Genomic DNA, 144,179 nt, shown 5'->3' with positions numbered 1-144,179 from the left:
TCCTGGTGAGTGAAGCCAGGCAAGGGAAAATCCAGATGGATCAAGGATGATCGGACATCTGGTGTTGGGAAGTCCAAGTAGGTCAAAGGATTGACTGGATACTTGGCACGAGGAAATACAGATAGGTCAAAGGGATTGACCAGACATCTGATGGAAGTCCAAGTAGGTCAAGGGAGTGACCAGATACTTGGCATGAATAGAAAAGTCTAAGTGGGTCAAAGGGATTGACCAAACACTTGGTGGGAAGTCCTAGCAGGTCAAAGGAGTGACCAGATGCTAGGCATGATGTACCAACAGGTCAAGGTTGACCGGATGTTGGTTTGAGAGGCTTGGAACTTGGTTTTGGGCAAAAACCAAGTGTTGGATCGATCAGTGGATAGATCCAGGAGCTGGATCGATCAGTGGATCGATCCAGGCTTCTCCTAAGCGAACAGAGAGCGTCTGGATCGATCCGTGGATCGATCCAGATGTTCCAATCGATCAGTGGATCGATTGGGACGCGGCTGCTTCGCGCGATAAGCGCTGGATCGATCCGTGGATCGATCCAGGTGTTTTTCCCAGAGCATAGAGACACTCTGGATCGATCCGTGAGTCGATCCAAAGCCTCCCCGATCGATTGGGAACATTCGAATCGATCGGGATCCGACCGTTGGCGTCGATAAAGGCCGCAGGCGTTCATTTCCTTCGGCATCTCTTCTCCGATTCACTCCAGATTTCTCGCCAGCTCCTCCACAGCACTCACAAAGCTCAGATCGCCAGTTCTTGAAGGATCTTGGAAGTTTTTCAAGTCAAGAGGCGGATCAAAGCCAAGAAGAGAAGCTAGGGTTAGGGTTTATACTCATTGTAAGCTTGTAAGCTTGTATTTCTTGTATCCTTTCCCTCTCTTCTTGTATTGAGTCTTGTAGGGCTTCTCCGCCCTTGGTAGTTACCATAAAGGAGAGTTTTATTTAGTGGAGGGTGTGTGTGTTGGTGTGGATCCTTGGATTAGTCACCTCTTGTGAGGTGGATACCAAGTAAACCAACCGTGTTAGCGTTGTGTGATTGTTTCTTTGTATTTCCACTGCACATCTTTGAAGGAACAAGCAACGCCAAGCACCGAGCGAATGCGACGAGCTATTCACCCCCCCCCCCCCTCTAGCAAGCTTTTGGTCCTAACAAGTGGTATCAGAGCGAGACCGCTCTTCACCGGAATCATCACCGGAAGGGTCAAGCGTAACAAGAAAAGCTAGAGGGTGAAGAAGTTGGAGCAAATTCTTCAAGTTCAAGACTTTATCAAGCTCAACTTCAAGATGCAATTCCAAGATGGACTTGGATTTGACACAAGGGTGGCTCCACCATACACTTCTACGAGTTTCGATTCTTGGAAATCAAGAATCGAAAATTTTCTTATGATGGAGATAGAGCAATGGTTTGCTCTAATGGAAGGTTTCAAGACTCCAAGAAATTCAAAGGGTAAAGTTCTCAAGAGGAGCAAGTGGAACCAAGAGCAAGTCCAGAGGTGCGAGGCCAATGAAAAAGTGACCAAGCTCTTGGTCAATTTATTGCCAAGCACCATCCTTTGCAAAATTGGAGAATTTGAAGATGCAAAGGAACTATGGAGCAAATTGGCCAAGCTTCATGAAGAGATCCCCTCCACTGTACAAGATCATGAAGAATCCGGAGAGGGTGACTCTTTGGAGCAAGATCAAGAGGAGGACTCCAAGGTTGAGAGATGCTCAACCTCCGAAGAAGAAGAAATCCAAGAAGCTTCATCCTCAAGGGAATGCAACGAAGGGAACAAGGAGGGAGCATACTCCTTGTTTCATATTCAAGATGATGAAGCCTCCACCTCTAGGATTGAGGGGGAGCAATTCTTGGTGACACCGGATCAAGAAGAAGGAGAAGCTTCTACATCCGGGTCAAGAGAAGAAGGGGAGGAAGAAGCTTCTACCTCCACAAGTCAAGAAAAATCAAATGGAGGGGAATCAAGGTTCGATCAAGAGGAAGCTTCTACCCCCGGATCCAAAGGAAAAGTTGCCACCCCTACAAGCAAAGGTATAAATATTTCAATTAATAATAAAAATCATATTATATGCTTTGAATGTAGGGAACATGGGCACTACAAGAGCAAGTGTCCCAACTTGGCCAAGAAGAAGGGCCAAGTGGCACAAAAGGGCAAGGAGAAGTCCAAGGAGACCATCCCCGGAATAAAAAGGAGCAAGGAGCACATTGTGTGCTTTTCTTGCAACCAAAAAGGGCATTACCGAAGTCAATGCCCCAAGGGGAAGAAAATGGTCAAGGCTCAAGGAGGCATTCGTCAAGGGGGAGCCTCCAAGGTAAAGAAGAAGGTAACATTTATTGAGCCTACCCCTTTACATTATGGTAAAAAGCATGATAGTTCTAACTTATATCATTTTAATGCTATTTACCATGAAAATAGAAAGCATGATAGCGTTAAAGAAAAACATATAGCTTTTCATGCTAAAACTACTACACCTAAGGCTAGGAATATAAGTAAAAGTCTAGGCAAGAACTCTAAGGATTGTATCTACAAGCCTAGGCACAAAAATGCTCATGAACTTAATGGAAAACCAAAAACTAAGGACTTAGTGATGGAAAATCAAGTCTTGAGGTCAAGACTTGATAAAATGGAAAAGACCCTAAAAAGGATGGAAAATATCCTATTAGGGCAAAATGAGCATAACCTAGGTTTAGGGGTACAAAAGCCATCCAATAGCCATAGAGGTTTGGGATACAAACCAAAGGCTAAGAAGGATGTGCCCTCTTACCATAGAGTTCCATATAGTTATGGAACAAACCCTAGGTCTAGTGGTCAAGCCAAAAATACTAGGGAAGTTATCCCTAAGAGTATTTTTGCAATAAATGTGACTAAGACTTCTAAGAAGTCTAAGAAAGTCACAAACAAGGTCACAAGGGAGGTTATCTCTAGAGTTGACCTAGAAAGTGTGACCAAGGCTTCTAAGAAGCCCAACAAGGTCACTAGGAAGGTATCTAGGGAAGTTATCCCTAGTGAGTACCTAGAGCATCCAAGGAGCACCAATAGGTGTTGGGTTCCTAGGAGCATCTTCTCTACCCCATAGATGGGTTAGAGAGTGTCAACTCCGATTAGAAGGGTAGTTAACCCAACTTTGAGGAAATTGACACTCAAGGAGCATTTTCAAGGTTTTAGTTAACCTTTGAAAATGAAATGGACCTATTGATTACTTCTTGAAAGAGTAACATGTGTCTATTGGTGGAAAAATTGATTTTATCTTAAAAAGGCACAAATTAGAAAAATATAAGAAATACCAAGTTGGGACTTTGGTATTTTCTTAGTGCTACTCTTGTGGAAAAATGAAATATGCCAACATTTGAGGATATGTTTAATTATTAAGTGGCATAAACAAATCAAGAGAAATAAGAAATGTCAATTTAGGTTTTGGCATTTCTTTGAAGCATTTAGGGCAATCTAGGTTTAATGTTTTAAATTAAAACAAGTGGTATCGTTTTAAGTTAAAACAAGTGGTATATTTTGAGTTTAGCTAAGTGATTAAGGATATTTAGATAGGTAATCTAGGTATATTTTATTTATGCTAAACATTGCCATGATTGTTTGCCCATCATATGCCATGACATCATGTCTATTTTTGAATTCATTGTTTTATTATGAAAACTCCAAAAATACCATGTCATGACATTCATACATCATGTAGTAATAGGATATTTTCTTTTGAAAATTATTTTCTTTTGATGTATGCCATAACATAATCATGCATTAAGTTTAATTCCTTGTAATTAAGGACGAATGGCATTTAACAACAATTATTGACAAGTGACATCCTAGGTGGATGTCTAATATCTCTAGAATGCCTAGATAGATATGCATGATCCCTAGATTAGGGAAAAATCAAAATCCCACATCTCACAAGGACTATAAGGTGACTTGTCCGTGTTTTAGTGTACATTAGATACAAGTGAGATGTTAGGAAGATGAACAAAACTCAAGATGTTGATTTAGTGCATTCTTTTGAGTTTTAGGTTCATCAAAACACATAGTTATGTGTTTTCCCATCATTGGGAAAGCTAATGTACAAGTCATGTGCATTATGCCCAAGGAACATGATGGGATATTAGTTTTGAAAATGTTTTTAAAATGTTTTTGGAAAACCTTGGTGAAGGCTATCTTTTGATAGTAATCACCATTGAATAGTTAGACACAAACTTGAAGAAAACACTAAAGTTTTTGCAAGTTTTCAAGTTTGTGTCAATCTTTGAAAATATGATGTATTTTCATAGAAAGCTATTTTTCCATGATTAAGTATGCCCTAAATAATGTCTACACGAAATTTCATGATTTTTGGATTTTTGTAGAATTTTCTAGGGGTTTCTGAAGTTGACTGAAATGGAATTTCAGCAACTATCAGAGCTCCGATCGATCCATGGATCGATTGGAGTGCCCGAATCGATCCGTGGATCGATTCAGAAGGCAAGTCTCCCGCGAGCAGAAGCTCGCTGGATCGATCAGCCGATCGATCCAGGTAGTCTGAATCGATCAGTGGATCGATTCAGAAAGGTTCAATCGATTGGAACCCAACTCCAATCGATCCAAGTTGCTGATTTTGGCTGGGAAGGCTTGATTTCAGCATCTTTGAACCTCTTTGAGTCTAGGTAACCATTCCAAACCCCTAAAATATATTTGTATACATACAAAGGGTATTTTCATGTGAAAACAAGGATGGATTGGTTAAGGAAGGCTTCATTGAAGTTTAGGTTGAGGTTTGTTTCAAATTTTGAGTATTTGAACCTCAAAACTTCTAAATTTGGGTTTCCTAAAGGTTTAGGGATTCCAAGTCATTGTTGATGCAATGACAGAAGTCACCACCATGTCTTTAGGGGGAGGGACTCTTTAAAGACATGAAAAATTACTTTTCATGAACCTTGGAAGGTGGTTAACCTTCATTAAAGAAAATGCTCATGTATGAGCTTTTGAACTTGAAATGGGGAGTGGATATCCTCATTATTTCAAGTGGGAACTCAAGTGGTTAGATAATGCTCAAGGTTGGGTATTTGTCTACATTGAGGGAGAAGTTAAGGATAAATGAAGGGTATGGGACCTTCATTATCGTGTTGATCACAACGAGTGATGTTGTGAACAATGATGAGTAACTCTTCAGGGGGAGAGTCGTCAACAAATGGATTTGTTGATGTGTACCCAAGATTGGGGCATGGGTTGATGTGTGCCCAAAGATGGGTTGATGTGTGCCAATAGGGGGAGAATGAAAGGACCTATGAATGGGTGTAAGTTAGGCTTTCATTACCTAGAGGGAGTGTGCCCTCGTAGGGGGAGAATGAAGAGCTTAATTTATATGTTCATTACCTAGTGGCATGAAGATTGAGGCTATAGGATTAGCCTAACTTACATGTGGTATTGTAAGTGTTATTGTTGGTGCAACATCCCTCAGGTCAAGGTTGACCTGGGTGACCAAGCTGAGTCTTGGTTTGAGTTTAGATGTTTGACAATAAGAAATTGATTGAAGAAGAGTCAAGTAGGTCAAGGTTGACCGGATACTTGATAGGGAAGTCCTGGTGAGTGAAGCCAGGCAGAAGGAAAACCCTAGTGAGTGAAGCTAGGTGAAAGTCCTAGTGAGTGAAGCTAGGTGAAAGTCCTGGTGAGTGAAACCAGGTGAAAACCCTAGTGAGTGAAGCTAGGTGAAAGTCCTGGTGAGTGAAGCCAGGCAGAAGGAAAACCCTAGTGAGTGAAGCTAGGTGAAAGTCCTGGTGAGTGAAGCCAGGTGAAAGCCCTAGTGAGTGAAGCTAGGCAGATGGAAAACCCTAGTGAGTGAAGCTAGGTGAAAGTCCTGGTGAGTGAAACCAGGTGAAAACCCTAGTGAGTGAAGCTAGGTGAAAGTCCTGGTGAGTGAAGCCAGGCAGAAGGAAAACCCGAGGGAGCGAGGCTGGGCGAAAGTCCGGGGGAGTGAAGCCAGGTGAAAGCCCTAGTGAGTGAAGCTAGGCAGATGGAAAACCCTAGTGAGTGAAGCTAGGTGAAAGTCCTGGTGAGTGAAGCCAGGCAAGGGAAAATCCAGATGGATCAAGGATGATCGGACATCTGGTGTTGGGAAGTCCAAGTAGGTCAAAGGATTGACTGGATACTTGGCACGAGGAAATACAGATAGGTCAAAGGGATTGACCAGACATCTGATGGAAGTCCAAGTAGGTCAAGGGAGTGACCAGATACTTGGCATGAATAGAAAAGTCTAAGTGGGTCAAAGGGATTGACCAGACACTTGGTGGGAAGTCCTAGCAGGTCAAAGGAGTGACCAGATGCTAGGCATGATGTACCAACAGGTCAAGGTTGACCGGATGTTGGTTTGAGAGGCTTGGAACTTAGTTTTGGGAAAAAACCAAGTGTTGGATCGATCAGTGGATCGATCCAGGCTTCTCCTAAGCGAACAGAGAGCCTCTGGATCGATCCGTGGATCGATCCAGATGTTCCAATCGATCAGTGGATCGATTGGGACGCGGCTGCTTCGCGCGATAAGCGCTGGATCGATCCGTGGATCGATCCAGGCGTTTTTCCCAGAGCACAGAGGCATTCTGGATCGTCCGTGAGTCGATCCAAAGCCTCCCCGATCGATTGGGAACATTCGAATCGATCGGGATCCGACCGTTGGCGTCGATAAAGGCCGCAGGCGTTCATTTCCTTCGGCATCTCTTCTCCGATTCACTCCAGATTTCTCGCCAGCTCCTCCACAGCACTCACAAAGCTCAGATCGCCAGTTCTTGAAGGATCTTGGAAGTTTTCCAAGTCAAGAGGCGGATCAAAGCCAAGAAGAGAAGCTAGGGTTAGGGTTTATACTCATTGTAAGCTTGTAAGCTTGTATTTCTTGTATCCTTTCCCTCTCTTCTTGTATTGAGTCTTGTAGGGCTTCTCCGCCCTTGGTAGTTACCATAAAGGAGAGTTTTATTTAGTGGAGGGTGTGTGTGTTGGTGTGGATCCTTGGATTAGTCACCTCTTGTGAGGTGGATACCAAGTAAACCAACCGTGTTAGCGTTGTGTGATTGTTTCTTTGTATTTCCGCTGCACATCTTTGAAGGAACAAGCAACGCCAAGCACCGAGCGAACGCGACGAGCTATTCACCCCCACTCTAGCTACTTTTGGTCCTAACAAAACATCCGATTCGGACTTCTCGGTAAGTGAGGTACATAATCTTCCTCCCCATGTTTTAATTAAAATTATCTCAAGCACAAATGATGATTTGTTTAAGGCAAAAAGAAAGAACAAATCTTTGAAAAATGATATTTGCATGCTTAAGGAAAAATTAGAATCCATGTGTTCTAAGGACAATGATATGCATGTTTCTTCTATAATTTCAAATGATTCATATTTATTAGAAGAAAATAAGGCCTTAAGGGAAAAGATAGAATATCTTACAAATGCCCTTAGAAGATTTGAAATTGGCTCTAAAACCTTAAATATGATTATTGGGAGCCAAAGGACAAGTTTTAAGAAAAATGGGTTAGGATACAATGAACCCAACAATGAAAAGACCTATCATTATCTACTTGCTAGGGGCAATCAAAAACCAAAACTATAGATAGAAAATGGATCCCCAAGGAATAATTGATTAACCCAATTAGAAAGAATTTCTATTGGGTGCCAAAATCAATCCTCAAGGGTTAGAGGATTTTAGGTCAAGTCAACCATGGAAATCATAATTCAAATCCTTGAAAAATGGTTGACTTGAGACCTTAAGGGGGAGAATATTTGGTTATCCTTGATAGAAATTCATGATTAAGAGGACTAAGTAGAGGTTATCTTATTTCATCTCACAATGACTTTCATTATTTTCTAAACATAGATGTGAGATGATAGGATGATACAAATAATTCACTTATGCTTATGACATTTTGATGAGTTATGAAATGTATCAATTCTTAGTGATCATAGACCAACTATGGGGAAAGCAAATATTTAATTAATGGACATCTTGCCCATATATCATAGTTGGATATTTTAAATGTGTTGAAAACAATTCTATGTTTTATTTACTGTAGTATAGTGATGTTGAAACGTATGATTGCAAAACTAATGTTTAAATTGATACAAACCTGAGTGATTTTCAAGGTTTTTGAGATTTGGTTAGAATTTAAAAAATAAAATAAATTTTTATGGAAACATATTTTTTCTTGTTAAATAACATTATAAGAAATATGTGTTCAAAATTTCAAGATTTTTTGAATTTTTTAGATTTTTTTATGTATTTCTAAAGTTGGCTTCGGAAGGTTGAAATTCAGCTTAGTAATGTGCCAGTCGACTGCGATAGTTATCAGTCGACTGGTACCTGTCTTCCAGCAACTTCAAGAGTTGGTTTTGGATATTTTTAAGTCCATATTGATACCATAGTATGCGTACTTGTTTGGTACAATTTTTGATGGTGTCAAAGGAGGAGAAATGGGAAGGTTTAAGTTAGAAACCTACTTGTGTGCAAACTTGAAAATTAAGGTTGAGAGCATATGTTAAGGGGGAGCTTGGGTATTATGCTTCATGTTTACATATTGCTTGTAATTTTCATATTGTTATTTATGCCTAACTTAAACATATTGCCACACATCAAAAAGGGGGAGATTGTTGGTGCAATCGACCTATGCTTGATCGGTATGATCATGGTTTTGATGTGTGTGTCAAAGAGTTTAAGTTAGACTTTCATATGTGTTTAATATGTGTGTTTGGGTCTTGCAGGACTTGATGAAACACACATGAGAAGCTTGGTGCAGCTAAGCTTGGAAAGCTCATCCTAGGGCTCAGATCCTTGAGTCGATAAAGGATGGTGTGGAAGACATCCGAGGGACCGTCGGACGAGGAGCAACAGAGTGGAGCTGAGGGAAGCGGACTTCAAGGCAACGTGAAGGATGGCACGGAGAGGAGCCGGTGGCTCGGGTGCATCTAAGGGACGAAGGCCGAGGAAGAGGACTTCAAGGGTGACTCCGGAGAGGATGAGTGTGAATGTGTAACAAGGTGCAGTACAGTCGGTTGCAACTTTTAGCAGTCAACTGCACCAGTCGACTGCATGTTTTAGTAGTCGACTGCACCAGTCGACTGCATGTTTTAGCAGTCGACTGGCAGTGAATAGAAGCATTCTGTTCGCTCAGTCGACAGCGACCAGTCGACTGATAAAACTAGCAGTCGACTGGTAAATGACCGTTGGCCAATCGTTGGTGCTACGAAGTAGCCGTTGGCTACCTCCAATAGTAGCACCAGTCGACTGATGGTTTTGCCAGTCGACTGGTGCCGAGATGAGTTGATATGATAATCAACTCTCTCCTCTTATTTATAGGAAGCTTTGGGGCTTGAAGGAGGTTACTCATGCTTGTTGAATAACTCCTTAGCAATTGTCCAAAGCTTCCAAGCCATTCTCTTCCTCCTAATCTAAGTGTTCATCTTGTAAGAGGAAGAGAGTTTTATGAGAGGTTGTACTCCACCGAGAAGGAGTAAGAGCTAGCCGGAGATTGCTGGAGATTGATCCACCGAAGGATCAAGGGTTCGTCCACCTCAAGGACACGCCGTGGAGTCGGAGCAAGCAATCTCTGAACCACATAAAGGATCTGTGTTAGCGTTTGTGCTTTCTTGCTTGTTCTTATTGTTTTTGTTTAGTATATTCCGATACGCACTAACACCTAGTAAAGAAGAAAGTAAATTGGGGGTGACCTAACTATCCAATTGATAAGGCTAATCTATCACATCCGCTAATCAAATTGTACAAATGTATATTTCACTGAACCCCATAATTTCGCAATAACGTTGTAGTAACGAGCCCAGGATCGCTCTCGAGGAATCAACAGTATGATGTAATCTAGGATTGTCTTTTTATTCCTATTTTTGGAGTTTTCGATATAAAAATGGAGTTGGGGGTTTTAAAACTTTGAATATAAATCTACAAAGGAAAACACAGCAGTAAAGAAATTAACCTAAAGCATAACTAAAACCTACCTATGTGCCAACAATCAAACCTTAATGCATTGTCACTCCTACATTGAGATTAAATCATTGACACACTCTTAAACTAAGGAATGAAATACAAAATGCAAATAAATCTGATCTACAACACCAATTAAACCCTAGCTTGAATTTAAACTCTAAACACTTAACCAAGCAACAAATTAAAATTAAACTAAGCTTCAACAAGGAAAGAAATGCTAACTACTTGCATAAAAATATAACAAAACATAAAAGTAATCTGTTCTAAGTTACAAAACAATAATAAAAGTGAACTAAACCCTAACCAATCCAATTCGTAACCTGTCACGCCCCCAGAAGAGTCCCTGTCCGAGAAAATTTCGGCAGCATCTCCCCTGTACGGTGGACAATCTGAAACTTTTCTACATCTCACAAATACCTCAGCCACAGGCGGCTGGAATAATAACAATAAAATAAAACATCACCACGCAGTTATATATAATCTATTCAGCCTCTGGCTGTCACAACCACGCAGTTAAGATAATTAAACAGTAAAATAATACTCTGACTCGAAATCCACCCTACTCCACTACACTCGTAAAACTCAAATCCGATGAACTCACCTCTTCTGTCGTCCAGGCAGGCATGTAGTAGAATAAAAATCAAATCCAAATCCATCGATATAATAAAATCTATATCATGTCCATAAGCAAATAAATCCAGAACATAACAAGTGCAAACAGTCTAGAACAGAAAAGGAAACCAAACGAAAAACCAATCACATCCTCGAGGTCTGCAGGGACCAGCAACTGGAACTCTCTCCTGACAGCATCAACCTGAAAATATCAACAATGGAGGCGGGGTGAGTCCAACACTCAGCAGGTACAATTGATATGCAAAGTAAAGAAATAACACCTAGCACTAATCATGCGTACAGTCTCCTGATAAAGATAAAGGTAACTACAAACCGAAGAAGACAGGAGAGAATCTGTACTAACCAGGACCCGGTAAAAGGACAAACAGTCCGAAAGGTATAGAAGACCTGTATGCATGTCAATCAAGGTATCCAAGCAATGTGCAGCATATAAGTGCAACAAACACAAACACAAACAATAAATGCATCATGCATATGATGCCAATGTCATGGTCACCCCGGACGCCAGCCGACTCACAACAACAGTGGGACCGAGTAGGTAGGGCTGTGACAACCGTGCACTCTGCAACACTACTCCTGATGAGTGATCGAGTGGACGGGATGCTGTCGGAGTACATACGTACTCCTACCCCAAATCATAAATGGGGGAGCGCAATGCTCTCATCTCCCGGTACACTATGACGGAGAGGAATCTCTAACGTGCTACACGCTGCGTCACACTACCCATGAGCGGATCAACGGAGCACCGGAAGAGTCAAACTGACGTGCTACCACGCTGTATCTCGCTACCCATGAGCGTCACAACGGAGCACCGAACAGTGATGAAACTGGCAAAGTGCTCGACAATAAAGGAGCAATCAATCACTCAGCATGCAATCATGCGAATGGTGCATGTCACTAAACATGGTAATATACTAAACCAATCTCTGGACATATCATAATGTGCACCAAAGCGAATGAATCATATCAAGGTATCTGATCCTATAAGGTATCAAACCTAGGTCCTGACATGGTAAAATATGGTTATATCACTACCCATGAGCATGTGGAATCAGGTACATATCCATACAAGATGTAAACAAACAATCAATCAACAGGTAGCATGTATTGGGCAGTGATTAACCGAAACAAGTAAGAAACACAATTAATGCATCTTGTTAATTTAATTACTAAGCATATCAAAGACAATAAGTCAAAAGTACCCGCCTCCAATAGAAATGTCCAATTCTGACTCCGAGATACTCGTCTCGCGTCAAGATCCTGTATTACCAATTGCATATATTTTTATTTAGCTACAACTCAATGAATAGATAAATAAAATCCCCTAAACTAATTTAGGATAAAAACTCTAATCATATAACATTAACCCTTCCTAATTCATCATGTAAACCTAATCATCTAACAAGATCCAATACACATGATCTACGAAACAAAAACTCACTTGTTGGAACACTTACACTGATCAGATCAAGATGGAAATCAAGAAAAACAATCAGGCGTTCCGTGCTGTGGTGGTCGGAAATCCAGCAACTTCACACTACTGTCCACTGCCAATTGGACCAACATTTCCAAATCTATCAAATAGGAAATCTTTACAGTAGCATACAAAAATTCTACATCACTGTTGTAATTAACAAAACCATCACCTGTCCTTCTTCTCCGACAATGGTAGCAAGCAGCAGTGGCTGGGATGCTCTTCTATCAGCCCACTGCTGAAACCCTAAGTCAGGGCTGGAGAAGAGAGCCCAACTGAAAGACTAAGGCTAGGGCACCACAAGAACAGCAACAATGGTGTTGATCCTTCCTTCCGACGAGCGAGGTGACGGTGAACCCAATCTAGGGCACGAAATTGGACGACTTGATCGTCGTCTATGCTCTATGCAGGAAGAAGGCTCGGCTAAGGCACGGGGTGGCCGGCGGTGGCGCCGGCACTCGGGCAGAGAAGGAGCAGCTCTGCTCCGTGTGACGACGGCGTCTAGGGCACATGCGACCGGTACCGATCCTGGTGGTCGGCGTTCGGTAGAAGAGAGGGACACGAGATCTGGAAAGTCGGGCTCAAATCGCCGGTGATCTGCCCCGAGGCGTCGTCGACGTCGGTGAAAAGGAAGGAGGACGGCGCTAGGGCAGAGGAGAATCGGCTGGGGAAGAAGAAGATGAGAAGAGAAATGCCGGCTTCTCTTGTTATCGGCTTATGCACGCGAGGGAGAGGAGGAAACCGCCGAGCGGCGCCGGTTAGGGCACGGATCGGGCGCGGATGGGGTGTCGGCACCCGGGTTCGGCAGAAGAAGGGAAACGAAGAGAATACGGCGTGTGGGGAGAAGGAAAAACAAAATAAAAAGGAAAAGAAAATAAACTTTTCCTCTTTAAATGGGGTAGCCTAAACAGCCTTTTCCGGGTCCCATTTTTATCCCCGTTAACTCGTCCGTACGAGCTCCGAAAAATTCCCGAAAAATATCCAAAAATTCCGAAAAATTCCCTTATTCATATTCGCCTATTTCCGGTATTTTACACAACCAATCTCACCAAACTTCACACTCAAGCCGTCACACAAGAGTGCCAAAGTCGAGACCACCCAACTCTGGACCTCAGTGGAGACTCTCTACAGCGTATCAGTTCCAGGATTGCTCAAGAACGCCGACGGACCACCCCCGGCGAGCTAAGAACAACCTGGAACCCACTCAAGTGCCGAAAATCTGGAAATCTGCTAATCTGGATCTCTGGATCTGGAATGGAGCTGTGGATGGCAGATGGACATCAGATGGAGCTCAGGAACACCGGCGGACCACCTCCGAGTGTTTTTGATGGACGGAGATACCGTAGATTGGAGGACCACCTCCAAATCTCGGCGGGAACAAAAAATCGCAGAAAAGAGAATTGCGCCGGAAGGAACACCTGCTGGCGGCTCCAGATGATCGGGATAAGCTGCCGTGAAGCTCTACAATGAAGTTGAAGCTTGAGAGAACGATTGGAGAAGGAATCGGGCCGAAATCCGGAAGATGCCGCGCCGCGGGACGAAGAACAGCGCAGGGGATCGACGAAGAGGAATGCTACTGTAGCTTCTCAGATTTAAATCAGATCTGGATCTGAACGGACGGCTGAGATTGATTCTGGGCTAAATCAACGGTAAAAAGTCATCCAAAATCTGATCCGAAGGTACTGATGTTGATCTAGGGTCTGGATCTACCCTCCCGTAGGTCGGATCGATCAGATCATCACTGGATGGCCCAGATCGGCCCAGTCTTCATTGAACGGCCCAAATTAATTCTGCTTGATCAATGGATAGATGAACTCAGATTTGGATCAAAACTTTTGGATCTTCATCAATGGCTCAGATCTGCTCCCCATTAGGTTGGATCGGCCAGATCTTCAACGGATGGTTCAGATCCCTCCTATTCTTGATAAACGGCCCATAATGCTTCAAAGCTTTATCTTCTCGTTTGAACTCCGATTCAAGCCCAATTTCGGTCCAAATAGATCCAAATTCAAGATCCTTTGATGCCTAGAAAATAAGAATCAAATATTAGCATCAAATAATATAAAAATAAAGTAATTTGTAATTAAGTCCAAAAATACACACAATGCACAAAATGTGATGTAACCATGATTTTAACCTATGAAATCAACATCAAACCATGCATATATGAATCAAAATAATGCAGTAAAATTATGGTTATCAAATCCCCCACACTTAGTATTGAACGTTCCATGCAAGTAAAGAAAACTAAAAATTCATCTCCATAGAAATTTCCCTAGCAATACCTAAAAATGGTAAAAAGAATTTAACTAAGATCATCTAAAGATCATAAATAATCATGAATACAATCCAAACAATAATCAGTAGGTATGGTAGTTTCAACCCAATTGAAAAAATTAAGCAAGTTGCATCTCACAAGGAATTTACCTAATCTATCTCTCACACTCAAATATGTGTATAAGTGGAGCTCACTCAATGCAACTCACAACATTTCACTACCATAGGCTTGCTTATTTTCTACTTCTCCACCACTATAAACATAGCATACATGAATCAAAAGAATTTGATCATGAAGAATTGAAATGTAAGCAAAAAGAATAATGAAAATGGATGAAATAGGCAAAAGAAAATAATTTAATGGAGAAAATGAGAAGATAAGAGTATTGCAGGAATATACTTGATGAGTTGACCAATTTGATGTAAAAAGAGATGAATACCATTTGTCGTTACCAATTCAAAACATCAAGCTAACCTCTCCTTCAATTTGATGGCTAACAAAGAATCTTGATACTCTTTTGATACACTCTTTGGATATGCCATTTTTCTCTTCTCTTCTTCACTGTTTTTTTTATCACTGTTCTTCCACTTCAATTCTAGCATTTTGAAACAAAAATAAACTCACATTAGCTAATGGAAAATAGCTCCCTCCCCCACACTTAAATTGTTGGCCGTCTCGGACAATAAAGACAACAAATGCCATTCACTTACTCGAAACTCTTCTAGCCACTGTACTCCTTTCATTCTGTAGGTTTTCATCACTTCTCTTCCTCTGTTTCTATTATTTTCCTGTGGATTTACTTTAGTTATAGATTTCTTACAATTTCAGCAGAAAGAGATGATCCATTTGATGCATATGTTCAAAATAAGGCTGCACTAACAGAAATTGAACATATCATACGATATAATTGTTTGATACTCATAGAGGTTTGGCACTAAACAAAGTAGTCATTACTGCAATTCCAATTTCAAAAATATCATAAATCCATTCTTACTGAATCTAAGAAGTTCTCTAAAATGGAATTATGTCTGCAATTTCTTAGTTACCATCCGGATTAAAGAGTTACTTTAAAACTCACAGAAAATATCCAAATCAGCAACAACTTCACATTAATATCAGATTTCAAAGCTTAAATGCAGTATATTCAGAAATCAACACTGTCAATAACTATAGATTGAATTCCAATTGTATTTGGTCAACAACAGCTTAAATATAAACAGCATTAAGTTTCAGCTTTAAATTCAGAAATCAACTTCAACCTTCTCTTGCTTCAATCTTATCTCTTCCTCCTTCTATTCCAACAGATCAGAACTCACTGCTTTCCTGTTTGGCAGATTTCAATAGCTTCATTAGCTTAATTTTAGAACTTGAGTTCATCGGTTCTTGTTTATCTCCTGTTCAGACCCCTACTATGCCATACAGATTTGCTTTTGCTTACTGCAATTTCAGAATTCCAGCAGCTCACAATTCTGTTGTAATTTTCAGATTTTCAGGATCTCTTCAACAATTGCACGGCTTCAAGACTTAACCTCTTCTCTTGCAATAACACAAAATTACAGCTCTAATTTGACTTTGTATCAACTTGCCTTGTTCAATCACCACGATTCTCAATACTTCCTCATCTTGCTTCTTTAGATCCCTATCAATGCATACTCGAAAGAATTCTAAGTTCAATCAACTCTAACTCTTAACAATTTATTTTCCGTATTGGCACAGAAACTGCTCATTTCTGTTTTTGCAAAACTTTGCACTTCGTTAATCTCTGATTTCTTCAGCCCAGGATCGATAGTTCAGATTCAATTCTGTTTTCAAAGCCCCTTGATACATTTTAATTTTTTTCCTTCATAGCTAACACGATCCATTATATTTTTGAATCTGACAATTTCAGAAATCTCCTTCAAGCACAATCAGCACAGCTCCAATAACTTTAGGCTATGCAATTCATGCAATTGGGTGCTATCATCACATATACTAAGTTACCAAAGCTTTACCAGCAATAACATACAAATATCAGTAGCCCTGCTCCTTGATCAGGTTTTCAGCAGCAACCATGTTTCAGCACTCACAAATACCAAATCTTAATTTACATTTCTTAAGGATTTGAAGCCTGCTGATCAAAGTTGGCACGCACTTGATACAACTCCTTTCTTCTTTCTGTTTTTGTGATCATCAATTGATTTGCAAGAACCCTCAGGTTTCAATATTGAAATTAATGATGTTACTAATCAAAAACAGCATATAGAACTTGCACTAAACCTGTACTTATTGATACATGGACTCAATTCCAGCAAGAATTCAGATCACTACAGCTTTCCTTTGATCTCCTATCAATTTCTGTATTCAAACCTGTGGAGCTTCAATAGTGAAATTCTATTTACAAAGATGAGCTTCAAGATTTCAGAGAATTCAGCTTCTTAATCTGTTTGTCAACAACTTGATTTAGTTTCAATTCCACTTCAACTTTTCAGAATTTATGTTGCTATCTTCAAGGGATTCATGAGTGGAAATTTACTCATCAAATGAATTTCGAATTCTTGTCCATTTTTGATCAGATTTCAGTTTCAAGTTCTGTTCAGTTCCATTTCTGATTTTCTTGCATTGTTCCTCCTTCCCAACAGCACAGCTTCCCACTTATCAGCCTTGCATAGTTCTGCATTCACAGAATGTTGAATTACAGCTTAATAACTTGACATCATCCTCTTTTCTTACTGCTGTCTCCCTCCAAGCTCTGCAACTTCACAATTTCAGCAACTTGATACCATCCGAGTCCTATTCAGCAGGTTTGAAAAGTATAGAAAGAAGACAAACAACAAAGGCTGCTGAAATTCAAGAGGTTCAATTAATTCTCCAAGGGTTTCAAGGTCTGAAAATGAAGAGTTGCACACATTTCTTTTTTTTCATTTGTTTCTGAATTCTGTTTCCAGCTTTTAACGTCACTGTTTTAAGTGTCAAGTGCTGCCCTTTCCTTCAACTTTTCAGAGTAAATGATGCAATGCTCAAGTGCTTCACTGATGAATTGTTAACCACCATTTGAATTTAGAATCATACTTCCCAATGTCATATTCCAATAGCTACAAAATTCAGTTCTTTTACTGAATTTCCTTGCATTATTTCTGTAATTCTCAGCTCCTACATTCCCATATAGAGTTTGTAGAGGTTGGAAGCAAGAATACCATATGTTGCAGCATCTTCTAAAATTTCAGTTAAACCTCCACTCATTTTAATGTTGCATACCGAATTTTGATACACCATATGATACACAAGTTCATTCCATTTCTGCATTTCTTTACCAACAGATTTCTGAATCAACAGCAATTCAAAGTTACACTTTTCAATTATGCTTCACAGTTTGTATTCAAAATGAACTCCAACAGCAACCTCAGATTTCAGGTTCTGCAATCTGTCACTAGCTCCTCATGCTGATTTAAATTTGATACAAAGCTCCCACTTGGTACTTAAGTTTCTGTCTCTGAAATTTCTAGCACTTAATTGATTTTACTTCCTTACACACTATACGAAAAGCCCCAGAAGAACAAGTTCAGCACACTTCCAATGAATCAAACTAGTCCAACAGACAAAGGACTAACAAGATCTTCATTTGAATATTAGTTTGGCACACAAAATTCTCTTCAATCTAATGCATTTTAAACACACTTCTCAGATTTCAATTACACTGCAATAAGAAACAAGAATTCTGCCTAAACTGTTCAACGTCCTTAAAACCTCAAGCAATGTAACCATCAACTTAAATTCATACTTCAGAATTCTCCACACAATTCGAAGTAGGAAACTTCAAGAATCTCAAGCATCTACAATTCTCCCCCACACTTAACCTTTATCCATATCTTGATCAAGTTAACTCATCAAGCAATTACACCAAAACTCTAAATGAAATAAGAATGACAAGCATAGAAATTCAAGAATTGGAATGCTAGATGAAAATGGTTAAAGAAAATTGTGAGGGAAGGAATTGGAAAGTATAAAGAGAAACAAAATTGACAAAATCCTCAATTTCCATGCACACAAATGCTATTGTGACTTTGAAAAGAAAATAAACAAGTTCTAGAGTTTCAATAGCTATGAGTGCATGTCTCACAAAGAAAATAATGAGGTATAGGCTTAAAGTGGACCTCATTAGGTAATATTCATGCAAACAAGCTCAATCAATCAAATTGGAATTCCCTACCATTTTAACCAATATCATGTAAGTAGAGCACCCAATCATGTCAAATGACCTAAATTTGATGATCAAATTTAAGAGACTTTTTCCATCTTAAAAGTATTCCTAAACAATTCCCATGGAAACTTTTATTCAAATGGAATGCTATGTATACCAAACTAAATGCAAAGTATAAAAATAAGATGCAAATGCAAAGTAAAATGCAAAATGTAAAAACAAAGTGCAAGTGCAAAGTATGAAACCAAAGAAACGTATAACGAATTTATTAACAAAGCATGAATTAAAATGCAAGAGTAAGCAAAATTGAAACTAACTCCCCTTTAATTCCTGGTGGTTGAAGAAGGATTTAGAAGTAGTAGCCACCCCGGAAGTGGAGTAATCGTAGTTCCACTCAAATTCTTCTTATTACTCATTTTTCCTTTCAAAATTCTTTCTGGAGGTCTTAATCGGTTCAATTTTAGCACTCACTCCGGAAGCTTATGTTCTCCTACAACATCAATAAAACAAAACACCTCCCACACACATGTGGGAAAAAAACAAAATAGGAGAATATTAGTGTGGGTAGAAAATATATCAAGAAATGCATCACATCTAATAAAGTCAATGAATGATACCTCTATAAAATTCTCTGAAAAATTACACAAAATACTCACCTTATCGTGTTAAAAGGTACCTAGAGTGGTGATTATTACCTCTTCATCATCAACTAAATGCTTAGACTCTATTTCTGGTAACTGTTCAACTTCATGTAGTGATTCTTGGGTGCTTGGCTCTATAGCACAAGTCCCTACACTTACATCATCTTCTATTTTTGGTGATTCTTGAGGTAATGCTCCCAGTAAGCAATCCCCTACACTTAAATCATCTTCTGGAACAATACCTGCATCTTCAACAATATCTAAAGCAACACCATCAGTAGAATTAGAAATTTGTACAACTACATCATCATCACAAATAAAATTAGATAAATCTTGTGAATTAATGGAAATAGGGTCAGGCCTGACAAAATCACTACTCTCCATCTCTCCACTGGAGTTCTATGCTTGTAACTGATTAATGGATGATGCAATCTGATCTAACTGACTCTGAATATTCTGTATCCTTGCAAATTGTTGCTCTTGATGCTCTCTCATTTGTTGCATAACTTCATTGCATTTTCACATTAATTCTTCAATTTGTTCTTATGCATCCTCATACCTATTCCGTTGCTCCATAGGTAGGTAGGACTGATAGAACTGAGTCTGAGGCTGATAAAAATAATTCTCCATCCCATCTCCAAAATACTGATGATATGGATCCATGGTCACATGAATTTCCTGTTCTTACACTGAAACACTAGCAAATAAAATCAGAAGACTCAGTAACAAATAAAATCAACACATGGATATATAAACATGAAAGCAATCAAAACAATCCTAAAATTACTAAACATTGCATATTACAATATCCCCAGCAACGGCGCCAAAATTTGGTAAGGCGAATCTGTCACATCCGCTAATCAAATTGTACAAATGTATATTTCACTGAACCCCTTAATTTCGCAATAACATTGTAGTAACGAGCCCAGGATTGCTCTCAAGGAATCAACAGTATGATGTAATCTAGGATTGTCTTTTTATTCCTATTTTTGGGGTTTTCGATATAAAAATGGAGTTGGGGGTTTTAAAGCTTTGAATATAAATCTACAAAGGAAAACACAGCAGTAAAGAAATTAACCTAAAGCATAACTAAAACCTACCTATGTGCCAACAATCAAACCTTAACGCATTGTCACTCCTACATTGAGATTAAATCATTGACACACTCTTAAACTAAGGAATGAAATACAAAATGCAAATAAATCTGATCTACAACACCAATTAAACCCTAGCTTGAATTTAAACTCTAAACACTTAACCAAGCAACAAATTAAAATTAAACTAAGCTTCAACAAGGAAAGAAATGCTAACTACTTGCATAAAAATATAACAAAGCATAAAAGTAATCTGTTCTAAGTTACAAAACAATAATAAAAGTGAACTAAACCCTAACCAATCCAATTCGCAACCAATCTCACCAAACTTCACACTCAAGCCGTCACACAAGAGTGCCAAAGTCGAGACCACCCAATTCTGGACCTCAGTGGAGACTCTCTACAGCGTATCAGTTCCAGGATTGCTCAAGAACGTCGACGGACCACCCCCGGCGAGCTAAGAACAACCCGGAACCCACTCAAGTGCCGAAAATCTGGAAATCTGCTAATCTGGATCTCTGGATCTGGAGTGGAGCTGTGGATGGCAGATGGGCATCGGATGGAGCTCAGGAACACCGGCGGACCACCTCCGAGTGTTTCTGATGGACGGAGATACCGTAGATTGGAGGACCACCTCCAAATCTCGGCGGGAATAGAAAATCACAGAAAAGAGAATTGCGCCGGAAGGAACACCTGCCGGCGGCTCCAGATGATCGGGATAAGCTGCCGTGAAGCTCTACAATGAAGTTGAAGCTTGAGAGAACGGTTGGAGAAGGAATCGGGCTGAAATCCAGAAGATGCCGCACCGCGGGATGAAGAACAGCGCAGGGGATTGACGAAGAGGAAGCTACTGTAGCTTCTCAGATTTAAATCAGATCTGGATCTGAACGGACTGCTGAGATTGATTCTGGGATAAATCAATGGTAAAAAGTCATCCAAAATATGATCCGAAGGTACTGATGTTGATATAGGGTCTGGATCTACCCTCCCGTAGGTCGGATCGATTAGATCATCACTGGATGGCCCAGATCTGCCCAGTCTTCATGGAACGGTCCAGATTAATTCGGCTTGATCAATGGCTATATGAACTCAGATCTGGATCAAAACTTCTGGATCTTCATCAATGCCTCAGATCTGCTCCCCATTAGGTTGGATCGGCCAGATCTTCAACGGATGGTTCAGATATCTCCTATTCTTGATAAACGACCCATAATGCTTCAAAGCTTTATCTTCTCGTTTGAACTCCGATTCGAGCCCAATTTCGGTCCAAATAGATCCAAATTTAAGATCCTTTGATGCCTAGAAAATAAGAATCAAATATTAGCATCAAATAATATAAAACTAAAGTAATTTACAATTAAGTCCAAAAATACACACAATGCACAAAATGTGATGTAACCATGATTTTAACCTATGAAATCAACATCAAACCATGCATATATGAATCAAAATAATGCAGTAAAATTATGGTTATCACCAATCCCCCTTCTAGCTGGCCACCGATCCCTTACCACTTGCTATGTTGACCCTTAGACGTCACGTGACACCTTCTATGAACCATCACATCACAAGCCTCCCCCTTTGGTTTAGTTGAAGGAAGGGCCAAACTGACTGACTGGAGGTGTGACCGAGTAAAATGTTGATTATTACTGTCACGTGGAGAGAGAGAGAGAGAGAGAGAGAGAGAGAGAGAGAGAGAATATCTAGGATAACCCAAGAGATTTGTTCATTTGAGTTGTGGTAACAATTGATGATGTATACCATGATTGGTGACGTGTACCTATCGTTGGACCAATAGCATAAGGAGTCACCTCATATTGAGTTAAGGTCGTATCACTGTTACATCAAGTGATGTGACCAACTACTGTGTATGCCTCTCGATGGTCGTGCTGAATTTGACGACCCAAATAAAATCTCATCTTTTGTAACATCTTAGATCTGATGGCTATTATAGAGGAATAAAAGGTATATTAGGGTTTCCCCTCTTCCTCCAATGCCCATCTTTGTCGATCTATCCTTATTTGCATTTCCCTCGCGCTTATTTCCTCTTTTCCTTTTGCGTTCTCTCTCTCTAGTGTAAGTCCTCCCTTTTTTATTTGAACTTTTCTACCTTCCTTCTAGTATTTAGATTCCTCCTCAGTCCTTGTGTATCTCCATAATTCCCATGGCCTTTGTTCTTTGGTATGAAATCATTCACTCGACTTTAATCGGAGAGTTTAGGAGAGAACTTAGGATGGATTATGGTATCTTCAACGATTATGTAATATGAATGCCCCTCTTGGATTTACCATCTTCTTTCACAGTCAAATCGAGAGTTGCCTTCGCTTCCCTATCCCTGAGTTCTTCAAGGATGTTGGCGCATATTTTGGATTTCCCTACACTAACTGGCACTGAATGCCATTAGGATTCTATGTGGGTGGCTGTGGTTTTCTGCCTGTATAATATCCCTCTTACCCCTACCTTTTTTTATTACTTCTTTCATCCTAAGAGGGTTGATCTAAGATCCTTTCATTTTATGAAAGGTTAGTACAACTAAGTATAACAAGTGGAAAAGGACGTGCATGACGCCTCAGCCTAGAGACCCTTTTTCCAGCTATCTGATTTCCTGTATCACAAGATTAGTACAACCAAGTATAACTTGCAAAATAGAATTAGCACAATATAAACTAGAATGATTATTAATTAGATTCTGTCTTATCAAGACTAGTATCTAGTCATAGTCTCAGCTTAGACTTCCAAAATGACTCTAAGCTGGACTACTATTTGTAGTCCCTCTGGGACTTGATTTCACTAGATCATTCTCTTTTAGTAGCTTATATTCACTTACCATTTATAGTCACTTAACTTGCCTATTGACCCACAAGGTCTTCCTGTCAGAATCGTACATCTAGACTTCAACCAATTGTCTAGAATCGAACATCCCAACTAGACTTCAACCAACTATTTGGTCCTTACTAACCCAGCTGGACTTCTTGCCAAAATCACACATCTAGATTTCAGCCTGGTATCTGGTCCTCTAGACCTATCAATTTCTACACACTCGGTAACAGTATCAAACAAACATAACTTCTAACTTTAAACCATTTGTCATTCATCAAAATCTGAGTTTGACAATTAGTGCTAACTGCACCAGCACTTTAATCATCCAACCTAAGATATCAATTAATGTCATTGTCATTAATTTCAAGGAATTAAAACAATGCATGTTAATGATCATGGCATACGTCACATAAGTATTTTTCAAAATAAAAATTATCATAGTTAAATAATGTATGTATGACACGACATATAGCAAATATCATAACAAGATGTAATGTCAATGTGTATATCATGATGCCATGGCATGTGATAGGACACCCAATCATGATAATTTTAGCATAAAGAAAATGCATAAATTTTCTATCTAAGTATTATTAACTAATCGCAAGTTAAAAATAAACCTAAGTTGCCCTATCATCCTAGAAAAATGTCAAAACCCCAACTTAGCATTTCTTTAAAATTTTATCCTGTTTGTGCAAATTTGATTCATTAATTCCTCAAATTTATTAGCACACTTTCAATCTTAAAGAGTAAAGATCAACTCTTATTTTTAAGATATCACAATACCTTAAAAATTCTCTAATGTGTCAACTTCACCTTGGTTGGATTAATTACCCTTTCAATTAAAGTTGGCACACTCTAAACCCATCTAGGGTGTAGAGAACATACTCTTAGAAATCTAAAATCTATTGGTACTCCTTGGATGTTCTAGGTGTTAGATCTTCGTTGACCGACAAGAGGGGGTGAATTGCTTGCAATAGAAAATTACACCATTCTCGATCTTTGGTCTTTAGTTAACACACACTTGTAAATTAAAATAAAACAAATGCATCAAATGAAATACAAGACTACCGATTTACTTGGTTTGCAACCGGGGAGATTAGTAATCTAAGGTAAAAGTAAGAACTAGCAAGAATCTCCTTCTTCGATAAGGTCGGAGGTGGAGAAGCCTCATACAACGATTTATAGCTCAAAGAATAGCAAAATAAACTTGAAAATCAAATATAAGTGTTGTTGTTTAGCTAGAGGGCATCCCCTCTTTTTATAGTGCCCAGAACACTTTTTACGATTGACTGATGTGGCACTAGAGGCGACTTAATTGAGCTCGAGGTGCCTCAACTCAGCAACAATGATCCAATCAATGCTAATATGTCCAATGGCTTTGGATGCATAGAGGCGCCTCAGTTGGAATCTGAGGTGCCTCTTATGAGTAGCCATTAGTGTGGCTGAGTTTTGCGCAGAGGCACCTTAGTTGAACCGAGGCACCTCCCCGCATTTTCAGCTAAGGCGCCTCCGTACCTCTCTACGATAGAGGCAATCCAGACTACCCGAGGCGTCTCCAGTCAACCAAGGTACCTCGAGTCTTCAAGGTAGAACTCTTTTCTCCTGTGAGTGATGCTCCTACTCCTTGAGCAGGCTTTCTTGTCCCTCGGATCACCATGCACGCCCTTCTTGCTCCACCAAAATGTACTCTTTTGTAGCTTCTTGTCCCTCGGATATACCAAGCCCATCGAGTCACTTCCCGTGCCATCCTTCTCATCCATTGCATCCTCCGCTCCACTTCTTGTATTGCTAAATTTCTGCACACTTAGACACAAGGTATACAAAATAAATAGGACCCAACTTAATTAGGTTGATCATATCAAAATCAACCTGGGGTACTTCCACTAGGTAATCATTAGGGATAACATCCCTAGAAATCTTCCAAATGACTTTCCTAGGCTTTTTAGAAGTCTTAGTCACATTAGTCTCCTATAAGTCAACTCTAGGGAAAACTTTACTTGTAACCTTCTTAATGACTTTACTAGGCTTCTTAGAAGCCTTAATCATGTTAGTCTTCTAAAGGTTAACTCAAGGGATAACTTTCCTTGAAATGTTGACTTGACTCTTAGACCTAAGGTTGGTTTCATAACTATATGGAACTCTATGGTATGATGGCACATTCTCATTGGCTTTTGGTTTGTATCCTAAACCTGTCTTTCCATTTAATGACTCATGTCTATTTTGGCCTAGGTTTTACTTCTTTGACCCTATGACTTCATTTGTCATTTTCTTAAGGATCTTCTCTAATTTATCCAGTCTTGATCTCAAGACTTAATTTTATATCCTTAAATCCTCAAATTTAAAATTTTTCCCCCTTATTGCCTTGGATATTGTTCCTTTTATGTATATATCTAAATTATTTTGGTTTCTTGCTTAAACCATTTTCTACCTTCCTATTCTTTGTTAAGATTGTTCTAGCATGATATGCTTTATAATTCTCTTTAGAGTTATTAATATTAAAATGATAAATAATATTAAAATGATAATATTTATTTCTAGCGTGCATTTTATCATGATATGAAGAATTACCATTTACTAAGGGTACCTTAGTTTTGTTCTTTGAAGCTCCCCCCTGATTTGAGCTTCCTCCCTTGTTAAGCCTTCCCTTTAGACATTGATTCCATTAATGCCATTTTTGGTCACATGTGAAGCACACAATGTGCTCCTTACCTTTGTGTATCATGGGTAAAATCTTTTTTGGCTTCTTCACCATAGGTGTCACTTGGGTCTTCTTCTTCTCTAATTTAGGACACTTGCTCTTATAGTATCCTTTTTCTCTACACGCAAAACAAATAATATAATCTTTATTTTTAATGCACAAAATTGATATACTTTCACAATTTGTGCATTCTTGACTTGTGGAGGTAGCACCATCTTCTTTCTCATTGACTCCGGATGATGAGACTTCTTCCTATTCCGATGTCAATGATCTCTCCCACTCAATCCTTGAGGTGGATACTTTTTCAATTTTCTCCTCAAATGTTGAACATCTTTCAACCTCCAAATCCTCTTATTCTTGATCCAAAGAGTCTCTCTCTTTGAATTCTTCTTCGCTTTGTATTAAGGATGGATTTTCATGAAACTTGACCAACTTGCTCCATAATTCATTTGCACTATTGTAATCTCCTATTTTGCACAAGATATTGTTAGGAAATAAATTAACAAAAATTTTGGTTACCTTATCATTTGTCTCAGATTTTCTTAGTTGCTCCTCGGCTCATTTGCTTTTCTTGAGAAAGTTCCCTTTGCTATCCGTTGGAGCTTGAAATCCCTCCATTAGAGCAAATCATGACTCTATCTCCATCATGAAAAAATTTTCAACCGTTGATCTCCAAAGGTTGAAACTTCCAATTTTGAATGGTCAAGGTGCTCAGATGTCATACCCAAAACCATATTGGAAATTCATTTTTGAACTTAAGTTCCTTGAATGATAAGTTCTTGACTTGTTGAAATTATGAGTTCAAGCTTCAACTTCTTCTTCTTCCTTTAGCTCTTTGCTCTTTCAATGATTAGTCTAAACAAGAACGACCTTGCTCTGATACTACTTATAAGGACATGTAGAGAGCTAGAGTGGGTGATTAGCTCCGATCGCTTCATTGATAATTTATGGTAGTAGAAACTTGAAGCAATGCTTACTTGTTAGATTTTACTTGGTCTCCACCTCCATGAGGTAACTAATCTAAGGGTCCACTCTCCTCACTCACAGATGCACTATGAAAACCTTTTTTCTAAGGGTGGAGAATCCTTGTACAATCTCAATATGAGAAATACAATGAGAGAATACAACAAAGATGCAACAAGAACAAGAAAGTAAATACAACAATACAAAACCTACTCTTTATCTCTTGTTGCTCTGGATTGCCTCTTGATGCTTGGAAAGTGCAGCAACATTTCTCTTCCAAAACCTCAAGAACTTGCAAAAATTGGTAGAGAAGAAGAGTAATTTGAATCCTTTGTGAAATCCTTTATATCACGCTGATTTAGGGTTTCCAATCGATTAACCTTACCTCCAATCGATTACCGCATTAGATCAGATCAAATCCAGCCATCTAAACCTCACAATGACTCTTTTCCCCTTTTCCTCAATCAATTAAGTCATAGCTTTATTCGATTAAGTAACTTCTTAATCGATCACTCAATCAATCAAGCGTGTTGCTATTTGTGAAGAAGAGTCTTCCCAATCGATTACCCAATTAGTCTAGGAAGCTATTGTTCAGTTGCATTTCTGCCAATCAATCACTTGATCAATTGGAGAAAGCCTCCCAATCACCTGATCAATCAATTGACTGATTACCCAATTGATCCAACACCCTTCTCCTTTTACGAAGAAAGCCTCTGAATAGATCACCTGATCAAAGCCTTAATCGATTACCCAATCAATCCAGTGCCCTTCTATTTCGCAAAGAAAGGCTCCCAATCGATTGGCTTTGGACCAATTGATTGTTCAACCCTAATCCCTTAAATATGGTTTTAGGGTTATTTTTCCCAATCTGAAGCTTTCCATGACTTGTTGGGGCTTCTCGTTGCCTAACATACAATCAATCTTGACTTGCCAAGACTTTTTCATCAAGTGTCTAGTCAAGCCTTGACCAACTTAGACTTTCCCTTGCCTAGTTCCCAACTAGGATTTCTTTTATGCCTAGTGTTTAGCTCCTAGTTAACCCACCTTAGACTTAACCTAGTTCCTAACTAAGTTTGCCTAGTCACACTAGGACTTCACTTATGCCAAGTGTTTAGCTCCCAGCTAAATCACATTGGACTCAACCTAGTTTCTAACTAGGTTTACTTAGTCCCACTAGAACTTTTCTTGTGCCAATTGTTTAGCTCCCAGCTACCCCAACTTGGACTTAACCTAGTTTCCAACTAGGTTTACCTAGTCCCACTAGGACTTCCCTTGTGCCAAGTGTTTAGCTCCTAACTAACCCATCTTGGACTTAACCTTACTTCCCAACTAGGTTTGCCTAGTCCCACTAGGACTTTCATTTGCCTAACCTTTAGTTAGAACTTCTCGTTTGCCTAACTTTCAACTAAGACTTTGCCAGTCAAGTCTTCAGCCAACCTTGATCTACTTAACTTCTCATTCACACATATTGTCAAAACATTAAAACTCAAGCTCAAGTCAACTCAAGCTTAATCAACTTGGTCAGCTTTGTCCCAAAGAAGATTGTACCAACAAAGGTGAGCATAATAAGATACATAGGGTAACAATCCTATATATATATATATAGATTTACTAACATACACACCTCATGGTACACATCTTGTGACCATCCTGTGTAATTCTTTTTTAATTTCTTTAGCTTAAATACTATAACATAAACCCTAAACCTTAAGTTCTAATAAAAAAAATAAAAATACACGTGTTGCTCACAAGGTATGCACCATGAGGTGTGTAGATTAGCATTCTTGTATATATATATATATATATATATATATATATATATAAATGTTAGCCTACACACCTAATGGTGCTCACCTTATGAGCACCAAGTGTATTTTGTTCTTCTTTTTTTGTGTTTTTTAGAGTTTATAGTTTAGAATTTAATCTTTAGGGTTTGGGTTATAATATTAAAGCTAAAGAAATTTATTAAAAAATACACATAGTGCTCACAAGATATGCACTATTGGGAGTGTATACTGAGTATACCTTGTGAGCATCTTAATTTTTTTTCATTTTAAATTTTTTTTTGTACTTAATATTATAACTCAACTCCTAAACTCTAAAGGCAAAATCTGATTGACATAACCGAGAGCTTAAAAAAATAATAAAAAAAATTAAGATGTTTACGAGATATGTGGCATAAGAGGTATCTATCTATCTATCTAGGCGAATATAAATTAAGTAATTATTCATAATTATAATTATTTAATCATAATAAAATTTAAAAAAATAAAAACCATTTAATAGAAAATTAAACTATAATAATGCAAATCATTTAATAAAATAAAATTGATCATTTCATAAAAATAAAAACTGTCTTATATGTGGACTGTTAAAAAGAAATATTAAAAAAATATATTTGCAACAATCTTTTCTCAACAATGTCACACTAATGTATAATATTTTTAAGTAATGATTGCTTTAAAAAATAACCCTCATGCAATGCATAAGCGCTCTTCTTGTTTCAATATATAAGCGTTCTACTTGTTTCACTATATAGTTCCCTCTTTATATAAGAAATTTCCTCTAGCATTTCATTCCATTCCATTCCAAAAAAAAAGAAAAAAAAAACTAAACTATTCTTCTCATTTTTAGCACTAAAGCTTTTTCTTTCCCATGTCCAGGAGAATTTTGAGTGTTCAGTCCAGAAGAAGAATCTCTAGGATGATGTTGTTCTATTTTAAGAGATAATTGTCGATAAATTATAGACAACTATGACAAAATAAAAGAGAATCAAAGACTAGTGCAAAAGGAGCTTTTAAGGAAATGATTGATAAAGAAAGTATGATTGATCTTCAGTCATCACTTGCAGTTGTTTGAAATTAAAGTCCTTATGTATCTCCCTCTATATTCATGGGACCGATACTAAGGGGATCGTTAATGTAACGGATCTATATTTTTTTAAAATCAAAGTCCTTGAGGTATCAATTGTATGTTATTTGAATGCTTAAGGACATTAGCAGAGAATACCATCCATTATAAATTTAAAAAAGAAATAGATCAATACTTTGAACACCGTCGGCTACTGTCTAATGATCATCCTCACTAAATCTTCAAGAATATTTCTGCATTATCTTCACCTTCGAACTTAATTATGATCTATCTCACACTAATTCTTTATCGATATACTTGATCGAGCACAATTAGAAGTGTGAATCATTTCTCCTAATTCTTGTTGGTACAGTTATGAATGTAAAGCAATTACTTGAAAATAAATTAAATCAAACAGAGATGACAATGTACTTCCGGTAGAAATTTCAATATCACATATTCCTACAACTTTCAGTTCTTCATTATTACGTAAAGAAATGATATTTTATTTTTTTCTTAAGTGATGAGAAATTTGATGAGTCCTCGACATCCGTTATTTATAAATCATATTATTGGATACTCCCCTTCGGAACATGCCTGTTTAAGCATGATGAACTAAATATTTTTGTGTCCAAATTTTAGATGTTGTAGCATCAATAATATATTTCTTCTATACCCATGCTTGTACAATTTTAATTTTAGAAAGACTATGTCTACTGATTAAGGACATATATTTAACTTTCTTTTATTTTTGTTTATACTCTAATCCTACTTTGTTATAAATACCCCGTTGAGCTCCTAAAATCATGTCTAATAAATGTGTATTCAATGTTGGATTTTTAATCACTTTGAATGATTTTTGTGGATTTTAAAAGTCTAGGTGTATTCAATCTAGACTTATATAAATTTTATAGAAATCTAGTGGTATTCAAATTAGATTTTTATAGAGTTTTAAAAAGTCATATGGTATTCAAACTTGACTTTTTAAAACTCTATGACAATCTTTTAGTATCGAAAGTTTCAATAGATTTTCATGGATTCTTTTAAAAATCCTTGGATATAAATTTTAACCAATAAGAGCTCTCCAAAACACTTTGTACAATTTTAAAAATAAAATAAAAAGTCTTCTCCTGATCCTTGAGATTTCTATAGACTTCAAATCGCTTTAATTTTTTACAAATAAGTCCTTTCTCTTCCCGCTCCTCGATTTTGATTATTTCTTTGATCTTAAAGGCCTTGTCCTTGTTCAACCTCTCGGCGACCTACATCAACCTCTCAGCATGCATTTTATGCGAAGCTGAGAGTCCTTTGAAATATCGTTCTCTGATGTTATAACGACAAAAAAATGGATCGGAATGGTTGGAACGGAACAGTAGCCGCTTGCAGCCTTTTCTCCAACGGTGACTCACGGCGGCGGACTACAGGAGGAGATTTTTTCTCCGGTTTTTCGTGATGGGAAACAATGAGTGTCATCAAGTGAAACCCACGGTGCGTCAGAAAGGAGGAAAACAAATATAAAAATTGTTTGAGGCGGTCGGTGATGCTTCCGTTGACTACTTGCTTTGGATGGCGGCGTTGTGCGTATAGGGAAGAGAAACTTGCGATAGTAGGTTTTAATATAAAATATATATTAATAAATCAAATTAATTCTCAACTTAATTAATAGATAATTTAATAAAGTCTAATGAAATTCGACCTAAAAATATTTTATAAAATTTATTAAATTTTAAAAATTCCTAAATAAATTATATATATTTATATTTATTTATTTTAATAATATTATTACTAATCAAATTAATAATAATATTATTAATTGTATTACTAATCAAATTTATCAATTTAATATTTTATTAAAAAGTTTGACCAAATTAAAGGGTTGATCAACATTTCAGGTTAATTTGGATCAAAATTATAAATAAAAAATATTTGAAATTATTATAATATTGTTGGGTTTAAAATTATATTATTAAAGTTTTTTTTTATGTGAGACGCTATCTTCTCTTTGTTTTTAGCCCAAACAAGATAAAAATATAAAAAGTTCAAAAATGGACAAGTTTGATATTTATTATTTTATTAAAAAAATAAATTTAATTAGGTATTTTAGGTTTTATTTAAATGCGTGACCATGACCGCTTACGTTTTTCCAAAATTGAATACACCCCCTTAAATCTATAAGTTTCCGTGAAATTTACAAATGTCTATAAAAGTCTTGCAAAAAAGTCTATAGAACTCTATGAAATTCTTTTCACAACTATATGAGATTTTATAAAAGTCAATAAATATCTATGAACTCCACAAAAGTCTATCATTAAAATAAAGTCAATGAAAGTCATTCAATCTCTTGATTGAATACACCCCCGTAAATATTTGGAGTTAGAGGAAATATTTTCCAATGCATTTCTAAGATCATCTACTTGCAATTTCAAGAATGCAGTTTCATTTTTAAGTTCATCAATTTGAATAATAACATTCTCATGATGCATGCAAGTCTCGCATGGTACATTCTCAATCCTAAGTGATTTCAATTCATTTTGTAACTCTCTAACTCTACCTTTTGATTTTGATAAAACATTTGTTAAACATGCAATAGTAGAATATGAGTATAATTTATCTAATTTTGGTGAAGTTACCTCGTCATCACTAGATGATGACTTACTCAAGGACTTGACATCCTCTCCATGACTTGTTTTTTTATCCTCACTTCTCTCGACATTGTCCTACGTCATAAGTGCTAAGTTCCTTGAGGTCTTTCCTTCATCTTTTTCTTCCAATGAGCTGGAAGGAGAATCATCCCATGTGGTCTTTGTCTTTTCTTCTTGTTTTTGTAATTCTGGACACTTATATTTGTAATAACCATTCATGTTGCATTCATAACAAATAACATCAGATTTGAATTTTGACCTTACCAAAGACATACCCTTTCTTTTGTTATCACTAAACATTTTCTTAACATCCATCTTGTTAAACTTTTGAGAGTGCCTCATCATTTTCTTGACAAAGTTAGTCATCTCGCTGGATGATAGTTCCTCGTCACTGTCACTTCCTTGTTAGGAATTGGAAGAGGACTCTTCCTTCTTTTCTTTCTTATTTTCTTTATTTTTCTTCTTGATCCTTTCACCTTCAACCAAAGCTAAACTCTTTTCTTTATGACTTGAATTGGCTAGTTCAGGAAATTTTAATTCACAAAATAATTAATATAACTTAACAATAGAAAAATCATTTGAAACTTTATAGGCATCAACCATTGATGACCATAATAAATTTCTTGAGAAGGATTTTAGTTCACAACTGATGATGTCTCGATTCTCCATAATTTATCCAATTGAATGGAGACTATTGAGGAGTTCCTTGAACTTCCCATGCAATTGACTTTTCATTTATCCTTCCTTCGTGATGAAATTTTGCATTTGGTTGATGAGGAGGTCTCTCTTGGTTGTTGTAGAATTCCTAGTGCCTTCATTTAGCTTAATAAGTTTGTCTCACAACTCCTTGGCACTTTTAAATGGACCAACTTTATTTAGCTACTCTGAACTCAGTCCGCATTGAAGAGTTACAATTGCTTTAATATTAGCTTGTGCCTTCCATTTTTGTTTAGCAGACCATTTTTTGGATTCCAATTTTTTTTGTCTTCCTTGGTTGGCGTAGTGAAACATTTGGTCACAAAGAACCACATGTCGATTTCAGTCATGAGATAGTATTTCATGCAACTTTTCTAGTAGGCAAAGTTGTTTCCTTCCAAGTAAGGTGGTCGAGTAGTGTTGTGACCCTCTTTAAATAACATTTTGTAGTTCAAAAACTTTGCTCCTCTAGATTTCAGTCCTCCGGGGTAATTTTGCTCTGATATCACTTATTAGAACCTTGACAACTAAGGGGTTGAATAGCTCTAATCTCTTCATCGTTTAGAATGTGCAACAGAAAGTTGAAGCAAAACAAGCACAACACACATAGTCGCTAACACAAGTGGTTTTATTTTATTCACCGCCTCCCCTAAGGTGACTATGTCTAAGGTTAATCTAGTTTTCTACCACTTATATTGATTTCTTCCTTCTTAGACAAGATCCAAAGGTGAAGAAACCTTCTATGGTAGTGTTACAATACAATACAAAATGGAGTTGAAGTAAGAAGAAGTTACAAGAATTTTTCTTATGGTAGTGTCTAAGGCTTCTTCTTCTTCAAGATGCTTGCACCAATGATGGAGGTTGAGCTCAAGGACTTCTTAGCAAGGGGTTAGCACAAAAACTTAGCTTGAGATGAGAGCTCTACCTTTAAATGAAGTAATCATTCTTTTTATATGAATGCTTAACTCCTGCTGAACTATTGACTTCCTTTCAAACATTAGTCGACTGGTGCACACCATCAATTATTAATATAGTCTCCGACAACTGTTCATGTCATTGAACAACTTCTGAATCTTCTGAAATCTATCTTATTTTATCTATTATTTGAACTTCGGTCGACTATTGAATCTGACCATTCAACTGATTCCATCAATCAAATCTCCAATCGAGTTCAACTTGCTTCTATATGATTTCTGATAGCCATCAAAGACAAACATGACCTAACTTAACTTGGTTGACCACATCGAACTTACCACGGGATACTTATAATCTCTCCCTTTTTGATGTACACCAACCTAAGTTAGAGTTAGGGTTAAAAAAAAAATACAATAACATAATTAAGTAAAGTAAATTTCAATTATAACAAAAAATTGTAATACCATGAGTTAACTAAGTTAAAAAATTTTGTAATTATGGATAAAATCCTAATTCCCCTTTAACTTGTACTTATTTCTCCCCCTTTACTCATATAAAAAAAATTTGGAAAAATAAAATAAAGTATTAGAAAAATTAAAAATATTTTTCTAGGGTTACATAACAAGAATTACTAGTAGACTAATTTTTTTAAAAAAAATATTTTATTTTTACTAATTAACCTTCTCTTTTGACAAAAATAATTTAAAAATAGTTTTCTATTTCAAAAAATCCTAAATGTTTTTATCAAACTTAAACAGAATAATCTATATTAGTGAAAAACTTTTCACAATAAAACATTATTTAATCAAACAGAAATGATTTTTTTAGTAGAACAACTTAATTTTTGAAAATAAATTTTTAAAATATATTTTCAACTCTAAAATTATGATAATTTTTATGGATATGTAAAATAGATTGTTTAATGCTAGAAAATTATAGTTTCCAAATTTCCATTTTCTTTAATTTTTAATATTAAAAATTAACTTTTCAAAAAATAATTCAGATAATATTTGAAAAATATCAAAAAAAATTTATTTTAAGAGAGAATAGTATGTTTTATCATAAAAAATAGAAGTTTTCAAAAATAACTCTACAAAGTATTTTTAATTTATAAAATATCATTTTTTGTTAAGAAATTCATAGAAAATGACTTAACAGTCAATTTTTTTATTTTTTTGTTTATAGATAATATTTTATTTTTGTACACATAAAAATTTTAACAAAAAATTTGACTAGAAAGTTGATAAAAATAATTAATTTTATTGATAAAAATAAATCAAGTAAATTAAATTTCTAGCATGCATATTTAATTAATTTGGCTAATAGGATAAATTTAATTTTAATACAATTTAGGCATGAATAAACAATTTTATTTAATTTCCTAAGCAAGATTTAGAACCCAAAATAAATTATAGCCTATTGATTAATAAAAATTTTTGATGGTACATGATTCCTATGGATTTTCCTGATCTATCCTTGGCGATTTCTAATATACCAGTTGATTCTACCATAATTTTTAATTTTGATTTTTAAAAATTAATTGAACATGCATGGTCATTTTTTAATTTTTCTATTTGTACTTTTAATTTTTTTGTTTTCTATTTTTAAATTATCAAACATATCTAATGGACATGAATTTGCTAAACTTAATTTTAATCTAACATTATTTTTTTTTTCTAATTGTACTATTTTTTTGAAAGCATTTTAATAAATTTGAAAGACTGCTTAGGAGATAGTACGTGTACATCACTTACCTCGTGCTCTGATACTCCCCTTCATCACTTCTTTCTTCTGAAAATCCTCCTCCCTTTATCAATGCTCATCTCTGAAGAACTTTCATTGTCCCTTTGGTGGTCTGCCATCTGGGCTAGTTCAGCATAGACCTCGATCTTGAACTCGGAGGATGACGATTCATCCCACGTTGCCTTCAAATTCTTGTGCATCGATCTTGTTAGTCTTTTGCTCTTGTCTTTCTCCTTCTTCTTCAATTAGGGGCAGTCTTCCTTGATGTGTCTTTCTTCTTGACAGTTTTAGCATCAAACTTTCCTTTTGCTTCGAAAGTGTTTTTTCTCCTGTGACTTATTAAATTTATTAGATTTAATAAATTTATTAAATTTTCTTACCAATAATGCCGCTTCATCTTTGTCGATAGATGCTTCAGAGTTTGGATCATCTGTTCTTACCTTCAGGGCAGTTGTCTGACTTGGCTCCTTTAGTTCTACCCATTTAGATTCGTGAAGATCTAAAGTAGAAAATAAACTTTCTAATGTACTAACCTCTAAATCTTTACAAATATAATAGGAGTCGACTATAGAGGATCATTTGGGAGTCCTTGGAAAATCATTTAATGTTTACCTTAGAGAATCTCAATTTGTTACGGTGATTAGCTCCTTCAGTTTGGTGTGCAGTTGTGCTACTGACTCTCCTTTTAGCCGGAGGTTCATCAATTGGTTCCAAAGAAGGCCCCATCTTGCAAGCTTTGCTTCAAACATTCCTTTATGTAGCTCCAAAAACTTTTTCCAAAGTTCCTTTACTTATTCATAGGAGCCGATCCTACTAATTTCTTGAGATGGTAGCATGCTTAATAGGTAGAATTCGGCTCATCCATTTGCCATAAGGTTTGCTTGCTCTTTCTTTATCCAAAGGTACTTTTCTTTTTGTTCATCTTTTTGATTTTTTGGAGTTTCAAAATCGTATTTAATTATTAATAAAACTTCAACATCGATTTTAAAAATATCTTCATTCGCTTTTTCCATAGGACAAATCCTCTCAAATTTTGGTGGGTAGATACTTGGTCCAACCATCGTCTTATTGCTTTAGAGGCGGTTAGTCCTTCTGAATCTATTTGGCTCTGATATCACTTGTTAATTTTAGTGCGGCCAGCTAGAGGGGGTGGTGAATAGCTTGTGATTAGAGTTAGAAAAAAAATCTCTTGCTTTTTCTTAGCAAGGATGCACAAGTTAATTAATCAAAAACAATTAACATAAAGAAATAAAAACTTAAAAGTGTAGGTAAAATGCCAGAACTTTACTTTATTATAATATAAGTGATTGTTAATTTAAGGTATTAAAAATCTCACTAAAAGAACTCCTTCGTTGAAGGTAGAGAAGCCTTTTACACACGTTGACAGCTTTGAAATGACTAGGAAAGTTAATACAGAAGTTGTTGTTGAGTTTTTGTTCATTTCCTAGCTCTAAGAGTCTTTTTATAACCCCTGAAAAACTCTATCTGTAGCTTGAAGGCACCTTCAGGTAGGTCCTGTTAGGACCAAAAGTAGCTAGAGGGGGGGGGTGAATAGCTCGTTGCGTTCGCTCGGTGCTTGGCGTTGCTCGGCGTTGCTTGGCGTTGATTGTTTCTTCAAGAATATGCAGCGGAAAATACAGAAACAAATACACCCACGCTAACACTAGGATTTTACTTGGTATCCACCTCCAAAGGAGGTGACTAATCCAAGGATCCACACCACGCACGCACCCTCCACTATGAAACACTCCTTTTCGGTAACTACCGAGGGCGGAGAAGCCCTACAAGACTCTCGGTACAAGAAGAAGGAAAGGGAAACAAAATACAAGCACAAAGCTTACAATGAATGCAGAAAACCCTAACCCTAGCTTCTCTTCTTGCCTTTGATCCGCCTCTTGACTCGGAGAGCTTCCAAGAACCTTCAAGAACTGGCGATCACGAGCTTTGAGAGTGCTGTGGAGGAGCTGGCGAAGATATGAGATGAAACCATGAAGTGATGCCGCAGCCATCACACGCCTGCAGCTATAAACGACGCCAACGGTCGGATCCCGATCGATTCGAATATTCCCAATCGATCGGGGAGGCTTTGGATCGATCCACGGATCGATCCAGAGCGCCTCTGTGCTCTGGAAAAGCGCCTGGATCGATCCACGGATCGATCCAGCGCTTATCGCGCGAAGCAGCCGCGTCCCAATCGATCCACTGATCGATTGGGACCTCTGGATCGATCCACGGATCGATCCAGAGGCTCTCTGTTCGCTGGGACAGGTCTGGATCGATCCACTGATCGATCCAGAGCCTAGATCGATCCAGCACTTGATTTTTGTCCAAAACCAAGTCCCAAACCTCCCAAACCAACATCCGGTCAACCTTGACCTGTTGGTATGTCATGCCTAGCATCTAGTCACTCCCTTGACCTGCTAGGACTCCCTTACCAAGTGTCCGGTCAATCCCTTTGACCCACTTGGACTTTTCTCTGTGCCAAGTATCCGGTCAATCCCTTTGACCTACTTGGACTTTTCTTTCATGCCAAGTATCCAGTCAATCCTTTGACCTACTTGGACTTCCCAACACCAGATGTCCAATCATCCTTGATCCATCTGGATTTTCCCTTGTCTGGCTTCACTCACCAGGACTTTCACCTAGCTTCACTCACTAGGGTTTTCCATCTGCCTAGCTTCACTCACTAGGACTTTCACCTGGTTTCACTCACCAGGATTTCCATTTGCCTAGCTTCACTCACTAGGATTTCCTTCTGCCTGGCTTCACTCACCAGGATTTTCCATCTGCCTAGCTTCACTCACTAGGACTTCCTTCTGCCTGGCTTCACTCACCAGGACTTTTCTTCTGCCTGGCTTCACTTACCAGGACTTTCCTTCTGCCTGGCTTCACTCACCAGGACTTTCATATTGCCTAGCTTCACTTACTAGGTCTTCCTTCTGCCTGGCTTCACTCACCAGGACTTTTCTTCTGCCTGGCTTCACTTACCAGGACTTTCCTTCTGCCTGGCTTCACTCGCCTAGCTTCACTCACTAGGTCTTTCATTTTGCCTAACATCCCAGTTAGGACTTCCCAGTCAAGTATCCGGTCAACCTTGACCTACTTGACTCTTCTTCAATCAATATCTTATTGTCAAACATCTAAACCCAAACCAAGACTCAGCTTGGTTACCCAGGTCAACCTTGACCTGAGGGATATTGCACCAACAATCTCCCCCTTTTTGATGTTTGACAATACCACAATAACACTTACAAACCCATATGTAAGTTAGGCTAATCCCATAGCCTCCTTCTTCATGCCACTAGGTAATGAAAGCATAAATTAAGCTCTTCATTCTCCCCCTAAGAGGGCAAACTCCCTCTAGGTAATGAAAGCCTAACTTACTCCCTTTCATGAGTCCTTTCATTCTCCCCCTATGACCTTCCCATAGGTAATGAAGGCCTAAGCTTAACCATACATTCTCCCCCTATTGGCACACATCAACCCATCGTTGGACACACATCAACCTATGCTCCAATTCTGGGCACACTTCAACAAATCCATTTGTTGAAGACTCTCCCCCTGAAGAGTTGCTCATCGTGATCACAACTTCACTCATTGTGATCACCCGATAATGAGATCCCATACCCGTCATTATCACCTTAACTTCTCCCTCAATGTTGACAAATACCCAACCTTGAGCATTTTCAACCACTTGAGTGTCCACTTGAAATAATGAGGATATCCACTCCCCATTTCTCCCCATTTCAAGTTTAAATGCTCAACCTTGAGCAAGTTCACAACAGAAGGTTAACCACCTTCCAAGGTTCATGAAAAGTAATTTTTCATGTCTTTAAAGAGTCCCTCCCCCTAAAGACATGGTGGTAACTTCTGTCATTGCACCAACAATGACTTGGAATCCCTAAAACATTAGGAAACCCAAATTTAGAAGTTTTGAGGTTCAAATATTCAAAATTTGAAACACACCTCAACCTAAACTTCAACTTAGCCTTCCTTAACCAATCCATCCTTGTTTTCACATGAAAACCCCCTTTGTATGTATACAAATTTATTTTAGGAGTTTGGAATGGTTACCTAGACTCAAAGATGTTCAAAGATGCTGAAATCAAGCCTTCCCAGCCAAAATCAGCAACTTGGATCGATTGGAGTTGGGTTCCAATCGATTGAACCTTTCTGAATCGATCCACTGGTCGATTCAGACTACCTGGATCGATTGGCTGATCGATCCAGCGAGCTTCTGCTCGCGGGAGACTTGCCTTCTGAATCGATCCATGGATCGATTCGGGCACTCCAATCGATCCATGGATCGATCGGAGCTCTGATAGTTGCTGAAATTACATTTCAATCAACTTCAGAAACCCCTAGAAAATTCTACAAAAATCCAAAAATCATGAAATTTCGTGTAGACATTATTTAGGGCATACTTAATCATGAAAAAATAGCTTTCTATGAAAATACATCATATTTTCAAAGATTGACACAAACTTGAAAACTTGCAAAAACTTTAGTGTTTTTCTTCAAGTTCGTGTCTAACTATTCAATGGTGATTACTATCAAAAGATAGCCTTCACCAAGGTTTTCCAAAAACATTTTAAAAACATTTTCAAAACCAATATCCCATCACATTCCTTGGGCTTAATGCACATGACTTGTACATTAGCTTTCCCAATGATGGGAAAACACATAACTATGTGTTTTGATGAACCTAAAACTCAAAAGAATGCACTAAATCAACATCTTGAGTTTTGTTCATCTTCCTAACATCTCACTTGTATCTATTGTGGACAAAACACATACAAGTCATCTTAGAGGTCTTTGTGAGATGTAAAATTTGGTTTTGCCCTATTCTAGGGATCATGCATATCTATCTAGGCATTTTAGAGATATTAGACATCCACCCAGGATGTCACTTGTCAATAAGTGTCGTTAAATGCCATTCGTCCTTAATTACAAGGAATGAAACTTAATGCATGATAATGTTATGGCATACATCAAAAGAAAATAATTTTCAAAAGAAAATATCCTATTACTACATGATGTATGAATGTCATGACATGGTATTTTTGTATTTTTCATAATAAAACATGAATGTAAAACTAGACATGATGTCATGGCATATGATGGGCAAACAATCATGGCAAGATTTAGCATAAATAAAATATACCTAGATTAACTATCTAAGTATCCTTAAAGTCTTAGCTAAACTTACACCTTAAACCTAGATTGCCCTAAAGTGCTACAAGAGAATACCAAAGCCTAAATTGGCATTTCTAATTTCCTTGATTTAATGTATGCCAATTGAAAATAAACATGTCCTCAAATGTTGGCATATTCCATTTTTCCTCAAGAGTAGCACTTTTAAATTAAGGCCCGGATTGCCTTAAATTGCCTAAGAACATACCAAAATCCCAACTTGATATTTCTCAAGGTTTTCCCAATTTGTGCCATTTTAAGATAAAAATAATTTTTCACCATCAGACACATTTTACTCTTTCAAGGAGTAATCAATAATTCCATTTCATTTTCAAAGGTTAACTAAACCCTTGAAAATGCTCCTTGAGTGTCAATTTCCTCAAAGTTGGGTTAACTACCCTTCTAATCGGAGTTGACACTCTCTAACCCATCTATGGGGTAGAGAAGATGCTCCTAGGAACCCAACACCTATTGGTGCTCCTTGGATGCTCTAGGTACTCACTAGGGATAACTTCCCTAGATACCTTCCTAGTGACCTTGTTGGGCTTCTTAGAAGCCTTGGTCACATTTTCTAGGTCAACTCTAGGGATAACCTCCCTTGTGACCTTGTTTGTGACTTTCTTAGACTTCTTAGAAGTCTTAGTCACATTTATTGCAAAAATACTCTTAGGGATGACTTCCCTAGTATTCTTGGCTTGACCACTAGACCTAGGGTTTGTTCCATAACTATATGGAACTCTATGGTAAGAGGGCACATCCTTCTTAGCCTTTGGTTTGTATCCCAAACCTCTATGGCCATTAGATGACCTTTGTGCTCCTAGACCTAGGCTATGCTCATTTTGCCCTTTTAGGATATTTTCCATCCTTTTTAGAGTCCTTTCCATTTTATCAAGCCTTGACCTCAAGACTTGATTTTCTATCACTAAGTCCTTAGTTCTAGATTTTTCATTTGATTCATGAGCATATTTGTTCTTGAGCTTGTATCTAAAATCTTTAGAGTTATTGCCCAGACTTTTACCTACATTCCTAGCCTTAGGTGTAGTGGTTTTAGCATGAAAAGCTATATGTTTTTCTTTAACGCTATCATGCTTTCTATTTTCATGGTAAATAGCATTAAAATGATATAAGTTAGAACTATCATGCTTTTTACCATAATGTAAAGGGGTAGGCTCAATAAATGTTACCTTCTTCTTTACCTTGGAGGCTCCCCCTTGACTAATGCCTCCTTGAGCCTTGACCATCTTCTTCCCCTTGGGGCATTGACTTCGGTAATGCCCTTTTTGGTTGCAAGAAAAGCACACAATGTGCTCCTTGCTCCTTTTTATTCCGGGGATGGTCTCCTTGGGCTTCTCCTTGCCCTTTTGTGCCACTTGGCCCTTCTTCTTGGCCAAGTTGGGACACTTGCTCTTATAGTGCCCATGTTCCCTACACTCAAAACAGATTATATGATTTTTATTTTTAATTGAAACATTTATACCTTTGCTTGTAGGGGTGGCATCTTTCCCTTTGGATCCGGAGGTAGAAGCTTCCTCTTGATCCGATCTTGATTCTCCTCCATTTGATTTTTCTTGACTCGTGGAGGTAGAAGCTTCTTCAATCTCTTCATCTCTTGACCCGGATGTAGAAACTTCTCCTTCTTCTTGATCCGGCGTCACCAAGGATTGCTCCCCCTCAATCCTAGAGGTGGAGGCTTCATCATCTTGAATATGAAACAAGGAGTATGCTCCCTCCTTGTTCCCTTCGTTGCATTCCCTTGAGGATGAAGCTTCTTGGATTTCCTCTTCTTCGGAGGTTGAGCATCTCTCAACCTCGGAGTCCTCCTCTTGGTCTTGATCCAATGAGTCGCCCTCTTTGGATTCTCCTTGATCTGGTACAGTGGAGGGGATCTCATGAATTCTTGCCAATTTGCTCCAAAGCTCCTTGGCATCTTCAAACTCTCCAATTTGTTCCAAGATGTTGCTTGGCAATAAATTGACCAAAAGCTTGGTTACTTTATCATTGGCCTCACATCTTTGGATTTGGTCTTTGCTCCACTTGCTCCTTTTGAGTACTTTGCCCTTGGAATTTGTGGGAGCTTCAAAACCTTCCATGAGAGCAAACCATTGCTCTATCTCCATCATAAGAAAATTTTCGATTCTTGATTTCCAAGAATCGAAGCTTGTAGATGAATATGGTGGAGCCACCCTTGTGTCAAATCCAAGTCCATCTTGGAATTGCATCTTGAGGTTGAGCTTGATAAAGTCTTGAACTTGAAGAATTTGCTCCAACTTCTTCACCCTCTAGCTTTTCTTGTTATACTTGACCCTTCCGGCGATGATTCCGGTGAAGAGCGGCCTTGCTCTGATACCACTTGTTAGGACCAAAAGTAGCTAGAGGGGGGGGGGGGTGAATAGCTCGTCGTGTTCGCTCGGTGCTTGGCGTTGCTCGGCATTGCTTGGCGTTGATTGTTTCTTCAAGAATATGCAGCGGAAAATACAGAAACAAATACACCCACGCTAACACTAGGATTTTACTTGGTATCCACCTCCAAAGGAGGTGATTAATCCAAGGATCCACACCACGCACGCACCCTCCACTATGAAACACTCCTTTTCAGTAACTACCGAGGGCGGAGAAGCCCTACAAGACTCTCGGTACAAGAAGAAGGAAAGGGAAACAAAATACAAGCACAAAGCTTACAATGAATGCAGAAAACCCTAACCCTAGCTTCTCTTCTTGCCTTTGATCCGCCTCTTGACTCGGAGAGCTTCCAAGAACCTTCAAGAACTGGCGATCACGAGCTTTGAGAGTGCTGTGGAGGAGCTGGCGAAGATATGAGATGAAACCGTGAAAAGATACCGCAGCCATCACACGCCTGCAGCTATAAACGACGCCAACGGTCGGATCCCGATCTATTCGAATATTCCCAATCGATCGGGGAGGCTTTGGATCGATCACGGATCGATCCAGCGCTTTTCGCTCGAAAGCACCGGTCGATCCACGGATCGATCCGGCGCTTATCGCGCGAAGCAGCCGCGATCCACCGATCGATTGGGACCTCTGATCGATCCACGGATCGATCCAGAGGCTCTCTGTTCGTTGGGACAGGTCCGGATCGATCCACTGATCAATCCAGCACTTGATTTTGTCCAAAACCAAGTCCCAAACCTCCCAAACCAACATCCGGTCAACCTTGACCTGTTGGTATGTCATGCCTAGCATCTAGTCACTCCCTTGACCTGCTAGGACTCCCTTACCAAGTGTCCGGTCAATCCCTTTGACCCACTTGGACTTTTCTCTGTGCCAAGTATCCGGTCAATCCCTTTGACCTACTTGGACTTTTCTTTCATGCCAAGTATCCAGTCAATCCTTTGACCTACTTGGACTTCCCAACACCAGATGTCCGATCATCCTTGATCCATCTGGATTTTCCCTTGCCTGGCTTCACTCACCAGGACTTTCACCTAGCTTCACTCACTAGGGTTTTCCATCTGCCTAGCTTCACTCACTCGGACTTTCACAGTCAGGTTACCTACTTGACTCTTCTTCATCCACACTTCACTCCCTATCAGGATTTCCCCACATGCAACTCACTAGGGTTTTCCCCCTGCCTCGCTTCACCCCCTAGGACTTCCTTCTGCCTGGCTTCACTCACCAGGACTTTCACCTGGCTTCACTCACCAGGATTTCCATCTGCCTAGCTTCACTCACTAGGACTTCCTTCTGCCTGGCTTCACTCACCAGGACTTTTCTTCTGCCTGGCTTCACTTACCAGGACTTTCCTTCTGCCTGGCTTCACTCACCAGGACTTTCATACTGCCTAGCTTCACTCACTAGGTCTTTCATTTTGCCTAACATCCCAGTTAGGACTTCCCAGTCAAGTATCCGGTCAACCTTGACCTACTTGACTCTTCTTCAATCAATATCTTATTGTCAAACATCTAAACCCAAACCAAGACTCAGCTTGGTTACCCAGGTCAACCTTGACCTGAGGGATATTGCACCAACAGGTCCAAGGCACCTTCCATAAGCAAGTTTTATCGCTAAAGATAAAACTTTGTCTTTAGCTAACGGTCACTTGAAGGTGCCTTCAACATGACGGAAAGCGCCTTTGATATTGTTCATGGAAGGCGCCTTCCAAGCCATTGAAGGCGCCTTTCCTGAGGCAAATCAGCTCTGATCCGGTCGTTCGGACGGGGGACCCTCTGGAGGGGAGTCAACGCCACGTGGTGGTCAAAAGTCAAAAGGGTCAGCATGAGGTCCGGTCGACCGGAGAAGGGTTAGGTCGACCGGCCGAACGGGTCCTAGCGGACTCAAAGACAACTTGACAAGGAGTCGAGTTTCCGATGCTCAAGGTGAACAGGGTCACCGGGCCGAGCGGGCAGCCCGCTCGCCCGAGGCGTAAATCGGTAATACTGTAAAGGGACGTTCTCAGTCGAGCACGCGATGGGATGAAGTCTTTCCGGTCGGACCGACATCTACGCCCGGTCGGACCGAGGGCTGCCGAGCGGATGGACGCTCGGCTCAGGGAAAAAGGAGACAAGGGGACATTGGGGAACATCTTCTGACAGCAGGCATATTCGACGACCAGGTCATACGCATAATCGTATGACGGAAGATTCTGCTGTCCCATCAGAGAGGTGCTCAGACTGTAGCAGTATGGTGTCAGGCATGCTCCTCTGGTAAGCCCATACTAAGGTATGGTATAGGACACGTGTACACCTCGGTAGGTGTGCACAAGCCTTCCCACAGCTCTATATAAGAGCCCTCAGACTTCGCCGGAGGTACGCGATCTCTGATCTTTGGAGCCACTTCATCATTTTCCTCTTGCCTGACTTGAGCGTCGGAGGGTCGTCGCCGAGAACCCCTTCCCGGTCTGACTTCTTTGCAGGTTCGCCGGAGATCCATATGACCGGTCAGAGATCCACGTCATCAATTGGAAGAGCGCCACGTGCCCAGCGTCCATCGACTCAGTGTTCGGACAGGATCAAATTGGCGCCGTCTGTGGGAACGCACCTGCATTCGAGCTGAAGAGATGGACGAAGCTGGACGACAGCACACCGTGATGCTCTCCCAGGAGGAGCTCGACGCTCTAATCGAGGCAAGAGCAGCTAAGCTCGTGGAGCAACAGAAACAGAAGGCGTAAGCCGAGCGGCTGGAGCAACAAGCGACGTCAGCGTCAAGAGGCCGAGCGGAAGCACCGCCTGCCACGGTTCCATTCCATCGGGCCCTATTCCGTACGCCTCCTGAAGTCGCAATAGTTAACTGTGATCGAGGATCTTCATCCGACGAGGCGCCTAGGCGAGACAACAGAAAAGGCAAGGCTCCTCGAACGGACGCCTCCTGGAGTTGGACTTGATCGACGAAGAGCGAGCCAAGGCATCCGTCCGGCTGATGGCGTACCGGCAGAGAATGAAGCAAAACTACAACCAGCGCATGATCCCTAGAGCATTCTAGGTCGGCGACCTAGTGTGGAAGAAAGTAAAGCCGGTCAGAGATGTTGGCAAGCTGGAGGCTCCTTGGGCGGGCCCCTTCAAAGTCATAGAAAAGCTCCGCTCGGGTGCCTATTATTTGGAGAATGAAGACGGACGACAACTGGATCGACCATGGAGCGCGAACCACCTCCAGCCTTACCAGGCGTGGTGAAAGGTGCGCCAATGTAATGCATGCTGTATACTTTCCGTTCGGCTGTATACTTGAAGTGCAGGAGTAAAAAATCAAAAAATTAGCGCAAGTATGGGGCATCGTCAGCCGAACCGGAAGACCGTCGAGCTCCGACGTTAAATATCAAGAGTCGTGCCGGCGACTATAAACCCTCCGGTCGGAAGACCGTCGAGCTCCGACGTTAAATATCGAGAGTCGTACCGGCGACTATAAACCCTCCGGCCGGAAGACCGTCGAGTTCCGACGTTAAATATCGAGAGTTGTACCGGCGACTATAAACCCTCCGGCCGGAAGACCATCGAGCTCCGACGTTAAATATCGAGAGTCGCGCCGGCGACTATAAATCCTCCGGTCGGAAGACCGTCGAGCTCCGACGTTAAATATCGAGAGTCGTACCGGCGACTATAAACCCTCCGGCCGGAAGATCGTCAAGCTCCAACGTTAAATATCGAGAGTCGTACCGGCGACTATAAAACTTCTGGTCGGAAGACCGTCGAGCTCCGACGTTAAAAATCGAGAGTCGTACCGGCGACTATAAACCCTCAGGCTGGAAGACCGTCGAGCTCCGACATTAAATATCGAGAGTTGCGCCGGCGACTATAAACCTTCCGGTCGAAAGACCGTCGAGCTCCGACGTTAAATATCGAGAGTCGCGCCGGCAACTATAAACCCTCCGGCCGGAAGACCGTCGAGTTCCGACGTTAAATATCGAGAGTCGTACCGGCGACTATAAACCCTCCAGCCGGAATACCGTCGAGCTCCGACGTTAAATATCGAGAGTCGTACCGGCGACTATAAACCTTCCGGTCGGAAGACCGTCGAGCTCCGACGTTAAAAATCGAGAGTCATACCGGCGACTATAAACCTTCCGGTCGGAAGACCGTCGAGCTCCGACGTTAAATATCGAGAGTCGTACCGGTGACTATAAACCCTCCGGCCGAAAGACCGTCGAGCTCCGACGTTAAAAATCGAGAGTCGGACCGGCGACTATAAACCTTCCAGTCGGAAGACCGTCGAGCTCCGACGTTAAAAATTGAGAGTCGTACCGGCGACTATAAACCTTCCGGTCGGAAGACCGTTGAGCTCCGACGTTAAAAATCGAGAGTCGAATCGGCGACTATAAACCCTCCGGCCGGAATGAAAGACGCTTGACGATAAGCGGCAAGGGAAAGTAGTGACAAGTCGTATGCCACCTACGCCCGCTCGGGAGGCCTAGTCGGTCGAGTTGTGTGTCATAGGCCCCGATCAATCACCCACAAGCATGCAAAGTAAAAATGAAGTTGCACAAAGATAAATTTTTCATTGAAATTAGGCCGAGCAGTTGGATTACAAAAAAAGGAAGTTTTGGCCGAACGGCCGAATTACAAAAGGCCTTCATTCCAGGAAATCATAAAGGTCCTTTGGGATTGTGTTGAGGAGCGCCGCATAGTCTTGAGCCGGGATGTTGGCGGAGTCGGGCAGCTGAGCCTTAGACTTCAGGTAGTCCGTTGTGGTAGTGATGGCCAGCTCAAAGGCATTATACATCCGCTCGCATACTTTTTCTGAAAATTCGGTCGAGCGGATGTGCTTCAGCCTCAGGGTTGCGACTCGGCCGGGTTCCGCATCTTGATATTCCTTGAAGACAATTTGGGAAGCTTCGAGAGACTCCTGCAATGTCTTCAATTCATCTTTATGTTTAATTTCCTCGGTCGAGCGGCTCGCCTTCTCGCCGTCCAGCTGCTCCATCAGCTCTTTGACCCGTTGCTCCAGGCCCCTCGCCTCGACATTTTTCTTCTCCAGATCGGAGATAGCCGTCTTCTTCCGATCGGTGGCAAGACTTATTTTCCGCTCGAGGGTCTTCGCCTGTCTTTCAAGTTCGGCTAAAGTATAGGCCTGATCGGCCGTCTTCTTTTGCTCAGCCGCCAACAGAGCTTGGGTCTTCTTGAGCTCTTTCTGCATCTCGGCGTATGAAGGACCCGAAGAGGGTGCGCCGCCCGAACTCCTCAACCTCTTTAGCTCCTCGTCCACCATGGCCAGACGATTGGAGACAGTGATCTCTTCTACCCACCTCTGACATAAACAAGATCATTAATAGACGATCGGAGAAAGTGCGTAGAAGACTTCAAAGAAAACATACTTACCCCAGTGGCCTGCTGTATACGACTATTGGCCAGATTGCTGAGCGGAATCATTGCGACACGTGCCCGAGCGTTGGCCCACATTTCGGCTAGGGGCCCCTTCAGGGTGATCATGTGCTCAGGCGCGGTTGGCCGATGGGACTCAGGCATCAGCTCTTCGGTGGGAAGATGCAGGGAGACCCTGATGGTATGGTGCTGACCGGGAGTCGTCTGGGCGGAAGCTGGGGAAGGATCGGAGGCCGGCGCAGAAAACTGGGACAAAATGGCCGAACGTTGGACTTGGCGGGGAGCGGGCGGAAGGGCGCTGACAAACACGGCCTCGAGGGGGTCCGCGAACGCGTCCAGTTGGGATGGGGTCCAATCGGACGAGATTGCCTCAACTGCTGGGGCTTTGCCGCGAGAATCGGCGATGGTTCGTTCGGACGACTGGACCGCGGAAGTCACCGATCGAAGTGGTGTCTCCGCTCGGTGCCTCTTTTGTCGAAGAGGGCGCTCTTCCTCCTGAGCGGAGCCTTCCTCCCGGACGGAAGGCCCTCGGCTAGAAGTTAGGTCAATCGCCGGCTCTGGGAGAGAAGCCTGAGCGGCCGACTCCCCCGCATTCGTTTCGCTCTCTCCTTCGTTAGAGCCGACTGGGGTGATGCCCAGTTGCTCCATCTCTTTGGCAGCTGCGGCCTCGAGAGCCACCGCTTTCCTCTTCAAAATGCCGGCCATCACGGACTCCATGACAATGTCCGCTGCAAAGGAAAAAGGAGAAAATCAGTTAGCAATCAAGGCGAATGTACAAGTAAAATTCTTACCAAAGCCGCTCGGGAGGGGAGTCCGGATCGGACTCAGGCCAAATATGTACATCACCCCTTCGGGTAAGAACTTGTTGATGTCCAACTTCAGACCGGCTAGCATGTTGGCAGCATGAAGATAGTCCGGTCGGGTCTTGAGCCTCTTTAGCTCAGGGGAGATTGGCAGTCCGACCTGCCACTGGGTTCGGAAAGAGGCCCGTTCGGGGAGACGGAGATAGAAGTAATACTCTTTCCAATGTTTATTGTAAGAAGGCAGTTTATTAAAGAAAACTAAACCGGGCCGAGCCTGGAACATATAAGTACCCAGCTCGGACTGTTTAGGGTAGTAAAAATAATAAAAGACCTCCGGTCTGAGGGGAATGTTGTGGATTTTGAACAAGACAATAACGCCGCATAGAAGGCGGAAAGTATTAGGGACTAAGCTTTCGAGCGGAATGCCGAAAAAATTACAAACTTCTACGATGAAGGGATGGATTGGAAAGCGCAGACCGACTATGAACTGGTCGCGGAAAACACAGAAAGCTCCGCGCGACGGTTTGTGTGGCCGAGTGGAGGGGGAGGGTAAGATAAGTTCAAAATCAAAAGGGATGTCAAAATTATCCATCAGAATATCGGCGTCGCGCCGATCGAAGCGCGACTCCATGGTGGTATACCACGGGCCGAGGGCTTGGTCTTGGGGCTGAGAGGAACTGGCCATTGTCCGAACGGACGAAACCACAAAAGGCGAAGAAAGGCAGATGATAGAAGGAAGAAGATGATAAACGAAACAGTGCCCAGAGGACCAAAACTTGGGAAAGAAACACAAAGAAAATACAAGAACCAAAGATAGAAAAGAAGAAGAACTTTACAGAGAAGAATAAAGATTGACGAGGAACACGGGATCGCCAGAAGAAGCAGAAACAAGATCACCGGAGCAAGAACAACAAAGAAAGCTTCTGGGCTCGCGAAAGCACAAATGCGGCAAGGAGGAGGAGAAGGCAAAGGCTTTATAGGGTTGAGCCCGAGCGGCCTCCACCGTCGGATGTAGGTCATGGGAACCGAAGCACGCATCGGGCCGTCCATTTTAAAACCACCTCGGTCTCGTCGTCCGCCACGCCGTCGCCGTACGATGACGGCAGCAGTGCCACGTGGCATTCGACCACTGGAGTGCATTTAATGAGCGCCTTCACGAGGCATAGAGCGCGTGCCCGACCTTAATGTCGAAGATTGGCACAAATTTCGAAGAGATCCGAGGAAGGTTAGCGTTGACCAAGGTCATAGCTACCCCCGTGGGGGTCGAGCGGAGGATAGTTTCACAGAGACGTCGCTCGGTGTGATTGGCGGTCTAGTCAGTCGGACTAATCGCCTCATTCGACTAGACTTGAAGGGAAGGCAAGTGATCCGGCCGTTCGGACGGGGGACCCTCTGGAGGGGAGTCAACGCCACGTGGTGGTCAAAAGTCAAAAGGGTCAGCATGAGGTCCGGCCGACCGGAGAAGGGTTAGGTCGACCGACCGAACGGGTCCTGGCGGACTCAAAGACAACTCGACAGGGAGTCGAGTTTCCGACGCTCATGGTGAATAGGGTCGCCGGGCCGAGCGGACAGCCCGCTCGGCTGAGGCGTAAATCGGTAATACTATAAAGGGACGTTCTCAGTCGAGCACGTGATGGGATGAAGTCTTTCCGGTCGGACCGACATCTATGCCCGGTCGGACCGAGGCCTGCCGAGCGGATGGACGCTCGGCTCGGGGAAAAAGGAGACAAGGGGACATTGGGGAACATCTTCTGACAGCAGGCATATTCGACGACTAGGCCATACGCAGAATCGTACGACGGAAGGTTCTGCTGTCCCATCAGAGAGGTGCTCAGACTGTAGCAGTATGGTGTCAGGCATGCTCCTCTGGCAAGCCCATACTAAGGTATGGTACAGGACACGTGTACACCTCGGTAGGTGTGCACAAGCCTCCCCACAACTCTATATAAGAGCCCTCAGACTTCGTCGGAGGTACGCGATCTCTGATCTTTGGAGCCACTTCATCATTTTCCTCTTGCTTGACTTGAGCGTCGGAGGGTCGTCGCCGGGAACCCCTTCCGGGCCCAACTTCTTTGCAGGTTTGCCGGATATCCATACAGTCGGTCAGAGATCCACGTCATCAGTTGGAAGAGCGCCACGTGCCCAACGTCCATCGACTTAGCTTTCAGACAGGATCAAGCTCCTTTGCTGATCATCTTCACATGGGTGATTCTCCGGTTAATCGGAGTTGAGCTCACCCGATCCCAACTCTGACATTCTCCTCGAGCAGGCTTCATTTCTGACTTCTCGTCCCTCGAAAGTCCTTCTCGTCCACTAGTGTACTCTTCCGCATCATCTCGTCTCTCGGGTGCACCGAGCATGTCGGCTCCTTTCCAGTGTCATCCTTCTCACTACCAGAATCTTTCTCTCGACTTCTTATGTAAAATACCAGAAAATAGGCGAATATTAATAAGGGAATTTTCCGGAATTTTTAGAAATTTTTCAGGAATTTTTCGGAGCTTGTATGGACGAGTTAACGGGGACAAAAACGGGATTCGGAAAAGCCTGTTTAGGCTACCCCATTTAAGCGAGGAAATGTTTATAATTACATTTTCTTTTTCTTTTATTTTCTTTATTTTGTTTTCTTTTCTTTCCTCATGCCGAACCATTTCATTTCCTCCCGATTTCCCCTGCGACGCCGAAGCCCTAATCGAAGCCGTCGGTTTCTTCCTCGCAAAACTTGAAATCTCTCGGCCATTTCTCCTCTCCTTTGCCTTTCTTTTCTTCCTCTCCACAGCCGAGTGATCTTGTGCCCTAGCGAGCCGCGAGCTTCCATTTTTTTCTCTTCTTCTTTCCGTCCCCGACGCCTCTGCCCTAGCATCTCGCGCCGCCACCACAGCCGGCCACCGCGAGCCCTATCTCCGATCACCTCACATCAGAGCCGAGCTTTCCTCCATCTCGAGTGCCCTAGTCGGCTCCGACACCACTGCCGACCACCGCCTTGTTCCTTGCTTGAGCAGCCGGTGATCGCAGGGATCTTCCTCACCAGTGTCGTGCCCTAGTTTTTGCTTTTCACAGTGGTTCTGTCTTCATTGTTCTCTGCCCTAACCGAATCTTGAAGGTAAGGGCCATACCTAGCTGCGGAATTAGGGTTGTGGTATATCTCAGTTCATGTTTTTCCTTGCTTTGGATCTAGTCACGGTATAAGGTTTTGTTACTGGTTGCTTCCTAGGTGAACGACATCGTGAGTTCCAGCAGGGAGGACTTGCTGTGGTTTTCTTGGTTACAGCAGAAATTCCAACTAGTAGCACTCCTGTTCCAGCAATCAACAGGGATGTGACTTCAAGGTATGTTGTAGGAAATTAGCTACGTGTGGTAGTTATATAATGGATCATGTGTTGATGGATTATGTGAATCTGGATGTTCATTAGTGTTAGCAAGAGGTGCTAATTTAGGTGAAATCATTGAATTAAGATGAATTGGGAGTTTAGTGGATTAACTGTGTTTAGTTGTAGATCAAGGATTAAATTGAATATTGTGGTTAGTTGTTTATTTATGGTTGGGTTATCTGGTGGTAAGTTGAAGACTGAATTGCCACTAGAATTGATTTAAGTATAGACTTAGATTTAAATGGAATTGATACTCTAGCTTCCTAATCAGATTAGGATTTAGTTTAGCTATTTTTGTTTTTAATGAAAATTAGCTAAATTGTTCGATTTATCACAGGACTTTGACGCGAGACAAGTATCTCGGAGTCAGATTTGGATCATTTTATCGGAGGCGGGTACTTTTGACTTATTGTCTTTGATATGCTTAGTAATGAAAATAATATGTTGCATTAATTGTGTTTCCTATTTGTTTCGGTTAATCACTGCCCAATACATGCTACCTATTGATTGATTGTTTGTTTACATCTTGTATGGATATGTACCTGATTCCACATGCTCATGGGTAGTGATATAACCATATTTTACCATGTCAGGACCTAGGTTTGATACCTTATATGATCAGATACCTTGATATGATTCATTCGCTTTGGTGCACATTATGATATGTCCAGAGATTGGTTTAGTATATTACCATGTATAGTGACATGCACCATTCGCATGATTGCATGATGAGTGATTGATTGCTCCTTTATTGTCGAGCACTTTGCCAGTTTCATCACTGTTCGGTGCTCCGTTGTGACGCTCATGGGTAGCGGAACACAGCGTGGTAGCACGTCAGTTAGGCTCTTCCGGTGCTCCGTTGGTCTGCTCATGGGTAGTGTGACGCAGCGTGTAGCACGTTAGAGATTCCTCTCCGTCATAGTGTACCGGGAGATGAGAGCATTGCGCTCCCCCATTTATGATTTGGGGTAGGAGTACGTATGTACTCCGACAGCATCCCGTCCACTCGATCACTCATCAGGAGTAGTGTTGCTGAGTGCACGGTTGTCACAGCCCTACCCACTCGGTCCCACTGTTGTTGTGAGTCGGCTGACTGGCGTCAGGGGTGACCATGACATTGGCATCATATGCATGATGCATTTATTGTTTGTGTTTGTGTTTGTTGCACTTATATGCTGCACATTGCTTGGATACCTTGATTGACATGCATACAGGTCTTCTATACCTTTCGGACTGTTTGTCCTTTTACCGGGTCCTGGTTAGTACAATTTCTCTCCTGCTTACTTCAGTTTGGTATTTACCTTTATTCATCAGGAGACTGTACGCATGATTAGTGCTAGGTGTTATTTCTTTACTTTGCATATCAATTGTACCTGCTGAGTGTTGGACTCACCCCGCCTCCATTGTTGTTATTTTCAGGTTGATGCTGTCCGGAGGGAGTTCCAGTCGCTAGACCCCACAGCACGTAGTGCTAGATCCCTGCAGACCTCCAGCTATTTTCTATCGTTTGTATTGTTTTTGATTCTCACTTGACTATATTTGGATTTGGATGTTGAATACTTAGATATTATATAATTTGTCTCGTTGATGGATTTGTCTTTGATTTTATACTACTACATGCCTGCTTGGACGGCAGAAGAGGTAAGAAAAAATCGGATTTGGGCTTTACGAGTGTAGTTGAGTAGGGTTGATTTCGAGTCAGAGTATTACTATGTTGTTTATTTTATTAACTGCGTGGTTGTGATAGCCAGAGGCTGAATACATATATAAACTGCGTGGTGATTGATTTTATTTTCTGTTATTATTCCAGCCGCCTGTGGCTGAGGTATATGAGATGTAGAAAAGCTTCAGATTGTCCACCATACAGGGGAGATGCTGCCGAAATTTTCTCGGACAGGGACTCCTCTGGGGGCGTGACAATTTAGTGGTATCAGAGCCAGGTTTACGATCTTTTGTTTTCGTATTTTGGATGTTTGGGATAACCTGATACCAATTTATTTACTTGGTATCAGAGCGCCAAGTTTGGCGTTACTTGTTGGATTTTTGTATTTTGGATTTTTGGGATTTATCTGATACCAATTTATTTGGTATCACAGCGGGTTATGATACCTGCTTTTGGTGTTCTGGAGATTTATCAGATACCTGTTGTTGGTATTCTGGATATTTGGGTTAGCCAGGTTTGCGAGTCAAACTGGGCATTTTCAGATTTTCGATATGGTTATGTTTCGGATTTTCGTTTCGGATTTATTTGGATTTCCGGTGATATTCTCGTTCGGAATTTTGAGGTCAAAAGTTGGGGACTGGACAGCGACGGAACATCTCCAGACAGCAAATAGGTATGATGTTTATTTTATGATAGTTATGACATGTATTAGCACTTTATCTTTAGTACCTGTCTGGTTGCTGTAGCCCATATTACATGTGATGGGTTAGTCACTGACCATAAGAGTCTCAAATATCTGTTTACTTGGAAGGAACTTAATCTCCGACAGAGGAGATGGATGGAGTTCCTGAAGGATTATGATTGTACCATTAGCTATCACCCGGGGAGAGCTAATGTGGTTGCCGAAGCGCTTAGCAGGAAGTCCGGAGGGATTTTAGCTTGCCACCGCGTTGTGGTAATAGACTTGATTTAGGAATTCTCCGAAATGAGTCTTGAGGAGCAGTGATGGACAGAGCAGGGTATTCTGGTTATCATGGTTGCTCAGTTGTCGATCAGGACGAGGATCCGAGAGCCCTAGGCTGCTGATCAGTATTTGTAGTTTATTTGCAGTCAGATAGCTTCCGGGTAGCAGACCGAGTTCACATGAGACGAGGAGGGTGTTATACACTTCCGGGGCAGATTATGCGTACTTCAGTCTCATCCGGTCTTATAGGAGTTACTTCCGGAGGCTCATCGCTCATGATTTGCTGTCCACCCAGGCAGTACCCGTGTGTACCAAGATTTGAGGTGTTTCTATTGGTGGAACGACATGAAGGAAGACATCACGGATTTTGTAGCTAGATGTCTTGTCTGTCAGCAAGTGAAGGCCGAGCACCAGAGACCTGCCGGCTTACTTTAGCAGATTCCTATTCCTGGGTGGAAATGAGAACTCATTACTATGGACTTTGTGGTAGGTTTGTCGAGGACACGACGAGACTATGACGCAATTTGGGTAATCGTTGATCGATTAACCAAATCCGCGTACTCGTTAGCGATTCGGAGAACTGATCCCCTGAATCGATTGGCAGATCTGTATTGCCGGGAGATCATCAGGCTACATGGTGTTCCGTTGAGTATCATTTCGGATAGAGATCCATGGTTTACGTCTCGTTTCTGGCAGAGTCTGCAGCAGGCCTTGGGCACACAGCTCCGTTTCAGTACAACTTTCCATCCACAGACAGATGGACAGTCAGAGCGGACCATTCAGACGTTAGAGGACCTGCTGAGGTCATGTGTTATGGATTTCGGAGGCAGTTGGGAGGACCATCTGCCGTTAGTAGAGTTTGCCTACAACAATAGCTTTCATTCGGCTATCCAGATGGCACCGTTTGAGGCGTTGTATGGTAGACCTTGTCGGACACCCGTCCTCTGGGATGAGGTTGGAGAGGCCCAGCTGTTGGGACCTCATAGAGTTCAGCAGGATGCAGAGTTGGTCCGTACAATCAGACGGAGGATGTCAGAGGCGCATGACCGCCAGAAGAGTTACGCTGATCGGAGACGCAGACCACTAGAGTTCTCTATTGGTGACCATGTATTTCTGCGAGTTTCACCCACGAAATGGGTGAAGAGATTTGGCCTCAGAGGTAAGCTAGCTCCGCGGTACATTGGTCCTTTCGAGATCTTGGAGAGGATCGGAGCAGTAGCTTACCGACTGGCACTACCACCGTCCCTGTCAGGCGTTCACGATGTATTCCATCTATTTCAGTTCAGCCTGACATTACATATGAGGAGGTTCCGGTACGGATTCTCGACCGGAAAGAGCGTCAGTTGCGGAACAAAACTATCCGGCTGGTTAAAGTCGGATGGCAGCATCATTCGGACGAGGAGGCTATTTGGGAGCTCGAGGACACTATCCGAGCTCGATATCCCCATCTTTTCACTGGAGGTATGTGATTTAGTTTACCGTTCAGCATTTAGACTTTATATCTGTTGTTGGTACTTGCTGATGGTAGATAACGAAATTTGGGGACCAAATTTTTATTAGTGGAGGAGAATGTAAAATACCAGAAAATAGGCGAATATTAATAAGGGAATTTTTCAGAATTTTTGGAAATATTTCGGGAATTTTTCGGAGCTTGTATGGACGAGTTAACGGGGACAAAAACGGGATTCGGAAAAGCCTGTTTAGGCTACCCCATTTAAGCGAGGAAATGTTTATAATTACATTTTCTTTTTCTTTTGTTTTCTTTTCTTTCCTCACGCCGAACCATTTCATTTCCTCCCATTTTCCCCTGCGACGCCGAAGCCCTAATCGAAGACGGCGGTTTCTTCCTCGCCAAACTTGAAATCTCTCGGCCACTTCTCCTCTCCTTTGCCTTTCTTTTCTTCCTCTCCACAGCCGAGTGACCTTGTGCCCTAGCGAGCCGCGAGCTTCCATTTTTTCTCTTCTTCTTTCCGTCCCCGACGCCTCTGCCCTAGCATCTCGCGCCGCCACCACAACCGGCCACCGCGAGCCCTATCTCCGATCACCTCACATCAGAGCCGAGCTTTCCTCCATCTCGAGTGCCCTAGTCGGCTCCGACGCCACTGCCGACCACCGCCTTGTTCCTTGCTTGAGCAGCCGGCGATCGCAGGGATCTTCCTCACCAGTGTCGTGCCCTAGTTTTTGCTTTTCACAGTGGTTCTGTCTTCATTGTTCTTTGCCCTAACCGAATCTTGAAGGTAAGGGCCATACCTAGCTGCGGAATTAGGGTTGTGGCATATCTCAGTTCATGTTTTTCCTTGCTTTGGATCTAGTCACGGTATAAGGTTTTGTTACTGGTTGCTTCCTAGGTGAATGACATCGTGAGTTCCAGCAGGGAGGACTTGCTGTGGTTTTCTTGGTTACAGCAGAAATTCCAACTAGTAGCACTCCTGTTCCAGCAATCAACAGGGATGTGACTTCAAGGTATGTTGTAGGAAATTAGCTACGTGTGGTAGTTATATAATGGATCATGTGTTGATGGATTATGTGAATCTGGATGTTCATTAGTGTTAGCAAGAGGTGCTAATTTAGGTGAAATCATTGAATTAAGATGAATTGGGAGTTTAGTGGATTAACTGTGTTTAGTTGTAGATCAAGGATTAAATTGAATATTGTGGTTAGTTGTTTATTTATGGTTGGGTTATCTGGTGGTAAGTTGAAGACTGAATTGCCACTAGAATTGATTTAAGTATAGACTTAGATTTAAATGGAATTGATACTCTAGCTTCCTAATCGGATTAGGATTTAGTTTAGCTATTTTTGTTTTTAATGAAAATTAGCTAAATTGTTCGATTTATCACAGGACTTTGACGTGAGACGAGTATCTCGGAGTCAGATTTGTATCATTTTATCGGAGGCGGGTACTTTTGACTTATTGTCTTTGATATGCTAAGTAATGAAAATAATATGTTGCATTAATTGTATTTCCTATTTGTTTCGGTTAATCACTGCCCAATACATGCTACCTGTTGATTGATTGTTTGTTTACATCTTGTATGGATATGTACCTGATTCCACATGGTCATGGGTAGTGATATAACCATATTTTACCATGTCAGGACCTAGGTTTGATACCTTATATGATCAGATACCTTGATATGATTCATTCGCTTTGGTGCACATTATGATATGTCCAGAGATTGGTTTAGTATATTACCATGTTTAGTGACATGCACCATTCGCATGATTGCATGCTGAGTGATTGATTGCTCCTTTATTGTCGAGCACTTTGCCAGTTTCATCACTGTTCGGTGCTCCGTTGTGACGCTCATGGGTAGCGTGACACAGCGTGGTAGCACGTCAGTTTGGCTCTTCTGGTGCTCCGTTGGTCTGCTCATAGGTAGTGTGACGCAGCGTGTAGCACATTAGAGATTCCTCTCCGTCATAGTGTACCGGGAGATGAGAGCATTGCGCTCCCCCATTTATGATTTGGGGTAGGAGTACGTATGTACTCCGACAGCATCCCGTCCACTCGATCACTCATCAGGAGTAGTGTTGCTGAGTGCACGGTTGTCACAGCCCTACCCACTCGGTCCCACTGTTGTTGTGAGTCGGCTGACTGGCGTCAGGGGTGACCATGACATTGGCATCATATGCATGATGCATTTATTGTTTGTGTTTGTGTTTGTTGCATATTGCTTGGATACCTTGATTGACATGCATACAGGTCTTCTATACCTTTCGGACTGTTTGTCCTTTTACCGGGTCCTGGTTAGTACAGTTTCTCTCCTGCTTACTTCAGTTTGGTATTTACCTTTATTCATCAGGAGACTGTACGCATGATTAGTGCTAGGTGTTATTTCTTTACTTTGCATATCAATTGTACCTGCTGAGTGTTGGACTCACCCCGCCTCCATTGTTGTTATTTTCAGGTTGATGCTGTCCGGAGGGAGTTCCAGTCGCTAGTCCCCACAGCACGTAGTGCTAGATCCCTGCAGACCTCCAGCTATTTGCTATCGTTTGTATTGTTTTTGATTCTCACTTGACTATATTTGGATTTGGATGTTGAATACTTAGATATTATATAATTTGTCTCATTGATGGATTTGTCGTTGATTTTATACTACTACATGCCTGCTTGGACGGCAGAAGAGGTAAGAAAAAAATCGGATTTGGGCTTTACGAGTGTAGTTGAGTAGGGTTGATTTCGAGTCAGAGTATTACTATGTTGTTTATTTTATTAACTGCGTGGTTGTGACAGCCAGAGGCTGAATACATATATAAACTGCGTGGTGATTGATTTTATTTTTTGTTATTATTCCAGCCGCCTGTGGCTGAGGTATATGAGATGTAGAAAAGCTTCATATTGTCCACCATACAGGGGAGATGCTGCCGAAATTTTCTCGGACAGGGACTCCTCTGGGGGCGTGACATCTTATGCTTCTAAGTTTCTGCACACTTAGACACAATACATCAAAGGCCCGGAATAGGTCAAGGTGACTAGATGCTCACAGGGAGGCCTAGAGCAGGTCAAAGTGACTGGATACTCGCGGGGAAGGCCCATGGTAGGTCAAGTTGACCGGATTCTTGTGGGAAGGCCCATAGTAGGTCAAGATGACTAGATGCTCGCGGAAAGGCCCGGAGCAAGTCAAGGTAACCGGATGCTCACAGAGAGGCCTAAGCAGGTCAGGGTGGCTAAATATTCGCAGGAAGGTCCGAAGTAGGTCAGGGTGACTAGATGCTCGTAGGGAGACCTGGAGTAGATCAAGAGTGACCAGAGGTGGATGCTTGAGGGGAGGATTGTTAGAATTCAATCAAAGTCCCACATTGAAAATATTTGGAAAAGATCATGAGTTTAAAAGGATATAAACTATCTCCATTGTCATGAGGCATTTTGGGTAGAACTTAAGAGAAAAACCATTAGGGATTAGATAATATCATATCATTATAGAGATATATGAACATCGTTTGGACACAACAGTATAGAATCTACAACACAAAAAGCATTTGCTTTGGGTGAAATGAGTCCATCATCAATACCTCCAGCTCGTTGACTTATGGTACTGGAATGCTAAGGCCTCCGACTCACCTTTAATCAAGAAATCACTACAACTTTAGGACACACTGTGCAGCCAAATCAGCTCCATATAGTAGGGGTAGAACCAACTGTCCAATTGGTTCGCTTCTGTCTAGTGGGGTGTAGCAGCTCCGCTCCATATGACTCATGGGCGAAGGCTATATGGAAGCCCTACCTCATGCCAAGGACAAGAAGAAATTCATGGAGTGCAAAACCTATCCATTGTATAAGTAGGTTAATGAATCATTGAACCATATTTTCTTTCGATGTCCCATTAAGACTGCTCTTATAGACAAGGTGAAGACTTGGCTTAAACTACGACATGAGATGACCACCTCGACGCAAATGCTAGAGGTTTTCCTTCGAAGATACCACAATAATGGATGCTTGACTAGAGCTAGATTAGGAATGTCTTGTACAGTCATTTTGTTATGGCAAACATGTAATTATAGCCAATTTGAGGGAGATGCCCCTAATGTTGAGAGGATGTTTCACAAGATCTAGATGCATGTCTTTCACTTTGCGTGTGTCTAATATGTAACCTTCTTATGTGATATATAAAAATTATTTACCTTCCTAAAAAAGCATTGCACTTATAAAATAATGAGAAGCCAAACATGAGCTCCATCTCATTGGCATCAATGCTAGCTAGGAGAAAGTTTGGAGTAGTGGGAGAGAGGGACTAGAGAGGAATGCCATGATAGTTCTTGTAAAAACCTAAGCCACATGAATTCTAAAATATAAAGAACTCACATATAGGAAATACAAGAATAAGAAGATCTAGTTTTATCAATTAAACATGGCATAAGAAAGTAAATAACATAATGATAAAGAACTTGATTGAAGAGCCATGTCTTTGTCCTTTAGCGTCGTCTAAAAGATCCTGAGGAAGAAAAAAGCAGAAGTAAATGGGGAGGATCTTCCAAGGGGCTTACGGGATAACAGTGTCATAAAGCTTCTTGTCAATGGGAAACAAGAGACTAGGTCAAGATGATACCCTAAATCCTTGGGGACTAATCCTATATATAGTGGACATCTATTATCAACCCATAGATAATAATAGATGTGAGACTATAGATCTATATATATACTGAATATCTATTATCATCATATACATGATAATATATGCAGGACTATAGGATCTACACATATAAAGTCTACATCTAACAATCGAACCCAATAAGCCTAAGTTAGATCACTTTAATGGGTTTGGTTTGTACTCATATACACAACTTACAATTAAGCTCACCAATTAGAGATAATGATCAACAATCTCCCACTTGGGCTAGTTGTGAGTTGTACATGGAATATAAGTAAAACTTTAGTTGATATCAAACTTTATGGGTACATAATACCCCTGTAAATAATCTAGTCCACTAACTTTATTGGTATAGGACTAAAGAGATTATAGCTACTGTATATGATCGTAACAAGCCCCAATAGTAATTATAATACCAATGTCATTAATGACATAGATCAAGATGTAGATGTGTAGAGTGAAAATTACATGAAATATAATTAGTACATGTCAATTTTCAACTGGTCCTAAGATGATCTCAAAAGAGGTTAGATCATATTTACAAAATACTTTATGCTAAACTGCAATAACAAATCATGATCCAACTGTATGATTTCGAAAGGAATCTATAAACACTAAATGCTAAAAAACAACAGTAAATGATGATATCGTAGTCAGAGTATTAAACAAACATATAAATTTCCATTAAGGTTTTGAACTTTAATATGCACTGATGTGGCGATAGGAGGAGGCCCACCTGGCATGGGGTCAACCGCCAAGGTGGAGGTCAAAGTCAAGATGGTCAATGCCCAAGTGTCAAAGGGCCGAATGGAGGATAAATGCAACAGTCGATCGGGACAGGTAGGGCTCGATCGACGGGAGACATGTCCAAGCGGACAATCCTTCCAACTCGGAGAATACCATAGGTAGGCGCTCAAGCCATATTATCAAGATGCTGAGGGAGACCGGACATTTTTTCTGAATGGAGGAAGGCAGATTACTACACAGACACCGCACAAAAGGGCGGCTGAAGTTGACAGAGCGAAGGACTTCCGGCTGAGTGGCTACCCACTCGGCCAAACAGCGAGACTTGATCGTGGACAGAGCACAGTCCTCGCTGAGCGACTGATCCACTCGACCAAGCAGCCGGATGATGGCCCTCGCGACATCCTTTCATAGGGCAGTAGAGGACGTGGCCCCGAACATGTTGGAGAACGTGGCCATGAACATATTGGAGAACGTGGCTACAAACATATCGGAGAGCGTGCCCATACCTCGAGGAACGTGTACGACACACACCAGGGCTCTATATAAAGCGAAGTTCATCACCGGCGGAGGTATGCGTGATTTACTATCTAGGTATAATACCACTATTTCACTTCTTCTCTGCATTCCGGTGACTAACTTGAACGTTGGAGGGCCAATGCCGGGGACCCCTTCCTTAGCTCGGCACTGACGTCATCTGTTTTATAGAGAGGAGTGGAATCCACATCCAGTCAGCGAAGCCGCCATATCCCAACTTTCCACTCACTCACTTTTGGACAGGATCATTTTAGCGTCGTTTGTGGGAACTTAGCCTGCATCCAAAATAAGGAGATGCAAGATGCTGGATGACATCACACGGTGACACTGATGTAAGAAGAGCTCGACACATTGATACAAGCTCGAGCAGTGAAGATAATGGAGCAACAACAATAACAAGCGCTGGTTGAGCACCAAGCACAGGAACCTGCAGCAGCAGCGGGTTGCCAGGCTAAGCGAGAAGACCAAGTAGAATGAGTATCCGTTCAGGGTCAGAGCGAGAAACTGATTAGTAACTGTAAGGAAGTCCCTAATGCGTCAATCTCATTCCATCGAGCGTTGTTCCAGACTTCATTAGAAGAGAGGGGTCGAACGAATAGAGACCGGGGATCTTTTTCAGATGATGCGCCCATCCAGAATGCACAAAAAAAACGCCAAGGGAAAATGATTTACCCAAGAGGGTCAATCAACAATTCTCGCAGGAGATTCTGGACGACCCTCTGGCGAAGCATTACACCCCGTTGAGGGTCGGGGAATATAATGGAGCGACAGACCCTGACGACCATTTGGCCAAGTTCAATAGCACGGCCACACTTCAACAGTACACGGATGGGGTGAAGTGTCGGATCTACCTCACCGCGCTATCTGGATCGGTACAACGCTGGTTCAAGCGGCTGCCAAGTGGCTCAATCCATAGCTTCAAGGACTTCCGAGCGGCCTTCCTGCATCACTTCACCAGCAGTCGATGCCACCAAAAGATGAGCGTCAACTTGTTCACCCTGAAGCAAGGGCCCTGGGAAGCACTGAGGTCCTACATCGAGTGCTTCAATCAGGTGGCGATGGATATCCCGGCGGTCTCCTCGGACGTGTTGGTGAACGCCTTCACCCAGGGATACTGAAGGGGAGTTCTTCCGATTGCTCATTCGTAGGCTGCCGTAGGACTTCGAACTTCTTTAGAGGAAGGTCACAGAGTACATTAACATGGAAGAAGCCCAAGTTGCAAGAAAAAGGGAGATGCTCGCCGAACTAGCAACCGCATCTGAACGGATGCTGCCAAGCTCCATCAACCTTCGAAGGAGCCTCGATCGGGTGGACCCCAAGCCCACCAAGAGCCCAGGACTCACATCATACAGCATGTGGCAGCTGATCGCCCGAAGGCTGCAAAAGGTAAGGTATGGGCGCCCCTCTTCTGCTCCTTCCACCAGTCGGCAATACACAACACGCAAGACTGCTACGATCTAAAGCTGATAGATAGCAGACTAGCCCCGCAAGGATATCGTCATTGATCACCATCTTCTGATCGATGACATCAGGGATGAGTTGCAAGGCAAAGGGAAGAGGAGAGGAGGACGATTGAGCCGCACCATCATCAATCCCCTCGGAGGACTGTCCGAGCTTCTGCCGAGCAGATTAGACCATTAGAACTAGATGAGGAGAACTGGAACAACGCCGCTCAGGGAGAAATAGGAATGATCACCGGTGGGCCTATCGACGGTGATTCTAATTGAGCGAGGAAGTCGTACGCTCAGCGATTCAAGATCCATCCTGTTGATTGCAGCAAATAGAGGGCCGAAGGACCTGAGATTAGCTTCGGCCCGAGAGATTTAGAAGGGGTAGAAATCCCTCACGATGATGCACTGATCATCCAAGCGGTAATCTCCAATTACACAATTCATCGAACTTTTGTTGATACAGGGAGTTCGGTGAACATCATATTCAAGAAGGTGTTCGATTAGTTGCAAATCTAGCGGAGCGAGCTGTTGCCGATGATGACCCCACTCTATGATTTCATGGGCAACGAAGTGTTGCTGATCGGCCAGGCCAAGCTGGCCATCTCACTCGGAGAGGAACCACTAAAGGGGACAAGGACCACAAACTTCATTGTGGTAGACGCACCATCGGCCTACAATGTCATATTAGGCCGACAAACCATCAATGAGTTCCGAGCGGTAGTGTCCACCTACTGCTAGGAGATTAAGTTCTCGGTGGACAGCAAGGTGGGAGAAGTCAAAGGTGATCAATTGGCCACTCGACGATGCTAAGTCGTGATGGTCAGATCAAAAGCAAGGGCCGCTTGGAAAAACCCACGCCTGGAAGTAAATGCTATCACGGAAATACCTTCTATGTTGGTTTATAAAGAAAAGGAGGAGATTCGGATCCACCCAATTAGTCAGTCGGAAGCAACCACCTTCATTACCGCCGATCTGGGGAGCGAGAAGAAGATAGAGCTGGCTGCTTGGCTTAGACGAAATCATGATGTGTTCGCCTGGTCGACCCATGATCTCCCTAGAATTTCACCGAGCATGATGTAGCACAAGCTTCATGTCCGACTGGACACCCAACCAATGAAGCAAAAGAAAAGGGACTTCAGTGTGGAGCAAAACTTAATCATTTGGGCCGAGATTGAGAAACTGTTGGAGGCTGATCATATACGGGAAGTCCAATTCCCGAGCTAGCTCGCTAATGTGGTGTTGGTCTCCAAGCTGGGCAACAAATGATGGGTCTACATTGACTTGAATAAGGCGTGCCTGAAGGTTTTCTATCCGTTTCCAAGGATAGATCAGATGGTGGATTCCACAAAAGGTTGTGAGCTGATCTGCATACTTGATGAGTATCAAGGCTACCACTAAGTACTGTTTGCCCGAGAAGATTAGGAGAAGGTCAGTATGACCGATAGAATGTATTGCTACAACGTCATGCCATTCAGACTGAAGAACACCAACGCCACCTATCAGAGGCTGATGAACAAGGTGTTCCAAAGGCAGATCAGCCGTAATATGAAGGTATATATCGATGAAATTTTAATAAAATCCCTTTGAGCTATCGGCCTTTGTGCAGACGTCGATGAGATGTGCCAAACTCTTAGGGCCTATGGAATAAAGCTAAACCCAAATAAGTGTTGGATTGTGAATTCGATAGAGGGGGGGTGAATAATGATTTAAAAATTTAAGCGAGTAAATATGCAGCGGAAAAAGTGAAAAGAGAGAGTAACGCTAACACAAGTATTTTTTACTTGGTTCAGAGCCTTTAACAACTCATACTCCAAGGCTCGCACTCGTTGATTGCTTTCGTTGGATTATTCACTAGTAATTTGAAAAGTATTACTATAGTAAAGTACAGAACTGCTTTTAAGAAATTAATACCAACAATAGGAAAAGGAAAACAACAACACTTTGTCGGAGAGGCGTCACAAGAGCATGGGAGAGTAGATCGTTCGTTGTTACTTTACTTTAGCCTTCACCCTCCTTATATAGGAGGTTCGGGGTGCCCGGATCCCTTCGGGGCACCCTAAATGTGACGTAGCCATGCCAACCAGGGTGTTCCACGTGGCGATGCTCGTTTAGGGATAAAACTTGTCTCCGGGAGCCCGAATCCCTTCCGGGTGCCCGGACCCTCGTTTTCTGCAATCTCCTTCCTACAAGAAAATGTTAGTTCGAGGCAAGTATAAATCATATCCTGTAAAACAGAATATTAGTACAATTTATAAATAAGCAGAATAGTAATTAGATTTCGTCTCCTCGAGACCGGAATCTAGTCACGATCTCGACTTAGATATCCGAAATGGATCTAAGTCGGATCGGCGCCTAATGTTCCCTTCCCGGGAACACGTCCTCACAGTCACTCCCCTCTAGTGACTTACCTTCACTTACCTGCCAAACGTCTGGTCAGCCCTTCGACCCGTCTGGACTTCGTGCCAGCTATCCGGTCAGCCCATCGACTCATTTGGACTTCATGCCAGCTATCCGGTCGGCCCGTCGACCTAGCTGGGCTTCGTGCCAGACATCAGGTCAGCCCGTCGACTTGTCTCGGCTTCTCCTGCACACTCGATCAGAGTGTTAAATAACAATGAAACTAACTTAACCTATTTTGTCATTCATCAAAACTTGAGTTAGACCGTTAGTGCTAACCGCACTAACAATCTCCCCCTTTTTGATGCAATGACAACCTGATTAAGTTAGTAAAAAACATATGCAAGTAAAAGCAAGCATTTATCAGGTTGTTAAGTTAGATTTGTTTTAAATTTTATTGTTTAACTAACTTAAACCACCTAACCCTCCCCCTTTGGCATTTATCAAAAATAAACGCAGAGCAAATTATAACTTAAAATGCAAGGAAGTCTACAAATGTAAGTCAGATTAACTTGAGGGAGTTTAAGCTAGAAGCATAAAAAGATAATTTTTGTTTTAAGCTTTTATCTGTTATCTTTTTCAAAAAGTAACTAAGTTAACTTTAGAAAGATGACTTAAAAATGGTGAGCTTTTAAAATTTATGATTTTCACTTAATTTTTCAAAATAAGTTTTGCAAATTGAAAACATAATAAATATAGCATTTTTACAAAAAAGAGATTATTAGGGCTAAGTTTAATTTTTAAATCAAGTTTTCAAAACTAAATAAGATTTTATTTCTCAAGACTTAGTTTGTAAAATCTAACTAAGTAAAATATGTTTTCAAACCTAAGTTTGTAACCTCCAATTTTTTAAAATAAATATCTAAAAATATATTTTTAAAACCAAGTAGAATTTCAAAATCTAAGTTATAAGCCCGAATAAAGTTTTATTTTTCAAAATCAACCTTTTTTAAACCTAAGTTTGGAAGGTCTAAATTTCAAAACTAAGCTTAAAAAGTATGAATTTCAAAATTAAATTTGAAAAGTTTAGAGTTTGAAAATAAAACCAATTTTCAAACCTAAATATAAAATAATCCCATTAAGGAGATCTAACTTTTAAAACTAAGTTTGAAAAATCCAAACAAAATTTTAAAGCACTTAGTGTTAAACTGATTTCAAAATAATTAATCCTCCCCCTGAACTTGACATTACAAGAACTGTCTAATCAGTTAGCTACTTACTGACTATTAGAGGATAGCATCTTTCACTTGATTAGTCAGGTTAAGTCTAATCATAATCATTAGGGATGACAACGGGGCAAGGCGGGGGCGGGTTTGTCATTCTCATCCCCGCCCCGTTCTCATTTTTTCGGGTTCGGGGAATCCTCGAACCCGAACCCACGGGGATCAAATCCCCATCCCCGCCTCATTTCCAAATTTAATTTATATTATTATTATTATTATTTAATAATTATTATTAATGATATTATTAATATCAATATTAATAATATTATTATTAATAATATTTTCAAAAATTTTAATATTAATATTAACACTATTATTAATACTTTTTTTTAAAAAATCATATTATTATTTATTAATATTAATAATAATAATATTTGGGGCAGGTTCGGGGATGGGGATAGTATTCCCATACCCGCCCCGAACTCGCCCCATCACCGAAAAATCGGGGATCCCCATCCCCATTTCAGGTTTTCCCCACGAGGTCCCAAATCCGCGCGGAAAATTGTCATCCCTAATAATCATTTAGTGTTTAACTAAACTGAATGACTTAACCTAATTAATGTTTGTTTGATAGTTAAGGCCCAGACTTAGGTCGATGCACTGAAATAAGCATCTTAAGTCCAAGCAATTTGCCTATGCATCTCACCCCTTTCTATGTTCGACAATCACAAACAGGGAATCCTAGGGTGTTGGTGAGATGCTCAAGTACTAGTCCTAAGGGAACATGCTTTCTAAGGAATTGTCCTAGTCTAAGGCTAAAACTGATTTAAAATTCTAGAAATGGAAGATTTTATAAAAAAAATAAAGATTTTATCCTAGAATTTGAAAACACTATTTTTAGAAACAGTTTTTGTAATTTAAGAGTCCTATTCTATTAAACACATCCCTAATTTTTTACGTAGATTGCTAAACTCACTTTTAGGGAGGGGTTTGGTAAATATGTCAACTAAATTAGATTTGGACTTAATGTACTTGAGTTCAATGTCACCTTTAGTGATATGATCCTTGATAAAATGGTGCCTACTTTCAATGTGTTTGGTTCTGGAATGATGCACAGGATTTTTTGTTAAATTAATTGAGCTAATATTATCAATTAATATTTTTACATTTGTAAGGTTTAAGTTAAAGTCTTTTAAAGTGTGCATCATCCATACTAGTTGGGCAACACATTCTCCTATGGCTATATATTCTGACTCAGTTATAGACAGAGCAACACAGTATTGCTTTCTACTAAACCAGCTGACAAGTGATGGACCTAGTAGTTGACATCCACCACTTGTGCTCTTGCGGTCTAATTTGACCCAAGTGAATCTAGAATAATCATCTATTATTACTAGACAATATAAACTTTCATTTATTGATTTGACCCCATGAGAGTCAAATAAGTCTAAATGTAGAAGTTCTAGTATTGAGTTGGTTTGAGTTTGATTAGTTGGTTTGTGAGTAGATTTTGTTTGTTTACCTTGTTGGCAAGCATTACATATTATTGAGTCTAGGTTAGATAATTTTGGTAAACCTCTAACTAATCCATTTAATTTACTTATATTTTTGAATTAGTGTGTGACATTCTCCTATGCCATAACCAAGTTTCTTCTTCTCGTGTTAAATAACACTTAACTGAAGAGGTGGTTAAGTTAATCGCATACATGTTATCTTTTCTAAACCCTTTTCGACTTATCGTAGGGTTATCTAGGTGCTTGATTAGACACTCTGAAGATAAAAACTTAACCTTATATCTGGTGTCACACAATTGATTGATACTAAGGAGATTATAATTGAAATTTTCAACAAGTAAAACATTTGTAATAACAAAGTAATTTTAAGCTCAATGTTACCTATACCAATTACCTTGAGTTTGCCGTTGTTAATAAAGACAACTGTTCCTAAACTTTTGTAGGTAAGTTGGGTGAATTTGGTGTGATCTCCAGTCATATGGTTGGAGCAACCACTGTCCAAGATCCACTTGGTTTCCTACAATAAGTCAGGGTTGAAGATTAGCCTATGTTTTGATTCCAACGTTGTTTAGGTAAGAAAAATAGTAAAATAACTATCATTATTATTATTATTAATATTATTATTATATATATATATATATATATATATATATATATATATATATATATATATTAAAGAATTAAATTTTAAAGATAGAAAATTAAAATGAATTTTTAAATAGTTTGAAAATGAAATTTTAAAGAGTTTTAAGATAATTTTTTTTTTAAAAAAAGAAATTTTAAAATAATTTTTAAAGTTTTTAAAATATTTTTTAAAATAACTTTTAAAGCTTTTTTTAAAAGAATTTTAAAAATAATTTTTATTTTTTTTAAAAAAATAATTTTTATTTTTTAAAAAAAATAATTTTTTTTTAAAGTTTTTAAAAGCATTTTAAAATTAATTTTTAAAAGTATTTTAAATAATTTTTAAAAGTTTTTTAAAGTTTTTAAAATAATTTTTAAAAATTTTAAAAGAATTTTTTTAAGTTTTAAAAATAATTTTTAAAAGTTTTTAAAATAATTTTTAAAAGTTTTTAAATTAATTTTTAAAAGTTTTAAAAGAGTTTTAAAAATAATTTTTAGAGTTTTTAAAAGAATTTTTAAAATAACTTTTAAAGTTTTTAAAATAATTTATTAAAGTTTTAAAGAGAAATTTTAAAATAATTTTTAAAAGTTTTTAAAAGAATTTTTTTAATTTTTTTTTAAAATCTTTTTAAAAGAATTTTTGAAATAATTTTTAAAAGATTTAAAAAGAATTTTTAAAAGTTTTTAAAAGAATTTTTAAAAGTTTTTAAAAGAATTTTTAAAATAATTTTTAAAGTTTTAAAAAGAATTTTTAAACTAATTTTTAAAAGTTTTAAAAAGATTTTTTAAAATTTTTAAAAGAATATTTAAAAGTGTTTTAAAATAATTTTTTAAACTGTTTTAAAATATTTTTTTTAAGTTTTGAAAAATTTTTTTAAAAGTTTTTAAAAGAATTTTTAAAATAATTTTGAAAAGTTTTGAAAATAATTTTTAAAAGTTTTTAAAATAATTTTTAAAGTTTTGAAAATAATTTTTAAAAGTTTTTAAAAGAATTTTTAAAAGTTTTTAAAATAATTTTTAATAGTTTTTAAAAGAATTTTTAAAGTTTTTAAAAAAATTTAAAATAATTTTTAAAAGAATTTTCAAAATAATTTTTAAAAGTTTTAAAAAGATTTTTTAATATAATTTTTAAAAGTTTTTAAAAGAGTTTTTAAAATTTTTAAAAGTTTGTAAAAGAATTTTTAAAATAATTTTTAAAAGTCTTTGAAAGAATTTTTAAAATAATTTTTAAAAGTTTTTAAAATAATTTCTAAAAGTTTTTAAAATAATTTTTTAAAGTTTTTAAAATAATTTTATATTTTAATTTAATTAATTTTATTTAAGGCCTTAGTGATCTCACCCGATCTATGTTTTCAATCATGGAATCCTATAATTTTGTAAGATGAATTAGGTTCAATTTTAGGGATGGTTTAACTTTGTGTTAGATTTAAATTTAGCTTTGAGCTCAACAAATAGGCATTCTTCGGATAAACTTCTAGGCTATAGTGAGTCACTTGGACATCATTAGAGTAACCATGCCTTCGAGGTTTTCCAAATAGTCCTATCCACTGAACTTAATACAAAACTTTGGTTTAACTGGTTAAGATCCGTAAAGGATAGCTTCAGTTAGTTCCACTAAGCCAAATGCACCAGGTCGAAGCCATATCTTCTTAGACATGCATAGACATAGTTTTCCTAACGTACTATCATCCAAAACTTCACTAGTATCGTAGGTCAAGTTAAACTGTTTTCCCTTTTTAACTAGTCCTAATTACCCTGTCGGGTAGGTTAGTTTGGTTACCCTATCAGGTAGATTATTTTTGGAGGTGCCAGCTATTCTGGAGCCTCCCCTGAATTATTGGCATTTATTTTTGAATTGTAGTTCTTGATTTATGTCTATTATTTTTATAGTTATAATTGACTTGATGATATTCTAGGTTTTGATGGGTTTTAAAATATTTGGATTTTGAATTTTTTGGTCTAGATTTGTATTTTGGTTTTTGATTTGATTTATTTACATAATATATTTTTTCTTTGGGTATGTAATATTGGTTAAGCCCTACTTGCGTGGTTAAGCACGCTTTCAGAACCCAAGCTTTACTTGATTGTTTGTGTTGGGTTATTAACGATTTAAATATTTTATTTGAACTTGACTTATAGCCAAGTCCGATTTTGTTGTAAATTGCCTTTTGATTATTTAAAATTAGTTCTAAATTCTTGGATCTTGTTGTAAATTTCTCTAAAATATCTTTTAATTTATTAATTTCTAATTTTAATGTTGAATTTTCCTCCTCAAGTGGTAAGTCTTGAGTTGGATTAGCATTTATGATTTGTTCCTTGAGGTTTTGGTTTTCCTCAAGGAGCAATTTGTTTTCATTTTCTATTGTAATTAATTTTCTATTTAAACATGCAATAATTTTAAAGAACTTTCTATTCAAATTAAAGTATACCTCTTTGGGACCTTCGAAAACAAGTACGGACTCGTGGCTCGATTCGGGTTCGAACCCGTCTTCCAATTCGTCCTTCGATTCTTCTTCGAGGGTTATCAGTGTGAGGTGACTCTGGAGCTTCTGATCTTTGGCCTCCAATTCTTCTGATGAGGAGTTGTCCCAGGTTGCTTTGAGAGCTTTCTTCTTGGATGTCTTCGTCTTGTCGCTCTTCAACCTCGGGCACTCGTTCATGTAGTGACCCTTCTTGTTGCATCCGAAGAAGGTCACATTCCTCGGTTCGTTTGGGGAGTTGATCTTTTGCAGGTCCTTCTTGCTGAAGCTCTTCTTCCTCCCAGTGAACATCTTGTTGGTCCCTTTGGAGGTCGTCAAGAGGGGAGGGTGAATTGTCCTGAAATAAAAATCTAACCTTTCTCGGATATATCGACTAATTAATAGACACTTGTAATAATAAAAAGAAGAGACTAAATAAAAACAAACAAACACAGAGGGTTTACTTGGTTTGCAATCAGGGGATTGCTAATCCAAGGAAAAGACGGCGCAGTATCTGATGATCTCCTCTGGGCAGAGTAGCCTCTTACAACATTGAGAGCACAGACAGAAAAGTAAAGCACTAAGAAACTTATTACAAGTGAATTAAATCATTTGTGCTAATCAGTGCCATATTTATAGCACTGGTCGGGACGCCCTGAAGGGTCCGGGCGCCCTAGGGGGATAAAATTTTATCCCCCAACGATCAGATCGAGTTAAAACTTGATTTGGTCAAAATCTTCACTCTGGGTGCCCCGGAGGGGTCCGGGCGCCCCGGACCCCAAAAGTCAATCCTGGTTGACTTTTTTTCGTCCTGTAGCTCTACTTCGGTTCGGCTCATCTCGGTCCGGGTCTTCAACTCTGGTTCCGCTAGCTTGGGTGATCTCGGCCATTCGGAATAGGACTCACCCGAACCCAAGTTCCGACCTTCTCATCAAGCAGCCTTCCTTCCCGGTTTCTCGTTCCTCGAACGCCGCGCACGTTCTTCTCGTCCACTGGTGTACTCTTTCGCAGTCACCTCGTCCTTTGGACGCACCGAGCCCGTCGGCTCTCTCCCCGTGACGTCCTTCTCGTTAGCCATGTCTTCCGCTCGACTTCCTGTGTTCCTAAGCTCCTGCACACTTAGACACAAGGGTTAGCCAAAACAGGACCTAACTTAACTTGTTTGATCACATCAAAACACCTTGGGGTTCCAACAATCTTTCCCTTTTTGATGTGAGCAATCCAAGTTAAGCTAGGGTAAACATATGCAATAAAAATAATTAATATGCAAATAAGTCCAAAGATTTTTCAATATTTAAAATATATACCTCCCCCTAGACCCCTAGACTTAACATTCTTCTCCCCCTTTGATCACATAGAAAATGGGGTTCCTTTTAACAAGTCTAAGGTAAATTCTAACTTAAAAAAAATGAAGTTAGAAATTTTTTTTTAAGTTTTGTAAAAATACTAAGGAATCAAATTTTAAACACTTTCTTAACATAAATCGAAGTTTTCAAACAAAATTTTAAGGAAAAAATTTCTAAGTAAGAAAATTTCGAACTTTAATTTTCTAAGTTAAAAATGTGCCACATTCTAATAGAAATTGAAGTTTTATAAAAAAAATTATGTTAGAGAAACTGTGATAATTTTTCAAAGATTTTAAGTGTTTGCAAACATTTTTAAGTAAAACAATAATTTTCTACAAAATTTTGTGCAACAGAATAGATACCTTAAAAAAATCTTTTAAAAAAATTGCAACGTAAAAAAAATTTCTAAGTTTTTGAAAATATGAATATTTTTGAATATATTTTCTAAAACAAATTGAATAACTCTTTTAAAGCATTATTTGCAACAGAAACATTTTCTAAGTTAAACAAAATTTTCAAAACAAATGTTTAAAAACTTTAAAGCATTATTTAACTCTAACTTTAATACTTTTCCAGAAAGTTAATTAAACATTTGATTTCAGTATTTTGGCTTCCAGGTCGTGGCGATGCACTAGGCCTTCTTGGTTATTGGAGCAACAACTACTTCCTTAGTCAAAGCCTCATAAAGAAACTATCTGTTTAACTTTCTCGCTGAAAATGCTAAGTTTAATTTTAAATTCAAGTTAAACATGTTTTCGAAACTCAATAGAGGTTCCTACCTACAGGATTAATTAAATATTTTCTAGGTATATAGGCTTTTGATATTGTTCTGATTTGACTTTGATGAAACCTATAGTACAAATTTAAAACTCTATAATTTCTAAAAGTAGAAATATTTGAGTAGGTAGAGTTTTTCAATTTTTCAATTTTTTCTTTTAATTTATCATTTTCAAACTTTATTTTATCAAAGTCTTCTATTAGACAAGATTTTGCTAAAGTTCTTTTTATTTCTAAGTTTTCATTTTTTAATTTAGTATTTTTACTTTTTAACTTAAACATGGATTTTGCCATAGACTTAATTCCAAAGTAAAGTTAATCAGGGGGTAAGAGGCATACCTCACTTACCATATCAAACTTGAAGCCTGAGTCTCCCCCTGCTTCGTTGCTCTCATCTGAGGTCGCTCTCCCTTCATCAATGCTGGGTTCTGATGTACTTTGTCCTTCGTAGCTTGCCATCAGTGCCAACCCGGCATATTCTTGAATCTCGGACTTAGATGATGAAGTGTCGTCCCAAGTAGCTTTTAGGTTCTTGTGCTTCTTGGGAATCTTGCCTTTGTCCTTCTTTAGTTCTGGGCAATCCTCTTTTAGGTGTCCTTCCTTTTGACACTGGTAGCAACGCATCCTTCTTCTATTTCTTGGATTCTTTTTATTCTGCATTTCTTTAAACTTATTAGATCTAAATTTTTTTTTAAAGTTTCTTACCATGTATGCTTCCTAGTCCTCTTCTGAGTCTGACTCGGGTTCATCCCTTTTGGTTGCGTTCAGTGCCATTATCTGGCTTGATTCCTTAGTTGTCCCTGCACACCTGGTTTCATGTAATTCAAGAGTAGAAAATAATTCTTCTAAGGTACTTACCTCCAGGTCCTTTGAAATGTAATAGGCGTCGATGATTGACGTCCATTCTGAAGTTCTGGGAAACGCGTTGAGAGCGTAGCGTATGGTGTCCCGATTTGTTACCATTTCACTGAGGTTCTAGAGACCGATAATCAATTCTTTTACCTTCACGTGTAGATCGGCTACCTTCTCACCTTTCTCCAGACAGATGTTCTTCAGTCTGTTCTGAAGGATGTCTCTTCTTGCTAGCTTAGCTTCGGATGTTCCTTCGTGGAGCTCCAGGAACTTCTCCCAGAGTTCTTTGGCCGATGAGTAGCTTCCGATGCGGTTAACTTCTTGAGGTGGCAACACGCTAAGCAGGTGATATTCCACACGGTTGTTCGCCACGGAATCATTCTGCTCCTTCTTTGTCCACTGGCTCTCTTCTTTTTCTTCTCCATTCTGATTCGTCGGAGCTACAAAGCCATACTTTATAATTAACCGAATTTCAAAATCAATTTTTAGGAATACTTCCATACGACGCTTCCAGTGTGAGAAGTCCCCCTCAAATTTTGGTGGAACAATGCTTGGTCCGACCATCTTGTTGCTTCGATCGGTGGTTAGTCCTCCTGAATCACCTTGCTCTGATACCACTTGTGGGTTCCTTTGGAGGCCGGTAAGAGGGGAGGGGTGAATTGCCCTGAAATAAAAATCTAACTTTTCTCGGATATATCAACTAATTAATAGACACTTGTAATAATAAAAAGAAGAGACTAAATAAAAACAAACAGATACAGAGGGTTTACTTGGTTGCAATCAGGGGATTGCTAATCCAAGGAAAAAATAGCGCAGTATCTGATAATCTCCTCTGGGCGGAGTAGCCTCTTACAGCGTTGAGAGCACAGACAGAAAAGTAAAGCACTAAGAAACTGATTACAAGTGAGTTAAATCATCTGTGCTAATCAGTGCTATATTTATAGCACTGGGCGGGGCGCCCTGAAGGATCCGGGTGCACTGGGGGGATAAAATTTTATCCTCCAACGATCAAATCGAGTCAAAACTGGATCTGGTCAAAATCTTCGCTCCGGGCGCCTCGGACTGTTCCGGGCGCCCCGGACTATTCCGGGCACCTCGGACGGGAAAGTCAACCCCGTTGACTTTTTTCAGCTCGGGTCTTCTGTTCTGGCTCCGTTCGCCTCAGATCGAGTCTTCTGGTCGCTTGGGTGATCTCTACTATCCAGAATAGAGCACACCCGAACTCAACTTTCGATCTTCTCGAGCAGGCTTCCGCTCCGGCTTCTCATCTCTCGGAATCGCCACGTGCTTCCTTCTCGTCTGCTAGTGTACTCATCCGCAGTCTTCGTCCCTCGGTCGCATCCCGTGCAGACCTTCTCGCTAGCTGCATCTCTTGCTCCTTGAGCAGTCTTCCGCTCCGGCTTCTCATCCCTCAGAACCACCGCACGCTTCATTCTCGTCCGCCGGTGTACTCTTCTGCAGCGCCTCATCTCTTGGACGCACCGCGTGCCGTCCTTCTTGCTAGCTGCATCTTCTGCTCGACTACATGTGCTCCTAAGCTCCTGCACACTTAGACATAAGGCTAAAAATACACAGGACCTAACTTAACTTGTTTATCACACCAAAACAACCTTGGGGTTCCAACAATCTTCCCCTTTTTGATGTGAGTAACCCAAGTTAAGCTAGGGAAAATAGACATAAAAAAAATAAACTAACTAATTTTGCAATAAAAGTGCAAAAAGATAGAAATTTAAATTTTGGTCTACCTCCCCCTAGACTTATACTTTTCCTTCTCCCCCTTTGATCACAAAAAAAATGGGGTTTCGAAAAATCTAAGGGTTGAAAAAAATTTCTAACTTTCCTAACAAAGATTCTAAATTGAATAAATTTAGAGAATTAGCAATAATTTTCAGCAAAAAATATTCTAAGTTAAAAAAAACTTTAAGTAAGAGATTTTTTTTTTAAATTCTGACTTAAGAAATTTTGTAAAAATATTTTTGAAAAATTTTCTAAGTAAAGATTTAAGCATAAATTTCTAATTTCAGAAAGACTTTTAACTTTTAAGTAAAAGTTTTACGCACAAAGAAAATTTCAAAAAAAATTGTAAATTTTTTTTAAAAAAATGTTTAAAAATTTTTTAAAGCATTATTAAATTTCCACCTTAATTAATGATTTTATCAGAAAGTTAATTAAACATTTTTATTTCAATATTTTGGCTTCCAGGTCATAGCGAGACACTAGGCCTTCTTGGTTATTAGAGCAACAACTACTTCCTTAGACAAAACCTCATAAAGAAATTTTAATATCTAATTTTCTCACTGAAAGCTCTAAATCTAATTAGTTCAAGTTAAAGTCAGACAGGACTTTGGAACTCAATATAGGTTCCAGCCTACTGGATTGACTAGGAATTTCTTAGGGACATTTTTCTTTGAAATATCTCTAATATGTCCCATATGATATTGAAAATACCAATTTAAATTGTTGTATTTTCTAAAATATGTTTTATTTGAACATGCATGATTTTTTAGACTATCTATTTACATTTTTAAATTATTATTTTCTGATTTCAATTTTTCATTTTCTAATTTTGATTTGTCTAAATCTTCTAGAGGGCAAGATTTAGCTAGTATTACTTTTAAAATTTTATTTCCTTTTTCTAATTTGCAACAATCTTTTGTTAATAATTTTATGAATTTAAAGAGTTTATCGGGAGGAAGAGATCGTACCTGACTTATCTTGTCGATCTCGTTATCCGTGTCTCCCCCTGAACTGCTGCTTTCTTCCAACGTAGCTCCCCCTTCATCGATGCTCTCGAGGCTCATTTCGGAAGAGCTTGAATCACAGTCGTCGTCTTGATGACTCGCCATTAATGCGAGCCTGGAGAATGCCTCGATTTCCGATTCGGATGACGTATCATCCCACGTCGCCTTTAGGACCTTGCGCTTTTGGACAGGCTTCTTACCTTTATCCTTGTCCTTGTTCTTTAACTTGGGGTAATTGTCCTTGACGTGCCCTTCTTCATTGCAGTGGTAGTAGCGGATCATCCTTTTCCTTTTACCCTGCGGATGGTTAGAGCTTCTAGATTTACAAAGTTTTTTAAACCGTCTTACCATCATTACCATTTCCTCGTCGTCGAGAGAAGACTCCGACTCAGGTTCGTCTCTCGATGCTTTGAGGGCGACGTTGTTCTTGGGCTCCTTCGTACCTGCACATCTTGATTCGTGCACTTCAAATGTAGAAAAGAATTCCTCTAATGTAATTTTTTCTAAGTCTTTTGAAATATAAAAGGCATTTACTAGTGACGCCCATTTTGAATTTCTAGGAAAGGAATTTAGTGCGTACCTTAGCGAATCTCGGTTACTTACCGTCTCTCCGAGATTCAAAAATCCAGTGATGATTTCCTTTATCCTTGAGTGCAGATGCGCAACTGTCTCGTCTTCCCCAAGTCACAAGCTGGTTAGCTGGTTGCGGAGTAAATCCCATTTTGGGAGCTTTGCTTCGGACGTTCCTTCGTACAGTTCAAGGAACTTCTCCCAAAGTTCCTTCGTGGAGTCGTAGTTACCGATCCGGTTGACTTCTTGTGACAGAAGAACGGTTAGTAGATGGTACTCAGCTTTGTTGTTTGCCATGTAGTCGACCTGCTCCTTCTTCATCCAATGGTATTTCTCCTTACCTTCCGGTGCTGTAAAACCGAACTCCATAATTAACATTAAATCAAAATCAGTTTTAAAGAATACTTGCATTCACTTTTTCCAGCTAGCAAATTCCCCTTTGAACTTCGGCAGGTAGATGCTTGGTCCGACCATTATATCGTTGCTTCGTTTGGCGGTTAGTCCTCCTGAAGCACCTTGGCTCTGATACCACTTGTTGGATCATGGCGGCCGGCTAGAAGGGGGGGTTGAATAGCCTGCCAAAAAACAAAAGCACAACCCTTTCTCGAACTTTCAACAGAACACTTGCATAAAATGGAAAAACAATAAATTAAAACAGAAAAGAAAGAGGTACCAGATGTTTACTTGGTTACAACCGAGGAGATTGTTAATCCAAGGAGTGAACGCAATAGAATATCACCTTCAGGCTGAGAATCCTCTTACAACAATGAAAGCACAAAAAGAAAGAAGCTAATCTAGAGATTGAGCGTACAAGTGTTGAAGTTACAATTTCTGAGTTGTTGAAAAGTTTCTGGACCAATGTTGTATTTATAGCCTTGGTCGAGGTGCCCTAGGGGGGATAAAACTTTATCCCCCAAGGTTCAAATCGCATTGACGTGGTCTGGTCAAAAAGTCAACTCCGAGAACCCGGAGGGGTCCGGCGCCCCGGCTGGGAAAGTCAACCCTGTTGACTTTTTTCAGCCCGGGTCTTCTGCTCCGACTCCGTTCGCCTCAGACCGAGTCTTCCACTCGCTTGGGTGATCTCTGCCATCCGGAATAGGGCTCACCCGAACCCAACTTCTGGTCTTCTTGAGTAGGCTTCCACTCCGGCTTCTTGTCCCTCGGAATCGCCGCGTGCTTCCTTCTCGACCGCCAGCGTACTCATCCGCAGTCTTCGTCCCTCGGTCGCACCCCGTCTCGACCTTCTCGCTAGCTGTGTCTCTTGCTCCTCGAGCAGTCCTCCGCTCCGGCTTCTCATCCCTCGGAACCACCGCACGCTTCCTTCTCGTCCATCGGTGTACTTTTCCGCAGCGCCTCGTCCCTCGGACGCACCGCGTGCCGTCCTTCTCGCTAGCTGCATCTTCCGCTTGACTACCTGTGCTCCTAAGCCCCTGCACACTTAGACACAAGGTTAAAAACACACAGAACCTAACTTAACTTGTTGATCACACCAAAATAACCTTGGGGTTCCAACACCCGTTTGGCGTGAGGAGCGGTTGATTCCTGGGTTATATAGTCACCGAGCGGGAGATTGAGGCGAATCCGAGTAAGGTGAAGGTGCTACAAGACATGCCTTCGCCACACAGCTTAAAGGAGACCCAACAGCTGACCGGATCACAACATTGTCCAGATTCATATCCAAGTCATCAGACTAGAACCTATCGTTCTTCAAGGTGCTGCGCCGAGCGATAAAATTCCAATGGGATGCGAAGTGCGACCGGGCGTTGGAAGAGCTTAAGGAGTATCTTAACTCCTTGCTTGTGTTAGCTAAGCCGAGTGTTGGGGAGCCACTTTGGATCTATCTATCGTCCACTGAGTATGCGGTTGACTCGACATTAGTTAAGTAGAACGACCAGAAACAACAACCTGTGTACTTTTTAAGCCATATATTGAAAGACGTCGAGTCCCGCTACACTGGTCTTGAAAAATTAGCTTAAGCAATGGTACTTGCCACGTGGAGGCTCCACCCATACTTCATCGCACATCCGATCATTGTAATGACCAACAACACCTTGGGGAGAGTTCTCCTTAACCCAAAGGTGTCCGGACGGCTGATCAAGTGGATAACCAAACTAAGTGAGTTCAACATTCAATACCAACCCCGAACGGTGATCAAAGCTCAGGCCTTGGATGATTTCATCACAGAGGTCTAGGATGTTGAGCCAGAAGCTGTTTGGAGAATACATGTCGATGGTTCATCCACTCGGCAGGGCAATGGGATTGGTATTCTGTTTATTTCACCTCAAGAAGATCGGATGTAACTTTCCGTTTGGTTGGATTATCATGCCACCAACAACAAAGCCGAATATGAAGCCTTGATAGTCGACTTACAGGAGTGCAGCATATCGGAGCCACAAAAGTCCTCATTCACTTGGACTCTCAGTTGGCCACCCAACATCTATCAGGGACGTTTGAGATTAGCAGCTCCCGACTCAAGTTATATGCAGAAGCCTTCGAGAAGTTAAAGGCAAGTTTTCAAGAGGTCATTGTACAGAAGATCCCTTGATCGGACAATCAAGTAGTGGACGAACTTGCTAAGTTAGCTAGTTCAGTATTGTTGGAACCCCAAGGTGTTTTGATGTGATCAAACAAGCTAAGTTAGGTCCTGCGTTTGTTTAACCCTTGTGTCTAAGTATGCAGGAGCTTAGGAACACAGGAAGTCGAACGGAAGACGCGGCTAGCAAGAAGGACGGCACGGGGAGAGAGTCGACGGGCTCGGTGCGTCCGAGGGACGAGGTGACCGCGGAAGAGTACACCGGTGGACGAGAAGAACGTGCGCGGCGTTCGAGGGACGAGAAACCGGGAAGGAAGGCTGCTCGAGGAGAAGGCCAGAATTTGGGTTCGGGTGAGCCCTATTCCGGATGGCCGAGATCACCCAAGCTAGTGGAGCCGGAGCGAACAAGACCCGGACCGAGACGAGCTGAGCCGGAGCGAAAAAGTCAACTGTGTTGATTTCAGGGCTCAGGGCGCCTTGAGCAGCTCGGGGCGCCCGGAACCCTTCCGGGCGCCCGGAGATGACTTTTTGACCAGGATCGAGATTTGACTCGATCCGACCGTTGGGGGATAAAATTTATCCCCCCAGGGCGCCCGGAACCCCTTCGGGGCGCCCCGACCAGTGCTATAAATATAGCACTGGTCTGCACAACTTATACAACTCACTTGTAATCAATTCTTTCTGTGCTTTCAATTTTGTTCTTTTCATTTGTGCTGTCAACGTTGTAAAGAGGCTACTCCGCCCAGAGGAGAATCAGATAGTGCGCTTACTTTCCTTGGATTAGTAATCCCCTGATTGCAAACCAAGTAAAATTCTGGTGTATGCTTATCTTTACTTAGTCTATTTTATTTATTTATTACAAGTGTTCATTATATAGTTGAAATCCGAGAAAGGTTTGAGTTTTATTTTGTAGGGCAATTCACCCCTCCCCTCTTGCCGGCCTCCAAAGGGACCAACAAGTGGTATCAGAGCAAGGTGCTTCAGGAGGACTAACCGCCGATAGAAGATGGCCGGACCAAGTATCGTCCCACCAAAATTCGAGGGGAACTTCGCAGACTGGAAGCGTCGTATGGAGGTATTCCTAAAAACAGATTTTGAAAATCGGTTTATTATGAAATATGGTTTTGTAGCTCCAATAGATAAAGATGGAAAAGAAAAAGAAGAGAGCGATTGGACAAAGAAGGAGCAGAATGAGTCGGTAGCAAACAGCCGTGCGGAACATCACCTGCTGAGCGTGTTACCGCCTCAAGAGGTCAACCGCATCGAATCGCTAAAGAACTTTGGGAGAAGTTCTTGGAACTCCACGAAGGCACGTCCGAAGTAAAGCTCGCTAGAAGGGACATCCTCCGCAACAAACTGATGAATATCCGTCTGGAGAAAGGTGAGAAAGTAGCCGGTCTACATGCAAAGGTAAAAGAACTAGTTACTGGTCTCGAAAACCTTGGTGAAACGGTAACAAACCGAGACACTATACGCTACGCGCTCAACGCGTTTCCAAGAACTCCGGAGTGGACATCAATCGTCGATGCTTACTACATCTCAAAAGACCTGGAGGTAAGTACTTTAGAAGAGTTGTTTTCTACCCTTGAATTACACGAAACTAGATATGCAGAGATATCAAAGGACACAACCCAGACTATGGCGCTGAACGCAACCAACAAGGATGAACCCGAGTCAGACTCCGAAGACGATCAAGAAGCGTACATGGTAAGAAACTTTAAAAAGTTTTTTAGATCTAATAAATTTAAAATGCAGAATAAAAAGAATCAAAAAGGTAGAAGAAAGGTACGGTGCTACCAGTGTCAGAAGGAGGGACACCTAAGGGAAGACTGCCCAGAACTCAAGAAGGTCAAAATGAAGACACCCAAGAAACACAACCTAAAAGCAACTTGGGATGACACTTCTTCATCTGAATCAGAAGCTCAAGAATATGCGGGGATTGCACTGATGGCAAGCCACGAAGGACAAAGTACATCAGAACCCAGCATCGATGAAGGGGGAGCAACCTCAGATGGAAGTAGCGAAGCAGGGGGAGATTCAGGCTTCAAGTCTGATATGGTAAGTGAGGTATACCTCTTACCCCCTGATGAACTTTACTTTGGTATCAAAGCTATGACTAAATCCATGTATAAATTAGAAAATAAAAATGCCAAATTAGAAAATGAAATTTTAGAAACAAAGAGAATTTTGGCAAAATCATGTCTTATAGAGGATTTTAAAAAATTGAAAATTGAAAATGAAAAACTAAAAGAAGAAATAGAAAGATTGAAAAAATTTAATTGTTCAAATATTTCTACTTTTAGAAATTATAAATGTTTAAATTGGTATTATAGATTTCATCAAAGTCAAATTAGAAATATATCAAAAATCTATATACCTAGGAAATACTTGGTTAATCCTGTAGGTAGGAACCTCTATTGGGTTCCAAAAACCTATTTAATTTAAAATTAAAATTAGACTTAGCATTTTCAGCAAGGAAATTAAACAACTAATTTCTTTATGAGGCTTTGTCTAAGGAAGTGGTTGTTGCTCCAATAACCAAGAAGGCCTAGTGCCTCGCCACGACCTGGAAGCCAAGTATCGAAATGAAAAGTTTAATTGATTAACTGAAAAAGTATTAATTTAAATTACTTAATGCTTTAAAAGAGTTATTCAATTTGTGTTAGAAAATATTTTTTTAACTTAACTTAGAAAATTTTTTTTTATTATCTTAGAAATTTTTATGAAAATTGACTTAGATTTTTTTTAAAAGTAAACTTAGAGTTTTTTTATAATATTACCTTATCATTTTTTTTAATAATTGACTTAGAATTGTTTCTTATGAATATTCACTTAGAATTTTTTTTTAATTAGAAATTTTTTTTTTGGGAATGCTGAGATAAGTTTTAAAACTTAAATTTTTTTTAACACTTATGATATTCTTATCTGAAAAATATTTTTTTCGAACGAAAAATTCTGAAGAGTGTATTTACTTAGACATTATTTTACACTTAAAAGTTCATGTTTGAATTGATCTTAGATTTGTTTATAACCCCAATTTTTATGTGATCAAAGGGGGAGAAGTATGTTAAGTCTAGGGGGAGGTACTATAATACTATAATTTTTCAATTGAAAAATATTTGGACTTATTTGAATATAAATTATTTTTATTGCATATGGTTACCCTAACTTAACTTGGGTTGCTCACATCAAAAAGGGGGAGATTGTTGGAACCCCAAGATGTTTTGATGTGATCAAACAAGCTAAGTTAGGTCCTGCGTTTGTTTAACCCTTGTGTCTAAGTATGCAGGAGCTTAAGAACATAGGATGTCGAGCGGATGACGCGGCTAGCGAGAAGGACGGCACGGGGAGAGAGCCGACGGGCTCGGTGCGTCCGAGGGACGAGGTGACCGCGGAAGAGTACACCGGTGGACGAGAAGAACGTGCGCGGCGTTCGAGGGACGAGAAAACGGGAAGGAAGGCTGCTCGAGGAGAAGGCCGGAATTTGGGTTCGGGTGAGCCCTATTCCGGATGGCCGAGATCACCCAAGCTAGCGGAGTCGGAGCGAACAAGACCCGGACCGAGACGAGCTGAGCTGGAGCGAAAAACTCAACTGTGTTGACTTCAGGGCTCAGGGCGCCCTGAGCAGCCCGGGGCGCCCGGAACCCTTCCGGGCGCCCGGAGATGACTTTTTGACCAAGATCGAGATTTGACTCGATCCGACCATTGGGGGATAAAATTTATCCCCCCACAGTGCTATAAATATAGCACTGGTCTGCACAGCTTATACAACTCACTTGTAATCAATTCTTTCTGTGCTTTCAATTTTGTTCTTTTCATTTGTGCTGTCAACGTTGTAAAGAGACTACTCCGCCCAGAGGAGAATCAGATAGTGCGCTTACTTTCCTTGGATTAGCAATCCCCTGATTGCAAACTAAGTAAAACTCTGGTGTCTGCTTATCTTTACTTAGTCTCTTTTATTTATTTATTACAAGTGTTCATTATATAGTTGAAATCCGAGAAAGGTTCGAGTTTTATTTTGTAGGGAAATTCACCCCTCCCCTCTTGCCGGCCTCCAAAGGGACCAACAAGTATCACCGGTCGTGATTTGCCAACCGATCAAACAAGTTTCATTGGTGGCGCACATTGACTAGATGGAGGGGGTGATCTTTCCGAGCGACTGGAGAACGCCGTTGATTGAATTTCTCCTATTGGGTAGCACGCCGGCCGACCAGGAAGTAGCTCGACTACTAAAAATGAGGGTTAGACGGTTCACCCTGATCCGAGACCAACTTTATAAGAAATCTTTCTCAAGGCCGCTGCTCAAATGTGTGAGCCTGGAGGACATGAAGTATATACTCCAAGAAGTACATCATGGCTCCTTTGGAAGCTATTCGGGTGGCTGTTCGCTGGCCCGAAAGATTCTCCTGGTTGGATATTTTTGGCCCACACTCCAAGAAGATGCCGCTCGGACAGTAGCCAACTGTTTGTCTTATCAAAGATATCGAACCATCCTGCACCGATCGACCAAAGAGATGAAGGAATCCACGGTGTCTTGCTCGTTCAACCAATGGAGCATGGACATTATGAGACCATTTCCCATAGTGACCAGTCAATGGAGGTTCCTGCTTGTCGCGGTGGACTACTTCTTAAAGTGGGTGGAAACTGAGCTACTGGAAAAGATAAGTGAGCAGATAGTCATCAAATTCCTTTGGCAAAACATCTTGTGTCGATTCAGCATCCTCCACCGGCTTGTCTCGGATAACTAAAGACAATTCGCTAGTAGGAGGTTCAGAGAGGTGCGAAGGCTATGACATCCAGCAGGTTTTCACCTTAGTGGCCTACCCCAGAAGCAACGGCCAGGCGGAAGTCACAAACCTAGAGATCCTCAAGGGTCTATAGACTCAGCTCAATCACATATGAGGTGTTGGATCGAAAGCGCTAGAGGGGGTTGAATAGCGCTCGTGGCTATTTCGTTCCAGATTCGTAAAACAATCGAGAATTAGCAACGGAAATAATAAAGAGAAAACATAGAAAGACACAAGGTGGTTACTTGGTTCGGAGCCTGTGGCGACTCCTACTCCAAGGTCCGCGATCGTTGATCGCTTCTGGTGGGCAACAACTATAAGCTTGGAAAAAGTTATTACAAACTAAGTACAATGTAAAAGTAATAAAGAAACTTTATACCGACAATAGAATATTGAAAACTAAAGCTCCCGGTTGTCAGGATGTTGTTGTAGCACTTCGGGATCGTCTCGTTAGCATCTTGTAGCAGAAGAATAGCTTAGAATCTCATATCTCTAGCTACTGGTCGAGACCCTCTTATATAGGGTGTTCAAGGCGCCTCCATTAAGCTCCAAGGCGCCTCCAACACGCCGAGTCAGCTACGTTGATCAGCGCTGAAGAATTTGCCGCTTATCCACTTAAAGGCGCCTCCATGCTAGTCCAAGGCGCCTCCAAGAACTGGTCCAAGGTGCCTCAAGCTCCGTCCGAGGCGCCTCCAGCACCTCTTCGCAGCCAGCTCACAGTCTGCACCCGAGGCGCCTCCAAGCTCCATGGAGGCGCCTCGGACATTGTTCATCCGAGGTGTGATTTGCTTCTTTGTTCCTGCAAAATGTGTTAGTCCTAAACACATACCCTGCAAAACAAAATTAGCACATAATAGTTATGAATAAGATACTGACAATTTCTGAACTGTCCAGGGCTGACTTCGGATTTCCAACCAGAAACCCTAGGTTGACCCGACGCCTACTGTTCCCTCTGCGGGGAATGCGTCCTCACCTACTCCACTCAGGAGATTTACTTGATGCCAACACGATCCTCCAGATCGACTGGATTTTTGCTTGGCGCTCGATGCTTTCAGACTTTCTACTGGGCGTCCGCTCCCCGACCCGTCCAGTCTTCCACCTGGTTCGCGACACCAGGACTTTCCACCTAGGGTTACCACCCCTAGGACTTTTGCCTGAAGCTCTCGACCCGCCAAGACTTTCTGCATAGGGTTACCACCCCCTATGACCTAGGGTTACCACCCCCTAGGGTTTTCCACCTGCCTAACCGCAACTAGGACTTTTGCCTAAGTACACTTAGGACTTTTCCTGCAAGCTCATTCAAACTGTTAGATCATAAAATAACTAAACTTTGAACCCTTTGTCATTATCAAAACATGGGTTCGATCGTTGGATGCTTCCCGCACCAATATGAGGATGTTGGGTTGATGAGCTCGCGAGCGTCCTTTGGGCACTTTGTACGACTCCAAAAGAGGCGACCGACGTAACACCATTCCAGCTGGTGTATGGAGGTGAAGCAGCGGTCCCCGTGGAAGTCAGAGTGGAGTCCGACCGGGTATAGCTCTACGATAGCGGGAACGTCAAGTGGAAGCTAATAGAGCTAGACTTGGTGGATGAGGTGAGGGATAAGGCTGTCGTTCGGCTCACGACATACCGACAGTGGATGAGGTAGAACTATAACCGAAGGGTGATCCCAAGATCCTTCCAGCTCAGTGATCTTGTGTGGAAAAGAACAAAGCCGATCGAAGACGTCACCAAGCTCGAGGCTCCCTGGGGAGGTCCCTTCAAGATAGTACAAAAGCTCCGCTCGGGATCATACTACCTGCAGGATGAAAATGGCAGACAACTCGAGTGACCTTGGAGCGTGAACCACCTTCAACCTTACAAAGCTGGGTGAGGTGTGTGAATGGGTTTCAATGTAGCTACATGTGTGTGTGCCTTGTGAATGTAGGAAAACTATGAATGAAAATACCAAAGTATTCCAAACTCTTGTGTTGATCGCCTAAGTCTTCATCAATGGTTGAGCGACGACCTTAAACCCTTGTCTTCATTAACGATCTAGCGATGACCTTAAACTCATGTCTACGCCATTAAGTAGTCGAATGGTGACCTTAAACCCATGTCTACGCCATTAAGTGGTTGAGCGACAACCTTAAACACATGTCTATACCATTAAGGGGTTGAGTGGCGACCTTAAACCCATATCTATACCATTAAGTGATCGAGTGCCGACCTTAGACCCATGTCTACGACATTAAGTGGTCGAGCGATGACCTTAAACCCATGTCTACGCCATTAAGCGACCGAGCGGTGACCTTAAGCGGCGACCTTAAACCCATTTCTACGCCATTAAACAGTCAAGCGGCGACCTTAATTCCTGGTCTTCATCAACAATCAAGCGGCGACCTTAAACCCATGTTTACGCCATTAAGCGATCGAGTGGCGACCTTAAACCCATGACTATGCCATTAAGCAGTCGAGTGATAACCTTAAACCCATGTCTACTCCATTAAGAAGTCGAGCGACGACATTAGACCCATGCCCATGCCATTAAGCGGTCGAGCGGCGACCTTAAATCCATGTCTACACCATTAAGCGGTTGAGCGGTGACCTTAAACTCATGTCTACGCCATTAAGCGGTCGAGTGGAGACCTTAAACCCATGTCTACATTATTAAGCGGTCGAGCGACGATCTTAAACCCATGTCTACACCATTAAGCAGTTGAGCGGTGACCTTAAACCCATGTCTACGCCATTAAGCGGTTGAGCAATGACCTTAAACCCTGGTCTTCATCAACGGTTGAGCGATAACTTTAAACATATATCTACGCCATTAAGTAGTCGAGCAACGACCTTAAACCCATGTCTATGCCATTAAGTGGTCGAGCGGCAACCTTAAACCCTTATCTACATCAACAGCTAACCGGCGTCTACAAACGCGAGATCAACGAAAAATGGCTTGTCTCAGCAAGTAATACAACGTTGATCGGTGGGTCACGAAGCCACACTAGGAAGTTTTTCGCATTATGGTAAGTGGTTCGTAGTCTTGCTTGATCCTGAGCGGTAGCGCGGTGAAACAAATTAGAAAATGTGAAAACAAAATGTCGAACGACTAAGAAGGAAGGTTCAACATTAAATACAAAGGTCCACCAAACAGGTGACCATTCATTAAAACTTGCATAACTTTTACAAGTCCAAAAAGGCAGTACAAAAAAGAGACAGGATACGCGGGAGCAGGCTCGCTCAAGATAATCCAGAGCATCGTCGGGCAGCAACTCAATCAGCTTGTCCCAGCTAATTACTTTGTTTGTCAGACCGGATGGAATGTAGTCACCGTCCTCCAGTTGATCGAGCATCTCGTCGATAGCAAGGTTGAATAAAAGGAATGGCCAATCTGTAACCATTTCATTAAAGACGTCCGAACGGATGTAGGCCCGCTTAATGAGCTCAAATCTACTAGACTCGACCCCCTGATACGTCTCTAGGGCCGCTCGAGAGGCTTCTAGCTCTGCGTTTAACTTGGCCAGCTCTTCATCTTTGGCGTCGAGCTAGGTCATCGCAGTGGAGTGTTCGGCCGACCGGCTCTCCTGCTTAGCGTTAAGAGATACCTCCGTATCCTTGAGTTTCTGAGCCAACACACGAAATTCCTTGTTTTTGATCTCCAAGTCTTCGATGGCCCGGAGCTTCCTGGTGTTGGCCGAGTTGATCTTGGACTCAAAGGAGATGACCTGTTTATTAAGCTAAGTCAATTGTGTAGCCTGCTCGACACTTTTGCCCCTCTTCGCCTCCATCTGCTCAGAGCTCTTACTCAGATTGGCTCTTAATTGAGCCATCTCAATGCTCATTGAATGATTGGCCGCTCAGAGTAGCAGCTATTGGACTTCATGCTCCAAGTAGGCGAACCTTTGGCATATGGCCAGACTCTCTACCTAATACTACAAGGCGCCAGGAAACTATGAAGGCTGAATGGAAATAAACAAGTACTCGCAAGGGATACTTACCCCAGTGGACATCTGAGTGTGACTATCGGCGAGAGCCCTCGGAGGCATGACCGTCGAACGAGCCCGAGCGTCAGCCCATATCTGAGCGAGTGACCCTTGAATAATTATTTGGTGCTCGAGGGTCTGGGATGTGGCATCATCGGAGTCGCACCACTCGTTTGTCAACAGATGGATAACTGTCGTTATGTGGCACTGGCCACTCGAGCCAGATGGGGCGGAGGTCACTCGATCGACTGACCGAGACACATGTGCCGGTCATATGCATGATTTCTAGGTCACTGGCAAAGAGGGAGGCGGTATGAATGCGATCGGCAGCGCGCAGATGGTTCCTTGTGGCAGTCCAGACAAGGACGACGTCCGATCGGATGAAATCAAAGTATAGAGGACGGTTGTCGCTTGTTCGGGAGGAGAGGGTATAGAGGTCTCGCCCTGCTCAGATGGAGGGCGTGAGCTGGCTCGGGTTGGGGTCTGCATAGTGGAAGTAGCAGATCAGGATGCAGCTTCTGCGTGACGCCTCTTTGTCTTATCAGCAGTTCCCCAGAAGAGGCCGACTCTAAGGCTGAGTCGATTGGAAGTGACGGAGGTTGCCCTAGTGGGAGATCTACTGTACCAGTTTCCCCATTGCTAGCAGTCCGGGTGCCTCCTCCACTCACCTGCAACGACTCTCCCTCCCTTTCGTCGAGCGGGTCCTCTTGGGAGCCAACTGGCTATAAGCCTCGACTCTCCAGCTCGGCTGTGGCCGCAACATTGATCTCTACGTCCGTCAGTTTGCTCTTGCCAGCCAGATGCACCCTTAGCATGATGTGAGCTGCAAAAAAAGAGAAAAAATCAGTTAGATTAAATGAAGAAGAGGAAGAGGAGCATACCTAGGTTGGACGGGAGCTTCGTGCGGATCGGGCTCAAGCTGAACACGTAGAGGACTCCCTCATACTGTAACTTGTGGATGTGGTACTTTTGACCAGCCAAATGTGAAGCTGCATGGAGGTAGTCCGATCGGCTCTTGTACTTCTTGAGTTTTGGCGGGTTCGCCACTTCTAGCTGCCAGCCGGTCGAGAAATCTGGCCTCTCAGGAAAGCAAACAAAAAAATAGTAGTCATTCCAATGCTTATTGGAAGATGACATCTTATCAAAGAAAACTAAGCCCACTCAGGCTTGGAATAGAAAGGTTCCTGGCTCGGACAGTTTGCGATAATAGAAGTAGTGGAAGAGCTGAGGGGTCAAAGGAATGTCGTGCAGGCGGAATAGGATGATGACCCCGCACATCAGATGAAAGGAGTTTGACACTAATTGATGGAGAGAGATGCAGAAATATTTACAAATTGTGGGAAAAAATGGGTGGACCTGGAATCGTAGATCGATGGTAAAGTAGTCCCTAAAGAAGCATAAAAAACCTGGTGGCGGTTCATTAGGATGGTCGAAAGTAGAAGGGAGAGCGATTTGATAATCAAAGGGAACTTCGTAAGCTGCTCTCAAACTCTCAGTGTCACCTCCGTCGAACCTGGACTCGATGGACGTGTACCAGAGCTCGGGAATGGAGATGGGAGATTTTGAGGAGCTTGTCATTGAAAACAAAGAGGTCGACGAAGAAGAATGAAAAGATTCGACTAAAAGGGTGAGAAGGCTTATGAGAAGGATATTCGGAGAGAAAGGAAGCAGAGCATCACTGAGAAGCTCGAAGACGAAGATGCGAAGTGAGGAAGATGGTGATGCACACGAGGTTTATAAACCCCGCGGCCAATCAACTTCAGTCGTCCGATCCAGAGTTATGAAAACCTAGAAGCACATTTAACCGTTGAATATGAAAAGCCGCTTGTCATGTCATCAACGGATATTCTCCTATCACATCAAACGTGCGGTGGCAGAAAGGGGACACGTGGCGCTCAGTCACCGGGCAACATTAATGAGGATTAATTACAAGGTATGGTCGTGTGCTCAGTCATAATGAGCAAAGATTTGCACGGGCTTCAAGAAATTTAGATGACGTCTGGGCACTCAGCCGAGGAGTGCGAGGAACAAGGAGGAGAAAATGGCTGCCAAGTATAATTGCCCGTCATCCCGACCAGGCACGAATAAGCGATTATCACATAGTCGAATGGCCGAGGCACATTTTTCTTTGGGGGCTGGGGTCGAGCGACAGTAACAGACCCAATCCAGTAAAATAAGGTTGAACGACACTGACATGTGTTCCTATTAGTACCTTGAGCATATGGGTCGATCGGGTTATAGAGTCTATGAAGACACATCTTGTCCAGTTAGTCAAGCTTACAGCTATTTTTGACTAGACTTAAAGGGGAGACTTGTGATGCGGCAATAGGAGGAGGCCCACCTGGCACGGGGTCAACCGCCAGTGTGGAGGTCAAAGTCAAGATGGTCAACGCCCAAGTGTCAGAGGATCGAACGGAGGATAAATGCAACGGTCAGTCGGGATAGATAAGGCTCGATCGGTTGGAGACATGTCCAAGCAGGCAATACTTTCGACTCGGAGAATACCATAGGTAGGCACTCAAGCCATATTATCAAGATGCTGAGGGAGACTAGACATTTTATCCGAATGGAGGAAGGAAGGTTATGACACAGACACCGCACGGAAGGGCAACTGAAGTTGACAGAATCAAGGACTTTCAGCTGAACAGCTACTCGCTCAGCTAAGCAGCGGGACCTGACTATGGACAGAGTGCAGTCCTTGCCGAGCGATTGATCTTCTCGACCAAGTAGCCGGACGATGGTCCTCGCGACATCCTTTTATAGGACAGTGGAGGATGTGCCCCCGAATATGTTGGAGAACGTGACCATGAACGTGTTGGAGAATGTGGCCGTAAACATATCGGATAATGTGCCCACGCCTAGAGGAGTGTGTACGTTACCCACCAGGGCTCTATATAAAGGGGAGTCCATCATCGACGGAGGTACGCGTGATTTACAATTTAGGCATAATTCCACCATTTCACTTCTTCTCCGCATTCAGGTGACTGACTTAAGCATCAGAGGGCCAACGTCAGGGACCCCTTCCTTGGCTCGACACTGACATCATCTATTTTGTAGAGAGGAGAGGAATCCACATCCAGTTAGCGAAGCCGCCATATCCCAGCTTTCCACTCGCCCGCTTTTGGACAGGGTCACGTACAATAATCAAAACAAATGTTTGTATTTATTAATCAATATAGAGCAATAAATATAGTCTCCTACTAGATGAGTTCTTCTTCCATAAGAAGGATTCCCATATCCATAACATGCGCATGAAACACCTTAGGCACCAAGCCTTAGGTGAGTGGATCGACCAACATGGAATCTGTTTTGATGTGCTCTACTATAATTTGACAACTCTGAACTCTTTTTTTAATTGCTAGAAACTTGATATCGATGTTTTTATACTTCGACGAACTACAGTTGTTCTTGGCATAAAGTTCTGCAGCTTTATTGTCACAATAGATCCTCAATGGCCTATCAATGCCATCAACGATCTGTTATTCTGTGATGAAGTTCCATAGCCAAATCCCATGATTGGATGCTTCATAGCATGCTATCAACTCAGTCTCCTTAGTAGAAGTGGCTACTAACATTTGCTTTACGTTCTTCCAAGATATAGCCCCTCCAACAAGCATGAAAATATAGCCCAAAGTAGATCTCCTGCTATCTAAGCATCCAGCAAAATCGGAGTCTGAATATCCAATCACCTCCAAATAATTTGATCTCCAATACATGTGCATATGTTCTTTAGTTCTTTGCAAATACCGCATCACTCTCTTTCCTGCTTTCTAGTGCGATGGTCCTGGGTTACTTACATATCTACCTAACATCTCCACTATAAATGCTATATCTGGTCGAGTACAAACTTGTGCATACATGAAACTTCCCACTGCTAATGCATATGAGAATTGTTTCATCTCCTTTATTTCAAGTTCAAGTCATGGACACTGCTGCAAGCTGAACTTGTCACCTCTTGACATAAGTTTGTCACCAGATGTATAGTTCTGCATACCATATCTTATAAGTACCTTTTCAATATATGCTTGTTGTGGAAGTCTAAGAATGCCTCTTGAACGATCATTATAGCTCTGCATGTCTAAAACAAAGGATGCTTCACCAAGATTTTTCATTTCAAATTACCAGATATAAATGACTTGGTTTGATGCAGCATACTCTTATTGTTGCTCGCAAGCAATATATCATCCATATGCAAAATAAGTATAACAAACTTGCTCCCACTGAACTTAACATATATGCAATTATCAATAAGGTTCTCTTTAAATCCAAATGAGGTAACCACTTGATCAAATTTTTGGTACCATTGACGAGACACTTGCTTTAAACCATAAATGAACTTCTTTAATCTACATACTAGGTGCTTTGAATCCTTAGACTCAAAGTTCTCTAGTTGCACCATATATATAGACTCCTCTATGTCTCCATTGAGGAATGTAGTCTTTACATTCATTTGATATAACTCCAAATCATAATGAGTCATAAGTGCCATGATTATCCTAAGGGAGTCTTTCGTTAACAAGTGAGAAAGTCTTCTTGTAATCAATATTTTCTTTCTGAGTGAATCCCTTGGCAATAAGACGAGCCTTATACTTTTCGACATTGCCCCTTAAATCCCGCTTGGTTTTAAATATCCATTTACACCCAACGAGCTTCTTACCTTCAAGCAATTCGACAAGTTCTCAAATGTCATTGTTTGCCATAGACTTTAATTCTTCTTGTATGTCATTAATCCACCTTTCAGGGTTAGAGCATTGTTTGATTTCTTGGAAAGATGTAGGATCACTTTTCAACCCTATGCCAAAATCATGCTCTTAGAGATAAACATAATCACGAGAATTAGTGGTTCTCCATTCCCTTGTGGATCGCGTTAGAGGCACTTGTGTTTGAGGTAGTTGAGGTACTTGTTTATCAATATAAAGTAATACTTCAATTTTAGTGGTAGGCTCCTTAAATTGGATTAGAGATGTTATGAGAATATCTTGGTTCACTACGCTTATTGGATGTGTGATACCCATAATGTGCGGTATGGTAATCACACCACTATTGATCGCACTAGTAGTGACCACAAGAGGATTACCAACGCATTTCTCAAAAGATAATTCTCTGACCTTATCACTCCCACTGTCCTCAATGAACTTGGTATTTCCCATTTCGAAGAAAGATCTATTAGAGGGATCATAAAATTTATACCCTTTTGATTTCTCAGAGTAACCTATAAAATTGCAGCTAACTGTTCTTAAGTCCAGTTTTCTTTCGTTAGGTCTGTAAAGCCTAGCTTCAGCTAGATAACCCCAGACGTTTAAATATCTAATGCTAGGCTTCCTACCTGTCCACATTTCGAATGAGGTTTTAGTTGATGCCTTATTAGGTACTCTATTGAGTAGGTAAACTGCAGTCTTGAGTGCTTCACCCCACAAAGACTCTGGTAGAGAAGTGAAAGTCATCATACTTCTTACCATGTCTTTTAGGATTCAATTGCGATGTTCAGCTACACTATTCTGACTGGGAGTTCCAGGCATGGTATACTGAGGTACAATCCCACACTCAGTAAGGTAATTCGTAAAAGGTCTTGGACGTTGTTCACATCATCCATCATATCGACCGTAATATTCACCTCCATAGTCGGATCGAACGACTTTAATTTTCTTAACTAGTTGAAGTTCAACTTCAGGTTTGGAAATTTTAAATATGTCTAAAGATTATGAGTTCTCATAAATAAGGTACAGATAGCCAAATCTAGAGTAGTCATCTATGAAGCTAATAAAATATGTGTGTTCATTTCAAGATGCCTTAGGGAATGATCTACAAATGCCCGTATGTATTAGCTCTAAAACGTCACTGCAACGGCTAACCCCCTTGTTCCTTTTGTTAGTGGTCTTCCCCTTAACACACTCTATGCAAATATCAAAGTCTTGTTGGACTCCGCGAGTGTTTTGATGTGATCAACCAAGTTGGTTAGGTCCTGCTTTGTGTTTGACCCCTGTTTCTGAGTGTGCAGGAGCTTAGGAGCGCAGGAAGTCGAGCGGAAGACGCAGCTAGCGAGAAGGATGACACGGGAAGGGAGCCGACAGGCTCGGTGCGTCTAAAGGACGAGAGAGCTGCGGAAGAGTACACCTGTGGGCGAGAAGAACGTGTACGACGTTCGAGGGACGTTAAGCCGGGGAGGAAGAATGCTCGAGGAGAAGGCCGGGAATTGAGTTCGGGTGAGCCCTATTCCGGTTGGTCGTAATCACCCAAAAGATCAGAGCATTGGAAGTCAAAGCAAAGGAGAAAATGGGATGAAAATAATGTAGGTTGCTACTCGGAAAACCTATAGGTTCCACTGTATAAAAATTTTGTACAAAGGTCTGAACCTTTTCCTAGCTACCATGTGTTCTTTTAAATTAAATTTTGGATCGCCTGCGGAACTTAACACGTTTGATCCAAAACTTAATCTATTTGTTCTTTTAGGTTTTGACTTGGATCTCCTGCGGAACTTAACACGTTCGACCCAAGTCTCCTTAAGTTATTAATTCCATTAAATATTAATTTCCATAATTGGTTCCCAGTACTGACGTGGCGAGGCACATGACCTTCTTGGATATGGGAGCAACCACCACCGACTAGACAAAACCTTTTATAGAAAGCTAATATTTAATTTCCTAAAATAACTTTAGGTTAACCAAAGAGAACAATCAAATCACAAGGAAAAGAAAATACAAAAGAACACAACATCGAAAAACATATTCGAAATTCTAGAACGTAAGCCTCTTGTATTTGGTATTATTTCCATAAATAACTAGCATGATGCAGAAAGAAAAATTACTAGTTATACCTTGTAGAAAAACCTCTTGATCTTCTACCGTATTCCTCTTCTAACCTCGGACGTTGTCTGGGCAACGATCTTCTGAGATGAGAAACCACCGAGCACCTTCTTCTCCTCCTAGCTAGGTTCGGCCAAAACAAGGAAGCTTCACCAAGGAAGAAGAAAAACACCAACCAAGCTCTAAGAGATGCAAGCTTCCTCTCCTTCTTCTTCTTCTTCTCCAAGTAGTATCCGGCCTCCACAAGAGCTCCAAGCAATAGAGAGTTTCGGCCACCACAAAGAGGAAGAAGAGAAGAGATGATGGCCGGCCACAACACCGAGGAAAAGAGGGTGAGAAAATAATAGAGGTTGTCTCATGAAAGCACCCTCACCCTTTCTTTTATATTCCTTGGCCTAGGCAAATTAGGAAATTTAATTACAATAAAATTTCCTCAATTTCCTTGACATGATTTAATTGAGAAAAATAAAATAAAATTTCCCAATTAAATATACATTGGCCGGCCACATCATTGGAGAACAAATTGGACAAGTTTCAATCAACAATTAAAACTTCCTAATTTGTTTTCGGAGATTTTAAAAAATAAAATTTCTCTTTAAAAATCTCTTCATGGTTGATAAAAGGAAATTTCTATAATTTTAATTTTATCAACATATGAATAATTTTAAAGAGAAAATAAAATATCTCACCAATCTACAAATAAGGAAAGAGATCTAATCTCTTTCTTTAATCTTTTGTAGATCTTTTATAAGAGAGATATTTTAATTTAAATTCTCTTTAATAAATTATTTCTTCCACATAATAAAAATTAAAATTAAAATTCCTTTTTAATTTAATTTGGCCGGCCCCCACTAGCTTGGATTCAAGCTAGGGCCGACCACCCAATCCGGCCCTAGCTTGTTCCCAAGCTAGCTTGGCCGGCCCCTATTGGGTGGGAATAGAAGGTGGGTATAGAACTCTACAAATAAGAGGCTACGATAGGGACCGAGAGGAGGAATTGGTTTTGGTCTCCCGATAAAATTAAGCATCCCGTGTTCGCCCCGAACACACAACTTAATTTTATCAATGATAATTCATTCCACTAGAGAACTATCATTGAACTACCGCACCAATCCCAAATTACATTTTTGGGCTCCTTCTTATTATGAGTGTGTTAGTCTCCCTGTGTTTAAGATATCGAATGTCCACTAATTAAGTGAGTTACTGACAACTCATTTAATCAATATCTAAGTCCAAGAGTAGTACCACTCAACCTTATCGTCATGTCGGACTAAATCCACCTGCAGAGTTTAACATGACAATCCTTATGAGCTCCTCTTGGGGATATTATCAACCTAGTATCTCTAGGACACAGTTTCCTTCTATAATCAACAACACACACTATAAGTGATACCATTTCCCAACTTATCGGGTTTATTGATTCATCGAACTAAATCTCACCCATTGATAAATTAAAGAAATAAATATCAAACATATGTGCTTGTTATTATATTAGGATTAAGAGCACACACTTCCATAATAACTGAGGTATTTGTTTCTTTATAAAGTCAGTATAAAAGAAAAGACCTCTAATGGTCCTACTCAATACACTCTGAGTGTACTAGTGTAATTATATAGTCAAGATAAAGTAATACCTAATTACACTACGACCTTCTAATGGTTTGTTCCTTTCCATTTTAGTCGTGAGCTACTGTTTATAATTTATAAGGTACTGATAACATCATCTTCTGTATGTGACACCACATACTATGTTATCTACAATATAAATTATATGAACAACTACAAACAAATGTAGACAATTTGACCAAATGTGATTCTTTATTCATAATGAATGTTTACAAAGCTTAGGCTTTCAGTATACACTCCAACAATCTCCCACTTATACTAATGACTAAGCTGCCATATCTTCTACCATACATCTGATTCCCATTCCCTCCACATGCCGATCGAAAGCTTTCGCCGGAAGGGCCTTAGTGAAAGGATCTGCCAGGTTATCCGCTGATGCAATCTTGGCGATGACAACTTCTCCTCGCTTCACAATATCTCGTATCAGGTGGTACTTGCGCTCTATATGTTTACTTGCCTTATGGGCTCGTGGTTCCTTCGAGTTTGCAATCAGCGCTATTATCACAATAAATTGTGATGATTTTGGGCAAACCGAAATCACATCTAAGTCCATTAGAAAGTTCTGAGCCATCTGCTTCTTTAGGCCTCAGAGGCTGCTACATACTCGACTTCCATGGTTGAGTCCGAAACGCATTACCGCTTAACACTCCTCCATGAAATGGCTCCACCTCCTAAAGTAAACACATAGCCGATGTAGACTTCTATTATCCCTATCGATTGGAATCCGTGTAACCCACGGGGAGCAAATCGTCCTTGATAAACTAGCATATAATCTCTAGTCCTTCTCGGGTACTTTAATATATGCTTACAGTCTAATGTCCTTGTCGAGTTACTCGATATCCTGACCATGCCACGGCAAAGCAGATATCGGTCGTGTATAACATTGCATACATTAGGCTTCCTAGAGCATGAACTGCTTTCATGTCCTCTATCTCTTTTGATGTCTTTGGAGACATCTCTTTAGATAGAGCTACTCCATGTCTAAAAGGTAAGAAACCTTTCTTGGAATCCTGCATGCTAAAACGAGCAAGGATTGTATCTATATATGAAGCTTGGGACAGACACAACATTCTTTTCTTACGATCCCTTATAACTTTGATCCCAAGAATGTGTGCACAATCTCCTAAGTCCTTCATATCAAATTGTTTGGACAACCATACCCTTACGTCTGATAATACCTTGACATTGTTGCCAATTAACAAAATATCATCTACGTATAGTACAAGAAATACCACCACGTTTCCGTTACACTTCTTATATACATAAGATTCATCCGGACTTTGAATAAATCCATATGACTGGATTACTTCATTAAACCGGATGCTCTAAGATCTTGAAGCTTGCTTTAGTCTATAAATGGACCGATTGAGCTTGCACACTAGATGCTCTTTGCCTTTTTCAATGAACCCTTCTGGTTGTTTCATATGGATGTTCTCTTCAAGACTTCCATTAAGGAAAGCTGTCTTGACATCCATTTGCCAAATCTCATAATCCATATGAGCAGCAATGGATAAGAGTATCCGGATAGACTTAAGCATGGCCACCGGTGAAAAGGTTCCCTCATAATCGATTCCCTCTTTCTGAGTGTACCCTTTCGCAACAAGCCTAGCTTTGAAGGTTTCTACCTTCCCGTCTATCCCTCTTTTCCTTTTGTAGATCCACTTACATCCAACGGCTTTTACACCATCAGGTGGTTCTACAAGCTCCCAGACCTTATTAGAGTGCATAGACTCTATTTCAGAATTCATTGCCTTTTGCCAAGATGCTGCATCTATATCTTGGAGTGCTTCGTCATATGTCCGGGGATCAGGTTCATGTTTACCCGGATCCCAAGACTCTCCCAAAACATGAATCTTTCAGTTACCTTACAACCTCCCACTACGACGAGGCATTACTTGTTGTATCATGTGTGACACATGTTGCAGTCTCTTGTGGTACTTCATCTTGTCTTGTTGGTATTGAAGTAGACATGTCCTCTCTAAGTTCTTCTAAAATAACTTTGCTATCGGGCTTGTAATCCATTATATAGTCTTCTTCAAAAGCGGGCATTGGTGCTAACAATGACCTTCCGGTCTTGGACTATAAAATAAACCACCTTCGTTCCTTTGGGATATCCTACAAGCAGCGAACTGCACGAGATTCTAACTTATCAGCATCTGGTTTCAGCACATGTGATGGACTACCCCAAATCCGAATATGTCTTAGACTGGGTTTTCGCCCATTCCACAATTCCATGGGAGTAGAAGAAACTGATTTAGAAGGTACTAAGTTCAAAACATACACTGCTGTTTCCAGAGCATATCCCCAAAACGAATTTGGTAATTCTGAATAACTCATCATCGATCTAACCATCTCCATAAGAGTCATATTCCTTCATTCTGCTACACCATTCTGTTGGGGTGTTCCAGGTGCAGACAGTTGGGATTGAATCCCGGCCTTTGATAAGTAATTCCTAAACTCTCCTAAGAGGTATTCGCCACCACGATCAGATCGTAGTGTCTTGATACTTTTACCTAATCGTTTTTCCACATCAGCCTTGTATTCTTTGAACTTATCAAAGCACTCGGACTTGCGGCGCATTAGGTAAATATATCCATATCTTGAATAATCGTCTATGAAAGAGACAAAATATTCAAAACCTCCTCTTACCTAGACAGACATAGGACCACACAAATCAGAGTGAACCAATTCTAACACTTCTTTGGCTCTATACCCCTTGGCCTTAAAAGGCCTCTTGGTCATTTTACCTTCCAAGCAAGATTCACAAGTTGGAAAATTTTCCAACTCTAATGAACCCAAAAGTCCATCGGCTATAAGCCTCTGAATCCTACTTAAGTTAATATGACCAAGCCTTAGATGCCAAAGATATGCTTGGTTCATTTCTGAAGGTTCTTTTCTCTTATTTGAGTTAGAAGATTAATTATAAATTTCCATGTTTTGCTTTGTGGAAGAAATTGGATTTAAAGTATACAAATTGCCAACTAATGCACCAGAACAGATAATCACTTTATTTCTTTTAATAACTACATTGAAGAAACTGAATATCCATCTAAAAATAGTTTAGAAACTGAAATTAAATTCTTTCTAAAACTGGGTACATAAAGATAATTTCTTAAAATCAAATTTCTATTTCTACTAAAAGATAAGTAGACGTCTCCCACTGCAACAGCCGCCACCTTAGTAGCATTGCCCATATAGACGGTAATTTCTCCTTCAGATAGTCGTCGGGTTTCCTGGAACCCCTGTAAGGAATTGCAGACATGATCAGTGGCTCCCGTATCTACACACCAGGTGCTGGTAAATAACACCGCTAAACATGTTTCAACAACTAGAGCATGAGATATACCTTTGTTTTGGTTCCTACGAGGAGAGGCTCCAATGTCCTGACTGCTTGAGATGAAGCACTTGCCCTTGGGCTTCTTCACTCCGACTTTAAATCCGTGCTCTGAGATTTATTCACTTTCTTTCTTGACCATTTCTTCTTCTTCTTTCCTTTCGGTTTAGAAGTAGAACCATTTTCAAAATAGTGAATTTGAGAATTGTGACGAAATAATCCTTCTGGTTCTGTCAGTAGTTTCCCTAATGAATAAATCCTTTTATTCATATTATAGTTTAGACGGACTGCTCAAAACTTCTAGGTAGCGTTTGGAGGATCATATCGATCTGGGTTTCCCCATCAATTTCACCTCCAAGGATCCGTATCTCGTTCGGATAAGCCATCATCTTTAGGATATGATCCTTACGGAGTACCCTCTTGCATGGTGGCTGTCATTATCTTTCTCATAGCTTCTTGTCTAGAAGCCCTATCCGATGACCAAAGAGTTCCTTGAGATTATTCATAATATCATAAGTTATCTTGATCTCGATGTTGCAATACATTTGACATTGAAGCCAAATGTAACACCGCGCCATCTCATCGCCTTTACCCATCTCTTATGATATTCAATCTCCTCTTGGGTAGATTCACCGATGGGTGCATCAGACAAGGTTCGATCAAGACAAATTTATAGCTTTGAGCAGTCAAAACAATGTCCAGGTTTCTTTTCCAATCTATGTAATTAGGTCCAGTAAGTCTGTTTTGTTGAAGTATGATGGACAGTGGGTTGAAAGTCATCCTAAGAATCACAAATAACTTTTGGTCAGAACTCTAAATTTAGAATAATATTGATTCCTCAAACAATACTATTTTAAATTAACCAACACCTCATAACACCGTAAATTTTGTATGCCACGTTAGTGTGGACGTATACAAATTCAACATTTGTAAAAAGAAGGGTTTTAACCCATTAATTTTATTATCTTGTCAACTTAACTTTTGACAAATAAAATTAATAGTTGGTATTATTTGGTCACACAAATAATGGCAGTGACTCCGTTGGGGAGGATACTATTAGATGTGTCTAAGTGTAAACCATTACTTGACACTAAGTCCATTAATAAGATTATGCCCCTTCCGTTGGGGAAGATCACACGCTCTTAATTAACTTCCTATAGTCATCCATAAATGGAAGTCTGTTCTAGTGATCCGCAAACAAGCTCATCCGTTATGGAGGAAGACACTCAGAGCCAACGCGCAAGATTGTTTGCATCACTTACAAACCAGTAATGGAGACCATGGGATTTACTTAAAAATCCCTCTCCCACTTAGTTATTTATAAATGAGGAATTTTAACTATGCTAGCCTACTAAACTTGTAAACTAACATGCACACATAGCACAATATAAAAGCATAATAACTAAAAGCCATAATAGTTGGATCCTGCATCCACAAAGTTAGCACATCCTACTATTATCCTGCCTAAATTATGTATGACATGTGCATAATTAAACTTAATACCAAATACACAGAGGCAAAACCCTAGCTCTGATACCAATTGATGGTTGCTACTCGGAAAACCTATAGGTTCCACTGTACAAAAATTTTGTACAAAGGTCTGAACCTTTTCCTACCTACCATGTGTTCTTTTAAATTAAATTTTGGATCGTCTGCGGAACTTAACACGTTTGATCCAAAACTTAATCTATTTGTTCTTTTAGGTTTTGACTTGGATCTCCTGCGGAACTTAACACGTTCGACCCAAGTCTCCTTAAGTTATTAATTCCATTAAATATTAATTTCCATAATTGGTTCCCAGTACTGACGTGGCGAGGCACATGGCCTTCTTGGATATGGGAGCAACCACCACCGACTAGACAAAACCTTTTATAGAAAGCTAATATTTAATTTCCTAAAATAACTTTAGGTTAACCAAAGAGAACAATCAAATCACAAGGAAAAGAAAATACAAAAGAACACAACATCGAAAAACATATTCGAAATTCTAGAACGTAAGCCTCTTGTATTTGGTATTATTTCCATAAATAACTAGCATGATGCGGAAAGAAAAATTACTAGTTATACCTTGTAGAAAAACCTCTTGATCTTCTACCGTATTCCTCTTCTAACCTCGGACGTTGTGTGGGCAACGATCTTCCGAGATGAGAAACCACCGAGCACCTTCTTCTCCTCCTAGCTAGGTTCGGCCAAAACAAGGAAGCTTCACCAAGGAAGAAGAAAAACACCAACCAAGCTCTAAGAGATGCAAGCTTCCTCTCCTTCTTCTTCTTCTTCTCCAAGTAGTATCCGGCCTCCACAAGAGCTCCAAGCAATAGAGAGTTTCGGCCACCACAAAGAGGAAGAAGAGAAGAGATGATGGCCGGCCACAACACCGAGGAAAAGAGGGAGAGAAAATAATAGAGGTTGTCTCATGAAGGCACCCTCACCCCTTCTTTTATATTCCTTGGCCTAGGCAAATTAGGAAATTTAATTACAATAAAATTTCCTCAATTTCCTTGACATGATTTAATTGAGAAAAATAAAATAAAATTTCCCAATTAAATATACATTGGCCGGCCACATCATTGGAGAACAAATTGGACAAGTTTCAATCAACAATTAAAACTTCCTAATTTTTTTTCGAAAATTTTAAAAAATAAAATTTCTCTTTAAAAATCTCTTCATGGTTGATAAAAGGAAATTTCTATAATTTTAATTTTATCAACATGTGAATAATTTTAAAGAGAAAATAAAATATCTCACCAATCTACAAATAAGGAAAGAGATCTAATCTCTTTCTTTAATCTTTTGTAAATCTTTTATAAGAGAGATATTTTAATTTAAATTCTTTTTAATAAATTATTCCTTCCACATAATAAAAATTAAAATTAAAATTCCTTTTTAATTTAATTTGGCCGGCCCCCACTAGCTTGGATTCAAGCTAGGGCCGGCCACCCAAATTCATACCTAGGCCAGCCCTAGCTTGTTCCCAAGCTAGCTTGGCCGGCCCCTATTGGGTGGGAATAGAAGGTGGGTATAGGTGGGTATAGAACTCTACAAATAAGAGGCTACGATAGGGACCGAGAGGAGGAATTGGTTTTGGTCTCCCGATAAAATTAAGCATCCCGTGTTCGCCCCGAACACATAACTTAATTTTATCAATGATAATTCATTCCACTAGAGAACTATCATTGAACTACCGCACCAATCTCAAATTACATTTTTGGGCTCCTTCTTATTATGAGTGTGTTAGTCTCCCTGTGTTTAAGATATCGAATGTCCACTAATTAAGTGAGTTACTGACAACTCATTTAATCAATATCTAAGTCCAAGAGTAATACCACTCAACCTTATCGTCATGTCGGACTAAGTCCACCTGCAGGGTTTAACATGACAATCCTTATGAGCTCCTCTTGGGGACATTATCAACCTAGTATCTCTAGGACACAGTTTCCTTCTATAATCAACAACACACACTATAAGTGATATCATTTCCCAACTTATCGGGTTTATTGATTCATCGAACTAAATCTCACCCATTGATAAATTAAAGAAATAAATATCAAACATATGTGCTTGTTATTATATTAGGATTAAGAGCACACACTTCCATAATAACTGAGGTCTTTGTTTCTTTATAAAGTCAGTATAAAAGAAACGACCTCTAATGGTCCTACTCAATACACTCTGAGTGTACTAGTGTAATTATATAGTCAAGATAAACTAATATCTAATTACACTACGACCTTCTAATGGTTTGTTCCTTTCCATTTTAGTCGTGAGCTATTGTTTATAATTTATAAGGTACTGATAACATCATCTTCTGTATGTGACACCACATACTATGTTATATACAATATAAATTATATGAACAACTACAAACAAATGTAGACAATTTGACCAAATGTGATTCTTTATTCATAATGAATATTTACAAAGCTTAGGCTTTCAGTATACATTCCAACAAATAAAGCTCAAAGCGCCTTAAACCAGTGCTAGAGGCACCTCAAATAGCATTGGAGGCGCCTCCACATTGGAGGCGCCTTCAATCTGGTTTGAGGCGCCTCCGACTGGTCAGAATGACTGTTTGCGCTGTGGATAAAGTTTTATCCGCTGACCGAGCTGGAGGCGCCTTGAACCTTATTGGAGGCGCCTTGGACCCTCGGGATAGACTTTCCAGGAGCTATATAAAGGCCCTTAGAGCTAGGAAATATTCATAAATTGTTCCATCAATTCTGTAATCAATTCCTAGCAATAGTTCTAAGCTATTAGAGTGTAAAAGGCTTCTCCGCCTTCAGAGAAGGAGATTTTTCTAGTGCGCGCTTTTCATCGCCCTGGATTAACAACCTTCTTGGTTGTAACCAGGTTAACTCCCGGTCTTCTCTGTCCTTCTGTTTTGTTTTATTGTTTTAGTTATTTTATTATTATTGCTATTGCACTTTCGAGTTGAAAGATCCGAGGAGGGTAGTTTTAATTTGTGCAGGCAATTCACCCCCCTCTTGTCGGCCTCCGCTGCACCAACAAGTCTGGCATGTCAAGGGAATCAAAAATTCCATGTGACATTAATCTTTTTAGATGTTGTTTGGATATATGTTCTAAACGCCTATGTCATAATATGGAAGAATTCTCGTTGGTCAATTTACGTTTCATACATATACTATGCATTATTATGTTGTCAAACGTAGGTGTAAAGGTGTTCAATTTATAAAGCTTATCAACCAATGAATCATTGTCAATCAACACTGAATTAAAGAAAATACTAAAAATTCTATTTCTAAATGAACAAGAATAACCCGATTTGTCCAAACAATAAATTGAAATTAAATTCCGTCGAAAAGACAGTATAATAAATGTATTTTCTAAATTCAGAAAAATATTGATTCCTTAACAAAGCCTAAAAACACCAATTGACTCAACTTTAGCCTTATTTTCATTTCTTGTATAGATGTATTATTAACCATCAAGTAGAAGTTGGCTCCTGAGACAACCCTATATAGTGACACTTATGTAAGTAGTAGTACCGGTATCTATCCACCAAATGTCAGTGGGTACAATAGCTAGATTGACTTCCAAACTAACAAAGTGGAGAAGTTTATCTTTCTTTACACACCAGTTGGCGTACTTGGAACAATCTTTCTTCATATGACCTTTCTTCTTGCAAAAGAAACAAGTGGATTCCTTATCCTGCTTCTTGTGCTCCTTATGGCCATTACCTCTAAAATTTGCAGTTTGTTTTTATTTTCCTTTTTTATTGATCCTCTTTCATTTCTTGCTCGCACTTTGAGAACTAGATACTAAGTGAGCACTCTCAGATGTCTCAATCTTTAGTCTCCCTTCCTCTTGCATGCATTAAGCAATAAACTCATCCAATGGCCACTTTTCCTTTTGAGTATTATACGATATTTTAAAAGGTGTGAATCGTGCAGACAGAGACATCAAGACGAAATGCACTAACATACCCTCAGACATATCGAGTTTTAGTATTTTCAGACTTGTCGTTATATTGGACATCTCCATAATCTACTCCCTTATGTTTCCTTTACCATTGTACCGCATGGTTACCAACTTCGTAGGAAGTGTGGTATTCTCGACTTTTTCATTTGAGGTGAATCGGTATGCTAATTGGTTCAGGAAACTCCTAGCATCTCCTCTCTCTGTTATTGAGCCCTTTATTGATGTCGGTATGGAAAGCTTCATGATACTTAGACACATGCGATTTGATTTCTCCCACAGTTGAAATTCAACTCTCTGCTCTATAGTGCTAACACTGGTCAGAGATGCAGGACGATCATTTCTTAATGCATAGTCTAAATCCATGCAGCTTAAGACTACGGTCACGTATTCTTTCTATTCAGCAAAATTTGAACCAGTTAGTGTTGGGATGTTATTAATGTTGGCAGTTATAGATTGCACTAAAATTAAAAAGAGAAATTTATTTAAGCTCACGATTTAACTAAAACCAAGAACATATAAGTAATATAAAATTATGCAAATAAAATAAAATTTTAAATATATATAAATGAGCTCTTTATAAGATATTAAGTACAATATAACGTGTTCTCCTTTAGGCCGACACATTATTTGTTAGCGATACTCTCTAATATAATTCAAACTTTAATTGGTCACACAATGTATCTTCTTTTGGGCCGACCCATTATACACATAATATGATATTTTATATGAGTTATATTTTGATTTATAGCTTACAACAACTTTAATCTGCGACACAATATGTCTTCATTTGAGCCGACATATTTTGTGCATGATCTGAACAAAATAAATTTTATTCTATAGTTGTAAGCTACCTTATGTATATCTAACATAAAAGTAATCTTCCTTTGGGTTGATTACTTTTAGTATAGATATACCTCTACTAACACAAAATATACTAAATCTATCTAAGGTGTCTTATTTTGAGCCGACACATTAGTTCAACTTAGTAGCGCGTAAATAGATTTAGGAAAATCTTAGAACTTTATTCGAACAGAAATTATTTAATCAACCTTAAAAAATATAAAATTAGACTTATTAATCAATTGATACCTTATAATAATCAATTTGTATAATCTAATCGATTATCTCAATCGATCCGAAAATTTACTATATATGATTACGTAATTATATATAGAATTCTTCCATAAGAAGTTAAAGTTTCATTTAAATTCTATAATTAAATATTATTATTTAATACTATTTAACTAATTTAATTTGTTTCTGTTCATGATGACACTTTCACGTTAAAATAGTGATTTAAAAAAACTTTACACATGAAACAATAGTATACTGATTAAAAAATTATTTTTTCTTCTTTTTACACTGAAATACAGTGTTTTTTTTAATGAAACAGTGTTTCGTTGAAATAGTTTTTTAATCAGTTAACAGTAAGTTTAATCGAATCTATTTAAAAAATTAATTGAAACAGTAAATCATGATTAGAATTAATTCTAATCTATTGATAATTAATATAATCATAAATTTAAGACGGTTAATTATTTGAATTTCAATTATTTCTGTTTAAAATTTTAAATTCGATAATCAATTGTTCAACTAAAGTAATTAATTAAATCATCATAATTTTATCTAAAATTTGATTAAATAACGATTATTTTTACCGTTCTTCGTTCTTCGTTCTTCGTTCTTCGTGTTCTTTATAGAGACATGAAAAACTCGAAAAACAAGTCTATCTTAATTTTCTCTTACATGATTTTCGATGATTAAAAATTGTATTATATTAGAAAAACTTAATCTAGCATACAAACAACAAATCAATAAAAAATTTAAACTTTATTGTCAATGAAAACGACGAAACAGAAACTTGACTCTGACAACAATTGATGGTTCTTGTAAAAATCTAAGCCGCATGAATTTCAAATTATAAAGAACTCACATATATGAAATACAAGAAAAAGAAAATCTAGTTTCATCAATTAAACATGGTATAAGAAAGTAAATAATATAATGACAAAGAATCTGATTGAAGAGTCATGTTTTTGTCCTTTATGTAAAATACTGAATAAAATAGTAAATAAATAATAAAGTTTAATAGGCTAATAGTCTTAACGGAATTTTTAAAAATTTTCTGGGATTTAATTGGAGCTCGTATGACGTATTTAGAGGGGATGCACTAATGTACCTGATAAAAACTTGTTAGAAATACCTGGAAGTAGGAGTTGATTAAGGAATCAACTTAGGATTTAATTGCACTAAACCTAAGCGTTTTTTTATAAAAACCCTCCAACCCTACATTACCTACCCAACACCTCGTTCTCTTCAATGCCAAGCTTCTTCTCCCGAGCCACCTCGCGACACCGCCGACTTCATCCTTCCCCTCTCCCTAGTCCCTGAGCCCTCACCCTCGCCGACCTTCCTTCCCTTTCTCAAGTTCCCGCACCCCGCCGCTCTCTCTCCCTTACATGAGCACCACAGATCACAGCCGCTGGTCTCTCCTCGCGCTGCACCAGAGACGCCGCGACGAGCCAACGGTCGACACCGACCCCTCTTCTCCCCTAGCCGTGCCCTAACTGATCCGGTAGGTAGATTTCCCCTAGTAGATTTGGGATGTGTGGTTCATCTTGGTTGCTTGTAAATCGAATCTGATGTTGAGCTTGATTTGGGGCAAGAGGGTGTGCTTGATTGCTTCCTTTGATCTAACCTTTCTTGTTCCCTGTGCTCTGTTCCGGATTTTGTAGATGTAGGATGTTTTGTTTCGGAAACAACGACTCTTGATTTGTTGCTCCGGAATTGTGAGAGCTTGGTTGGTTTCGGGTGTTTTTTTTTGTTGCCTTCTCTCAATGGGTTGATTCATCGAATAGATTCAAGAGTTTGTAAACCGATTTTCTGTCGTTCTTGCATTGTCTTTGAGAGGATTTTCAATCCGCGAATTTAAGGAGTCAGGGCAGATGTAGTGTAGGTGCTGAGCTTTGGTTTTGTATCCATGCACTATGATGGATTCAGTTTCGAGTATGGCAGAGGTAATTGGGTTCTTTTGTTTTAACCACCTACTCTTGGAATGGTCGTCGATTTTTGATTGAACGGATGAAAGGATTGTGATCGTTGTGTTATAGGGTTGTTTCTGCGATTACTGGAAAACTGTGATAGCTTTGGAATTTTCAAGTTGATTTTGAAGCGGTGGTGATCTCCTTGTGATTTTCTGGAATTTTGTGACAAATTTAGAAATATTAAGTCGATATTTGAAGCTGAGACAATTTTCTTGTGATTACTGAAATTTCAAGACAGATTCAGAATTCCTGAGTTAATTTTTGAAGTTGTGATGGTTTTGAGGGTTGTTTTAAGATTTGGGTTAGATAGGGTTTGAGAATTGATATTAGCTATTTGATTCATATGAAGATAGCTAATTTATGTGCGCTGGTGCAGGACGTTGATTGAGATGGTTGACGTGACGAGGCGTGATTTGGTTCAATCTACGTATAAAGGCGGATACTTCTTGCTTTGTTTGTTTTAGTTCTTTGACTTGATGCATGAGCTATTTTTGGATAAGGATTGTTTTAGACTCCACTCTTATTTTCCTGCGCTTGATACTTCCACGCGATCTTTGAGAAACTCGTTTCCATATCTATACAATCTCTCATTGTTGTTCATGATAGGTAGCAGATACTAGATACCATGTTGTATGCTTTGGCTGTTATTTATTTATGTACTATATTGAGCATGTTGGATTCATGTAGCATACCTAATTTCTGCCTATATTTGTATGATGACTGTTGCATTTGGCGCATTACATCATGGCATGCATGTCAACGACCAATTCTCCCTTATGGTCAAGAGAATCGTTGACCAAGGCCGCATCCTCGGCCACTCGAGAAAGTAGTAGCTGGAGTTGATGCCTCTTGTCCTGTCGTGCTGCAATCGACCACTCATGGGTAGTGGTAGCTGGAGTTACGAGCAACAGGGACTCCCGTCGCAGATGTAGCAAGTTAGCTACTATGCAACTGTCCCCTCGGCCACTCGTGAGAGTGGTAGCTGGAGTGATGTACAATCTGTCACTGACCCGGCCTCTCGACCATATAGGGGTCATGGTGCAGAGAGGTGGGTGGGAGTGACCATCCATGCATACGCTGTTATTATACTTGCTTTGACTGCTGTTGTTTACATATGTTGTTATTGCTTACTTACTGCTGTTGCTCATGCTTGCTTATGTTGTGATATACCCTCATTGTAGGTATTTAGTCATTGGTTTACTAATTGGAAATGTTTGTATATACCTTATATGTTACCTCTGAAGCTATAAACAGTACTGTAGCAGATTAATACTACTTCTGACCTTCTATTACTAGCTTAGGATATGGTTTCAGGTATGAGTATTTATTATGATTTTATTTTAATATCTGCTATTTCCCTTATGAGACTGTATACTGTTGACACTCTCTACTTATATATTATGTTCATGCACTATCTCTTTTCTTACCCGCTGAGTTCCAATACTCACCACCCCACAAAATGAGTTTTCTTTCGCCAGGTAGCAGGTAGATGAGTCATGGATGCTTGGAGAGTCCCGGCTACTAGTCTCACGTCACATTCGAGGATAGTCTTCTTTTTGGTTTTGTTACTGATTAGGTGGTATGTTGATTTTGTGTATTTTGTTTTCCAATAAATTGATGTGGATTTTGAAGTCTAGTCTGGTGATTACAGGTATTTTAGTTAGTGACTTTGTTGGTTTTACATTCGTATTATTTTATAATTTTTCGCTGCATTTACTTTCAGTCGTGTGGGTAAATATTAACTGCGTGGTTGTTTTATTCATTTATGTCCAGCCGAGTAGGCTGTGTATATTAACTGCGTGGTTATGTTGTTTCTATTTTATGTATGTTCCAGCCGTTTGGGCTGATGAGTAAGTTGTTTATGCTTATATGTTGTGATGTATGTATATATATTTCATATTGTCACCGGTATAGGGGAAATGTTGTCGGATTTTTGTCTAGCAGGGACTCCTCTGGGGGCGTGACAATTTGACATCATCTAAAAGATCCTGAGGAAGAAAAAAGTGGAAGTAAACGAGGAGGATCTTCTAAGGGGCTTAGGGGATGACGGTATCATAAAGCTTCTTGTCAATGGAAATAATAAACTAGTTCAAGATGATACCTTAAACCTTTGGGGGTCAATCTTATATATAGTGAGCATCTATTATCAGCCCATAGATAATTATAGATGTGAGACTATAAATCCATATATATACTGAACATCTATTATCAGCATATACACATACAAAGTCTACATCTAACAATCGAACCCAATAAACCTAAGTTAGATAACTTTAATAGGTTCGATTTGTACTCAATTAAGTTTATCAATTAGAGATAATAACTAACATATCATACCCGGAAGAAACACTTGGTAAAGAAGAGCTCGGGCTAAGGGAAGGAGTTACCTCTCTAGTTGTTAAGGACCGAGAGGATTCAATGACCAAGGATGGTGAAGGTGGAAATGGACTCGGGCTTGGGGACAACTAAGAGGAGCTTAACTCAACAGGATGCTTCAAACGCTGACTCCTCTTGCGAGGGTGCCGATGTTCCTCGAACTCTCCTAAGGAAATAGTGTGAGTAATTAGTGAAGGTCGAGGACTCGGCTCGGACAAGAGATGTGGTTTCAGCTGCAGCCAACTTCATGTGCTTGTTGAGGGAAGCATGCCACGTTTTCTTGGCTACAAAAGAAAAAAAAAAAATCAATTAGTCCTCACCGAAGAAGGACAAATGATGTGGGAATAAAAGAGAAATTTTAATCATTTTATTATTTTATCGAGTTAGAATTTTGAGGATAGTTTTATCTTTGTAATGTTAGAGTCTTGAGTCTATTAAATCATTGTTGGTTTTAAGTTTTTAGTTTTTGATCATTAAGAATTTACAGTCGTGCTATTTCATCCTAAATGTTGAGTTTGGTTGTCTATCTCCTAGTATTTTATCGAATCAATAGGTGTTAGAAAATTATTTCTCATATTTGCAATCGAATAGCAAAATTAATAGTTATCCATTGCATCAGTTGATATCAGAGTCGAATTGATCTGTGCAATCATGCCTCCAAGAAGATAACAATGCTTTTATTCGTGATATGAAACAGTGATTTCTAGAGATGATTGCCAGAAAACTTGATCTAGTTGAGAGGATGACAACATTGTTGGAAACTGGAATAGAGGAAGTCCAGTCCAATGCAAAAAAATTACCGAACAAACTCGGAAGAGGGAGAGGACATTTTTGACAAGGTTCCCTATAGGAGTCGTAGAGCATTTGATAAATTTGCTCGTGGGCTCCAACTTCAAGGTAAGTCCGTCCCCATGCCCGTCTACAAAACCGAATGGAATCCAACCTTGATGAATGACCCCTTGATCAACAACGATGGAGATGGCATGTCTAACAATTATGTCTTCGTTGCCATCTTGGGATCGTCAAATTCAACTTCTTATGGTCATTTTGCTATTTCTTCATTCTCGACACCCTTGAACGTCATATTTGATTGCCTCGTGGATTACACTACAAGGACTGCATCGTTGTGTCAGTCTACGATAAGCCATATGATGATGATATATTCGACAAGGCTCCGGGCCTGAAACACTCGTCATCGGCGAAGTCAGATACAAAGCCTCCTTTCCTTGTTCGGCAAGAGTAGTGTTCACTAAACAAGCAGAACCAATAATGTATATACAGCATCCAACATCACACATGGCTATAATTGTACTCAAAGGTTCTATTCTTCTTGGAGAAATTCATGAAAAACAGAGTATGAATAAATCACGTCAGCGATTTTGGGAGCTGGCTGGATAAAAAATTGGAGAAAGTTTAGGGGTCCAAAAGACGATTGAGCATATCGATGTTGATATCCTAGTGGTAGGAGAAGAGGGCGAAGTGGATTTTAAGGAGGGTACCAGGTTTGCTAGACATGAAAGAAAATGAAGTAGTGAGTGAAAAGGAGGATGCCAAGTTTGCTAGACATATGAAAGAAAAGGGAGAAGCAGTGAGTGAATTTGCCAAGTCAAAGTCCCTTTCACAACTAATATCTTCCAATATATTCTAAGTGTGATGAGCTATTGCAGGTTGTTTATGAAAATCAAGTTGTAATGGAAGTTGGTAAGACTGATTCGGGAAAGACAACACAATGGACCCAGTACTTACATGAAAATGGTTTACAACTGAAGGTATCATTGGTTGCACACAACCAAGGCGAGTGGCAGCAATGAGTGTTACAAAGTGAGTGAGTAGGAGATGGAGACAGAGCTGGGTGATAAAGCTAGTTATGCCATAAGATTTGAGGATGTAACTGACCCAACTACCATAATAAAGTACATGACTGATGGGGCACTTTTGTGAGAAACACTGAAAGACTGATCTTTGACAAATACAGGTAAGTGGTGGAACAACTTAAATTTGCAAGTAAAGTTTCAGTTTTATTATCTTTGGCTCAGTTTGACAAGGACAAGTACACTGCCGACCAAAAGCGTCGGCACTTTGAGTTTGATATTGAAGATGTTGTGTGGATAATTTTAATTAAGGATTATTTTATCATTGAGGAGTATATCAAATTGTCAGTCCAAAAGATGGTCTCGTCAAGGTTGTTGAGAAGATAAACCTTAATACATATCGTCTGAAGCGACCTAGTCTTATTCACACTGTCAATGTTCTTAATGTGAAACATTTGATTCATTTTCATATTGATTCTTCTGATGTTAATATGACAAGTAATTCGAAGGTGAATTTTTTCTACCCTAGAGAGAATGATGCAGGAATAGAAGAACAATTTTAATCTTGTCTATTTAAATCTTTATTTAAGTTGATTTTAGGTTTTTAATTTTTTTATTAATAAGAATTTACAGAGTTGTGTCATTTCTTCCTAATGGTCGAATTTGATTACTTGTTTCTGGATATTTTATCAAAAAAATGATAATCCCAGTTAGTCTCATTGACTATCTCTGGAGATGATTGGTCCAGTCCCACGGAAGTTTTCCATCGGCCACCAGGGTAAATCGGGAAGCGCACGCGGCGGCCAGCCCAGAAGTCCAGCATCCTTTGATTACGCTCCCCATTTGGAGAAAAAATTCTTGCAAATATGCCGTAACTGAGGTTCGAACCGCGAGTGTCTAGGAGACAACTTGAATGTTCTACCGCGACACCATGGCCCCGGGGATGAAAACTGTATGAGTAAACTTTTTATAGTGACCGACACTACCGCCGAAACGACCCCTTATCAAAAATCCCCAAAAGGATTTTTGGATGAACGGTACCACTTAATTGATAAGAGCCTGCGTAGGGGATGTCCGAACCTAACACCTCAATCAAAGGGTACAATATCATAACCAGAACATCCTGATTCGATTTCTTCTGGTATTTACAATCAAATCAACAACATTAATAATTATCCACTGCATTAGCAAGTTTCCCAATTCACATACGGGAAGGACCAGTTTTGTCCCCACAAACTCAGCCTAAAGTAAAAAAACAGGTCTTCCTAGAAGAGAAAGTTGACTTCAAAGTACAAGCCGATCAGAACTAGGACTTCCTAATAAGATGTGGTATCCTTAAAGCAACCTAGGTCAAGGTTAGGTGGAAACTCGATCTGTCAATCAATTGGACATGTGTATGGGGAGGAAGGTCAAATAAAAAAATAATGGATCTTTTAGTTCTGGTAGGAGATCATATATTGTTCTAAAAATTGGGAAGAAGGTCGAGCAGTAAAGTAAAAGTCCCCAGCCTCACATTTCTGGCAGACAAAAGGCGTAATAAGAAGGTGATAAAAATGGAAGGCAATCACGACTCCGCAAGAGGACACTACATCAAAAAAGTGAGGAAGGGAAAAACGAAGCCTGTCAACCATCTGACTATAAAAGAAAGGTAGTATAGCCAACATGTGACAAATGGGGGCGTTGAGAAGAATTGTGAATATGAAAGTGATGGTTAGAGGAGATGTTGAAAGTGGTACGAAGAGCTAAATTGTCAATTTCTTATAGGATGAGGGAGTAGCGTCAAACCATAAGGGAGAAGCAATAGCAGAGTAAGAAGGAAGAGTGACGAGTTTAGCAAAGGAAATAGGAACACAAAAGGAGACTTATCGATCACGGGAGATCACCGGAGATTGGGGAAAGGAGAAGGCTAGGAGAACGAACTGGAGAGAGAAAAAAAAGAAGGTGACGGCCGTAGAATCACGAGTGATGTTGGCTAAAGAAGTGTGTACCCTAGTACAGGATCAACCGATCGTAGGGAGCCGTTAGATACAGGGCAGGTTATTCGGCTGGGCCATAAGATGAGGCTCGGCTGGATTAACCCTTGGAATCTGTAACAAAATGATGAGATTCGATGAGACATCAACATGCGTGGTAGAAATTCCATGGATTTCCGATACCAATCGTAGGCGATATGGGCATTTCATTCCCAAGGACGATATCTAACAACAAACAAATCAATGGAGGTGACGGTTTACCAAGGCAAGGCAGTGTGACGAGGTTATTATAAACCTCAAGGAGGGCATGCCACGTAAACTCTGACATTAAGAGCTACAAAGTCACTGACACATCAACTGCCTAGTGAGTGGAACTACCTTCTCTTTTGATTAGTCTTGAGGAAGAAGTTTGTGATGTGGTAGGAATGTAGATGCCACGAGGCAAGTTTAGGACTCGGTCAATGCATATCCCAATCAGTCCAATTCAAGTCAGGTTAAGCCGCCCTAGCTAATGGTGAGCTCGAGTCAGGTTGGACCAGTTTTTCTGAGTTCAACTCTTGTCAACCTGACACCAATCTAACTTAAATCAAATTAATTCAACAAGGCATCCGAGCTCAAGGTGAGCTAGCCTAGGTGATGTCCGAATCAAGTTAGGTTCCACCCAAACTTCAACCGAACTCAGGTGTGACAAGGCAGTTACGTTATAGAGACGACCTCAGTTACCAAGAAGGTAAAGTGTGCACATTGCATATAAGTGCTGACAATTATAACGACACCAATTAAAGGAAGGGGAGCGCCCGTTATGAAAATGCATCCTTTAAAACCCTACCTATCCTTTCACATTCTATAAGAGTGGAGATAAGAGATTACTATACTACTTTTCATTTCACTATTTTTCTTTTGTCTCCAACAGTTTGTCTTGGAGTGTCAGAGGGGCCTTCCAACTAGTGTTTTAAATCACGTAACGTTAGTTCATAACATTTTTTTTATCATCGTGTAGTGTAAATAGCGAAACGCATAGTGTAAGTTTTTCGTGCATGTCAATTTTTAAATTTAAAAAAAATATAGTTATATAAGTAAAATAAAAATAACATAACTTAAAATTAATCATAATAATTCATTACATATCAAAATATCCAAGAACAATAATTTTAAAAGTCTTATAATTAAAATAACATAACCTGAAAATAATCAGTATCATCCAACTCTATATCATTATCATCATCAATAGTGTCTATGGTAGAAAAATTTCCACTATCAAAAGTTGTTGGAATTACTCCACCATAATTTTAAACATTAAGATGATTATTTTCCACATCAACAAGACTCAACCTTATTTGTTTGTCTTTGCTTCCACCTATTATATAAAATATACGGCATTTAAGAATCAATTATAGGTGAAGTAGATATAAGTAAATAATTTGCATATGCTTACTTGAATTTTCAACAACTTATTTTTTTTTTTAATTCTTAGGAGGAATTTCAACTATATCCTCAACATCTTCGACTTGCTTATCTGAGTCAAAAAGACTTTCAAAGATAGCCGATGACCCACTCATAATAGGATCACTTTCAAATAATTCATCATCTTCAAGTCATTTAGTAGTTACGGGGAGGACTGGACCTTCTTTCTCAGTTATCTATTCATATCCGAATCAATTTCATCAAGTACAATAAGATCAATCTTGTCTCTCCTTCTAATGCTTCTCTCCCTAAGCTTGAAGTTATATTTCATAAACACCAAGGCATTCAACTTTTCATGTTGAAGCCTATTTCTTTTTTTTTTGTATAAATCTAATATTACATAGAAGAAAACATATATAGAAATTTAAACAATGATATGAAAATTATAAAACAATTAAAATTTAAGTAGAGTTAGAAACTTAGAATATTCACCGATTCAAAAGTGCTCCAATTTCTTTCACATCCCGAAGCACTACAAGTGAGACCAAACACTCGAATTGCAAACGTAATAAGCTCAGGTGTTTTACTTCCAAAACGTTCCCATCATGAGACTAATAAGTAATAACATAAAGAAAATTACAAGAATATATATAATTTTAAAATACGAATGTTAGTATCATTTTTACAAGAGCGGATATAAGAAGAAAATTTTACCCAGAGTTCGCAACATTCTTGTTCATTTTGTTATTGGAGTTCCAAATTCTCCTTCAGCTTTGTTATTCAAGTCCAATTGGATGTCCACTTTAAGACGATCATTAGAAAACAACATCCTATCCATGCAAGTATACAATCCATCTCTAACTTTATCACAATCAGAAAATTTTTCTTCATAACGCAATTGCGGGTTTAAATAGTACCCGACCATGTGTAGAGGATGATGAAGTTGTGGAGTTTATTGTGAATCAATTTTTTTTTTCCAAATGAGCTTGTATTTTTTGTCAACTCCCCCACAATTGAATTTTATTGTCTCCTTTTCCTTATACATAAGTTCATAAATATATCTCATGGTCAATCTCTCCTTCGAATCAACTTCCCTTAACACACTTACAAGAGGAACGCCACTCTTAACACAAAATGCAACATGTGGCCAAAAGTTGAGATCATTAACAATAATTCTCTTCACCACGTTTCCTTGAGTTGCTTGAGATAGTGGTGAACTAACCCAATCTTCAAAAGTAAACATTTGTTCAAGTTGTCTTTTAACCTTATACATACTCTGAAGAGTGAGAAATGAAATAGCAAAGCGAGTAACAGCGAGACGGAGAATTTCTTTACCATTTGTATACTTTCTCATCAAAGAAAGTATAGTCCCATGTGTTGGTTGCTACTCGGAAAACCTAATGGTTCCACTGTACAAAAATTTTGTACAAAGGTCTGAACCTTTTCCTAGCTACCATGTGTTATTTTAAATTAAACTTGGATCGTCTGTGGAACTTAACACGTTTGATCCTAAGTTTAATTTATTTGTTCTTTTAGGTTTAGACTTAGATCTCCTGCAGAACTTAACACGTTCGATCCAAATCACCTAGGTTATTAATTCCATTAAATATTAATTTCCAAAATTAGCTTCCAGGACTACATGGCGAGACACATGACCTTCTTGGATATGGGAACAACTACCACCGCCTAGACAAAGCCTTTTAAGGAAAGCTAATATTTAATTTCCTTAAATAACTTTAGGTCAACCAAAAGGAACAATCAAATCACAAGGAAAAGAAAAATAAAAGAACACAATATCAAAAACTAATTCGAAATACTAGAATCGCATGCCTCTTGTATTTGGTATTTTTACATGGAGATAAAACTAACATGATGCGGAAAACTATATTAGTTATACCTTACTTAGTAGATAATGACCTCTTGATCTTCTACCGTATTCCTCTTCTAATCCCGGACATTGTGTGGGCAATAATCTTCCGAGACGAGAACCACCAAGGCACCTTCTTCTTCTTTGCAAGGTTCGGCCACCACATGACTCCAAGAAAGGATGAGGTTCGGCCACCACCACCAAGCTCCAAGGGATGCAAGAGCGAAGCCTCCTTTCTCTCCTTTTCTCCAAGCTAGATCCGGCCACCACAAGGACTCCAAGAGAACAAGATGGTTCGGCCACAAGAAGGAGAAGAGAGAAGAGGAAGAGGCCGACCACCAAGGAAGAGAGGGAGGAAAAGAATAATAAAGTTGTCTTCCATAAAGCCTCCTCTACCCCCTCTTTTATAATCATTGATCTTGGCAAATAAGGAAATTTAAATAAAAACTTCCTTAATTCTTTTGCCATGAAAAGGAAAAATTAATTTAATTAAAAATATTTTTTCTTTTCATTATAACATGGCCGGCCACTTATTTCCCAAAATCAAGGAGAGTTTTAATTAAACAAGAATTAAAACTTCCTAATTTGTTTCCAAAAATTTATAAAAATTTCTCCAATAATTTTTATCCCTTCATGATTGGTTTATAAAAAAGGAAATTTAATAAATTAAAATCTTTCTTTTAAACATGTGGATAAAAAGAAAGTTATCTCTAAAAATTAAAATCTCTTTTAATCTACAAATAAGGAAAGATATCAAATCTTTTCTTAATCTTTTGTAGAAACTTATAAAAGAGAATATTTCATTTTTAAACTCTCTTTTAAATCATGAACATGGTTAAAAAGGAAAGTTTTCTTAAAATTTAAAATCCACCTTTTAATCAACAAATAAGGAAAGATTTCAAATTTTAAACTCTCTTTTAAACATGTAGATGATTTACAAATAAGGAAAGTTTTTACCAAAAATTAAAACCATCCTTTTAATCTACAAATAAGGAAAGAGATTAATCTCTTCTCTTAATCTTTTGTAGAAAGCTATAAAAGGAAATTTTTAATTTTAAACTCTCTTTTAAAACCATGATATCCACATAAGAAATAATTTTAATAAAAATCCTTTTTAAAATCCTTTTTAATATTTTAGTGGCCTGCCACCTAAGCTTGGGACCCAAGCTTTGGCCGTCCACCAACTTGGCTCATCCACTTGGTCTTGGTCGGCCCTAGCTTGGGTTCCAAGCTAGCTTGGCCGGCCCCATTGGATGGGTAAGAAGGTGGGTATGTGGTGGGTATAAATCTCTATATACAAGAGGCTACGGTAGGGACCGAGAGGAGGAATTGGTTTTGGTCTCCCGATAAAATTAAGCATCCCGTGTTCGCCCTGAACACACAACTTAATTTTATCAATAATAATTCATTCCACTAGAGAACTATTATTGAACTACCGCACCAATCCCAAATTACATTTTGGGCTCCTTCTTATTATGAGTGTGTTAGTCTCCCTGTGTTTAAGATGTCGAATGTCCACTAATTAAGTGAGTTACTGACAACTCATTTAATTAATATCTTAATCCAAAAGTAGTACCACTCAACCTTATCGTCATGTCGGATTAAGTCCACCTGCAGGGTTTAACATGACAATCCTTATGAGCTCCTCTTGGGGACATTCTCAACCTAGATTACTATGACACAGTTTCCTTCTATAATCAACAACATACACTATAAGTGATATCATTTCCCAACTTATCGGGCTTATTGATTTATCGAACTAAATCTCACTCATTGATAAATTAAAGAAATGAATATAAAATATATGTGCTTGTTATTATATTAGGATTAAGAGCACACACTTCCATAATAATTGAGGTCTTTGTTCGTTTATAAAGTCAGTATAAAAGAAACGACCTCTAATGGTCCTACTCAATACACTCTAAGTATACTAGTGTAATTATATAGTTAAGATAAACTAATACCTAATTACACTACGACCTTCCAATGGTTTGTTCCTTTCCATTTTGGTCGTGAGCTACTGTTTATAATTTATAAGGTACTGATAACATGATCCTCTGTGTGTGACACCACACACCATGTTATCTACAATATAAATTAATTGAACAACTACATTTATCATAAATGTAGACATTTGACCAATGTGATTCTTATTTCTAGATAAATGTTTATACCAAAAGCTAGACTTTTAGTATACATCCTAACACCATGACCATAAAGGAACTTCACAACCATCTTAGCATGCTTAATTATGTTAGAAAAAAATCTTCAACTTTGCAATATCCTCCAACATTAGATCAATGTAATGCGCCGCACAAGGTGTTCACAAAATTCTGTGTCTATTCTCTATAATTTTTTCCCCGTCTTAATGCAATTCGAAGAATTATCCGTGATAATTTGAATCACATTTTCCTCTCCCACCTTATCAATAACATCAGCAAGATATTTAAAGATCAATTCATCATTTTTAATAGAAGGTGATGTATCAATAGATTTCAAAAAGAAAGTGTCGGCGGGACTATTCACCAAAAAATTGATCAAACTTCTATTCTTCCCATCCATCCAACCATCGAACATAATAGTGCATCCATATTTTTTCCATGCCATTTTATGATCCTCATATATTAGGTTGATGCCATCAACCTAAGCTTTAGGTATCCAAGTTCTTAACTCATACATTGAAGGAGACTTGAATCCTCTTCCATATTCCGCAATACCCTCAACTATAGGAAACCAATAAGGATCATTCACACATTAAATGGAAGTGCAACAGAGTAAATAAAATGACCAACTCTACTCTTCACATCAACTAGTAAATCTTTTTTATATGCCAAATTTAGGGTTGTTTGTCTAAGTTCCGAGCTAACAAGCCCATGAAGAGTACCTTTATCTTTTGATTCACCACTACCAGAACATCCAATTGAATTTTCCCCTAGACTTTCTGTTGGAGTAATCTAGGAGCCCTAGGTTTTGATGTTTGGGTAAAGATTTAAGTTAGGTTTATTATTGTATTTGATATGCATTGTGAGTGTGTAGGATATAGGTACAACAACGTAAATCCAAGTGTGACTTGGCAATGGATGAAGTCCCGGAGGCACGACCTCTTGGCAAAGGAAGACCTGACAATAATGACAAGGCCGATGGAAGCTCCAGAAGACAAGGCGTGAAGGATGGGGAGGCATCCGAGGGATGCGAGGCTGATGGAGGAGGCTAGAAGGCTAGGTCTAGGTTGTGCGGGCAAGGATGAGTGCATGAGAGACTGTACTCAGGGTAAAATTCTAGTGTGTACTATAGTAATACTATAACATTACTGTAGCAATCGACTGGTATTTTCATCAGTCGACTGGTAGCCAACCATTAGCTTGTAACGATCAAATTTCACTTAGGACCAGTTGACTGATGGTTGTACTAGTCAATTGGTGGTCGGAAGCACAGCTAGGTGTTTCTTCCTGAGCTCTATTTAAGAGATCTCGGGGTGCTTGGCCATGGTTGACGAAAATAGAGGTGGTTAACCCCTATTAGAGTCTCCAAAGTGCTCTTATGTGCCTAGCGTGCTTGTGTGAGTTTATGGAGAGGTTTCTCCACCCACAAGGAGCTACGTGAACTAGATGGAGGTTTTCCGGGGCATCATCCACCGACGGATTGGGACTGTCCACCTTACAGACAACTATGGAGTAGGAGCTTTATCTCTAAACCACGTTAAATAATGTGTAAGGTTTACTTTCTCTTGTTAGTAGTTGTTTTTGTATTCTGCTGTGCATACTAACCATTGTAGGAAGCAAACGTTGGGTGAGCCGCTATTCACCCCCTCTAGCGGACGTTAAGGTCCCAACAAGTGGTATCAGAGAAAGGTGAGCTCTTCGTTGGACTAATTGCCAAAGGAGCAACCACTAGAGTTAGACGAGATAGAGCGGAAGGTCCACTTAGATGGGATATCCGGATCCCACCTCCATATGATCAAGAAGACTTCGGGTATTGGAGGTCGCGCTTGGAGACTTGGTTCCAAATGGATTGGGACCATTGGATGACATAGGATCCATTCGAAGCTCCGATGGATAAGAATGGAAAACACCTCCATCTTCTGTATTGGACCAAGGAGCAAAAGGAACAATCAGAGGCGGATAAGGAGGTAACAAAAATTCTATTGAATTTATTGCCCCCTAACGTTTTGGTGAGTGTAGGTAAATTTGAGAATACAAGTGACCTGTGGGAAAAGGTAATTGCATTTTGTGAAGATCCTACAAAACTCTAAGGAGTGGAGGAGCCCAAGGAAAAGGGTGCATTGGTCCAAGAGGAGAAGGACCAATCGGTTGTTGACACGTGCTCAACATCTAAGGAGGAGAAGGAAGATGAGGAGGTATTATCCACATCTTCAAGGGAGGAAGAAGTGGAACCATCCACATCTTCAAGTGAAGAGAAAGAAGAGCAATCAAAGGAAGAGAAGATCTTGGAAACTCAACTCTCCACCTCAACTACCAAGAAGAGCACAAAGGACCACATCAAATGCTTTGAGTCTGGTAAGATGGAGCACTATAAGAGTAGGTATCCTTCTCTTAAAAAGGTAAAGGAGGTAATCCCTAAACTCGGTAAAGTTGCTTTAAGAACTAACATGGGTTGCAGGGATGGAGTCCAGGAGAAGAAGGACATTTGGTGTTTCACGTGTGGTGAGTGGGGACACTACCACACGAAGTGTCCAAGGAGAAGAGAGCTCACGAAATTGGTGCACTTGAAGAAATAGAGAAAGAAGAGGAGCTCAAGTCAAGTAGGAGCTTCAAAGGTAAAAGGGAAGGTAATCCCTATTTTGAAATTTAATCTAAGTTCAAATTCCTTCATGCTTGTTAGGAATATTGAAAATTATGTATCCATGCATAATTATGGATTTAGGTATAATGATAGGAATAGGGTTAACATGGTAGATAACCCTAGGAAATCACACACTAACGTTAGACCTAATAAGACCCAAACCACTTTGCCTAAGGGAAGGAAAGTGAGTGAAAACCTAAGCGTTAATCCCTAGAAATGGAGACATATTCCTAGGAAGGTGGGTAGGTTTAGAGATGTCTAAGGTGGACAAGTTGACTCTATGGTGAGAAATCTAGAGTTAAAAAACCAAACTTTAAAGTCAAGGCTTGAGGAGTTGGAGAAAGTCCTAGATAGGTTCCTTATTGGACCTAGAGGACTTAACATGTATTTGGGTGGTCAAAAATCTAAAAAAATATCAAATTTGGTCCCTCCAAGACCAAAAGGAAGTCAAGTGCTAGTGTGGCACATGACATTGGTAAGGAAGAAGTGACCAAGGGTAAGGGAGTGTCTTCCAAGGCTAATGAGAAGAAATATGAAAGGGTAGCATATAATTATGACAAGGATAAAGTATCTAAGGTTAAGGATAAGAAGAAATTAACCAAAGACAATGTGTCTAAGGTTAAGAAAGTCAAGTTTGTAGGTCAAGTATCACCTATGGTGCACCATGTGGGTGTAACCATAGTGGATGAGTCATCAAGGGAAATGACTAAGGTTAAGATTCCTAACGTTAGGAAGAGCCTTTGGGATCCATGGTAGATGGGTTATCAAATGTGTCAAGTGGTTAGGAGATGAATTTAAGTCTGTAACCTAGTGGGTTAGCACAATTAGGATGATATCATGCATGAAAATATTAATTGGGTTCATATTACATGAAAATTAATTTTTGATGTATATAAACTAATTCTAGGGATGAGTTATGGTTTAGTATGGGCAAATACATCAAGAGGAAGCCAAAACTAGGACTTCAGGTCAAAGTTTAATTGAACCATTTAGTTAGTTTTAAATTTTGTGTCAATCTTAGAATATATGATAAATATATTTATATATATATTTTTTCCAAGTAGACATAGATAAAATAGACCTCTCCACAAAATTTAGAATTTTTTGGAGGTCTGTGAAATTTTTAGCACATTTCTAAAAGTGAGTCAAAAGGCTGATTTTTGTCAAAATAGAGTACCAGTTGACTGGTAATATTGTTCATGAGTATAGAATATCTATGTAAGCTCATTTTGACGATGACAGTCGACTGAGACTTATGACAATCGACTGATACGGTCTGAAAATAATTTTCATCATTAAAATATAACCAAAAGAGTGGTGAACATGTATGTAATCTTATAGAAGATTAATACATGATGTTTATGACCATTAGAAATTAAAGAGTCCAATAATTGGGATATTGTTGGAGCTCTTTTTGATGTATGGCAAAGGGGGAGAAGTGTTAGATTTAAGTGGGAAACTTAAAATACCTTTGCAAGAAATCCTAACTCAAGAGGGAGCTTAGGTGAAGGGGGAGTGATTAGTCATATATTTGTAAAGGGGGAGCGATTAGTCATTTATTTGTAAAGGGGGAGAAGTTTGCCTTTGCAGGGGAGCTTAGGTGAAGGGGGAGCCTAAGGTTAGATTCTATGTTTATGCATGTGTGATTTGCATAGTTATTTTGCATTGTTATTGTATTTATGTTTCTCTAACTTAAACGGGTTGCCAAACATCAAAAAGGGAGAGATTGTTGGAGAAATTTAGGTGCCCTACGTTTTGATGTTTGGGCAAAGGTTTAAGTTAGGTTTATTATTGTATTTGATATGCATTGTGAGTGTGTAGGATAATGTACAACAATGTAAATCCAAGTGTGACTTGGCAATGGATGAAGTCCTAGAGGCGCGATCTCTTGGCAACGGAAGACCCGAAACAATGACAAGGCAAGGCATGAAGGATGGGAAGGCATCTGAGGGACACAAGGATGATGGAGGAGACTATAAAGCTAGGTCTAGATTGTGCGGGCAAGAATGAGTGCATGAGAGACTATACTCAGGGTAAAATTCCAACATGTACTGTATTAGTACTGTAGCATTCAACCGATGTTTTCATCAGTCGACTGGTAGCCGACCGTTGGCTCGTAATGGTCGAATTTCACTTAGGACCAGTCAACTGGTGGTTGTACCAGCCAACTGGTGGCGGGGAAACATAGCTAGGTGTTTTCTCCCGAGCTCTATTTAAGAGAGCTCGAGGTGCTTATCCATGGTTGACGAAAATAGAGGTGGTTAACTCCTATTAGAGTCTCCAAAGTGCTCTTGTGTGCCTAGCATGCTTGTGCGAGTTTGTGGCGAGGTTTCTCCACCCACAAGGAGCTACGTGAGCTAGCCGGAGGTTTTTTGGGGAGTCATCCACCGACAGAATGGGATCGTCCACCTTATGGACAGTCATGGAGTAGGAGCTTTATCTCCGAACCACGTTAAATCAACGTGTTATGTTTGCTTTCTCTTGTTAGTATTTGTTTTTGTATTCTGTTGTGCATATTAACTATTGTAGGAAGCAAACGTTAGGGGAGCCACTATTTCCCCCCCCCCCCCCCCCCCCCCTTTTAGTAGACATCAAAATCCCAACACTTTCAACTTTTGATGATTGCATACTCATACTCTGGGGAACCTCACCAATCTCTCATAACAATTTGATTTGTTTGTTTTTAGATGCTCTAATTTTGTCAAGTGATTTTCTAATTTCTTGGTTAATATCATTCGGAACACTAACACAAGGTGCAACCCCTTTATGAGTTTGAGCTAAATGTTCCTTCAAGCGAGTAATCCCTCCATTCGATATATGATGACAAAATTTGCTTTGAATAGATTTTCCCCCTCATTTTGATAACAATACTTCCAGCCAATATTTTTTAAATTTTTTTTTTGACAAATTCGTAGACATTGCAAATTCCAAATATACAATCAAAATCCTAAAAAACAAAAGAAAAAAATCAGAACAAATAATTAATTAATTAGAAACAAATCAGAAAAAATGGGAATCGATTCAGGTCATTTGAATTGATCACTGGATCGATTCAAGGAATCTAGATCGATCACTGGATCAATCTAGGGAATCTGGATCGACCACTAGATCAATCACTAGATTGATCCAGATCCTTTCTTCTTGAACAGAAAGGATCTGGATCGATCACTGGATCGATCCAGATGCCCAACTTCTAGAAATCACGAAATCGCTTTTGCTCCTTCGAGAAACGAAAAATGAACGAAAAGGAAAAACCAAACGAAGAAAATCGAAAGGAAGGAGAAAAGTTGACCTCCAACTGCAATCCCTTGCCACCGCTCACCGCTCATCGCTCACAGGTCGCCGCTCGCAGCTCACCGATCGTCGATCGCTAGTCACCGCTTGCCGATCACCAGTCGCTGCTCACAGGTCGCTAGTCACCTGTCACCTCTACCCTACCTTCTTGAAGGTCACGATTCCACTCGCCTCTACCTCCTCGCATTTTCCTTAGCTATTTTGTAAGCAACTATAGCACACGCCATCGACTGCTAAGTCATGATAGTGCACACTATGTGTGCTATCGACATTATTGCCCCGAATAGCATGCATTATTCGGGATAATTGCTAATCAGTGAACACTTTGCAACATTCGCTGATCGTAGCGCGTGATAGCGTGCTATTGAAAACACTGCTTCTAACCTCTTCTCAATCTTTTTAGTAATTGATACTAGAGGTCTTCCTCGATGTCCTTGTGTCACCTTGCTTGATTGAAGTAGACCCAACCAAAAGACAACCCGATAGAAGTTGGCCCCATTGAAGTCGACCCGAATACCCTAAAATGACCTCCTAAAAGAGCACCGGATCAATCACAAAAGGAAAATATTGCAAAATAAAGGAGGAAGAAACTCCTTGAAAAACTCAAGAAAAACCTTGTGATACGTTGCATGAAGGTAGGGTCCGATAGGGCCAAGCAGTCAGAAGTCAAGGAGATGTGACAATCAGAAGTCAAGGGGACGTGGCAGTCAGAAGTTAAGGGGGCATGCTAGTCGGAAGTCGGGGGTACGTGGCAGTTAGCAGTCTGCATAATTCCAGACCTAGTGCTTATAGATCAAGATCCCAAATCTGAATCAGGATGTGCAATCGGGGTGATGCCTAACTTGCTTCGACTGGTTGGATTTTCACAACTAGGTTATATCCAGGACTGGTTCTCTCAGTAGGCCAACTCCCATTTAGCTCTTGAGCGATCTCACCATAGCTCTCCCTGCCCCTCAAGACTCAAGCCAGGCATCATGCCTGACGGATCATCCTGAGTTGCCCCTAATCATACCCGGGCATGACAGAAGGCACTAGGTGACAACAAGGTCAAGGAATCATAACTGTCTATCAGAGAATAACTACTGTATGTCGAGAAATATTCCTAGGGTCGGCTATCATCTGCGAGTGGAATATTCTTCTGTCCCATAGAAGGGTGCCACACGTCCACCACCACCCTACAAGGTCTGACACTCGACATTCTCTGACATTGGTCAGACTCCAGAGGTACACACAGTCATATAAAAAGGGAGGTCCTCTCGCTTAAGTAGGTACGGGCACTTTTGCTTTCGTCCTCTATTGTTCTTTTTCCTTCGTGTACCTTTTCTTCTGGGGAAAAAGTACTTGACTTGAGTGTCGGAGGGATGCTCTGGGGACTTTTTCATTGGTTTCTACATCTAACGTTCTGTGTGCTTGTCTGACTGCGCACAAAGCTAAAGTACCACCGACTTAGTTACCGTCGTTCGTCAGCACTACGTGGGGGTCCATTCTCTGGGGTACATACGATAAGAGTGTCATAGTCGCTTCTCCATCAACACCAATGACAGCTCATCCGACCTTCATCTGACTCAGATTCTAGGCAGGATCAATTTGGCGCCGTCTGTAGAAACTTCCTTCACCTGTTCTGGAGCCTGAAGATGGAGGAGGCCGGAATTATCAACGTCACCATGACTGCGGGGGAGTACGAACTATTCAAGGAAGCCAAGAGGCAGCCAGCTTCTAAAAAATAGACCACTGCTTCACGGCTGTACAAGATGCTTGTAATTACCAAGGACTCTACTCACGTCTCGAATAGAGGATCTAAGAGAAAATAGCCCGAGGATTTCTCTCCAGCCTTCTATCGGGAGCCTGGCCTAGACTATTACCACAAGGGCCCAGATTATTACAATAAGAAAGAGCAACCGTAGACCTCCATGGAAGAAAGCTCCCAGCCTAGGGACTCAAAAAAAGGAAAAGTCATAGTCCTCAGGGAGGAGCCCGAGGTGGAGCCTGAGGATCAAGTTCCCTTCTCTTTAAGGGTACTCAAGGAGCAGTTACCGAAGGGGGTACAAGCCCCCAGCTATCGGAGAGTACGATGGTAGCAAGGATTCTGAGGATCATCTCCGAAAATTTTGAAACGCTGCGCTGCCGCACTAATACAGTGACACCATCAATTGTCGAGTGTTCTTGAACACTCTGTCCGGCTCAACACAAAAATGGTTTGACGGATTGCTGAATGGGTCCATCACCTGCTTCCATGACTTCAAGATTGTTTTCCTGTGCCATTGCGCTTGCAGCAGGAAATACCAGAAGACACACCACTGTCTCTTCACCCTCAAGCAAGGGCCTACCGAGCCCTTGAGAAGCTATATCAAACGCTTCAACCAGGTACCCCAGGACGTCCTATCCGCTACCTCTAAAATATTGATGAGCACCTTCTCCCATGGTTTGGTAGAAGGGGAGTTCTTCCGAGCCCTCATTCGAGAGCCTGTGAAGAACTTCGATGAGATGCAAGGAAAGACCGCAAGTTATATCAACGTAGAAGAAGCTCAGGTGGCTAGGCGGAAAGCGGGCAAAGTGCCTGCCCCCCACCAATAAATTAGAGAAGAGGCCACCCCAACTGCCAACTCAGCCTCTTCCATGCACCCAGGATGCCCGACCGTAATTCTCGCTTGGTCAGGATTCCAGGATGACCTAACGTGTGGCAACTGTCCAAGCCTCAAGGCCCGATCAGTGGGGACCTCGCTATTACACTTATCACATGCCCCACACTCATGCCACTGGGGATTACTTTCAGTTCGCCCATGATTCAGGGCGCGCTACTGAACTAGGCCTGCCTCCACCTAAGATCACGCTCAAACTTCAGAGGCTGATGGCTGGCCAGGAAGCCACGACAGGTCAATCAAGTAAACTCCCGCTCAACAACGCAGGTCAAGGAAGCCAGCAACCAGGCCACGACAAGGAGCCAAGGGAATCCCTGGAGGACAAGAATAGAGGAAATGCGACCATCCGAGAGATCGGCATGATCTCCAAGGAGCTCACAGATGGAGATTCTGCTAGGGCTCGGAAATCTCATGAGTGTCACCTGGAAATATACATTGTAGGATGCAGCCGAGAGTAAGCTACTGGGCCCGTAATCAATTTTGGGCTACAAGACTTGGAGAGGTTAGAGCTCCCTCACGATGGTGCCCTAATAATCAAAGTCGTCATAGCCAGCAGTCATGTGGCCAGGGTTTTCGTGGATATCGGAAGCTATGTCAATGTGTTGTTTAAGAACACATTTGAAGGCATGCAAATCGACGTCAGTGAGCTCCAGCCCATAGCCACTTCATTATAAGGCTTCATCGACAATGAAGTAAGACCCATGGGTCAAATCAAGCTAGCCATATCATTGGGTAGCGGGCCCCTGGTGAGGACACAGAGAAGCACTTTCAGAGTGGTGGATTCTCCGTCCTCGTAAAACATGATCTTGGGGAGACCGACACTACACGAGTTCTGGGCGGTAGTCTTTACTTTCCATTAGAAGATTAAATTCCCTATATGAGATCAGGTCAGGGAAGTCAAATGTGAGCAATGAGTCTCTCGCAAGTGTTATATCGACATGGTGAAAGTGGAGGTTCGTAAGGCTTAGAGAACCCAAGATGGCGGGATCCACGTCATCCAAGAGGAACCTTTTCCTATAGAAGAAGATTGCATCCCTTGGGAGGAGGTCCAGCTCTATCCCGAGCATTTGAAAAGCCTCACCCGCATATCGAGGGACCTACCTATAGAGATCAAGATAGATCTAGTCAAATGCTTGACGTATAATAGGGATGTCTTCGCTTGGTCCCCCGAAGAGCTACCCGGAGTCAAACTCGAGGTGGCTGAACACAAACTACATCTTCTGCATGATTCCTGACTAGTTAAGCTAAAGAAGCAGAACTTATTGGCTGAGAAAAATAAGATCATCCGAGCTGAGGTGGACCAGCTCCTGAAAGCATGGCACATTAGAGAAGTACAATTCCCTCCCTGGCTCTCTAATGTGGTCCTGGTGTCTAAACCCAATAATTAGTGGAGAGTCTGCATCGACTTCCGAGACCTCAACCATGGCAGCCCCAAGGACTGCTACCCGCTACCCAGGATTGATCAAATGGTAGACTCGACCTTGTACTGTGAAAGGATTTGCATGCTCGATGCTTATTAAGGGTACCACCAGATCCCTCTGGCACGAGAAGATTAGGAGAAGGTCAGCTTCATCACAGTGGATGATAATTTCTGTTACACCATCATACCTTTTGGATTATGAAATGCAGGAGCTACCTACCAGAGAATGATGGATAAGAACTTTCGAGAACAGATAGGATGGAACATGGAGGTCTATGTAGACGACATCCTCATCAAATCCACTCTGGCCATAAATTTGATTGCTGACATAGAAGAGACTTGCGACACACTACGGTAATATAGGCTAAAGTTAAATCCATTGAAGTGCTTATTTGAATCTCGGAGGGGGGGGGGGGTGGATTCCTTAGATACCTCGTTACCGAGCGAGGGATTGAGGCTAACCGGAGAAGGTTCAGACACTTTGAGACATGAAAACGCCTCAAAATCTTAAAGAAGCTAAGAAGTTGGTGGGAAGAATAACTGCGCTGTCCAGGTTCATATCTCGGTCTATAGATCGAGTATTGTCTTTCTTCAAGGTGCCCAAGAGAGCGACCAAGTTTCAATGGGATGAAGAATGTAATCAAACCTTCGAAGAATTGAAGAAGCACATGGAGACTTTGCCCTTATTGTTTAAACCTATTGCAGGGGAGCTGCTCTGGGTCTATCTATCAGCTACCCTGAGGTCGCGGGGGCGGTGTTGGTAAAAGAGCAAGATGATGTACAACGATCAATGTATTTCTTTAGCCACTTATTGAAACGGGTCGAATCCTGATACACGGCCCTGAAAAAAATTAGTTTATGGATTGGTACTCATGGCTCGTCGCTTAAGGTCTTACTTCCTAGCACACCCCATTATAGTCCTGACCAATAGTACTATGGGGAAGGCTCTTACTAACATGGAGATAGCTAGTTGTCTCATAAAATGGGCAACTGAACTGAGAGAACATGTCATACAGTATCAGCCCCGAATGGTGATTAAAGCGCAGGCCCTGGCAGATTTTCTGACGGAGGTCCATCAAATTAATTCTAAAGAAACCTGGAAGGTCTACGTAGATGGATCTTCTACCCAACAAGGAAGCGGAGTACGGGTACTTCTGATATCCCCTCAGGAAGATATCCTACAATTGGTCGTTAAGCTAAATTTCAGAGCTACTAATAACGAGGCGGAGTATGAGACACTATTGGCAGGGATACAAGCAGCCCGGTATGTCGGAGCCGTCCTGGTGGTCATTTATTGAGATTCGCAGCTCGTAGCTCAGCAACTTTGATGTTAACAGTGACATGCTACAGTTATACCGGGAAACATATGTGAAAATGAAAGAGGATTTCAAGGAAGTCACAGTGACTAAGATTCCCTGAGCAGATAATCAAAGGGCGGATGAAATGGCTAAAATGGCCAGCTCTTTGACCACTTGGGTGTTGGACAGGATAATAGCCCAAACCTTCTTAATAGCTCAGATAGACTTACAGAATAATGTAGAGCAGCCGATCGACTGGAGAGCCCCAATGATCATTTATCTTTAACAGGGTGTCTTACCTGCTGATCCAGAGGAAGCTAGATTGATCAGGAAAAGAGCGCATGTATACACTTTGATGGGGGATTAACTATACAAGCAGACATTTTCCAGACCACTGCTCAAATGCTTAGGTATGGATGAGGTGGAGTATGTCTTGCAAGAAGTACATCAGGGGTACTGCAGTAACCACATTGGAGGAAGGATGTTGTCTTGAAAGGTATTGCTGGTTGGGTATTTCTGGCCCACTCTGTAGAGAGATGCTCAGCGATTGGTGAATACTTACTTATCTTGCCAAAAGCATCAGAACCTGACCTATCGGGCAATCGATACGCTGAAAACCTCAATAGTTTCATGTCCCTTTGATCAATGGGGCATGAACATTGTAGGACCGTTCCCAATAACACCAGGTCAGAAACGATTCTTGCTCGTAGCAGTGGACTACTTTTCCAAATGGGTGGAAGCAGAAGCCCTGGTCAGGATTACTGAGGGAGTCGTTATTCAATTTTTATGGAAGAACATCTTATGTCGATTTGAAATACCGCACAAACTGGTCTTAGATAATGGACGGCAATTCCAAGGATGTAAGATCCAGGCATGGCATCAAGGATTTGGTATAACCTAGGCCTTCACGTCTGTGACTTATCCTCAAAGTAATCGACAGACGGAGGTCACCAACAGAGAGAGAGTGCAAGGGTTGAAGGTCAAGCTGGATCATGTAGGCAACGATTGGGTGGAAGAGTTACCTAGCATCCTCTAGGCATATCGCACAACTTCGTGAGAGAGCACAGGGCTCACCCCCTTTCACCTGGTTTACGGTAGTGAGGCAGTTGTGTCCATAGAAGTCGGGGTGCCATCCGTCAGAAGGTTGCTATATGACGCGGAAAAAGCCGAGCGACAACTTTCAGAGCTAGACTTTATTAGTGAAACTCGAGAACCAGCAGTTGCCTGGTTAACTACATATAGGCAGCGGATGCATTAAAATTATAATAGGAGGGTGATTCTGCAATTCTTCAGAGAAGGGGACTTAGTGTGGAAAAGGACCAAGCCTGTAGAAGAGGTAACCAAGTTAGCACCTCAGTGGGACGAGCCGTACAAAATTGTTAAAAGGTTAGTGTCAGGTGCCTACTACCTACAAGACGCTCAGGGTAGGAGGTTGGATCGTCCTTGGAGTGCTAACTACCTTCAACCCTGCCATACTTGAGTGAATCACTCCTTTATAAGATTTAAGATCGGGACAACCTGACCGGTCGGCCTTGAAATGCCCGGTCGGGGTAACTCGATCTAGAATATGGGTGAATCTTCTTCAAGACTTTCTTAGGTCCTAGTGCTAATGCTAAAAAAGCTCAAGCTCTATTAAGTAAGGACTAAAGGGCATAAGATCTAAAGAAGAAGTAATAGCAAGAACAGTGAAAATTAAATTAACTTTTATAAAGTACATTGGGCAGATATTCATGTACAATAGGAAGGGTTATTTAAATTCTGAGAATACATCATCGGGCATCTCTTTGAGGATCTGACGATGATCTAGGAAGTCCTCAGGAGGGTCAGGGGATAGATACCCTCCTCCTTGAGTTGTTGGAGTGCTCCCACTGTACCATAGGCCACAAACCGAACGAAGCAATCCCCTACTTCCGAGCCAAACTCTGAAGAGCGTAAGTGTTAGTTAGAGCCCTAGATCCAATCATGTGATTATTGTTGTATGGGCTCGTTGTATCATATTCCTATATATTAATAAAGGTATTTCTTTATGGTTATTATACTTACTTGTATTGGTGTCAAATAACTAAGTATAATAGCGTCCTTGAGTAGAAGGTTCATATCTATATCAATCGATTGGTTGAATCGATAGTGAGATGATATAGAGAACACTACTCTTAATCATTCCTAGTCAAGTATTAACATTCAGGGATAATGTTAATGCGATGAGACTAGCATGTATGTTAACTCGATGACTTGATCTCACAAGCCATGGATATAGAGATATCAAGTTGACACATGGGCATGCATTGGAGAATGTATACTAAATGACCCGCCATAAGAAAGTATCATGGATCGTTATATGAGTGTCATATACTTTCTCGTGTGACTATTAGTATAACTATTAGTCCTTGGACCTGAAGTCACCATGGTTCCCTACATAAGGAGTTACATACTTTGGCTTCGTCAAAGGTCACCCGTAACTGGGTGGACCATAAAGGCGATTACTGGGCATGTAACAAATTATGCGGAGGGATGTGAGTGATGTAGATGGGATCTATCCCTCCTATATGACGGGAGTGACATCATTATTCTTGATAGAGTGAGACCACTAAGTGCATGGTCATGCCTAAATGAGTCAATATGATATATTGAGCTCATTTAATTAGAGTGAGTCTACTTGGAGTTCAAGATTTAGATTGATTAGAGGATGACACGGTCTATGCCTCACATTGATCAATCTAGATGTCAAGGATAGAAGGACATTGTCACATATTGTGAGAGTCACAATTAGTAGTTACAAAGGTGATGTTGGATCTCAACATTCTTGTAACTTGGGTAGTAATGATGTGTTGCTAGATACCGCTCATTACTTATGCTTCTAAATGGGTTTAGGAGCATTGCCAACGTTACAAGAACCTATAGGGTCACACACAAAGGACAATTAGATGGAGATTAGGTTCATTTGATGAACCAAGAGGATTAGGTTCATGTGATGAACCAAGTTGGATTAAGAGTTATCCAAATTAAACTAATTGAGTTAGACTCAATTTGATTCATGTGTTAAATAAGTCTAATTTAGACTTAGACTCATTGAGTTAATTTAATTCAATGAATAGATATTCATTAAATCTATTTGAACCAATGGTTAGATTTGATCAACCATAGAAGATAAGAGGTCAAGTTTGACTTGACTTGAGAGGGAAGATGAAAGGTCAAGTTTGACTTGACCAATGCCACATCATTTGTGTGTTGGCATAAGGTAGGCCAATGATGATGTTCCACATCATCAAGGTTGGCTTATGTGTGTGCCACCTCATGAGGGAGACCAAGAGCCATGACTCTTGGTATCCCATGGAGGTTTATAACCTCTCCATGAAGTGGCCGGCAACTTGATTGCAAGTGAATGCAATTGTGTGCTCATTCACTCTTTCTTCTTCCTCATCTCTTCCTCTCTACTCTCCCTCTTCCTCCATTGCCGTGAACCACAAAGAGTGCTAGCACACTCTAGTGTCTTTTCTCCATCTCATTGTTCGTGTGGATACATATAGAGGAGTGTTCACTTGACACTCTCGAGATCCGGCAACCTTGGACGAGCGGGATAAGCGAAGGGCTTCGCATCAAAGGTATAAAATCTCTACCATGTAGATCTAGAGTAGATCTAGGATAGAAACAAGTACATGAATTTATTTTAATCTTCGCACGGATCCGGTAGCAAGACTTCGGGGTTTCCGCAATGCAAAAAGCGGTTTTTGCGGCCCGAAAATCCCAACAGTGGTATCAGAGCCATGTATGAAGCATGTACTTGTTTTATTTTAATTTTTATGAAAAATTATAGATCTGTAAGTTTCTGTGATTTTATTATTTTTATGGATTTTATGGGTATTTTTCTCGTAAAGGCGAAGCAACAAGTGTTTGGACACTTGTAGGCTTCGACTACCGAGAAACACCTTCCGAAACGGCAAGGTCTCGTCCAAAATATTTTGAGACAGTAGCTTAAGGCACTGTTAGATCATCGTGGGACACTCGTGAGACTCATTTCACAAGAAGGGGTGCTGCCCCTAACCCCGTAAGGGGCATTGTCCCGCGATCACGCCCGAAAACCATTAAACGGGACCGCTGGGAAGTTGTAACTCATAAAATTATAAAAATAGTAATAAAATTATAGAAATTTATGAAAATTACATAATTTAGAATTATGTATAATTTTGTGATGGTCATGGCCCAAAGAACCCAATTTGATTGGAAATATGTGTTGTAATTCATAATATGGCCCGCGTGCCATTTTGTGTGATTGTGTGTGTTGTATTTGATACGCGACCTGCGCGTCGTGCCTTTCTAATTTAATTCTTGTTGTAAATAGATTTTAGACTCGAATGTAACTCTAGTTTCAAATTTGTAATGTACAAAAATGAAGCGGTGGAAGGTCCACTCGAGACGGAGTTACGAGGAGGGTGTGAGCAACACATGGCGATCAAAGGAAGGAGCTTGAAGAAGCTGTTGACCCTAGGTTGACCGTCCGATCTTCTCATTGGCTTGAGAAGATCGTAGCAGGACCATGACCTAATCAAAATTTAATTAATTGCTTGTGTGTATGTGATGCATGCTAGAGTAGAGTATTTAATTAGTGCCTTAACGATTAGATTAGATCTTAATCGCGTATATGATACATCTTAACGATTGGATTAGATCTTAATCGCATATATGATACACATTAACGATTAGATTAGATCTTAATCGCGTCAACTCGAAATGCATACCACGTTTTGATACCCATCACTACCTCGATCACATGTTGTTGTTGAATCTGCCAAAGCAGAGCAACACATATTATCTTGGTAGGGTGTGGAGGGATAATTTTAGTCCCGCCTATCAAAGCTTTGGTAAGTACAAACTCAATTAGATTGAGTAAAACTAGTTAACTCAATTGGATTGGATTTAACTATAGACATTTTTTCAATGGTTAGAAGATAGGTCAAAATCACATTTATATTAACTCTTGGGCGATTTAGCCAAAGCTAACTCAAGTTTTAATATACATGCGGATCTTGATCCTATAAACAAGAGTTGCATAGAGATGTAATTGGTAATTAGTTACCTACCGATCATACTAAGTCTTGGGTGATTTAGCCAAAGCTAACTCAAGGTATAGTATGATGTGGATCTTGTCCCGCAAGAATTATAGCTAGTTGGTTAGAATCTAGTGAGTGTGGTTTGACCACATCCATGACTCGATTCTACAAAAGTTCTATAATTCAGTGGGAGCATTGTTTAATTAAAGGCCTAATTAAATAATTAGTGGAATATGATATTTATTTTCTGTATTTTTATGTTGTAGATTGTCATGTCGACAAACACGAACACCTTCTCTCTGTGTTCTATCCTTGATAAGGACAAGCTCAATAGAGCTAATTTCCTAGGTTGGTACAGGAATCTGAGAATAGTTCTCACTCAAGAAAGAAAACTGTACGTCCTGGAGCAGCCCATTCCCGTGGCACCTCCTACCACTGCCACGCGAGCTGACAGAGATGCTTATAAGAAGTATCAAGATGACGCATTAGATGTGTCATGTCTCATGCTCACAACCATGAACTCTGAGCTTCAGAAGCAACACGAGTTGATGGGTGCTTATGATATGGTTGAACATCTTCGTCAACTATATCAAGGACAAGCAAGGCATGAGAGATTCGAGATCTCTAAGGCACTATTTCAGTGCAAGATGTAAGACGGGACTCCCGTAGGCACATATGTACTCAAGATGATTGGGTACATAGAGAACCTACAGAGGTTGTGATTCCCACTTGGCCAAGAGCTGGCCACTGACTTGATCTTGCAATCCTTGCCAGAAAGCTACAGTCAATTTGTCATGAATTACAACATGAACGAAATTGACAAGCCACTGCTTGAGCTTCTGAGTATGTTAAGAACTGCTCAGCTCAACCTTAAGAAGGTTAAGCAACTCCATTTTGATGGTGCAAAGGCACAAAGGCAAGGGCAAGCCTAAAGGTAAGGGAAAGTCCCAAGCCAAGGGCAAAGGCAAGGCACTGAAACCCAATGGAGGGGTTGCCAAGGATGCTACCTGCTTCCACTGCGGTCAGACCGGGCACTGGAAGAGGAACTGCAAAGTTTACCTGGAAGATCTTAAGAAGAAGAGAAGTGAGACTTCTACTTCAGGTATATATGTTATCGAAGTCAATCTATCCATTTCTTCATCATGGGTATTAGATACCGGATGTGCTTCTCACATTTGTACTAATGTGCAGGCATTAAGAAATAGCAGGGCATTGACGAAGGGCGAGGTGGACCTACGAGTAGGCAATGGATCACAGGTTGCTGTTGTTGCTGTAGGGACTTACTATCTATCTCTGCCCTCTGGGCTTGTACTAGAATTAGATGAATGCTGTTATGTGCTTGCTCTTACTAAGAACATAATTTTAGTTTCTTGTTTGGACAAGAAAGGTTTTTCGTTTATAATAAAGAACAAATGTTGTTCAGTTTATTTAAATAATATGTTCTATTGTAGTGCATCTCTGATAAACGGACCATATATTCTAGATTTAGAGAACCCCATCTATAACATAAATACCAAAAGGTTCAAATCAAATGAAATGAACCAAACCTATCTCTGGCACTGTCGCTTAGGTCATATAAATGACAAACGCTTATCTCAGCTCCATAAAGATGGTTTGCTGGACTCATTTGATTTCGAATCATATGAGACATGCGAGTCGTGCCTACTGGAAAAGATGACCAAGACTCCCTTTAGTGGAAACAGCGAGAGAGCGACTGACTCCCTTCAGTTTATTTTGCTAGACTAATACATAGTGATGTATGTGGTGTTGGTACGGGAAGCATCCGACGATCGAACCTTAGTGTTGATAATGGCAAAGGAATTCAAAGTTAAGTTTAATTGTTATCTAATGTGTATGACTGAGTGTTTCAGGAAAGTCCTAGCTGCGGTTAGGCAAGGAAAAAACCCTAGGGGTGGTAACCCTAGGTCATAGGGGGTGGTAACCCTGTGCGGGAAGTCTTGGCGGGTCGACGCTTCGGGCAAAAATCCTAGGGGGCGGTAACCTTAGGTTAAAATCCTGGTGTTGCGAACCGGGTAGAAGTCTAGATGGGTCGAGGACCGGACATCCAGCATGAAGACCGGAAGCATCGGACGCTGAGCAAAAGTCCAGTCGATCTGGAGGATCGTACTGGCAACAAGTAAATCTCTTGAGAGGAGTAGGTGAGGACGCATTCCCCTTAGAGGGAACAGTAGGCGTCGAGTCGACCTAGGGTTTCCGGTTGGAAACTCAAAGTCAGACCCGGACAGTCTGGTGACTGTCAAATTTATTTCAATATATTATCTTTTGTGTTCTAACTCTGTTTTGCAGGTAACTAATATTTTTATGCAGAGTTAGAAGTGACCGGGATCGGTCGACCGAACCTTCGGATCGGTCGACCGAACCTCCAAGTTAACAGATCAGGTCTCCAGAAGTTGGACCGGGCTCGACCAGGGATCGATCGACCGGACCTCGGGATCGGTCGACCAAACCTGGGATAGGTGTCGACTGGATTAAACCGAGGTGAGCGGGACAGAGGAGACTGATCGGTCGACCGGACCTTGGGATCGGTCAACCGAACCCAGGGATAGAGTTTGACCAGATCGAAGCGGAGCGACAGATCGACGGATCAGATGATGTGGAGATCATCTGATCGGTCGACCGAACATGAGGATCGGTCGACCGATTCGCTTCGGGTCAAAGCTGATCCCGAGACTTGGGGATCTGGATCAGACTTGCAGGGGCTATAAAAGGAGGCTTAGGATGCAGCTTCGAATCATCAATCTCGAACAGAACAACGCTGCTCCGAACGCTTTCAACAACACTTTGCAACTCCGACAACCAGCGTCTATATCTTCATTTCTGATAGTGTCGGTATAATTTTATTATTGCTATTAAACTGTAATACATCTTGTAAACTTTGCGATATTATAGTTGTTGCCCACCGAAAGCGGTCAACGACCACGGGCCTTCGAGTAGGAGTCGAGATAGGCTCCGAACGAAGTAACTTCTTGGAGTCTTCTGTGTGTTTGTTATTTCTTTTCCGCTGCGTAACTCTTTTACGTTTCTGAAATCGATTGTGAAAGCCACGAGCACTATTCACCCCCCTCTAGCGCTTCTCGATCCAACATGTGACCCTTTCAATGTCGCTGTTAGAGGTGGTTATAGGTACTTCATTACATTTATTGATGACTTCAATAGATATAGTTATGTGTATTTGATGACACATAAGCCAGAATTCTTTGAAAAGTTTAAAGAATTCAAGAATGAAGTGTAAAATCAGCTTGACAAGAGTATTAAGATACTTCGATCAGATCGAGGTGGTGAATACCTTAGCCATGAGTTTCGTGACTATCTAGCTGAGTGTGGGATTTTATCCCAACTCACTCCTCCTGGAACACCATAGTAGAATGGTGTATTCGAAAGGAGGAATCGTACCTATTAGATATGGTACGGTCTATGATGAGTCACACAGATCTTCCTATATCTCTTTGGGGCTATGCTCTGGACACAACAGCCTTCATACTCAACTGTGTTCCATCCAAGGCTATGATAAAGACACCATATAGGATATGGACTGGAAGAGATATCCATGTATCTTTTATGAGGATTTGGGGTTGTGAGGCTTACGTTCGACGTCAAGTCTCGGACAAACTGGGACCCAAATCCGATAAGTGCTATTTTATAGGATATCCCAAGGAAACGAAGGGATATTACTTCTACATTCCTAGTCAACACAAAATAGTTGTGGCTAAGACTGAGATTTTTCTAGAAAGGGACTTTGTTTCTAAAAAACTAGTAGGAGTACGTTCAATCATGAAGAAGTTCAGGATATGGACCATAGCACTGAAGCCTTGATGGAAGTTGAACTGGAACCACAAAGTGTTGTGGATGATGAGATTGTTCCACAAAGAGTTAAGGAACAACAACCAGTTTAAGTAGACCTACCTCTTCTCAGGTCTGATAGGGTACGTCGTCAGCCTGAGAGATACTCATTTCTCTTGTTTGACCAAGATGACGCTATGCTCATTGAGAATGAGCCTACTGTTGGTTGCTACTCGGAAAACCTAATGGTTTCACTATATAAAAATTTTGTACAAAGGTCTGAACCTTTTCCTAACTACCATGTGTTCTTTTAAATTAAACTTGGATCTCCTGCGGAACTTAACATGTTTGATTCAAAGTTTAATCTATTTGTTCTTTTAGGTTTAGACTCGGATCTCCTGCGGAACTTAGCACGTTCGATCCAAATCACCTAAGTTATTAATTTCATTAAAGATTAGTTTCCAAAATTGGCTTCCAGTACTAACGTGGCGAGGCACATGACCTTCTTGGATATGGGAGCAACCACCATTGACTAGACAAAGCCTTTTAAGGAAAGTTAATATTTAATTTCCTTAAATAACTTTAGGTCAACCGAAAAGATCAATCAAATCACAAGGAAAAGAAAAACAAAAAAAACACAACATCGAAAATAAATTCGAAATACTAGAATTGCATGCCTCTTGTATTTGGTATTATTTCTAAAAATAACTAGTATGATACGGAAAGAAAAAATACTAGTTATACCTTTTAGATAGACCTCTTGATCTTCTACCATATTCCTCTTCTAACCTCGGACGTTTTGTGGGCAACGATCTTCCAAGATGAGGACCACCTAGCACCTTCTTCTTCTTCCTTCAAGTTTCGGCCAAACACCAAAATCCAAGGATGAAGAACCTTTTCCACCAACTAAGCTCCAAGGGATACAAGCTTTCTCTCCTCCTTCTTCTTCTTCTCCAAGTAGTATCCGGCCACCACAAAAGCTCCAAGCAAGGAAGAGTTTCGGCCACCACAAAGAGGAAGAGAGGGAGAGAAGATGGCCGGCCACAACACCAAGGAAAAGAGGGAGAGAATAATAGAAGTTGTGTCTCATGAAGGCACCCTAACCCCCTCTTTTATATTCCTTAGCTTTGGTAAATAAGGAAATTTAATTACAATAAAATTTCCTTAACTTTCCTTGACATGAATTAATTAAGAAAAATTAAACAAAATTTCCTAAATATTCATGTCTTGGCCGCTCACATCCACAAGAGCAAACAAGACAATTTCAATCAATAATTAAAATTCCTTATTTGTCTTTGGAAATTTTAAAAAATAAAATTTTCCTTTAAAATCCCTTCATGGTTGATAAAAAGAAATTTCTATAATTTTAATTTTTCTACATGTGAATAATTTATAAAGAAGAAAAATAAAATATCTTTCCAATCTATAAATAAGGAAAGAGATCTAATCTATTTTCTTAATCTTTTGTAGAAGAGATATTTTAATTTTAATTCTCTCCAATAAATTATATCTTCCACATAAGAAAAATTTAAAATTAAAATTCTTTTAAATTAAATGGGGGTCGGCCACCTAAGCTTGGGTTCAAGCTAGGGCCGGCCACCCATGAATCAAGGCTTGGCCGGCCCTAGCTTGATCCACAAGCTAGCTTGGCCGACCCCCTTATCATGAGTATGAAGGTGGGTATAGGTGGGTATAGTACTCTATAAATAAGAGGATATGATAGGGACCAAGAGGAGGAATTGGTTTTGGTCTCCCGATAAAATTAAGCATCCCATGTTTGCCCCGAACACACAACTTAATTTTATCAATAATAATTCATTCCACTAGAGAACTATTATTGAACTACCGCACCAATCCCAAATTACATTTTTGGGTTCCTTTTTATTATGAGTGTGTTAGTCTCCCTGTGTTTAAGATGTCAAATGTTCACTAATTAAGTGAGTTACTGACAACTCATTTAATTAATATCTTCATCCAAGAATAGTACCACTCAACCTTATCGTCATGTCAGACTAAGTCCACCTGCAGGGTTTAACATGACAATCTTTATGAGCTCATCTTGGGGACATTATCAACCTAGATTACTAGGACACAGTTTCCTTCTATAATCAACAACACACACTATAAGTGATATCATTTCCTAACTTATCGGGCTTATTGATTCATCGAACTAAATCTCACCCATTGATAAATTAAAGAAATAAATATCAAATATATATGCTTGTTATTATATTAGGATTAAGAGCACACACTTCCATAATAACTGAGGTATTTGTTCCTTTATAAAGTCAGTATAAAAGAAACGA

The sequence above is a fragment of the Zingiber officinale genome, chromosome 2A (genome assembly GCF_018446385.1).
Source record: "Zingiber officinale cultivar Zhangliang chromosome 2A, Zo_v1.1, whole genome shotgun sequence".
Taxonomy (NCBI): domain Eukaryota; kingdom Viridiplantae; phylum Streptophyta; class Magnoliopsida; order Zingiberales; family Zingiberaceae; genus Zingiber; species Zingiber officinale.
The sequence above is the reverse complement of the archived record's forward strand: the minus strand, read 5'-3'. Positions refer to the sequence as shown.